Source organism: Polypterus senegalus, chromosome 4 (genome assembly GCF_016835505.1).
Source record: "Polypterus senegalus isolate Bchr_013 chromosome 4, ASM1683550v1, whole genome shotgun sequence".
NCBI classification, from domain to species: Eukaryota; Metazoa; Chordata; class Cladistia; order Polypteriformes; family Polypteridae; genus Polypterus; species Polypterus senegalus.
The window spans coordinates 86,972,269-87,097,658 of NC_053157.1; the positions used below are offsets into that span (position 1 = coordinate 86,972,269).

At 37.3% G+C, this 125,390-nt stretch overlaps 1 protein-coding gene across 2 annotated transcripts; it reads right to left on the reverse strand.

Annotated features, from left to right (window-relative positions):
• Positions 1-57,817: 57,817 nt before the first annotated feature.
• LOC120527497 (cytochrome P450 4V2-like) lies at positions 57,818-121,674 on the reverse strand. Of its 2 annotated transcripts, XM_039750962.1 has the most exons (11): positions 121,208-121,674; positions 120,737-120,849; positions 111,711-111,796; positions 107,293-107,483; positions 104,274-104,343; positions 93,217-93,343; positions 91,517-91,684; positions 87,328-87,430; positions 77,269-77,403; positions 69,257-69,436; positions 57,818-60,244 (listed from the first exon to the last, which is right to left on the reverse strand). In XM_039750962.1, exons 1-11 carry the CDS (start codon positions 121,395-121,397, stop codon positions 60,081-60,083), a joined length of 1,527 nt encoding a protein of 508 aa, XP_039606896.1. In that variant the 5' UTR covers positions 121,398-121,674; the 3' UTR covers positions 57,818-60,080. The 2 variants fall into 2 exon arrangements, with proteins under 2 accessions (XP_039606896.1, XP_039606898.1); XM_039750964.1 differs by lacking the exon at positions 111,711-111,796 and having other exon boundaries at positions 121,208-121,357.
• Between the last annotated feature and the right edge of the window lie 3,716 nt (positions 121,675-125,390).

The window sequence follows — 125,390 nt, forward strand, 5'->3', positions numbered from 1 at the left end:
ACATAAGTAACACGATAGTTATAATTTGATACTAACTCTCCCCGATTCTGTTTCTCTTCTCGGTACTCATATGTGGTAAAGTCATCCCTGATGGAATATCGCAGGAATCGTGGGAAAGAGGGGTCCTTTCATCGGATTGGCTGGCCCAGCACTGTTTCAGTCGTGGAATGGCCAAATGGGGGAGGCAGTTTGATGGCTGAGGTCTCCAGGGGCCTCATGTATAAACGGTGCGTACGCAAGAAAAGTTACGTAAGAACTTTTCCACGTTCAAATCGCGATGTATAAAACCTAGACTTGGCGTAAAGCCACGCATTTTTCCACAGTACCTCATACCTTGTCGTACACAAGTTCTCCACTCGGTTTTGCAGACTGGCGGCACCCAGCGTCAAAGCAATGCTACTGGTCCTGTGTGGTTACTCCTTATTTTCCTGACGCGGCTGAATACACTGAAACTAACCGCATATTGTTTATTAGTGTAATGCATCTGATTGTAATTAACTTGTAATAATATAATGGTCCAGGGAATAGCCATAGTATTCCAAATACCATAGCTGCTTTAGCGTTGTTACTCTCACTGCACCTTTTTCTTCTTCTTCTTCTTCTTCTTCTTCTTCTTCTTCTTTCAGCTGTTCCCGTTAGGAGTTGCCACAGCGGATCATCTTTTTCCATATTCCTCTCACTGCACCACTCGGAGTATTTATATCACTGTATCTGAGTGTGAATCACAGCAGCAGCTGATCGGAAAGAGAATTATTGCTATACAGCATCAAGCACACGCTACCTTAGCCACAGCAAAACGTTTCAAAGCCTTTCCTGTACGGACCTCGCGGTTCAGAAAAAGTTTCATCCCAAGAACTATAAAGGCACTCAATCAATTGCTCCTTGAAGAACTGTTTGTACTTATAAATACAATTACCTCACTGTAAACTTGCATTACAGTTATAATATTGCACAACCTGAGCCACTTTATAAAGCGCATATTTACATATGATGACGACATCATTTTTAAGATGAAATGCAGCAAAATATGTTTATTATATTATACAGGTAAAACTTTAACTTCATTTAAATAGTCTGTATTTTTCACTGGGACTGGTGTGAAGAATAGAATAATTAAACATGTACTACGAAGATAGTTCAATGTTCCTTAAACGTTTTGAAGAATCGGCGCTCTAAGCTTACAGATGGCTTAACATCTATTACAGAGCTGATTGTGTGGTGATCGGTTACTTAGAGAAAGAAAAGCAAGGACTGCAGGGGCGGCCACGCCAATATATATTGAATATAAAACAGAAAGAGAAAATAACGACACAGCTAAAAGCAGCGCAAATTTCGACAAAAGTTAAACGCTTGTGTCATGCGCACGAGGCGGCTATGCAGTGTCCGCAACAGACGTGACCATCCACCATGCATAAGATACCATATTGACATTGGCGGGCAAAGGGGCCACCGATTCTTTCTCTGCCCAGGGCTGCCACAAGCCTAGAACCGTCCATGAGTACTGCTGCAATAAATAATTTCATCGAAGGTCGTGCACAATCACGGCACCGTGAAACCCATGTTTAATAACGTACTTTAACTACTATCAAAGTGATATCACGTATACATCTCAGTATTTTAGTTATTCAGAGAGCTGTGATATCACGAATGTAATGGATTCTGTGTCCAGTCTGAGGAAGAGAGCCGGTTTAAGAAGCAAATAGTGATTCACACACATAGAGCACATTGAAGATCACATACAAAACAAAGCATTTAACGTGCTACTTGAATTGCTATGTGATTTGAGAAACTGGTTTATTAAATGATTTTAAGATGATGTTTATGATGTTCTACTTTAATGACAAAATAAACTACATGATTAAAGTGGAAATTTCGAGATTGAAGTTGACATTTCGTGCTTTTTTTCCCCACTGTGTGCCTTTTTTTTTTCTTTGTACCCTAATAAGCTTTCATATGACACTCAGACGGTGGGCTACGACTCGCCTTTTCACGGTGACTTTGATATCTGAGCTTTCAAGTTTCTCCAACACGCTCAATCAACTTCCTTTTGTTGATTATACCACGGTTTAATTAAACAAATAGTATGTTTTTCCTTTGCCTCCACTTGGTATTCACTGAAATTCTTATATTTTCCCCTGTGCTTTTCCCATTGCCTTTTCACAGAAGGCTGAGCTTAAGGGCGATTTATATTGATTTGCATATTCAAAGAGGCGTAATTCTGGGAGGAGTTGGGGCGTTACATAAGGCGTGTGCACGAGTGTTTCACGCTGACCGGGATTTATGTAGTGGAAGTTGGAGAATGCACAGATTCCTGCATCTAGATTTTTCTGTGCGTAAGCACATTTCGGCTTTTGTTCTTACGTCATGTTATAGTGCAAATTCTACACACGCCGTTATGCATGAGGACCCAGGACTCTAAACAAATCCAAATCATATTATGTGATATCATCTACTGTTAAATTCTGTTACATACTTCTAAAATTTTTATTTTTATACTGTATTGATGATTTGTTCTGTGTATTGTATTGTATCGACCCTCTTCTTTTTGACACCCACTGCACACCCAACCTACCTGGAAAGGGGACTTTCTTTGAACTGCCTTTCCCAAGGCTTCTTCCATTTTTTTTTTCCCTATTACGTTTTTTTTGGGAGTTTTCCCTTGTCTTCTTAGAGAGTCAAGGCTGGAGGGCTGTCAAGAGGCAGAGCCTGTTAAAGCCCATTACGGCACTCCTTGTGTGATTTTGGGCTATACAAAAATAAATTGTATTGTATTGTAAGGTATGTCCAGTGAGCAGAGGTTTGTAAATGCATGATACGATTGAAACAGATGGACTTACCATTGTACCATTAAACCTTTTTAAATAAATAGACATTTTGCAATGCAAGTAAATAAATAAATGGCACATTGAATGGGGTGATGATGTCCTCCTGAATGCTGAATTTTGAACAAATGCATTATAACAGCCAACTCAAAATTCCTTGGATGGCTGCCACACTTCCAGGCCTGAAGCCTGGAAAATAATCACTTACTAGGCCAGTTCAACACCATACTCCACTTACAAGTTTGCCAAACTGAGTGTTTGAAGACAGTAAATAACAAAATCTAAAAGTAAAAGGTGAATATATTGCAATAGCCATAAATAATAGAAAGTGTCCCAAAATATACAGTGAATTAATAAATTAAAAAAATAACTTTTCTTGTTTCCACACCAAACATACACTATAAACTACATACAAAAAAAATTATCCACCAAATAAACTGTATACAAAATACATAGGCCTACAAAATAATATCATAAACCAAACACACAGAAAATCTGGGTTGGAACACTCACTGAGAGGATGATGTAACATGATGAAGCAGTCCAGAAACCTTGAAGTAAAGTGAATGCAAAAAAAAAATCATTGAAATGGTGGTGCTATCCATAGTAAATAAACCAGAAACACCAAAACAATCTGAACCGCTGAGTGCCAGCAGATGTTAAGTATTTTCCAGATATAATTCAGAGAAAATGCCTTTCCATAGAACTATGATGAGATAGTTACAGGAATTCACTTGGCACAGCTAACAGTCATCAAAAACTGTGTTTGAAATTGAAATCAAAATGGAAAGAGAACAAGAACTAACCTCTAACATCCTCAGTATTAGGAAATGACCTGGAAATCTTTTAAAAGAAAGAGGAAGTCCCACCTTAACTGGGCAGAAGCTATCAATTATTTGTCTTGCCCATTGTATTTCTTTTACACAAAGAACAATTTACCATTATGTAAAAGGACAATAACTAAAAGAAATAAATTAACAGACCAAACATATTACAAAAATCATGTACCACCACTAACAATACAAATTCGCTCTCACCCTCCTTTCTCTTTTTAAATTATATGCAGCCCCAGTGCCAGTGCCAAGGGCCTCTGAACTGAAGTGTCAGTCATCCATGATGTCAGGTGGCACAGTAATTGTTCTCTGAGCAAGATAGATCTACTGCATGGTGATTTCCATAAAATATAATACACAATTATGCACATCAAACTATGTTTTCTTAATTACATGGATGATTATAGAGGGCATTTTTGCTACTGATTGAGATTACTTGATATTAGTCTAATGCGGGCATTTTATATAAAAAAAAAAAAAACATTTATTATCTAACAAATTTTCATTTGTTTCTGCAAGTTCTTTCTACTCTACTCTTCTTTCAACAAATACCTTTTACTGAAATTGCACTAATAAATATGTAATTCCATACGGTCACTTGTTCTGTATTTAAATTAAAAAATACAAGTATTTACAGATTTGGTAAAAGTGTGAGATATGACTATCCATTCATCCATTTTCCAACACGTTGAATCCGAACACAGGGTCACGGGGTCTGCTGGAGCCAATCCCAGCCAACACAGGGCGCAAGGCAGGAACCAATCCCCAGGCAGGGAGCCAACCCACCGCAGCAGGAATGACTATTTTTTGCTTTTTGCAATTATATATTGTGGCAACCGCCCTGGTGGCTTTGGGGACCACGGAAGCAGAACTTGGAAGCTCAACCCTATAGGGGCCCGTGCTCACTGCCGGGGGTACCCTAATGCCTGAGGAGCCCTTGCCCTCAGCACTTCTATCACACCTGCTGTGAGGAAGAAGACCAGGGGCACCCGGTCTTGGGCCTTGGGAGTGCTGGCGGAAGCTAATCGGGAGGCACCTGGAGTACATCCGGGTGTGTATAAAAGGGGCCACCTCCCTCCATTCAATGGCTGGAGTCAGGTGGAAGTGGACGGAGCTCGGAGGAGAGGAGTGGAGGCGGTCAGAAGACAAAAAGAGGCATTGTGAAGATATGTGGACTTTGGGGGTGATTGGTGCTGTGGCACTGGGTTTGTGTGTGTTTCACGTTTGTAAATACTGTAAATAAATGTGTGTGGTGCTTCAAGAACCATGTCTACCTGTCTGTGTCTGGGCTGTTTCCCACAATATATTATGGTTATCTCAAATTATGGTGAATTCTCAAATTCACTTTACCCAATTCAGGATCATAGAGTGTCGGAGTCTAGCACATGGGTCAAGGCAGAAAATACACTGAATAGCACGTCAATCCCTCACAAGGTACACCCACAGTCACTCATACTTGAGCCAACTTATAGTCGTGAATCTACATACCAACCATTCAAATCTTCGAGGACCCAGAGGAAAACCCACATAGATACAGGAAGCATGTTCTGAAATCACTCAGAAAACACCTGGATGTGAGATCTGAACCCATAACATTAACCAGTGTATCACTTGATACATAAGTACAAGTTCAAAATATAATCAATAATAGTTAAGATGATGTATTCATTACATTTATAATTCTTTTCTTCATAAGAAGAATTAGCTAAGTCCTGCTACTGCATAACATATTATATGCTCTTGTTTTCAAACTTTACATTTACACTGTCAATACAGAGTTAATGAAAGTGCAGAAGGATGATGCCATGAGCTATAAATTGGCATTGAGCACAGCACTCAACACCCTTTCTTACTAATTTGGCTGTGAAGGTAATTGGGTTTACATTTTTTGGTGATGTGCCAATAGCAGTCATTCTGATTATACCCTGAACATTTTTAAACAGTACAGGATGTGAGGTGACATGGTGACAAAAATGTACACACTGACTCAGCAGGGGGTTTTCAAACCACTGCTTAGTGTGATTGCTTTATATTTTTATGTGAAGTTGTCTCTAATCATACAGGAGAGACTGCACATACTTAAAGCAGCCTATCATTTCACTGATGTTCAGTTAAAGAATTAACTAATCTTGTCCTTTTTAAATGCATTGAAAATGACAAATTACTGCTGCTTGAATGTGCCTTAGTTCTAATGAATTTGATTTGTGTTAAAATATAATCAGACAATTTGGTCATCCATTTAGTTTATCTTATGCTCCAAATTAACCCTTTCTACAAAGTATTGCTTTTAGTTAGCCTTAGTTAAAATTTTATGTCCTCTACAATTTCTAAAAAATCGTCATATAAATTTGAAATGCAAACTTTTTTTTCTTATAAAGATACAGTAACTCCTCCTATTGCATCTCATCAGTCAGCAACTGAATATTAAGATACATTCTATAGTTGACAGTATTTATATTAATGACAATTATTGGTTGCATTTTTATGAAGACATTTTCAAATAAGTAAAGTACCCAGTAGGCTGATTATACATTTTGATCAGCCAACACTAATTTGCATTAAATTTAACATTACAAGATAATCATTTTAGATGGTCTTGATGACTAGCACGGCCTCATAGTTCCAGGGGACTAAGCTGAAATGTCATTCACTGTCACCTTGCAAATATGCATACGTTTGGCGTGGCTGCCAGTGCCTGATGCTGATGGAATAGGATTTGTCTCCCAATTACTATGAACTAGAATAATTTATTGTAGGTAAAGAACAGAAAGTGTAATTGTTCCTTTATTTTGTTGAAGAACTTTAGAGTTGTTATAGAATGCAGTTCAAATTATACAGTTTGACATCCAGCCAGGGCTTTACCCGGCTGGGACGTAAGCTGGATGGAAGGACCGGGGGAAAGAGCATCCGGGGGAAAGAGCATCCTGGGAGTCGGAGTTTGATGAAGCCCTGTTGGGGGCCACTAGGGGGAGTTGCAAAGAGAGTAGAGCCCTGCTATGTTAGGCTTTCCCTTCACCTGGGAGTGATTCCAGACCTTGCTAACAAGCACCTGGAGCAATCCTATGTGCAGCATAAAAGGAGCTGCCCACCTTCATTCGGGGCCAGAGTTGGAAGGAGCAGGATGAAGTTTGCCAGGGAGGAGTGGAGGTGGAGAGAAAGAAAGAAAGAAAGAAAGAAAGAAAGAAAGAAAGAAAGAGTACTGCATTGTATAGTGTGCTTAGTGCTGCACTGTGCTGGGAGTTGTGGGAAATGAGGGAAAAATATTTCACACCCTTAATAAACGTGCATTGTATGCTGGACTTGTGATCTGTGTCTGTTGTGTCGGGTGTGTGGGGAGGTGTATGTCCCTTGGTGGTTCCCAACAGGTATATCTCTAATTGTCAAGTGAAAAAAAGCAGCAGTATTAAAAATATCTTACCCAACAAAATTAATCAACTTACTACTATGCAACATTATCCTTCTAGAGAAAACCAACCTGAGTGGGCAGGCACATTTTGCATAAAACAAGCCTCTGAGAAGATCTAAGCCAGCTGGACCACAGCCTCTTTTTCTAGGCAGCCCAACAATGCAAGCATTCAAGACTATAATGTTGACTTGTGAAGAGTCCAAGCAGGTCAAAATGTGATGTTAATATGTAATGACAGAGCTAAGTATGAAACGTTGTCCAGGAGACCAAAAAAAACATTCAGGACAGTAGATGTGACAGATATAACTGCAATAATGATTAAAATTTTAAAAATAAACCATCATAAGCCACTGAACTAGCATCTTAAGTAAAGCTAGGTTAAAAAAATGGTTCATTATCTTCTTCTTTCGGCTGCTCCCATTAGGGGTTGCCACAGCGGATCATCTTCTTTCCATATCTTTCTGTCCTCTGCATCTTGTTCTGTTACACCCATCACCTGCATGTCCTCTCTCAACACATCCATAAACCTTCGCTTAGGCATTCCTCTTTTCCTCTTCCCTGGCAGCTCTATCCTTAGCATCATTCTCCCATTATACCCAGCATCTCTGCTCTGTATATGTCTAAACCAATGCAATCTCGCCTCTCTGAATTTGTCTCCCAACCGTCCAACTTGAGCCGACCCACTAATGTACTCATTTCTAATCCTATCCATCCTCGTCACACCAAATGCAAATCTTAGCATCTTTAACTCTGCCACCTCCAGCTCTGTCTCCTGCTTTCTGGTCAGTGCCACCGTCTCCAACCCATATAATATAGCTGGTCTCACTACCGTACTGTAGAGCTTCCCTTTCACTCTTGCTGATATCCATCTATCACAAATCACTCCTGACACTCATCTCTACCCATTCCACCCTGCCTGAACTCTCCTTTTCACCTATCTTCCAAAATCCCCATTACTCTGTACTGTTGATCCCAAGCATTTAAAAACTCATCCATCTTCGTCAACTATACTCCCTGCATCCTCACCATTCCACTGACGTCTGTCTCATTTACACATATGTATTCTGTCTTGTTCCTACTGACCTTCATTCCTCTCCTCTCTAGAGCATATCTCCACCTCTCCAGGGTCTCCTCAACCTGCTCCCTACTATCACTACAAATCACAATGTCATCAGCAAACATCATAGTCCATGGGGACTCCTGTCTAATCTAGTCTGTCAACCTGAGACCGGAAGTGATGTCGTCCACAGGACCGGAAATACTGTGTCCCAAGCTGAGTCAGCGGCTCCTGGTGGGATTTCCCAGGAATGGTTTGCAGGAGAACTTAGAGAAAGAGTTAGTGCACCCTGCTGCCCCCAGGGCAGATGTGTTACTACTAATCTTTAAGCCCTTCAGCTGCCTCCTACTCACATGTGTGTGACAATGTACAGTTTACATGTTCTTCCTTTCTCTATGTGGATTTTCTCTGCATATTTCAATGTCCTGTCACATCACAAAGACAATTAGTTGAGGTTGACTGAGGAGTTTTGGTCAAATGTGTGTGCACCCTGTCAAAGACATTGAGATCACTTTTTCTAAGGTTTAGATATGATCTGCTCTTATCTGTTTTCAAAATGCCTTAACTTGTGCTATGCTTATTATAAACATTGTAACAGATATCTGTTTTCTAACCTGCTCATCCAGTTCAAGGTTGCACTGAGCAGATGACTTGAGTATATAATATCAAATACATACAATAGTTGGACTATGCAACAGAAATGTTTTAGTAACTATAAAAAGCTGTCAAAATGATGCATTTTTGACAATTATCACATATTACAGTGTGTAGGCATTTAAGAAATTAGGAAACATTTGTCAAGATGTGTGAAATTTGCTTTGCTTTATTGTTCATTGCACATTGCCTTTTTTGCAACATTGTTTGCTATTGATAGTAAATGAAGATTTTTTGATGTAATTAGTAATGATTAAGCTACAGCAGTTTTTGTGCTCTTAGACATACACGGTTGCTGTTTTCATTACAGTGAGTCTCTTTGTTTTAAAATCATGTCTATTTACATAATTGAATTTTGCATTGTTATTAAATTTAACACCCATACTGATTATTTTTCACTTAAATAGATCGTTTTAAGGCATTTTATCTAAGTAGACAGTCACAATTTTTATCAATGTTGACATAATGAAAAATGAGCATTATCTATTATTTTAATGGAGCCATGGACTAAAGGAGTAACAAGTCAGACATGGTGTTCCAAATTAGAGATATGGTTCTGCAAAACAGCAAACAGGAGTCATGTGGGTTACCATTACATGCTGTTAGCTCTGTAGGAGAGCAACAAGCAGAGCATCAGTATAAGAGAGGCAAAGATACCTAAGATAATATACTCAGCAAAAAAAGAAACGTCCCTTTTTCAGGACTGTGTATTTCAACAATAATGTTTTAAAAATCCAAATAACTTTACAGATCTTCATTGTAAAGGGTTTAAACAATGTTTTCCATGCATGTTCAATTAACCATAATCAATTAATTAACATGCACCTGTGGAATGGTCGTTAAGACCTTAACAGCTTACAGAAAGTAGGCATTTAAGGTCACAGTTCTAAAAACGCAGGACACTAAAGAGACTTGTCTACCGACTGTGAAAAACACCCAAAGAAAGATGCCCAGGGTCCCTGCTCATCTGCGTGAACGTGCATTAGGCATGCTGCAGGGAGGCATGAGGACTGCTGATGTGGCTAGGGCAATAAATTGCCATGTCCGCACTGTGAGACGCCTAAGACAGCGCTACAGGGAGACAGGAAGGACAGCTGATCATCCTCGCAGTGGAAGAGCCCGGATCTCAATCCCATTGAGCACGTCTGGGACCTGTTGGATCGCAGGGTGAGGGCTAGGGCCATTCCCCCCAGAAATGTCCAGGAACTTGCAGGTGCCGTGGTGGAAGAGTGGGGTAACATCTCACAGCAAGAACTGACAAATCTGGTCCAGTCCATGAGGAGAGATGTACTGCAGTACTTCAAGCAGCTGGTGGCCACACCAGATACTGACTGGTACTTTTGATTTTGAGCCTCCCTTCATTCAGGGACACATTGTGAAACATTTTTAGTTTATGTCTTATGGTGTTGACTCTTTTAGTGTTCATACAAATATTTACACATTAAGTTTACTGAAAGTAAAAACAGTTGAAAGTCAGAGGACTTTTTTTTTTTTGCTGAGTATATATTGGCTTTGAAACAGTAACACCTCAAGTTTATAATCAATCAGCTTTGAGGTGAAAAAGGACCAACAACAGTAACATGGACAGAATATGCAGACTACACATACTGCTTAACTCTGGCACAAGTCTCTGGGGCTACCAGTATCAGCACTAACTTCATACAGCAAGGTTTTTGCTGTACATTGCTGATAAAGAATTGAGAAAAATATTTTCTAAATACCTATCGTTTCCACCCCATACTTCTTTGAAGCAGAATAATTATTCTGGCTTCTTTTCCATGTAGTGGAAGGAACATGTGAAAGGCCTCCTTGGTAGCTTTCTCAAATTTAGTGCCATCAAACAGTCCTCCTTAGTGGTACGTGAAAATCAACATGCCACTCAGCCCCATCTGTTTTAATGTTCTGTGCTCAATACAATCCTGATATTCAACTTCTTTCTTAAAAAAAATGCCGTGGCTGCGTATAAGGGAGCAAATGGTATTGGACATATTTGTATATATTGGCTAGCTTGTGAAGCATAGACTTTACAGAAAAAACCTAGAAATGAAAGTGGAAATGTAAAATAAAAAAAATGGGGTCCATGTTGTAATGGTGAGAATAAGAAGTTCAGGTTGCACATGCACACTACACTCAAGGGTACACAGAACACTGCAGGACCAAAAGCACCGCCCCATCATGCAGAAACAGACTTGCAGCAGATAGCACGAAAACAACTTCACATATGACAAAAAGTTAACTTTTTTATATAAGAGATTGCATTAAACACATGATGTTAGATTTAAAAAATGTTTAGGAAGAATAAATTGTTGTTATTTACATTTTAATAATAAATTACTCCAGGAAGATTCTTACTTATTTTGTACAAGATCTAGTGCCCTTTATGCAGAAACACATCTAGTTACGCTTGCCCAGAGGAAACCAGTGACTGGCAAACGTCTGTGAAATAGAAGGAAAACACCAAAGAGGGTGTATCACAGGTAACACCACCTTCTGACAAATAGGGAAAAAGTTGATGCTACTAAGAAACATAGGACCATGTCATCCCACTAGTACAACAGGCACTATGAGTGCTAGAATGTTTATGGGTTCAGAAACTCCACGAGGAACTGTAAGGAGCTTTAACTTAGTATCCTTGAAGCAAATGTGAACCTCTCTCAAAATGTATAGTCAAAATAATATCAAAAAGAGGTTTAAAGCTGCCTTGGGTTAATTCATTTATTTAATGAGAATTTGGGAATACAGCTGCTCACATGGTAAAAGGAGAGGGGAAAAGGAAACAGTGAGCAGGTGGACAAGCCACCTCACTCCATTAAACATGGGTTCATAGGATTTATGGTATGTAAGCGAAAAGAAGTAGCAGATCTTGCTGTTTATTGTGTACTCTCATTTACTTGCTATATTTTATCTCCATTGTATCTGTTCTAGGCAAGTCTAGATACTTTTTTGTATTTCCTAGCCTCTTTGGTATTTACATGGATATGAGGACATTTTGACGAGGCACCTTTGAATTCAGACTTTCCCTTCATTTTCCAAACCAATTTAATCCAGTTTTAAGGTTATGGAGCTCTGGAATCCATCCAACAAGCACTGGGATGGGATCCAGTTAGTATATAGGAAACATTCTTGATGTCAGTCCAGCACAAGCCATGTTCATTTGTACTTCATTTTTTACAAACATCACAATTTCAAGATGTAGGTAGGAAATCTGCAATTCCTGAAGAAAATCCACACTGACACAATAAAAAATCCACACAGTGTGATTGGCCAGAATTCTGCATCAATATTCCTAGAACTGTGAGGTTAACAGGTCTGAACTACTATACCACCAACTTAATCCAACTTTTGAAATGTTCCTGCATATTTTGTACCTAAAAATTCAAATAAATATTTGATTCCATTATTGCTGTCAAGTAAAACATTGCTAAAACCTTTTTTCAACAACCCTTTTAAAATTAGATATACTGTAACAGAGGTTTTGAAGCATTTTAAACTGAGGATTCCAAATAATAAAATGGGTACCATACTAGGACCCAAACAGTTGAATGTTATCATAATGACAACATATGTAGTATACATGGACAAACAACAATTGCCATGTGTGGATGGGCGGTGGAAGGACAGACTGGAAACAGTCAAAATGTTGGCATGCCAACAGGGTCGTCCCTTTTAATTGTCGCGAGACAAAACAAACAAAAATGAAAAATAACAAAAAACCTTCTTTACAGACTTTTGAGAGTCACGTGCTCTGCCGGGTAAAGAGACCTTTTTCTTAGTCTGCACTTCTTTTATTGTCAAACTTCCAGAAGGGGTGGGGGTTAAGTGCCCTTCCTGGACATCTTTTCTGAGCTGTGAGGGAAAAAGAACAACAGGACAAAGTCAACGGTAGCCCCTCTTCTTGTCTCGGTGTGTTATTGAATACGTTTACCATGACACATATAATAAAATACAGTAGAAGCTGTTGTCATACGAATATTACTAAAAAAAGATAAGTGAAAAGTAAACATATCTTTCTAATATAAAAAAAAATCTTGGAAGGTTGGCAGGAGACGAGGCATGATTTTCTCAGAGAGACACTTTCAAGTCCCGTGAGGCGAGTCTTTGTGCCAAGAGATTTAACCATGCCTGGGGCCAGAAATAAAACAAAGAGCAGATGACAAAGTAGAACATCGGAAAGAATTCAAAAACGTTGCCGTGGTACACATGCAGAGCAGGTTAGAGATAATGGAAGTTAGAAAATTCGAAAGTCTCAAAAAAAGGTTAGTAAAGATCGCATTAGCGCAAACAGAAATTATTATTCAGTAAAATAACGGAACATCAAAATGAGATCGAATATATTGTTCGGATTTAAACTTTAAGATGGAGACTTGTAGATCGTATAATTCATGTTGCCATCAGGGATAAAAAGAAGTAGTGTTTCTTCCCAATGAAGAGGCATATCTGTGAGAATTAAAAGATTTGTTGTTTGGTGAATTTGTGTGAATGCTATTGTCAGACACATTTCTTGTAGAGAGAAAGAAACTATATTCACTCACGTGCAGTTATACGTTGCGTTGTTACGATATAATTTCAAACACGGAATCAAAATTCAATGCGATATTGATGAAAAGGTAAAATGAAAAACAGATTGAATATATAGAAATAGGTGATATGACAGAAGTGCTCTGCACAACTGATCGAACAAAGAGAAGGTAAAAAAAAAACTGTATTTGTTTCCCATTGTATCACCATTTAAGAGGGGATTTCAGAGGAGCGTCCGCATTTCCTTGGGTTGTGTGAGTGTCAGAGATGCAAAGTGGCTGGTGCGTAGCAGAAGCCTGGGGGGTGGGGGGTTGGCAAGAGAAGTGACCCTTGTCCCTAGTCTTTAATAAAACAATAATTACCAGAATAGTGGAGGAACAGTGTGATAGTACCCATTTGTAAGGATAAGGGTGATATTCAGGATTGTGGAAACTATACAAGGATAAAGCTGATGTCACACACAAGGAAAATTTCAGAAAGGGTTATAGAGAGAATGCTTAGGGAAGAGACCAACATAGAGGAGGAGCAGTTTGGTTTATGCCAGGCGCAGGAACAACTGATGCAGTCTTTGAATTGAGACAGCTCACAGAGAAGCATCAAGAAAAACAGAAAGGTTTGCATATGGTGTTCATTGATTTGGAGAAGGCTTATGATACAGTACCCTATCAAGAGGTCTGGAAGTGCATGAGAGACAAAGGAGTACCAGGGAGGTATGTGAGGATTGTCCAGGAATGCATGAAGGAGTGAAGACTCGGGTTAAAAGCAGCATTGCAATAACAGACAAGTTTCCAGTTAGAGTAGGTCTGCACCAGGGATTGTCTTTAATTCCTTACCTCTTTGATCTGGTTATGGATGTCTTGAATCACAGGATAAAAGACCAGTCCCCCTGGTGCATGCTATTTGTTGATGACATCATGTTGTGTAGCACTAGAAAACAGGAAGCTGAGAGGATGTTTGAAGAATGGAAAAGGGCTCTGGAGGATAGGTGATTAAAGATATATAGGAAGAAGTCAGAATATTTGATTTTTATTGATGATCAGGATTTAGAAGTTACAGTAGCCTGCAGGAAGAGCTATTGAAAAGAGAAGATAAATTTAAATATCTTAGATGAGTGATAGCCCACAATGGAAAATTAGATGCAGAGATAACCCACAGAGTGCAGTGTTGATGAATCAATTGGAAGAAGGGATCCGCAGTATTTATTGATAGAAGAATTAAGGAGAAGGTTAAAGGTAAGGATAGTGGTAAGATATTGGTAAGATCAGCAATGCTGTATGGAGTTGAGACATGGGCAGTAAAGAGAGTGCAGGAGAAGAAGTTGGATATCACAGAAATGAGAATGTTGAAGTGGATGTGTGGATTTACAAAAAAGGACAGAATAAGATATGAGACAATAGGAGGTACAATCAAAGTATGAGAGATATCTAAGAAAGTACAGGAAAGTAGGTTTAAGTGGTATGGACAAGTGATGAAGAGAGACAATTAATATGTGGGCAAAATAGTTATGGGAATGGAAGATGAAGAGAAAGTGAGGTAGGCTAAAGTGGAGGGGGATGGAAAAGGGTCTGATAGGGGAAAAGGTGCTGGACCAAACAGTATTGAGAAGGCTGATAAAGCACATTGACCCCACATAGAAGTGGGAAAGGATGAAGAGGAAGAAGAAGAACAATTAATAACTTCTTCAGGTATATCACTACCAATGTAAGCACTTGGTGTAAGCATTAGAGAGTAATAAATTGTTCTTGATAATAATGATATGAAGAGTTTTGAAAGCTGTGGTGGGCTGGCGCCCTGCCCAGGGTTTGTTTCGTGCCTTGCGCCCTGTGTTGGCTGGGATTGGCTAAAGCAGACCCCGGTGACCCTGTAGTTACGATATAGCGTGTTGGATAATGGATGGATGGATGGAGAATTTTGAAAGGATAGTATGACTGGGCACTTAACTTAGTTATTTCAGACATAATCCTGGAAAGTGGTAACACGTTGGTGTTTCTCCTTGCAGACATCTTGTTGGTATTGTATTTGAATATTCATGCATAAATATTAAGACACTCTTTTTGTTTAACATGAATTTCCATATTTTAATAGCCAGAAAGAGGCGCTCCACATCCAAATGTTTTCTCAGTTGGCGATTTATTTGAAACTCGACTGGTCTTACGCTCACAATGGCCTTGGGTTGGTTGATTACTACTTGAGTAAAAACTGTGCCACCTTACTTTTCACACTGCCCACAATAGTGTTTTTGATCCTCTCCTTAAACGTTCACACTTGATGGTGATGATCTAATGTTAAATGTTTGATTACACTCCTCTTTAAAAAAAATTAAATCTGCACTCAAACAAATGTGAATCATTATTACTTATCAGCATTTTTTTAATTTGAATTTCACACATTTGTTTCACAACCTCTCAGTGGTTATTGCTAAAGTGATTTAAGACAGTTCTTCACTTTGAGTGGGCATCAATAATTTAGAAGAAACATTTTCCTTAACACTGAATCATAACTGTGAACCAGAGTTTTCATACCTGAATCCCTGGATGAGCTTCATGCAGCTCTTTCAACATTCTTTGCCTCCCCTTTTATGGAGTACTTACTTAACACCTCCACAGCACACAACCTTCCTCCACCCTTGGTTCATCTTTGTGCCAAACATAAAGCTGTAGCACTCGATCTGTGATTTCTGCAGGCCATCCCTGCTGCTGCATCACACTGATAAACACTTGAGAAAACTTTGCTGTTACGCATCCAGAAAATAATTTCCTGTACCTGTACAGGGGTAATTTTCCCCTGTGTTTTAAGTAAGATTATATCTGTTGCTTCAGGGATTACTGTATATCTCATTGTAAGACGAAGTCTACTTAATATATATGTGTTTCCATGTTTGGAGCCATGTTTGTGGGCTAGAGTTTACTCATAGTTTTTCTGCTTCAAAGCTTATCTTTAAAGTTCAGCAGTTACTAAGTGTGAAATGCCCTGGTTCTCTTCTATGAAAAAGGCCTGTTATCTGTCACAGAATAGTGAACATTTTCCCACATAGATATTGGTGACATTTAATTTAGAACAAATATATTAGCTAGAGACTCTTTTTCCAGCTGCAGATAGTTCCTTTCTGCTTACGCCATTGGTCATTATATGTATGAAAAGGGCTTTTCTGAGCAACCAGGGAATAGGAGGTAGAAAACTGCTTCAAACACTTAAAGTGACGCGGCTAGCGGCAGCTTCGTATTATCAAAGAGTTTAAGGACAATTGTCAAACTTGAAAAATTGATGTATTTTGACCCTGTGATCCCCACATATACTTATTGATTGGTCTAGCTTTACCAAGAGGACAATCAGAGCAGTCCATTCTGAAAAGTTTATTGGGTCAGTAATGGCCTCAGTCTAATCATTTCTATTCCGTTTCAAGTTTGTCACTCAAGGCAAATTGGAGGGGCCAGGCTCTAAAATAATATGGCTTGGCATTTGACTGCACATACACTTTTGCCATTGTCCTCACTAGGGTGCCTAATTCTCTGCCAAACACCTTTCTAGCAAAAAATAAATTTCTGAAGGAACTACTGTATTTACACTTATCAATGCTCTCCATTCCAGGTTGTATGTTCTTCAGCATGTTTCTTCTGTATAGGTTAGGGACGCTTCCTTGTACCAAAAGCATAGGCAATTGTTTCTCTCTGGTTTTGCAGCTGAAGCTTATGGCACGTTATGTGACATTTCCAGCTATTATTTATTCATAGCCTTCATTTACATAATCTTTGCAAGCTGAAGGCATAATGTGAAACCAGTCACATAATATAACATGCTAATCAACTCACTCTAGATTTGATTTGTCTTTAGCCCTAGGGGTGATTTTTGTGTGCATGAGAGCTGATAACCAATGAATGCTGATCTGTACAATTTATACAATGCAGTGAGAAGAAGTAGGGAACACAGATGTTTTGGACCTCACAAACAGAAGAGAAGTTTAACTGCCTCAGGTGTAATGTTTTACATGGAAAAAAGTACCATTGGCTGCAGCTGAACTCCCTGTACCTGTTAACCTTCAACAGTGCCGGCTCTGTTAAGTAGGACGTTATTTGCCATCACAAAAAGGGGCAAGCACAACTGCAATAGATGGTTGTCACTCAGCTGGTAAATTAGACATGCCCAGTGATTATTAGTTGCTTAAACTGACATGGCCCAGCTACAAGATTAAACAACTGTGGTTGCCATGTCTGACATGCCTTACGATCTGTTTAACCAGCAAATTTGAGTTAACTCTATTACTCTAAATTTGTCACTAGTATATGTTTTCAAACTGATCTTGCTGCCGTGGATTTTTGCTCCACTAATGTTTCTGTAGGATTCTTCATTCAGTAATGTTAACCCATGTTTCTGTATTTGCTTTCATCTCCACTCTCTGCCTGTTAATGCCTAACTGCATTTTGTAAGGTCTCACTTTACAGTATTTCTATGAACTCCAAAAAGGGAATAGGTGTGCAGTATTCTACCTCGTCCTCCAATAAACAGACTCCACTCACCTAACATTTCTTCAATACCTGGCAGCATTCACTAGATGGCTCCAGTATATATGTGGTATCTTCCAGACCTGAGTAGTTGAAATTCTGTCATATCATTAGTCTCCATAGATCTTGATAGCTCGACTGTCCTTTTTAATCTCAGATTAAGTTCCAAAATTAGCCACCTTTGAAGGCACATATCATATACACATTAGCCGCTCCGTCTGATCATGTTATCCAGAACTAAGCCAAACTCACAAAACCTCTTCAGACTACAGTGCAGCTACAGATGCTGAAACTGCCTGTCCTGGTTGGCCCACTGAAATTTGAACCTCTGAACTATGACACTCCGCCTGAGGGCAGAGTGATTTTTTTTTTTGTTGCATCCAAAAGTTCAGATGGCGAAAACTCTGACAGCATTCTCAGCTGGCACAAATTTAATTTGACTGTAGATAAGTTTATTTTCTCCATGGAGGCTGCTGAAAGGAGCTTTTGTTTTCCTCTTCTCTGTTGTCAACTGACCACTGTTCAGCAATAAATTTAAAGGACTGCTATTTATTTGGTTTCAATTATATTCATTAGTTTGGAACTGTTTTTATGTCCTAGGTGCTTAAAGATATCAATGTCTTTATGTGTATACATAATTAACATTTTGTAAAGTTTCTAATTGCTTTTACATGTGAACTTGTTACAGTTTTCTAAGCCTTAACTTAGTAAAGACTGCTATATAGAAATAAACTAAACTGAATTAAAAAAAGTATGAGCACATACATTTTCCTCTTCACACCCTGAGAAAAAGTGCTTTGTTTGGCTGAATCAAGGCCACTGACCTTAAAGTAAAACTCCAGATTTTTTTCATACTATATCCAATTGTTTTTATTTGATACAAATAATTCCATTTTCTGCCTGTCACTATGCTTGTCTTCAATGTAATATCTACTAAAAGATGCCTCTTCAAGGTGATAGCTTTTACTTTATTAACTTCATTTGTAACCAATCACAAAGATAGGGCTTCCTTACCACTCTCTAGAAGTACTCTGTCTATTTAGCCGTTTTCAAACTTCCATATCCAGGATGCAAAGTGTCAAAACAAGAGCTTCAGCAGTGTCCCCTTGTGTTCAAACTGTAATTAAAAACATCCTTGCCTGAGTTTCAACAGCTTTCCCACTAACAAAACACAGAAGAAAATCCATCCAAGCAATCAAAAGAGATGAAAGAACAAATTTTGTTATATGCCATGGTAGCGCATATGTTTGTATCTGGCATTTCAAAACTGTAAGTAAATAAAATATACGCACTGCCTTTTAAACTAATACTATACTGAGTCTGATAACTTTGGTGTTCAACTGACACAGGAATCAGATTTTGAAAGGGTAAATGATCATCTCAAAGTTAATGTGGAAGACTCTAAGCAGATGGAAAACAGCATACCTTGTTCTTCTCAATTTAATGGCACATGTTCCAGGTTAGCATACAATATAAAAATTATGTTTTATTAATAATATAAATAGTAACTTTAAAGACACATCAGTTGCTCTTTCATGGCAAGAAGTTAATAACTCATATACAACAAACATAAAAAACCTCTGAAACAATACCAAGATAAATGATCAGTAGGTAAATACAAATCAAATAAAGATAATTTATAAGAAAACAGGTGATGTATCTTGTTTACGCTATATTACAATATAGAGTCTATGTGTATTAGGTGTTATGTCAAGGTGCAGGACTGGATGGATTGGCATTCCATATAGGGTCAAGAATGATATCCTACCTGGCTGGGAGGTCATAATGGAATGAGCACAAGAATGAAGGCATAATGCCGCCGGGATGTTCCTCAGTTTGTGTCCCTGTCTGGATTCTCAGGCAAGGACAAGGGATGAATGGATATTTTGAACAGTTCATCCTCCAGCATGAGAGGTGTCAGTATTCTCCCATCTGGAGCCCTGTCTACACAACTGCAGGGTTGCCATTGAATTGCAGTACAGGACGACCCTGTCATGGGTGCTTGGGTGCTGCAGAACTTCCATATGACCAAGAAATACTTCCAGCATCCAATGCCATGACACCAGAAGTGTTCCTGGGTGCAACATAAGAGGAGGTATCTCACCTAGTGCGGGGAATCAAAGTCAGGGGGATGCTTGACAATGCTCATAAAGGAGACACAAGGGAGATGGAGGTGCTTTATTGGTTGTTGGTTTGGTACTAGAATGATTTGTTACTGTGACATGGTACTGCCACCAAACAAACAATATTTTTATTTTATCTTGAACTTGTGTGCAGCTGAGTTATTCCTGGTGTTTGGGCTCTGGGCATCTCCTAATGGTCAGAATTGATAATAGTTATTAGGTCTTTGTACCCTAGGCATTGTTACCAGCCTGTATTCTGTTCTGAGCTCTTTACTTGTGGTGATCAATTTTATACCCTTGTCTTATAATACTTCTTTCCAAATAGTGCTGCAGATTGATGTTTACTCATTTATATTGGCCTCTTTTGTAAGTCAGTGTGGATAAAAGTATCTGCTAAGCAAATAAATGTAAGTGGAACTAATTTTAATGTAAAACAAAAAGAGGTTAGCTGAAACTGATAGCATATGGGCACAATAAAGTTTACAAACCTACCTTGGTAATTATAAATATATTCTCCATAAAAATTTTAAAGCTTTTACTCACTTTTGATAGAGGGTTGCCTCAGGTTGGACGGTTGGGAGCCAAAGTCAGAGAGGCGAGATTGAGTTGGTTTGGACATGTGCAGAGAGATGCTGGGTATATTGGGAAAAGGATGTTAAAGACAGAGCTGCCAGGCAAGACGAAAAGAGGAAGGCCTAAGAGGAGGTTTATGGATGAGGTGGGTGAGAGATGACATGCAGGTGATGGGTGTGACAGAGCAAGATACACAGGACAGAAAGATATGGAAGAAGATGATCTGCTGTGGCAACCCCAAATGGAGCAGCCACAAGAAGAAGAAGAAGAAGAAGAAGAATTCAGTTTTGATACTTTTGGAGCAAAGTGTTTTTCAAGAATACTACTTACATTGCTATAGTCAATTACTGGAAGTGAAAGGAGGAAGTGGAGTATATGCTTAAATTCTAATTGCTTAAAAAAAAAACAGTAATTCAGAAAACAAAGCTGGACTGAATATAAAAAAATTCAAAATATACTATGCAAGGCTGTTTGGACAGAAAGGACATTAAGGTGACAGTGTGGAAAATAAATGCAGAACAGAGTCTGTAAAATGAGTGAAGAACCCATACTAGTGAATTGAAAACCATCCTACTGTACATACCATTTGTATTGTAATCTTGTTAGTTCCTTATCATGATGCATGATATAAATGGTGTGATATACAAATAGAAATGCATTGATTGAGATTAATTGAGTGTGATCCTTAAACATAAAGTCTTCCAGGGTAGAGAAATAACACAGCACACCATAACTGATAAAGGTGTTAAGCTGAACTGAACATTAAACAATCTGGTAAGTAAAAAGCTTTAGTTCCTTTAAAAAATAACATTGATCTGTAATAAAACAGTTTCACAAGCAAAAGAGGGAACTCTGATCTTATAACTTCAGAATTTTGTTGGGTGTTCTTTCACCATGAAGTAGTTCTGAAAACAACTCAATAAAACCCGGATTTAAAAGAACTTGTAGTAGGCAAAATCCAGTCAGACAGCAGTACTTTGCTGTCTTTGTTTTAATTACCGCTTTATTATCCCCTTTGATCCAACTTTCCATTGTTTGATGGAATAAGGTAATCGTGTATTCTGAATTTTCTTTGGTTTTGTTATGGATTAGAGTAGATCACAGATTTATTCTTCCCAGTCCCCATGACAATATGAAAAAAGAGATGTATGCCATCGCATATGAAATGCCTGTCACATTGTCTGGATATCAAAATTAATTATTATATACAAAAATATAGTTCTTTAAGACACAAAATAAGTTAAAGGAAATTAAAGCAATTTACACAATTGACTGAAGATAGAGAAGGAATCACCAAACATTTCCTTGCAAGATATTGTTACAATACTAGTAGAAAGTTAGTTCTAAAGAAATGAAATGTTTTTCAAGGAAAAGATTATGTTTTTCCTTAACTCACAGCATGCTATGTTAAAACGTTGACATGTAATAACAATGATTTTGTCCTGAATGTATTTAAATACTTTATGCATTATAGTAGATAAACGTTTAATATTTAAAATGCTTACATTTCCAGCATAAAATATACTTAATTTAGCAGTAATAGTAGAAGTACTGTCACATATACAAAGCACACTGAAATTATTATTCGCACTTCCAACAATCATGCAACATGTCAATACTCCCCAGCACCATGACAAACAAAAATGCACTAAAACACATAACTTATTTTATTTAAATTAAAAAATATATCAGATCAGACTACAGGGCTGGGCTTCCATGCCCTCTACCCGAGGCCACCAGCGTAACCAGGATGGACACCCCCTCGCGGTCTGGAGGAGGTACAAGCCCTCCTCTGGTCCTCCTGGGTGTCCCAGCCGGGGCGGCCACAATAGTCTCACCTATGGTATGTGGTACCACCCGGGGATAAAAGGGGTTGCTGTCGCTAACAGTCTTGTCTCCTTTTTCCCTCGCAGCCTTGAGATAATGCCCCTTTTTGCTTTCTTTTGGAATTAAAAGAGTATCTTGTCATACATGAGCAAGTTGGTAGCTTCGACACAGCACTATGGAGGCAAGTTCACATAGTCGCTGACAGCCTGTCTCCTGTTGCCCACAGTTCAGAGGTTGTTCCACACTGACATCAGTTCTAGCTTGGTCCCCAGAAGAACCCAATGGTAATGCTGAACCTTAGTGGGCTACATAACCAATATTATTGATGGAAGTAGGTCGTCATATACTAATCAGTGAAAGATGAGCACAGAGCTCCCTGTAAAAGGATACAAAAAGAACACATAAAGCCTGCGACTATGGGACTAACAAACTTTATTTTCCTTTTCTAAGCCTTTTTTTTGTTTTGATTAAACAGAGTACTGGCAAGTCCCCAACACTTTATGTTCTCCCTCTTTTGTATTTCATTCCCTGACATTGCTGAATGAGTAACTTTACCAGACTCGGAAAACTCACTGACTGGGAGGCCAGATTAACAGAAGTAAGATGGAGATTGTTATGCTGTTTTTGTACAGAAGGAGCTTGGGTTACAATTTGTTTTCAGATCAGAGTGGCATTCAGAGATCAATTCCTGTCACTATATTTTTATAGTATTTATTTCCTGATCCCATTTTTTCAGGTACAGGATTATGACGAGACAAACTCCTACCTTACAGCATCAGTCAAAAAATAGGGACCAATTGTGAATAGAATGCTATTTTGACCTAGGAAGCAATCAGTTACCCAAAATAGCAGATGACGAGGCCTTCTGCACATCAGTATGACCAGTCGAGGACAGTAAGCTATGTCATTCTGAGTGGTACATTAGGAATGAGCACCACAGAAATAAGAAGACACTGCAAATGGGACAAAATGAAGAAGGTGACAGAACACCAATTACTGGTGGCTTCCTGGTGATAGTAGATATAGGGGATAAAGCATATGACAAAGGAGCGTTACATTCTCAAAGACAGAATGAGGCCCTCTGGAGCCTAATCGAAATGGCATGCACTACTGAGAGTAGAAATGTGGAAGCACAGGGATCATGCTAAGAACTGGTAGAACCTTGTTGCTCAAAATAAAGACTAGGCAGTTGTAAAAGTGCAATGGAGACTCAGTCTTTTTGTGTGATATTTTAATTATGTGCTTGTTGCCACAGTGAATTTAAGCGTAATTACTATGACTTGTTGATTTTTAATACAATAGCTGTAACGCATTTACTGGTGATAATGTGAAGTGCATCATTTTATATTGAGGCTGTTAGGCTGTCAGTTTCTGAAAGTGCTGTATTTGAAAGCCACGCTGAAGCTAGCATCTCTCTCTATTTCCTGAATTACCAGGATAACATGGTTTGTCAGCTTTTACCGAGTTGCTACATGTAGGATTGAAAGCCAGTAATGCTGGCTTCTAATGCAATGCAGAAAAAGCAAGTTAACTGTGCCTCTTGTGGAGTGCCACCATGTATTATCTGACTTCTACATTTTAACTAACAGCATGTAAATACATCTATAACATTAGCTTGAAAATGTTTTATATGGAAATAACATATATTTTATTTTAATGAGTTAACGCAGTATGCACTAGACTATAATTATGCCACAGTTTTAATGATTTTCTTCTGGCAGTAAAACACAATATGTGTAGCAGTATAATTTAGTATTAAAATACATCCAAACAAAGAAAATATCAAATAAAAACACTGTAAATACACTTTTCATTGAGCAAGCTGATGTCTATTCTTACCAACAGCTCTCATCCTTACGAAGATAATTTGTAACTTACTTGCACAGTGATTTTAATGGGAAATGGCAGCCCTAATGTTGCCTTTGGCATGCCTGTAGCTAATGCTTTCTTTGTACTTTAATTTTATTTCACCTCCACAAGGAAGTTTAATTGTGTTTTGATGCAATGCCTTCAAATTCTACTTTATATTTATTTTTTGCTAAATTGGTAATTTGCATTTAATTGATTTATTTAACATCTTTATTTGCTAATATAATCACAAATACATAGCTATCCTTTTAAATAAAACTATATGTGTAATATTTTATACAAACAGCATTTTATTATTCAGATTAGGTGTCTATTATTACTGTATATTTGTATTGAATTAGCTTTTTTATTGTCCAACCGTATCACAAATATATTTATTTTAATTAGACAAAAACAAACACATAAGATGAGCAATTTCTCATAAAATGAAATATACGTTATTATCATGTTTTCAGCAGTGGATAGTGACATCCAAACTTTGAGGACCACATTAAAAATGTTCTCTCCTCTTACGCCCAACCTCAGGTCCACCTCACAGAAAGGAAACAACAGCAAAGGACACTGAGTGGGCAGGTCTTTCCTAAAAACACAACTCTTGGCAAGTAGCTGTTATGATCCCTGGCTAAAGTAACTTTAAAGGGTTGGATAAGTGGAGGGTCTTGTTCTATGGATAACTATTACAGATGGATGCAGTTTAAAGTTTCCACTGGTGAGCTTCAATTTGCCTTGTGTCTCTCAGCCAACTTTGTACTCTGCAGCAAACAATCATTGTCAATGCAAGGGTTCCTTCTGACTTGGTCTGTCTAATATATTTTTTACTAACTGCCTAAATGTGGTAGTTGCTTCAACTTTCTTATCAATGCTGTAGATGTTTGTTTGAGGTCCCACTAAACTAAAGTTAAAAGTAGAAACATCATCACTTAGCCAATATAATGGCAGCCCTGCCAGCTCACTGCACTCGTCGCAGCACACATGAATTAACAGTTGACTGGTAGTTTTCTGCATGAAAAAAGTTGTCAAAAGTAAACAACAAATGTGATTTCCACACGACTGACACACAACCTTACAAATTCTCCACAGATAAATAAATTACATAAAATAACTCTTTATCAATATCTTTAATAACACTTTCCAGCCACCCATTTTATAACCCCCTTATCAACGTCAAGGCTGAGAGAGTCTGTGTCTATCCTGGCGACACTTGGGTGCCTGACCAGAATCAACATTTTATTGGGCAGCAGTCCATAGCATTACACACTAACACATACACCCACATTGACTTATGCAGCTCCCCTATCTAGCACATCTCTAGATTGTCAGAGGAAATACAGAATACCTCACATAGGCAGAAAGGGAAATGTGCAGAATCCATCCAGTTTGTGTTCAATCTCAGGATTCTGGTGCAATGAGACAGCAGTGTTAGTGACTATGTGCATGATGACATCCTGTATAATTTTTTCATTATTCTTTATATTTGTTTTAATGTGTTGACTAAATTGGACCCAGATTTGTTTTGTTGTTTTTTTTTTTTTCGTTGGGCACAAGGTGGCAATGTTGGACAGTAAATAAAGATTAGCATTGAATAATGTAAGACAGTGGTTCCCAAACTCGATTGTTCCAAACAGATTCACAATCAGTGATAATAATTGATCTAATTTAAACAGTTACTATTATTTTTTCTCTTCTCTTATTCTGTATTAAGTAACGCACAGCAGCATTGCTTTCACATTTATAAGACATTTAGAAATTATTTCTATTTTTGCTATGCCTTTAAATGATTAACTCTCTTTTATTGTTTACCTATTATTTTGCCATTTTTCCCTTCATTGTAAGCTTATAATGACAATTAAAAACAAGTACAGCAGACACCAAGCAAACAACAGTGAATAATGAAAGGCTGCAACTGCTTCAGCGTCAGACTCACTAATCAGTAAATAATGGATTAAATAACCAGAACACCTGGTAAACCAGAATGTGAATCAGGATGAAAATATTGCTAAAAAGTAAAAAAATAAATAAATAAAAAAACTACATAATCTCCATATAACTGCTTAGTACATTTAATTAAAAAATTACCATGCTTAGACTGTAATTCCTTCACTGGCCCCAAAACACAGAAACTGGTAAATAACAGCTAATTTATTTGGGTTAGGAGTCCACTTAAAAAGAGAAGCTGGGTTGGAACAAAAACCTGCAGCCACAGTTGGATCCCCAGAACTGAGTTTGGGAACCACTGATGCAATGTATGAAAACACCCAGCCCACATCCAAACTTGTCCATGCTGGGTTTAGAGACAACAGCATGCACATCTTTAAGACGATGGATAAAAACAGCGTGCAAGACCACCTGATACCAGGAACCTCATTTACAAATTTTTGTGTGTGGATCTGAGTGTGAAAATGAGAGCACACCAAAAAAAACAGTAAAAATCACATTTATAAAACCTGCTGCACACACATTTCAGTGAAATTTGCTGTTTATAAATCACAATCTTCTTGTAAATATGTATACAGGAATGCCGAAACATCCATATATGGAGCATGCTAATTAACATTTTTTACATATGTAATCACGAGTCTACAGAGCTTCATTGGCTAGTAGATGAACTGTTAATGGCTTCCAGCACAAGCAGGTACAATGGAGCTGAACTTGGCTGTGATATTCCTGACCTGTTAGCCAGCTCCCTGAGAAGCGACAACATGAAGTCAATATGAACTGATAAAAAACTAAAAAAAGCTCTTAATTGAAAGTACACAGCATTGGCCAAGTTTAAGCTAAAATACAGTCTATATATTATATTCAATACTTCTGAGGTGTAATATTTGTGTCACGTCAATTCACAGAATAATAATGGCTTGGTGATATGAATTATTATACTTATGAGTTGTCATTTTGAGCCGGTTTGGCTTCATTGCTTGCTTGAAAAGTGTTGTCTCTTCTCAGTTTCTCCAAAAAGATGAATACACATGGGTCAGAGTTTCCATAAATTTACACATGCTCCCCCATCATGTTTTCTTTTATACATCTTAAAATTTGTGTTTGAAGTTGCTAATGCACATTTCCACCCTCTTTTTGTTTTTCTTACATAAGACCCCAGGACAGCAACCCTTTTGAAGTAATACATGTTCATGAATTACAATCAACAGAATGCAATAAATGACATCTCAACAACTGATGACATTTTCAACTACCATATATACTCACAGAGAAGTTCTCCCACGGATAAGTTGGCACTTGATTTTATTGTGTAATTTCTGGTATTTTATAATGTTAGTCATATAAGTCGAATGTGGAAAACTCAAGCTATTGGTCCAAGCGATTATTATATGCTAACGTCCACTTGAGAGAGTAACCACGGAGCACACTGCCTTTTTTTTCTATGTGGCTGTGGCAATGCGCTGTATCAGTGCGTGCTCCTAACCCCTCTCTCTCTCTCTCTATTGTGCCTACGTGACCACACGGTAATACCCGAACTCTTCCGAAGCAACGTTTGCACTAATTTGTATTTTTTGCATCTCACACCCTCATACACCTTTATCGTAAGAGCGTCCCTTATCTACGATAGAGCATTCAATCAGAATAAAATATGAAGCTGGTTTTAAATTAAATGTCGTTGAAGTGGTGAAAGAAATTGGTAACTGCGCTGCTGCAACAAAATTTGATGCGTCTGAGAAACTGATGCGAGGTTGGAGGAGGCAAGAGGATGTAAAAAAAAATAAATGTCACATTTTTGAAAGGGCGTATAAGTTGGGGTCTGATTTTATGATCAATTTTTCGGGTTTCAAGACCCGACTTATATATTAGCATATATGCTAATATTAGTCAGAAGAATTAATATCAATAAAATGAATAGCACTTTTAAGTACATTCTAATTTCTGTTAACAAAGAGTTTTTAAAAGCTTGACCAATAATGAAAAAAATTGAATTCTTCATAGGCCCAAAGCAATGTGGATATATGGCATTACTTAACATTAAATTTTACTTCTGGGCAGTAAGTTATATGTTGAAATGGTCAAAAATATTAAGTAGCAATGAACTTGTATCTGAATGACACACTATATAGAGGAAATCCAAAACTACTTTCTCCTTATATGAACTACTATTTGCTACTACCAATACTACTACAATCATCAACAAAATATAAATTCAGTGGTTTGACGTACATTTACAACATAGTTCTGCTGTCGGAAGCTATTAAAGGTTAATATGTTGTTGTCACTTGTACTTGACAAGATACATTTCATCCCTAAATCATACAGTACTTAATATACCTTTGCTTGAAGGCCTTTAAAGACCTGTATATGCATAGTTTTGATGAATTTTGTATCAAATACAACCACTCTCCAATTGTTTTCCTCTCTTACACTCAAGACAGAGATTTTGCCTAAAGAAACCTGACATGCCATTCTAATCTATGTTTACACTCTACAGCACAATCCTACTGTCTAGATGCAACACAGAGACAACAATCAATGTGTTCAATACGACAAAACTCTAAACACAAATGTCCAATTATTTTTTCATACAATGAATGGAGGTAAGCTATGGATAAATTACATTCTTCATCAACCTGTGCAAAATTTATTTTAACACAGCTTAAAACTATTACCACATACTGTACATTTCCCTTGACTCTGACAAAAGGATATCCAACTTGTCTGATTCTTGAAGTAACATGTTTTGGGAATGTCATTGGAATAAAAAAAACTTCACTTAGTTCTCAGATAGACTTAGGGTTATCATAAACCCTAAAACTTTAGCAGCTCTATTTGGATGAACAACAGATGGAATGCTACTGCCTAATGTAGAATCTTTTATGATAATCAACACTACACAGCTTGTGGTCTCATATTGCTCAGCTGGAAAATTTTCTAACTTCTCTGCCATAGTACAATTCGAAAATGACAATGTTGAAGTGATTTAGAGAACATAAAACACATTGAACAATTAACAAATTAAATTATTTTATATCTATCATAAATGTAGTGATTCTGTCCTAATTAATCTAAAATCTGTACTTTTGCTAACTGTGTGGCTATTTCTGTACCTGTATTAATGTAAAATGTGTACTTTTAAAGAAGAAAAGTCCAGAAGCAAAACCAGACTAGTGTTTAAAGGCTACTTCCTGCCAGTGCCCAGATGAGTCTATAGTTGGCAGTGAGGGCTGAGACCCACTGGTAATGAGGAAAAGCAGCAAAGATATTGCGTAGAAAAAGGACAGTTAGTGACAATGGAAAGTTGGTGATGGGGGGCAACTTACCTCTTAGTGAATTATATAATTTATGTCTTATAGGACAGTGAATCTTTGAGTTGTGGTTTAATATTATTTGTTGTATTGTTTGCCCACAGGTTACCTCTCTATAAGTTTTGTAAAAAAGAAGAAAGTTATTTTTCACATATTTGTACAGCCAGAATGGATCACTCACTAATGAACAGGAATAATGTAAGATGTGAAAATACTCAGCCTATATCCAAAAACATGCATATTGGGCTCATTTAGAACCACCAATTAACCTAAAATGCACATCTTTAGGATATGGAGTGAAAACAGTGATTTCAAATTTAAGTGAAAAACTAGTATAAAGTTATTTACACACATTTCCACATTTTCAAATGTTAAAATGATTGGATGGTAAGAAGCAAGCTTGCATCTATATATATTAAAAATGCAAAGTTGACTGACTGATTGAATTACTCACTCATCAACAAAAACACTATTTCCCATTTAGTTAAAAAATAAAATTTGGGAGGATTGTAAATCTAGGGCAGTATGCATTCCCTAAGAAAGAACATTTCAATATATTCTTATTAAGGGGTAAATACAAGCCCTACTATAGAAAAAACAAAATATCCCAAAATCCAAAAGATGCTTTGATAGAAATTTGGTGACGTTATATATAAAAACAATTAGCTGTACAGTGTTTTTTTTTTTTAATTTGTTGACGTTTGTAGATAATAATACTGTAGCGAATAGGCTATGTTAGTGCACCACACCCTTTTTCGGTTCAGTACTGATAAGGAATCATGTAGAGAAACAGTGCCATCCACCTGTTTGGGGTTTTCTGGTTTACGCAAATGAAGACTGCCAGCAGTATTTTTGGTTGAGCGTCCCTGACCAATAGGGATGGCGAACAAGTAAAGAATAGGAGGTGTCCTGAACAGGAAAAAGACATGGGATGACATGTGGAGTGGAGAGTGAGCTGTGAAGTAGAAGGAGGAAGTTTGGTGAAGCTCAAGGAAAACTTAAATTAGCAAGTACACTATAAAGTTTGAGTGCAGATGCCAGGGTCTATGGCTGTAAGCATAGGTGTTGCTTTGCCTGAGGAGAAAGTGGTGTCATTGGGTTAAGACAAACTGAGAGTAATGGCATCCCTTGGTAATGATATTATTTCCTTTCTTCAGTTCATTTTTGTATAATGCTTAAAAAGTTAAACTCATTGCATCGGCTGAATAAATGTGCAGTCTGTAGACATCCTTGCTGTTTTCAATAAATTAAAGGAAAATACAACTCAGTATTAAAATGTATTGTTTCACTGTCGGTTTTGAGGTAAATCCATATTGATAAAATTTTAAAATAACATAATAATAATAATACTATAGTACTGCATCACCCCATCCAGGTGAACATACAACTGGTAATAATCTCAGAAAGAAATTCTTGAGTGAACAAACTAAAAATCCACATATACTCATCAAGTTTAGTTCAGTTGTTACATACCATATGTAGAATGCAGAGCAAGCATAGATTTGCAGTTTGCTAAACTTTGTATTTGAATTTCCATTTTCTAAGTTTACTAGGATTTATTTAACATTTTATTGGATGCAATTTTTAGTTCTTCATCTCGGAGGTAAACTGTTGCTTCCATACACTGGGCCTATTTCAAATTGTGTACTGTTTTTGATTTAAATCCTCTAAAACTTTAGATGGTACAAGATTACAGATCAAAATGTTACATTCAACTATGATTCAAGTTGTCATTTTTACGGGAAGTGATACAGAGTAAAAGATATTTATAAATAACATTTCCATTATTTCAACCAATTACCTGTTTCAATTTAAGAGAATATAGATACCAGTGAAATTGTGCTTTCCAATGAGCATCAAAAACCAAAGTTAAGTCACAAGGAAAAGCAGAAATTGATCTGCAGCAGGAGCAATAGGTAATTGTATGTAGCATGTTCTAGGGTAAGGGATTCCAGTAAACTAAAAATATTAACCCCTTGTTAAGAAACTAAACTACAAATATTGTATACAGAAAAGTACTCAGTTACTTAACAGCAAGTCAGATGAGATGGGCATCTAGGCACCACCTCTTGATGGCCTCAGCAGGGCAGACAGGACAGCTGACTGGGCACCACCTGCTAGTGGCCCCAGCAGGGAAGACAAGGAAGCTGGCTGGGCCCCACCCGTGGTGGTCTCAGTGGGGTGTGGAATAGCGGTTCTGCAGCTCAGCCTGTAATGACCAATTTTCAATAAGTAATTGTGCTCTAAGTATCGGGTGCCGGTGTGTGTGAGTGTGTTTCATTCCGCAATTAATTGTGGAACTGGCTGACTGTGTCACATATACAGTACATGCAGAGGTCAGACACCTCAATGATGCTGTGGAGGGAGCAGCTCCTTACACCTGTAACCAATTAGGCAGCATAGAATAAAAAAGGCTGCACGGATAGAAGAGGGAGTGGTGGCTCTGAGGCTAAGAATCTGTGCTGGTATCCAGAAGGTTGGTGGTTTGAATCACCATTACTGCCAAAAGAGATCATACTCTGCAGGGCCCATGAGCAAGACCCTTAACCTGTAATTGCTCCAGGGGTGCTGTACACCTGCACTCTGACCCCATGGGGTATGTAATACAAGAAAGTGTATGAGGAGAAATAAACAACAACAAAAAAAAAAAGAACAAAAAATAAAACATGGAAAGAATACTGATCAGGACAAAAGGACAAGAGAACAAGAAATGAAGAGACATATAGGAAGAAAGAGAAAAAGTGTGTTAAGAGAAAGAAGGCAGGAGGCGGACAAAGCCAGGGCAGGTGAATGAGAAAGACAAGGCAGGTAGCCTGCAGACAATGCTCAGAGGCAGAAGGAAGCCACTCCAGCTGAGCGATCTGTGAGCTGTTAGTGACTTGCTGCTCGGATGTAGTGAAACCGTGTAAAGCCAGAAAAAAGCAATTGGAGCTACAGGGGTATCAGAGATAACCAAAAAGGCTTGTTGAATGGCTAAAACCACAAGGACTGTAGTACTTCTGTTCATTTACAATATTGTTAACTGATGAATTTATTACTTTTGCAATATTGCACTACTCATCATATAATGTAGTTTTTTATTTCTTATGTGATACATAGTTAGACACATTTTATTTTATATTATTAGTTTATTAGTTTAGTTTATAACCATAGAGACTCAGGACCTGTTTTCCATTTCATCTAAAAGTCTGTGCCATTTTTATGGCAAAGTGTCCCCATCACTACACTGAGGCATTGGGAACCACATACAGACCACAGGGTAAGCACTTGCTGTTAGCCTCACCTCTTTTAAGGAGTTTCGTTATATAAAATAATGAGTTACTTCTCTCAAGTTTGAAACAGTGAGAGGGATTTTTCCTTATTGGCAGTGTTGTACAATGTTTTGAAAAAGTATTCAGCTTGAAAAATATTTTCGCATTTAGATTCTAAACTTCACAACATATTAAAGCAAGAATTTTCCCCAGCCGATCTACAAAAAGAAACAAATTTAAAACTTTTTTAACAATTTGTTAAAAAGGTAAAACCTAATTTGTTATATTTAAGAACTGGGTTTAGGAAATGTTATAATTTAGGAAATGGGTTGATCTCATTGATCTCAAGATGAATGCTCAATCTCTTGCTAAGGTCCAACAGTATGATAGATTTACCACAAAGCAAACCAAAAACAGTATTCAAAACAAGTTAGGTGTAGCTGCTGTGGCGGACAGCCGGCTACTCAACCCGACCGGGACGCCCAAAGAGGAGAAGGATGGGGGAAGGCAGCTACTGTGGCACACTGCCTCCCCCAAGATGCTACGTGGTGATTTCCCTACAGCATAACGGTACCCCAGATTCCCGCAGGGAACCATGGGACCTGGAGTTCGGTTTCTCAGCCCTGCTATGTGCCATGGGTACCGCCAGGAGACATTGCAGGGGGACCTGGGGACTCGTACTTTTTCCATAGCCCGGAAGTACTATTGAGTCATGGGGACAGAAGTTCCAAAGTACTTCCGTACTTCAGTACTTACTTGCTGACAGAAAACTCAATTTCTCCATCTAACCTGGAAGTGCTTCGGTTCATCCATCCATGTGACTTTCCTGCACTTCTGGGTCAGACACAATATAAAGGACTGTTGGAGACCCAGCAAGAGAGCCGGAGTCGGAAGGAGTAGGACAGAGCTTGCTGGGAGGTGTGGAAGATAGATTTGTGTTGGTTTATTGTATTTATTATTATTGTTTTACCTGTTTATGGTGACGGAGGTGCTTCAGGGCCCGACGACCAGAAGAAAAATAATTTAAAATCTTCTTGGTAATTTTACCCTGTTGTCAGTGTGTCTGTCTGTTGTGTTGAAAGGGGCAACAGCAACCCCAGTGTCTCTACACTGCATTTACCAGAAATTACCAAAGTTCTGCAGCTTTAGTATGCTTCATGGGATTCTGGGAAAAAGCTTGACTCGTTGAAATGATTTCACAGACAAAGTATCTTTGTTTTAAAAACTTTAGTAAAAATTCAAAGTAAATCAGTTCACACAAAAATAGAGAAAAGATTGGTATTGCAATAAAAAGAAAGTTCTTGTTTAAGACAAATTCTGTTTAAAGCTTATAAATTTTGTTTCATTTCTTTAAGTTTGCTTACAGTTGAACCATTTCTAAACGAGAATTAAATTTTAGAAAACTGTATGCTTATCCCATTTTCCTGCTGTAAATGGGTCTTTCAGTCCCTGCTAGCAATGGGACCTATTCTAAACAACAACTACTACTGACTTAATTAACACATTGTATCTCAGGTATAGCAAGAAAGTTCTATCTCATATTAACTTACAGGCTATAACTATGAAAGAAAATTATATTGTATTAGTTATTCTTTTATATGAGTCAAGCAAACACTATATGAATTTAACTTTAAGCATTAACTTTCTAAGATTGGCTCTTATATTAGAGATACTGTATAGAGATATAATTAAACAGAAACACAGATCTGGGGAAGGGTACAAGATTATCTCAAAGGCATTGAATATACTCTACCTTGGAGCTCAGTGCAGTCCATCATACAAAAGTAGGAAACATATTATTCAGGCTTTCTCTCTGAACTTAAAAACTAAACCAAAAAAGTTAAAAAAATAAATAAATAAATAAACAGATGAATGGCACTTAACACTTTGAATGCGAGGTACGAGTTAAGTCATAAGTAACTGAAACTTTCAAAATGCGACATATGAGAGAACAAATATGTCAGTATACATTCAGTATAGGTACAGCTAGCTTGCTGGTGAGCTTTGTTGCTGCACTTTAGTTACCTACTATAGTGCTATCATCTACTGCGTAGCCATTGAATTTTTTTTTTTTTTGAAGGCAACATTTTACAGAAAATTGTGTTGTAAACAGACTGTCCACAGTTGTATCTTCTTGGAAAAGGTATAAAGCTGCTATTTTGAAACAACTACATTTGCTGCAAGATTCATATTTTGATGATAATGAGAGTGACAATCAGCTGGTGATGTGGAACCTGTTGGCTCTGACGCTGATGTAGTAGGCTGCTCCAAAGGAGTTTCTTCATCATAAAGCTCTGACTTGTTATGACTGTAAGGACAGCAGTACATGGACATTGAGTGCAAACAGTCACTGACTACCAAATGTGTTGTGTGTGACAAGGGTGGACAGCACAAACATGTTATATTTGTAGTACATGTGCTTCTGTGCCTGCATGGTGCCATGCTTTAAGGACTGTCATTCAAATGCAGACTTTTAGTCATGTTACTGGTGAAAGTATTAACAGTTTCTCTTGCTTTCTAATACATTTCAGTACATTTTTAATGAGATATAATTAAGTTTATTATTTATCATATACAGTATGCATAGATCTATGCTGCAGTTGCCTGGCAATAAATGGACCAGCAGTCAATGTGTTAATAGATAGATAGATAGATAGATAGATAGATAGATAGATAGATAGATAGATAGATAGATAGATAGATAGATAGATAGATAGATAGATAGATAGATAGATAGATAGATAGATACTTTAATAATCCCAAGGGGAAATTCACATACTCCAGTAGCAGCATACTGATAAAAAACAGTATTAAATTAAAGAGTAATAAAAATGCAGGTAAAACAGACAATAACTTTGTATAATTTTAACGTTTACCCCCCAAGCTGGAATTGAAGAGTCGCATAGTGTGGGGAGGAACGATCTCCTCAGTCTGTCAGTGGAGCAGGACAGTGACAGCAGTCTGTCGCTGAAGCTGCTCCTCTGTCTGGAGATGATACTGTTCAGTGGATGCAGTGGATTCTCCATGATTGACAGGAGCCTGCTCAGCGCCCGTCGCTCCGTCACGGATGTCAAACTGTCCAGCTACATGCCCACAATAGAGCCTGCCTTCCTCACCAGTTTGTCCAGGCGTGAGGTGTCCTTCTTCTTTATGCTGCCTCCCCAGCACAAAACCGCATAGAAGAGGGCATTCGCCACAACCGTCTGATAGAACATCTGCAGCATCTTATTGCAGATGTTAAAGGACGCCAGTCTTCTAAGGAAGTATAGTCGGCTCTGTCCTCTCTTGCACTGTGCATCAGTATTGACAGTCCAGTCCAATTTATCATCCAGCTGCACTCCCAGATATTTATTGGTCTGTACCCACTGCACACAGTCGCCTCTGATAATCACGGGGTCCAGGAGGGGCCTGGGTCTCCTAAAATCCACCACCAGCTCCTTGGTTTTGCTGGTGTTCAGGTGTAAGTGGTTTGAGTCGCACCATTTAACAAAGTCCTTGAATAGGTTCCTATACTCCTCCTCCTGCCCACTCCTGATGCAGCCCACGATAGCAGTGTCGTCAGCGAACTTTTGCATGTGGCAGGACTCTGAGTTGTATTGGAAGTCCGATGTATATAGGCTGAACAGGACCAGAGAAAGCACAGTCCCCTGCGGCGCTCCTGTGCTGCTGACCACAATGTCAGACCTGCAGTTCCCAAGACGCACATACTGAGGTCTGTCTGTAAGATTATCCACGATCCATGCCACCAAGTATGAATCTACTCCCATCTCTGTCAGCTTGTCCCTAAGGAGCAGACATTGGATTGTGCTGAAGACGCTAGTCCAGAAACATAATTCTTACAGCACCACTGCCTCTGTCCAAGTAGGTGAGGGATCGGTGTAGCATATTGATGATGGTATCCTCCGCTCCCACCTTCTCCTGGTATGTGAACTGCAGAGGGTCGAGGGCATGGTGGACCTGTGGCCTCAGGTGGTGAAGCAGCAGCCGCTCCATGGTCTTCATCACATGTGACATCAGAGCAACAGGCCGGAACATAATGGTGCAAATGTTAATACTGTTTCTAAATAGTTAATGGAATCCTGTGGAATTTGGATTTTCTTTTTATGTCTGTTTGGGTTTACACCCACATTCCAAAGATGTGCAATTTAGATTGATTAGTAAATCTAAAATAACTGTTGTGAGAAAATGAGGTGGATCACATAATGCAAGACTCTTTGTGCCTTGTATACAGTCTTATACAGTGACTATAAAAATATTCACCCCATTGTAGGTTTTCATATTTTAATAGTGGATTTAATTTAGATTTTTTAGAAATAAACTTAATGTCAAAGTGAAAACATATCTCTGCAAAGTGGTTATTATGAATATAAAACAAAATGATCGATCACATCAGTTTTCACTCCCTTTAATATGACTCACCTAAATCATCACTGGTGGATCCTATTAGTTTTAGAATCACAAAATTAGTTAAATGGAGATCACTTGTCTGTAATTAAGGGGCTTCAATCGATTGTAGTATAAATGCACCTGTATGTGGAAGGTACATCTGGTGGTGAGTCAGTATTGTGGCATAACCTATACATACAATGAATACAAAAGAGCACTCCAAGCAATTCCATGAAAACATGATTGGATAGATAGATAGATAGATAGATAGATAGATAGATAGATAGATAGATAGATAGATAGATAGATAGATAGATACTTTATTAATCCCAAGGCGAAATTCACATAATCCAGCAGCAGTATACTGATACAAAGAAACAATATTAAATTAAGTAGTAATAAAAATGAAAAAAAAAGAAAAAAATTAAAATAAAATTAATGATAGCATTTACTCCCCCGGGTGGAATTAAGGAGTCGCATAGTGTGGGGAGGAACGATCTCCTCAGTCTGTCAGTGGAGCAGGACAGTGACAAAAGTCTGTCACTAAAGCTACTCCTCTGTCTGGAGATGACACTGTTAAGTGGATGCAGTGGATTATTCATGATTGACAGGAGTTTGCTTAATGCCCGTCTCTCTGCCACAGATGTTAAACTGTCCAACTTTACTCCTACAATAGATCCTGCCTTCTTAACAAGTTTGTCCAGGCGTGAGGCGTCTTTCATCTTTATGCTGCCACCCCAGCACACCACTGCGTAGAAGAGGGCACTCGCCACAACCGTCTGGTAGAAAATCTGCAGCATCTTACTGCAGATGTTGAAGGATGCCAACCTTCTCAGAAAGTATAGTCTGCTCTGACCTTTCTTACATAGAGCATCAGTATTGGCAGTCCAGTCCAATTTGTCATCCAGCTGCACTCCCAGATATTTAAAGGTCTGCACCCTCTGCACACAGTCACCACTGATGATCACAGGGTCCATGAGGGGCCTAGGCCTCCTAAAATCCACCACCAGCTCCTTGGTCTTGTTGGTGTTAAGGTGTAAGTGGTTTGAATCGCACCATTTAACAAAGTCTTTGATTAGCTTCCTGTACTCCTCCTCCTGCCCACACCTGATGCAGCCCACAATAGCAGTGTCATCAGCGAACTTTTGCACGTGGCAGGACTCCGAATCATATTGGAAGTCCGATGTATATAGGCTGAACAGGACCAGAAAAGGCACAGTCCCCTGCGGCGCTCCTGTGCTGCTGACCACAATGTCAGACCTGCAGTTCCCAAAACGCACATATTGAGGTCTGTCTGTAAGATTATCCACGATTCATGCCACCAGGTGTGAGTCTACTCCCATCTCAGTTAGCTTGTCTCTAAGGAGCAGAGGTTGGATGGCGTTGAAGGCGCTAGAGAAGTCCAAAACATAATTCTTACGGCACCACTGCCTCTGTCCAGGTGGGAGAGGGATCTGTGTAGCATATAGATGATGGCATCCTCCGGTCCCACCTTCTCCTGGTATGTGATTGAGAAGCATAAGTCATGTTATTGAATATTTCTTGCATTCCAGTTAAATTAATCATTAGGAATTGGGAAAAAGTATGACACAGTTGTAAATCTGCTCATTTATGAGAAGCACATTTAAGAGCAGGCTGTCCACAAATTGAGTGATCGCGCCTGAAGACTAATAGGGGAGGCCACCAAGAGACCTATGATAACTCAGAAGGAGATACAAGCCACAGAGGATGAGACATGATAGAATGTGCATGCAACAGCTGTTACCTAAATACTTCCCTAGTTGCAACTTTATGGGGAAGAGGCAGAGAGAAAGCCACTGTTAAAAAAAAAAAACTTTAATGACATTTTGGCCAGAAGGCACATGGGAGATTCTAGTTAGCTGGATGATGATTCTAAGGTCTGACAAGACCAAAATTGAGCTTTTTGGTCATGACTAAAAACAATGTTTAGTGTAAGCTAAAAGCTTTACATTATCAAAAATGTACCATTGCCCTTATGAAGAATGGTGGTGAAAGCATCATGCAATGGGGATTCTTCTCTGCAGCAAGCCCTGGAGGTTTTTGCGAAGGTTTAGGGTACAATGAATGCAGCTAAATAGAGGGAAATTCTGAAGAAAAGCTAATGATAATTGCAAGAAACCAACACCTTGGGAGAACATTAGTTTTCCAGCAAGACAACAACCCCAAGCATAAAGCCAAAGCTACACAGGAATGGCTTAAAACAACAATGACAATGCCTTGGAGTAGCCAAGTCAGAGACCAGATTTCATCCCCATGCAATGTGACAGGCCTTGGGCAGTTTTGCATAGAAGAATGGGGAATAACTGCAGTGTCCAGATGTACAAAGCTGATAGAGGCCTGTGGACACAGACTCGAGGCTATAATGGCTGCCAAAGGTGCATTCTCTAAATACTGACTTGAAGGGCTGAATCAATGATTTTTTGTTTTATTTAGCATTTGTAAATTATTTTAGATCATTCTGCAGGGACCTATTTTCACAATGACATTGAAGAGTCCGTTGATTCATGTCAAAAAGCCAAGTTAAATTCATTGTGATTTGTTGTCATATAATAATAAAATGTAAAAACATCTAATGCTTTTTACTGGTATTGTATAAGTAACTTTTTCATCTCTCTGGCCAGTTCACTACTGGATATCACTGTATTATTTGAAAGTGTCCATCATTTCCACCTTTCCTCTTTTTTTTTTTTTTTTTTTGGATTTTCTTTCTAGTTTTCTGACTTTTTCCAGAAAACAATTGACCTTTTCACCTGTAATAATAAAATGAACAGCTTGATGGATATTCTATTTGTTTGGATGTTTATGAATACAATTTTATTCATTTTCTTTAGCTTTGAACATTATTATATTTTCTTTTGGTTTGGAAATACATTTAATCTCCTTTACTTACAATAACATGGCTTTTGGAGCACAGATGTTTCATTATAAACTGACAAGTAATTTTGTTGGACTCATTCTCTTAGCTCTGCTTTCTTCCAGCTCTCTACTGATTTTAAAGTTCATTAAATAAATGGACTAAAATATGTTTAAATACATTTGCTATATTTTAAACTGTATACATATATAGCTTTGGAGTATTTTAGGTATAGTAGGATTTAGCAAAGACTTTCAACTGTTTGGATGCAGCTGCTGTTATGGCTTACTTAACTATACTTAACTTCTTTAAAATACGTCTTAAATGAACATACACCCATGACACATATAAATGTGGACATCTTTTATAATATACACTGTTCTTCTTAAAGGACTGTGGTACAGTGGGTTGGAAATTAAGCACTTAATAAAATTCAAAGAAAATGAAAAGGATATGGTACAATGGTTAAGATAGTTAGCTCATAGTTTTAAATACTTAAAATACTATAAACATTTCTGAGTTTAATTATCTTATGCTTGCAATCCAACTGTATAAATATGACATCATGTTTATAGCGGTCATCATAATAATCTTCGTGTCCATAGTCAAGTATCAGATGTCAGGCTTTTTTTTTCTCTTTTTATTCTTATTTTAGACTCAAGTAAAAAAAATAGTTCATTTTGGATAAATCAACAGCAACGATTTACTCATGTGTAATTTAAACCAAAAGTACATTTTAGAATAAGTAATTTGATTAAAAAGGTCCAAATTTAGGATATAGCATACAAAGTTTTATTTATCCAGATGCTTTAAAGCAGTTTCATGTTACACACGAGGTGATCTGTGTATCACTCTTTACCAAATGTAGATTAAATTGCATAAACATTTTCATTCAACCAGCATTTAAATAAAAAACTACAGTAACTGCCACATAACATCAGCCATACTGGATTTAGTCATTGGTAAATAATTTTACTGTGTTTTCACCAACATGTATTATTCTAACCAATCTTCTAAAAAATACTAATAAAGATCATTAATTCATCCATTCGTCTGTTTTTTACAAACTTATTCAATTCACAAAAGCTATTAATTTGAGACAAAGTTAAAATTTACAACTTGTCTTTTCTTAGACTAAGCTGATCCCCTACTCAGTTCTCAATGAGTAGCTGTGCTGTTCGAAAGAAGATATAAGAAATGGCAGTTTGGAGCCCAGGGAAATAGAAAGAAAAAACAAACAATATATTCAAAAAGTGTAGCAGGTTAAAGGGTACATTTCTAATATACTGTGGACGGGTGGAAGGGCACTTGGGAACATCAAGGAGCTGTAGGGGTGCGAGCAGGGTTGGCCCTTTTAATTCTAACACAAAGTGATACAAAACAAGATAGACGCTCAATAGCGCCAAAGTCAGAAAACAGAAAGAAGTAGTTATCTATGTGACTCTCTTCTTTAATGTTAGTATCTTGACAGAGCAGGTCTTACTGCAGTTTGGGCCAAGATTGAGATGTCTCTCTTTGGGGCATCTGTTCTTTTAGAGGGCAACTACCAAAAAATTGGTCATTGGGCGTCTTCTTGCCACTGTGGTTGAAAAAGGAGATGACAGTTTTAATGAGAGTGTACCTTTTACTTCAGACGTATATGTGTGACAAGACACTGACGTTTAAATGGCCCATGGTATAGATAAAACACCTTAGCCACTAATTATAAAATATCAAAATATAAGATTTTGTAAACTCAGGAACTGTTTCATTGTTACACATTCTTGCAAAACATATAATTTAATTTTGCAAATATTATGTAGCAAAACAAATTCTACTCCATTAGAGTTTAACATGCCCCGAGTACTTAAAGCACAAGTATTTAAGAAAATAAGAACATAACTTCTTTGAATAATGAAAGGTGACTATTCCTTTCATCCCGCTTGTTAGCTAATGCCTAAGTTGTCCTAAAAGCTTATTAGAAGTTGTCGACGTCTCTGCTTCAAGTGCATGAAATGATAGTTTGATCAAAATGCACTGTGGCCTTTTGTATGAGGAAATTCTTTTTAACTTTCACCTTAACAAAAAAATGTTTGAAAGCATTTTCAAATGTATTATACTGTATTTGAAATAAAGTACAAAAATAACATACAAAAAACACATAAAATGTACAAATAGAAATATAGATAAAAATAAATACAAATAAATGCATAACTCTTAATACATTTATATACAGTGAAGAGGGCAACAATTACTGTTTGAAATAGTGTCCGTTGGTGTTGACAGACAGACAGGTAGATAAACAATAAACAACAACAACCTCCTATCAAAAATACACAAGAATTAGAAAAAAGGAGAAAAACCTTTGACTTGCCTAATGATAAGACAGCAGACTCAATGAGGCATTATGCAGGCGTACTGCTGCTAGTATACAGAAGCCCCCAGTAGTATTTTTTTTTATTATTAATTTTTTTACAATCCATACATAGCAATCAAGTTTTTACAAAAAAAAAAGAATTATGTTAAGAACAAATCGATCCCCACCCCTGAGAGAGAGAGCAAGCCAAACAGCATAAAATTTAAGGCTTGTAAACATACCTATATTAATAAATTCTCTGTGCTTTATAAACTTATTTTAAAATATTACTGATTAGATCCTGCCATGTTTTGAAAAAAACACATCGGTTTCCCACTGACTTAAAAGAGGAGAGTTTGGGTTCTTCCAGTTTATCAGAATGAGTCTGCGTGCCAAGAGTGTAGTGAATGCAATCACAATTTGTTTGTCCTTCTCCACTTTAAACCCCTCTGGAAGAACCCCAAACACAGCTGTTAATGCATTAGGAGGGATTGTGAGTTGAAGGCTGTCCGAAGGTAATTAAAAATTTTGGTCCAGAATAATGTTAATTTGGTGCAGGCCCAGAACATGTGACCCAGTGAGGCTGGGGCTTGGTTGCAACGTTCGCAGGTTGGATCATGCCCTGGAAACATTTTGGAGAGTTTTAGCCGAGACAGATGTGCTCGATATATAATTTTGAGTTGTATAATTGTATGCTTTGCGCATATGGAGCTCAAGTGAATTCTCTGCACTGCTACTTTCCACTCCTTTTCTGATATATTAATTGAGGGATCTTTTTCCCAGTGTCCTCTTGGATCTTTGAAAGGAAGGGATTGTAAAATGATTTTATATATTGTAGAGATGGAGTCTAATTCCCTGAGATTGAGCAATATTTTTTCCAGCGTGGATGTGGGTGCAAGATGAGGAAAATCTGGAAGGTTCTGTTTAACAAAGTTCCTGATTTGAAGATAGTGAAAGAAATGTGTAGCTGGAATGTTAAATTTGGAATGTAATTGTTCATAGGATGCAAAAACGTTGTCTATATAAAGATCTCTAAGCAAGTTAATACCAAATTTTTCCAGATATTAAAAACTGCATATGTTTGTGAAGGTTGAAAGAGGTGGTTCTCTTGCAGGGTGCCACAGATAGAAGCTTCTCCGTCTTAAAATGCTTTCTACATTGGTTCCAGATTTTAAGTGAGTGGAGCACAATTGGGTTATTAGTGTATTGCCGATAACGTGTGTTTATTGGAGCGCAGAGCAAGGAATACAAAGAAGTACTGCAGGATTTTACTTCTATTGCGGTCCAAGCCTGTGTATGTTCTTCTATTTGTGTCCAGGTTCTTATCACCTATATATTTGCTGCCCAGTAATAAAACTGGAAGTTAGGTAGAGCCATGCCGCCTTCTGCCTTTTGTCTTTGTAGGGTCGCTCTTTTGATGTGTGGATGTTTTGAATTCCAAATAAATTAGGTTATTGTTGAATCTAATTGCTTAAAGAATGATTTATTAATGTATATTGGAATGTTTTGAAATAAAAAAGGAGCTATTTTTGACACATTGAGGCTGAATGTTTCACTGGCTAAAACTACTCAGTGCTAGAATGTCATAACAATGAACAGCAGCATTGTTCATAATGGCCATTAATTTTGTCTTCTTACACTACTATCTCCAGCAAGTCAACAGTGCATCGCATAACTGAGCCTGTCTACTTGGTGGGCCTCTCTTGGAGTAATGTTTTCAACCCAGCACACCACTGCATTGAAAATTGCACTGGCCATTACAGAGTTGTATAAGATGTGAAGGGTGTCACTTCGCATTTCAAAGGAGTATGGTTGCCTAAGGAAAAAGAACCTGCTCTGCCCTTTCTTATAGTTCCTCAGTAATTCTGAGACCAGCTCTACTTGTCATTGATGGACCCCCAAGTACTTGTAGCAGTGCATGAACTACACATCAACTCCCTGAATAGTGACTGGACATAGAGGCTCTTTACTGCAGCAAATGTCAATAACCAATTTCTTGGTTGTGCTGCTGCTGATTTGCGGATAATTCTTTTTGTACCAACAAACAAAGTTCTTCACCTGACTCCTGTATTTTTCTTATTCTTCCTTGTCAATACAACCCATTAGTGCAGAATCATCTGGGAAATTTCGTAAGTGACATGAGCTTGTGTTATACTTATAGTCTAAGGTGGTCAGGGTGAGCAGAAAAGGTGATGAGACTATTCCTTGTACTGCAGTGTTGCTCATATTCACATCAGAGACAGCCATTTATCTAGGATGACATAGGCTCATCAACCTGCATATCCCAAGGTTACACCTTAAGGGATGGCTGGATAGCATCGAAGGCATAGTATAAAAAAAGGTTTTATTTGTTCACTGAGGTACCTTTTCGCCTAAGATTTTGTTCTAATACCTGAAAACATTCAGCATCATATATTTCCAATAATAGAAGATATCAAGAAGGGAGCAACCACTTATTTGCAGCTGTTTATATTGTCAAATTCTGCCCTGCTTCCTTAGGGTGCAAATGCCAGGAGCAAGAGGAAATCCGTAAGGATAAAGACAAGGAACTCCAAATGCCTTTAAGTATGGCTATCCCTTTTTCTGTTTTCAAAGGAAGACTCCATTTTTATATGCACAGGAGGTTGCTTGGTTGAAGAAGATCACTACAAGAGCGTGCAATGCCTCCTCTTGTCAGCTTACTACAGAATTTTATAGAAGGAGCCTAGCAACATGGACAGAGAGCTCACTTGTGAGAAAAGCTTTATTCTGCACAAAGTATACAACTTTGTCAAAGGGGTCCCCAACCTTAATAAATGGGCTACACAAAGAAAAAGTAATGGATTATCCATGAATGTATTCTTAAAGATGACTATATGGACTTATCCAGAAAAACAGCCTAGGATCCTTCCTAACTTCTAGAGAAAGTCTTAATTTAACACGTTTGGCTTTGCAGAATAAGAGCTTCACTGACTTGTAGAGATGGAACAATACATTAAGGAAGTTTGTGTGGTCACAATATATTTGCTCCATTCATACATACAATATTTGTCAAGAACACAGGATAACCTACTAAAAAGTATATTAAGAACTCCCAACAACTCCAGCCTTGTTCTGCTTTGTTTTCATAGAAAGACTAAATGTGTCTTTCTAGTCAGGCATATCCCACAAATAAAAGTTTCCAGAACTCAAGCCAGATTGGAAAGCAAGAAGACTGGCACAAGAACTTACCCTTTGGAATACAAAAAAGAATGAAGGAGGACTGGAGGAGAGCAAGGCCAATTCCTCTGTGATTTTTGTACATGATAGTATTCTTCTATGTTGTGAAAATTAAAAAAAAACAAAACAGAACCATATCTTCAAATCTTTCTTGACACTTTACATACAAAAGAAATTTTAAATTATTTGCTAAGTGGGTATTTAATCAAAATATCTGTCCAGTGTGCTGGTTTTGGTTTGCACACAAACTCTTCTGACTGCACCTTTGGCATCTGGCATTGTCTTGATGACTCGACCCATTACCCAGGAATTGCGAGGTGTAGCTTTATCTACAATTAGATCAACGTCCCCTGGTTCAAAATTTCTTCTTGGTGCAAGCCATTTTTGACGTTTTTGAAGTATTGGCAAATACTCTTTTGTCCAATTATTAAAAAGAAAAGGCAAATAATAACTGATCAAGATACTAAATATTACAAGGAATAAACACAACAATTATGCTATAATTTAACTCTGCATTGCAATTTCATTAATAAGGGGAATGAGACAGAGTAGAGGAGTCAGGTGGAGAACTTTGTTTCTTGGTGCAAAGACAATTGTCTGCATCTTAACATCAGCATCACCAAGGAACTAGTTATTGACTTTCACCGCACTAAAGATCCTCCATGTCGAGTCACTATTCAGGGAGTGGATGTATAGGTGGTCCACTCCTATAAGTGGTTGAGCATCCACATTAATGGCAGGTTGGACTGGTATCAGAACACAGAAGAACTATATAACAAAGGGCAGAGCAGTCTCTGTTTTCTTAAGAGATTGCATTCCTTTAATATGGGGAGTGACATCCTTCACATCTTCTACAACTCTGTGATGGCCAGTGCAGTTTTCTACACTGTGGTGTGCTGGGCTGGAAACATCACTTCAAGAGAGGCCCACTGAATCAACAAGCTAATTAGAAGGGCAGTCTCAAATATGGGACGTGCGCTGGACCCCCTGGATGCAGTAGCGAAGGAGAGAATTAAAGCAAAACTGAGTGCCCTTATGAACAATGCAGCAAATCCAATCTGACAAACTAACACTGAGGACTTTCAGCCAATGAATTATTTAGCAGAAGAGTGTGAAGAAATACTACTGGGGCTCCTTTACAATATGCCTGCATAATGGCTCACTGTGACTGTGACAGCTAAGGCAGAAGTTTTCATTCTTTTAAAATGTACTTTCTTTTTAGTTATTCTGGTGTGTGTTCAAACCATAGTGTGTGTGTATATTTATTTATCTATCTATTTATGAAGTATTTATTTAAAGAGCTTCGGCAAAAAGACAAATAAATAAGATTTTATCTATCTATCTATCTATCTATCTATCTATCTATCTATCTATCTATCTATCTATCTATCTATCTATCTATCTATCTATCTATCTATCTAACTCTAAGATCTGGAATGTCATTCTCAGCTAAGATTCTAGTTTTAGATTGGCTCACAGAGGTGGCAAATGCTGCTGCCACTTGACCTTAGTTGAACAGCGTAAGGCAAAGATAGTGGCGTATATATATATACACTTAGGCATACAGAGCGCATGGAGTTACAAAAGATCAGAGCAGTGCCATAGAATAGCCGAAGATAAAGGCAGTGGATTTGCCTGCAATGGAAAACGTAGACCCTTTAAGGGCCAAGTGTCTCCAGAATAATCAGATTACAAATTCTATTTATTTGTCTCCCACGCCTCTCGAGTTCTTACAATATATTCCTGAAATGTTTCGTACAGTTAAATACCACATTACAGAACATAACAGTAATATGCTAAGATCCAGAAATATCCAATATCTAGGCATTTTACTTATTGTATTTTAAACATAATGTTGCTGATTTAAAATATACTATAATGGAAGTTGTAAAAATGTGTCCATGTATTAATAATTGCAATATGTCTATACAGAGGGGGACATTATGCATTTACAGATTGAACACCTGCTGTCTCAGGGGATTTAATGAGTTTTATGACTTCAGATGCTTACTTTTAATTTATTTTTTCTTACCAACCCCTTTGTTCACTTTCTCTGGTTGATGTCATTGCCATTTTGGTAAAGCAGGGGGCCCCTTTTCACTGTAGGTGTATTTTACAATTCTTTAATTTCCTTCATTTTACTATTTTTCTGCATCAAAAAAGCAGGACTGATTAATGCACTTACCATTCTCTTGGAGCTTCTACCATAATTTCTGCTTTTAAAATCTTATTTTTCTATTATACAGTAAACATTAGATCTCACCATCAATCTATGTCTTGATTTCCACCTGGGAACACTTTTATCAAAAGGGTATGTAGTTTATTTCAAAGATTTTCCTATTATAATGATGTGATTATCTAATAATAGCCTGTTGGTTATCCTCGCCTTTATTAAATTTTTTTTCACCCACCAGCATCTTTAAGCTGTAATTAAATACACAAAATAGTATGGAACAGTGATAGAATTCAAAAGAAATAAAATTATATATCACTTTGTAACATTTCATGACATCATGCCCTCCCACCACCACCCAAGGGTTGGGATGGGGCATTGAAACACCTTATAATTAATATTCCAAGCTGAACAATCCCCGAGTTATCCTCGAAGTGCCATGAAAATCTTTGCAACCATTTTTATGTGATTGATCCTTGAATAAATATACAAACATACATTCTTACAAACAGATGCCAACTCAAAATTATTGCATATATACCCATTCTGTCACCATGCCTCTATGCTTTCATTAACATTATTTATTTAACAAAATACAGTATATGGATTGACTTGGAAAAAACATTAAATATGGAATACCATTTAACTGTTCATATGTGTGACTGACAAATGTGATTTTCAGTAGAAAGAGCAAATATTAAGTGTATTTGTAAATACTAACTGGCTCTTAGGATAAAGATCTGCACTAGTGTCTGGAAGGTTGGCGGCTCATGTCCCATTACTGCCAGAAGGAATCCTACTTCACTGAGTCCTTGAGCAAGGCCAGTAACTTGAAAATTGCTCCGAAGTTGCTGTACAATGGCTGACCCTATGCTCTGACCTCCAAAGGTCATGTGAAAAGATAAGTTCACCTTTGGGATTAAGAAAGTATATCAAATATTAATTGTGCCCACCTTTCTGTCCAAAGGGATAAATCTTTGATTCATCAATATCCAAGTTAACACCATCACAATTCGGTTAATCTTTATTTTAAATAGCTATGTTATTGATGTTGCTCAGGAATTATTTGAAGTCTTTGGTGTAAATTTAAAGTAGGAAGATTTGTGTTTAGATTAAATAGAACAGAAGATCCCAATTCTTAATGAGATTTTATTTAGCTGTGGGTTTACAACTCAGCTACATGAAGTGGAGAACAGAGTACTTGAAATAACAAAGGTTGTTGTGCTGGCACTGTCGTGGTGAAAAATTGTCACCAAAAGGTTTTTACCTGAAATGAAGGCTATTAGGATTCAGAGGATAAGCAAACAGAGTATATAGCTTTATTGCAATAAAACAATAACACAGACTCAATCCAATTTGGCCAAATCAGACAGTTCAGAAATCAAAGTTTATATAATTATTTCTTATCATCCTGACCTCGCTCAAATTAGCTCATTCGCTGATCTCTCTGACTCCCCTGCACCTGTCCAGCCGATATTTTAAGTTCTCACGAGAATCATTATTATCTCCTAACTTCCTTCTGCAGCTGGCCACTGGTATTTTTACTGTCTATTGTTCATCTTTATTTTCTGTTTTGCTTATTTTGATTGGTCTCGGCCGGGCAGATGTTCCCTTCTTCCATTTTTGGGCTTTCTCTTATCATTTCCTTTTCGTTGGCTAAATGGGAGATTACAATTGTGACTCCCAATTGTAATAAATACCTCAGGAGACAATGAGGCCCCACCTGTAGTGGCATGGAGCAATGACAAAACAGTGAGGAATATGTATGATTAAAGAAAAAAGCTAAGTTTAGACGGCAAGAATCAAACTCTATGTTGAAAGCAAGTCATTTAACCTCCATAACACAATTATGTGCCAATTACCTGCCGACCGGGAGCCAATGAGCACGTCCGCTTCTGGCACGTGCTCTGGAGTGTCTCGCGGAGGCTTCTGGGACTTGAACTTTTCTGAGGGTCGGGTTGCCTCCTTCGGCGAACTGAGGTCTGTCTTTGGAGATAGGGTGCACGTGCTTTTTAAAGGAAGGTTGAATCTTCTCCTGATTGAACTAAAGTCACTTTCAATTACAAAATTAGTGTCTTCTAATAGGTGGACTCTCCTGTCCATCTTAATTGCCATCCCTTGTATTATAGGCCATTGTCCTTCCTTTACTCCATTTCACACTTTCTGGCTAAACAGGTCTGCATCTCTGAATTGCACCTTTGTTATCAGATGAAATCCGGGCAGATCCTGGTATAAGTTGGAGTTCAGTCAATTAGTTTGGAATGAAAGTGGTGGTTTTGTGCAGCTGGATGCCCGCATCCCTGTTAAATCTGCTTTCTTAACAGGTCTGATGTGCCATAAAAGCACAGCAGAATGGACAATGCCCACTTGTCCAACAAGACTAACAAGGCTTTTGTGTGTGTTATTGCACCTACAAGAGAGGTTAGTTTTGGAAGGTGACTCAAAACCAGTATGAGGTGCCATAGGTGGCCTCCTTGGTACAGAAAATGCTCAGCATTTTCTAGCATTACGTCTCAGTACTGGAGTAGTGGAACTGGTTATTGCTTCTTTAGAACTTTCCCATTTTCTTCTGTGCTTCAGTAATGACATTAACAATTACCGAAGATTTTCTTCTGAGTAAGCTCATATAACAGCATCATCAGCATACTGGACTTCAGTAACTGTCATCAGGATAGTATTAGCCTTGGAATATCAGAGGTTAAACATCTTATTTTCAATTCTATAGGTGGGCTCCAGGACCATTTGGTAGTTTGTTGCTAATCAGATGAAACCTTGCACCCAGAAAAATCAATAAGAGCATTGGGGTGCTGAAGCTGCCATGTTTGATTCCAGTCTTAAATTCAAAAAGACCTGTGGTAGATTGACTAGTGAGAATCATTGCTTGCATGTAGTCATGAAGTAAGTGACAAAGGTTGACAAAATGTAACCCTTCTACTTCAGAAGGGACAGCCATAACCCAAATCAGTTGACAAATGCAAAGGACTCTTTGAGGTCAAAGAAGGCTACGTAAAGAGAATGGTCATTTCTCTTGAAGTTGGTGAGCAGGGAAAATCATGTCAGTTGTGCTTCTTACAGTCCTGAATCCACACTGACATTCTCAGTGGCCCTTCAGTAAGTGGAGGAAGACAGCTTACAAGGTATTTCACTGTGAAAGTTTCCACACTCTGATTTGTATCCTCTTGAAGACTACAGTGATTGTAGCATTCCTAAGCAATCTGGAATTTCTTAGAAAGATTCATATACTCAGTGTGTGAAAATGTGACATAAATTCTTCCCTCCCATGCATGAAGATTTCTGAAAGGATATTATCAATGTTATGAGCCATACTGGCCTTCATTTGCTTGATGCCTGTTGACATTTCATTAAGATTTGAAAGAATTTCTAGCTCATCTCTGAAAGGGCGCAATAAGATAGAGCTGAAAATACTCTCATCCTCCCTTAGAGTCATAAAGGGAAGGCCTTCTAATGTGCATTTATAGTCTCTCTCTCTTAAATTAGCTCACCACCATCCTTAGATTTCAAGGGTGGGATTTGGATTTCTGCTTTGGTTTGTTGGTGATCCTGTTTCTTTAGACTGAAGCAGACATCAGTTCTCCAGACATGGAAAGCCTTGTGCCTGTCATTAACTCTTGGATATCCTAGTCATACAAGATTCCATGTAGAACAATGTAGTATTACCTTTTATGCCGCCATGATGTTTGTCTTTAGTGCTCCCAAAATACAGCTGACATTTCTCTCTTTTGTTTGTCTGAATTTCACTGAGGGACTGGCGAAACGTTCACACTTGATAGGATTCGCACATCCCCTTCATATTGCTCTTCTCTCAACATTACTTCTTCTGCAGTGAGTTTAATGGACATAACTATGCCAAGCAGATGAGTCCACGATTGGTCTAACATGTAATACTGAGAGCTTTCTGATCACTGGTATGTTAAACATATAGTCTGGCAAGTGCCAAGGATTAAATCATGGGTGTTGAATTGATGTTAAGCTGGTTTGTCTGATTAAATATTGTGATGGACATATTGTGTCCTTGCTGATAGAAAAATAAGTCTGTCTCCCTCAGACATGATGAAAATAGTTAGTCATGTTCATTGTAGAGTTTCTCCTTGACATCTCCAGTGTCAAGAGTTCAGGCACGCACACCAATGACAAGGGTGTATTAGCTACTGGACAGTTTGAGATGGAGAATCATGAGGCACTTGTTGATTGCAAAGTGGGACTCATTGAGCTTATGATGGAGATATGAATATCACCATACCTGAGTTCTTGGGGTATGATCACTCACACAGTGATCTGGCCTTTTTCCATTAGAGGCGTGAAAAATGGTCCTGAGGTTTTTTGATTCCAAACTGCAAAATGAATTTATTGCGACTGCAGGAAAGGTGATCCCAAAGAGCACAGCTATACAGTCAGAAGCATGGCGGACTATGTTGTGGCACATTTTCTCATGAGTAGTAAGCACAGTGGATTCTAAAGTGGACTATGTTGTGCTGAATTGCACTCCTGTATTGTCCAAATGATACAGGGCCTTTATGTAAATGCTATCTTCATGCCAGTTTGTGAGTAGAAGCATCCAGACTTAATAGTCTTGCTTCCATTAACAATTAATTATTAACCTTGCGCTATGGTCAGTCTATCTCCAGCTTGTTTACATATTGAGCTTACAGTACCCTGGGAGGATGCAGTGAAGTAGGCTTACATGAACAAAAAGCTGAGATATGCTGCACTTGTAGTCAATGTGCCACAATGTGGCTGGAAAGCAAAGGTCCAACCACTTGAAGTAGGCTGCAGAGGATTCATAGCCATATCAACATCACAGCTATTCTGGGAACTGAGGGGTGTGAGGGGAGACACACCAGCAAGCTGTCCAGAGATATCCAGCGGAGCAGGATAGTCAGTGGCTTTGTTTGAAGAACAAGGACTCAACATGGGCCTTCAAGTGAGTTTATGGAATCTAGTGGATTGAGACTGGGACACCGGGATTCACTGCTGAACCCTCAGGAGGTGTCGTGGGCCTGTAAGCGAAACACCAAGGAAAGAGTGTTCCCAAAAGAAGTCTCAGAAGATACCATTAATCACCGGATCATCCTGCAGAGTCTACACAGTATGTTGAAGGAATGATTCCTCCGAAGAACAACATTGGAACTCTTGCTGTTTACATCATCAAAGGCTACAACAGCACAGAAGATGATCACGCTAGACTTCAAATCTAAGTAATGTAAACACTGAGATTATTGGCCTAATGATTAGAAAATAATTGAAAGAAAATTGACAAATTTATTTTTATTACCTGGAATTTAACACATGTCTCTCTATTATAAAAAAAATCTTGTGAGGGAGATGAGGGAGACAAGACGTGATCTTCTCGGAAGACACTTTGACGTCACGCGAGACAAGGCAGTGAGACAAAAGGACAGCTGCTGTACAGGCTTTTAAATGATTGACATGCAGCACAACTAGCAGAACATGCAGCTTGCCAGCAGCAGCAGCAGCAGCAGCAGCAGCAGCAGCAAGCCAACAGATGATCCGACCACATCTCCTTACCATGCGTTCAGCAACACAAGCCATCCCCCCTGCCCCCTTCAAACCGTGAGCGGCAGAAATGCAAAGTGGCAAAAGAACAGCTGGTGTACAGGCTTTTAAATGATCGACAAGCAGTGCGGCAATCAGAACACGTAGCTCGCCAGCAGCAGCAAGACAGCAGCCGATCCGAACGCATCTTCTTAGCGTGTGTTCAGCCCCCCCTTCACAACACGAGCAGCATTATACAGTACATCCCGCAATAAAGAGAAATAAAGAACAAAGCCAGAAATAAAGAACAAAGAGTAGATGACAAAGTAGAACGTCGTAAAGAATTCAAAAATGTTGGTACAGTTTACATGCACAGCAGGTTAGAGATAATGGAAGTACAAAAATTAAAAGTCTCAAAGAAAGGATTTTAAAGTTCACAAAGGAACAGCGAAAAGAGATTGAATATATCGTTCGGATTTAAACTTTAAGTCGGAGACTTTAGATCATCTAATTTGTGATGCCAGTGAGAATTAAAACATTCCGAAAACGTTGTTGCGGTATGAAGTCCCTTGAGATGGAGACTTTTAACATGACATTCTTTCAAATCACACCATGCTTACAACTATTTTCAAACAAGACCACGATCATCTAACATCAGTCGGGTGAGTGCTTTTGTCAGGCACACTTCCTGCACTCTCAACTCTGATAAATTTTAACAGGACAATAATTTTATACATTCCAGATGACACGTCAATGATTATGCGAAGACGAAAGAGCATGGACAAACATTAAGAATATTCGTTTTATTTATTAAGAAGAAAGAAACGATATTCACTCAAAGGCAGATATACGTTGAGTTGTCATGATGTAAGTCCAAACACGGAATCAAAATTCAATGCAATCTTGAAGAAAAGTTAATTACAACTATTATTTTTACAAAAGTTTTAAAGTAAAAGTGAAAATAATGCATATGTAATAATTCCAATGAAAATAACAATCACTTTAAATTGTATATCTGGTAAACCAAACCTGGGGTTGGGTGAGCAAAGTGAGCAGGGGGCAGAGCCCCCTAGTATTCATGAATTTCATTTCACTTTAAAAGAAGCAATCATAATTTTCTTTTATGTTTTTCACTCAGAAAAATGTTATTGTGCTTCAGTATATGTTGACATCTTGGAGACTGTCAACTCTATTTTTATAGACAGAAACTTGCCTTGTTATGGTCTTCAACATTTTCAGTGGATCTAAAGAGCATTTATCATCTCACAGGAAGGGAGGCATGATTCAACATAGTTATATGTAAAGAATTGTTTAATTTGCATTGTATCCCATACCCATAACCTATGTTTGTTGAGTTCCAAATGGAATGGTACCATCTACATTTTACTGTATAAAGACTATGACTTTTAAACAGCAATTATTTGCCTATATACTGCTGACTTTTTAATGATTTAAAAAATTACAATGGTTTTCACATTTTTCTCACTCTACTAAGATGCTGTGTTAAAATAACTGTTTCCCTGATTTAAGTTTTTCCTATGATAAGTACATGTTTTTAATCACCAGAGGGTGTGGATATATGTGGTAAAATTCCAGCCCCTTAAGAGTGAAAATCAATTCACCTGTGAAAAGGGTAACACTTCAGTTTAGGTACTGCAAAAAAAACATCTATTATTTATGTGTAACAAGACCTTAACACAGGCTTCTTTTGATCATCATAACACTTCTAAAAAAAAAAAAAATCAGTAGATAGGTTATATATCTCTGTGCACTGTGGCATATTGACATGATGATAAAATTAATTATTAATATGAAGGATTCACATGTTTTATACTTAGTCAGTCATTTTCTAATCTGCTTAGTCCTGAACAGTGTTGTGGGGATGCTGGAGCCTATCCCAGCTAGCTACTAAATATGTGATATCAAGAAAATGCTTCTCGGTTAAGCCACCTCAGACCACTCCATAGTGGAGTTTTGTTAGTAGGTCACAATGCAGAGATGAATAAACACTTGACTGATGCTTTATGAAGACCCAAAGAAGTGTATGTTAAGGTCTTGTTACAGTTGTTGCATAAGAGTAAATGAGTAATAGATGTGTTTTTTGAAGTACCTAACCTAAAGTGTTACTGTAAAAAGATTATTAGAAATAAAGCCAGATTACCTGGATTGACTCCGGACCTGTGAAGCAGCCCAGCTAACGACTTTGGCACCATGCAACCATGAATAATTTCTAAACATTCTTATATTTGGGAATTATATATTATTTAAAAAAAAGCAAAACAATATTTATATTAATTAAAGTTAATGAAACATGTTTTTTTGAGAAGGGAAAATATGTCCTGTTCCCCATAGTCCACTAGGTGGCAATGTCGTGTAGCAAATAAAGATAGAACTACAGTACGATTTCAAATCTCAGACAAGTGCTATGATATGCCGATTCGAAAGCTATACCAAAAATGAAAAGAGTTTGAGATTAAAAACCAGCACTATAGTACTATACATGTTATGGTGTCCTGCTTCACCATCGTTTCGGTACCATAGATAATAAACCTTAGAAATAGCTAATATAGTAATGCAGAAAAAGAAAATATTTGTTTTCAGAAAACTACATTGCTTTGAACTGCAATTTGGTTGACCTTTTCTGTGTCACATGAATCTAAATTGCTAATTGTCTGTAAGTTGAAAACATTTCAGCAGGTATTATAATTAAAAGTTGTTGCTATTGAACAATAAATACAGATGTGCAGGTGCAAACTTTGAAACAAGGCTTGAATTTGAGAAGTACTGTAGTGAGAAAAGTCAAATTAATGTCTTTCACTGTAGAAATAACAAGAAAACAGACCATTGCTAAATCACTATAAAACCACTGTGAAACACTGATTATCTGCATTTTTTGTGTAAATTAGGAATCTCTTCTGGGATACATTTAGCTTTTAAATAAGTAACAAATATTGTACTACCTGTATATATTTTGTCTTATTTATAGCTTCTTTATTTTGATTGCAATTTCAAGGTTTTCAGCTATGCAGAACACTAACCTTATATTTAAACGTCTATGCGTGGAAGTGTGTGTCTCTGTCCGGCCTGTAAGTGAGAGGTGGAGTCAGGTTTAGGGTAGGGGATACCAGCATTGCTGGCATGCACTGGTTCAATGGTTCTAGTATTATCTCTAATTATGTTTAAGTTGTCAGTTGCACACTAGAGACAAAAGGGCTCCACCTCCGAGGATACACCAGCAAGGCCAGCACATCGGCAAAGCGAAACCACTGAAGAGTCACTCGCTTAGTGGCTAACACAGTAGTTAGGCGAGCACATCGGCAAAGCGGTATCCCTTTTACTTTTCCTCCCGCTGCTAATACACAAGCAAGGTGAGCACCACGGCAAAACGAAACCTCCGAAGAAACATTCAATTACTTGACATCTCGACATTTCCATTTTTTTTCTGATGATTTCAATAGTTTCTAGGACCCCGTGCTTTTTACAGTATGGGCTTACACAGCTAGTAGGCAATATAAAGTAAGGCATCAGCTATAGATTAATATCTTTTTGGTATTGATATTTTAAATCTATTATAAAAAAAATCTTTAGGAGGAAGGCTAGGGAGACGAGACATGATCTTCTCAGAAGACAATTTGAAGTCCCATGAGAGACACTTTGATTTGCTCCCAGCTCTTAAAACAATTACAAGTGTGAATAAGAAACTTTCAAACATGCCTCTGCAGATTTGCATGTACACTCAAGTGAGTTTATTTTTGGGTCAGTTGCCAAAATATGTCACATATGGCATGGTCAATATGGAAGCATTTTTATCCTCTTATAGTAGGAACCCTTTCAATTTGAAACATAATGGTAAGGAGTCCCTGGCTCTATATTTCAACAGCCAACAGATCCCAGATGATTTTTTTCAGCCCGACTTCACTAATGTGAGCACTGCTAGGATAAACAACAATTTAAGTTCTTTTCATAACAAAACATCTTCCCAAGTAGATTTCTTTCAAGTGTATACTCTCTTTGCTTTTGATCTGTTACTTCACTTGATAAATTCACAGCTTGTTATGAAAGAGTTGCAATCAGATTCATCTACAACAACAAGCTACTACATTTCTGGTCTCTTCCTGTTCTGTGAACGTAGCACTTAATTATAACACCTGACTTTAAAGTGAACTAATATACTTATCATGGTGGCTGACATCAGCAGCTTTAACTCTGAAGAGATCTTCTTCTCAGTTTGGACGTCTTGTATGCCATTTCAGAGAGTACTGGGTTCAGCCTGGAAGCTCTGTTGTGGGGAGATGCTCATGAGAGAGAGCTGGTTGACCACAAACTACTTTAAATTTGTGGTCGACTAGGTGAGGCTGTCAACATACAAAGGTTCTTTATGCAGAGGTTTGTTCTAGGGAATGGGGACCTCAATGTTAGACATTCTCAAACTGGATGTAATCTTTCGATTTAAGTAGGCAAGTGGGAGATTTATGTATAAAAAAATTGAGCAACATGGGAGCAGTAAAAATTATAAACTGAAGAAAGGCAAATATTGCCAAAACACAGCCTCTACACAAGATGTCAATCCGTGACTGAAGGGGATGCGACTCCCAAAGGTCACAGGACTCCCAAAAATGTATTTTTAAAAATTCTGAAGATACTAAACAGACAAAAACTTAAATAGAAATTGCTTGTTTATTTATTAGGTCTCACTTCAAGAATATATTAAAAAGCTTGACAAGAAAAACTAGCAAACAATAAAATGCTTATGACTAACCATATTTTGCAGTAAATGTTCTTAAACGTTATTGACAAAATTTCATTTGAAATACATTTTTCCTATCATTGTATATTTTATATAGCAACTTTCACACAAAGACCCTTGTTAAGTTGTTTTAAAGAGTAAAAAATTACAAAATCTTATAAAAATGAATAACTATAACACATTTTTTAAAATATTAAAAATCCACTAACAAATTGCTTACACAAAAAAATCTGAAAATTTGCAAAGTAGAAATTTAATTTAAAACATACAATTAGTTCAAAACTTTTAAGCAGCGGTACAGAATTAACTAAATTTTAAAGTAGCATGTAGCATATTCAACAATACTCTTTTCATATTGCAAGATCAAATTTAGAATAATTAAAAAAATTATGCAATCAAGTAATCTGCTATATTCTTACTTTAATAGATCAGTATATCCTGCGTCTGACTCCAAGCACCAATATCAATGTTTTATATAATGTTTAATTCACATTAATACCAGAACCAGCATGTACTTTAGGTTTTGAGAAAAGAAAACATACTTCACAAGAACACACAGACAAAGACAATAGAATGTAAATGGACATAAAAAGATCTTTCAAATATAAAAAGAAAGCTGGATTCATTAACCATAAACATCACACGGTTAAAATATTGAAGAATAACTTTCTAATGTTTGTGGGAAATTTGTCCTTAACAAAATTTCCATCTGTGTTTTCTTTTTTTGTTCTGGTTGAAGAACTACATTCAAAGTAATAACTGGGATCCACCATACTAATTCCATTCATAATTATGAACATGTCAATTATGTCATCTAATAATCTCTGTTCAGTTAAATTCAAGAGGTTTAGCTCTCTTACTCTTTCTTTATAACTCAGACTTCTCAGACCCTGATTCAGACTAGCAACTCTTCTCTGGATTTTCTCTGCAGTATTTAATTTATATACAATAATAGTGGGATTAGGGTGGAGGAAAATAGCATTACTGCTAAGGCTCTGGCACACTGCTTTCCTATTTAACAATTAAGTATTCTCGTTTCAAATTAATTATCTGGGAAAAAATATTTAAAAAGACTCAAACCCAAATTTTAAAAAATCTAATATAATTAAACCCAATTAAAGCAAAAGAAAAAAAAACCTAAAAAACAACCACCCTATTTTTAATTTCGCCCATTAGGGTGGAATGTCTGTAAAACCATACAGTAAGTCAATCAGTCTATTTCCACAAGCATTGTGTTTTATTCAATTTGATGTTCTGTTCTAACCCAAACACTACCAGTTGATGAATCTGATTATTAAAGGTTTGATATAAAACTGCGCGCATGGTTTGATTATCACTAAAATGTAAATGCTGCATAAACCGGGCCCTCAAAGAATTCTTCGTCTCCCCAATGTAACTCATTCCAAAAGTCTTACACTGAATTGCATAAATGCAGTTAGAGGACTGCAACTAAAACTTTGGAAAATCGTGAATTTTAAGTGCTTTATTACAAATTATTTTCTTTTTTAGGAAAGGAATAGACCAAGCAGTTTTATTGTTTTTCTTTTTGATGCTGCATGAACTAATAGATCCTGTACATTTGGATTTTTTCAGTAAGCTGTGATTAATTTAAAGGTTTGTAATGTTGTACCATGTTAGCCATTAGGGATGCAATAAGAAGTCAAGCAAAAAATGACCTTTTATTGGTTAACTGAACCTCATTTGCCTCGAAAGCTTTCATATTGGAATTGGTTCAGTTAGCCAATAAAATTTGTCATTTTGCTTGACTTCTCATTGTTTACATAGTTACTTATAAAATTGTATTGCTTATACAAAGATTATAATTTCACTTTAATTATTAGATAACTCTCAATTAAGGACTCTTATAATTCACTAATTAAGGAGGAGCTGAGATCACAGGATTTTAGGTTTGGCTTAAAATGGGCACAACCTATTGGGTATACTCAAGATCTTAGCTTGTTACATTCGAACAACTGTGATGAGAACAGACCATTCAACCCAACAAACTGGCCAATGTTATTCTCCAAGATTTTTCAAAATAACATTGAGTCAAATTTTTAAGATCCTTAAAGTACTACTCTCTACCACACTACTTATTCATTTATTCTGTGTCTATTGCAAAATTTATGAAAAAAACTATGATCTAAATTGAAGGAATATTATTATTATATTTTTCAGACTTTTCTGTTTATGAGTTTAATCCAAATTCCATTCTCTGGACGAAGAATGAGCTCTCCAGTAAGGTCCAGTTCTTCCCGCCTTTGCTTAGACTCCACTTCAAAATGACGCAATACAGTAGATAAAATAACCTTTTCCTCCATTATTGCAAAGCGTTGACCTGTAGCAAAAAAGCAAACAAACATTAAAAAAAATGATGTCGCTCTTTTCAGATAAACATACAAAGTGATAGTGTATTAAATAATGCATATGGGTAAAGTACCCATTACTCTGTAAGAGCTCCATTAAGCTTTTACCTTTGACATCAAGAACCAATACAAATATTTTATTTCATGTGATTGGGATTGTAAATTGATCATTCACTGGCCTATCCAGCTACTTACAGTAACAGAGGGAAGGCTTTGCTTTGCATTCAGTAACTTTTAAATTCAGATATTAAATGTTTTCTTGGCAAGTTAATTGGTATTAATGACACATTGTTATGTAAACTACTGTAAGAAATAAAAAGGACAACATAACAGCTTCTTGCTATATTCATCCAGCACCATTTCTAATTTCTATGTCAGTTCTTCCATCATATTTTCATGTTATACAGTCCAACAGATAGAGTTTGTTTTGCTCAACTGGCATTTAAAAATAATATATTAGGTTGAAGACCTAAAAAATATTGCGGAAAAGATATAGATTGGAGAGTGAGTATCAATCTGATTCCTCTCTTAAAATTCATAAATGTTTTTAATTAGTTGAATTACTCCAATTGTGAGAATAGTAATCAGCTGGTACACATCACCCCATTTTAATATCTGTTAGTCATGAGACATTTAAACTATTACTTAAGGAAAATATTATACTGACAACAGTGGAATGAATAACATCATTTAACAATTATTGAAAAAGTGTTATGCAGCCGACTTACAAAATAACAATTATAATTACAAACTTTCAATTTATTAGCAGGACTCTTTACAAGGTTTCCCATTTGATAGATATAAATAGTTTAAAAAAATGCAGAAGCATATAAATTCATATTACTCCTTTTAGTCTAAAATCCATGTTGCCTATATTGTGTTCCTTGCTGCCTATACCTACACACACACACACACACACACAAATCCAAACATATGCCTATACACACACACACAATACTAAATTTAAACACTATTTTCCTTCATTCTGTTTAAAATCAGCTAAAGTAGTTAATTAATGTTAAAAAGGATCATTAATTAAAAAGATAAATACATATACAGTAAGTGCCTTCAACATACCAATGACAGTTCATTTTTTATTTGCTAATGGCAACATAAATTGAAAACATCCCATAACCAACACTGACAGACATCATTTCTAACAGTGGACAGGAATGAGGGAGGAATATTTAAGTAAAAAAAATATATCATTCAATTTACACGTTACTGTCAATGAGTTAAAAACCCAAGCTCAAATGTCAATTGACAGAAAATTGATATATATTCTTGGATGGTGCAGAGGTAAGAACTGCCTTATAACTAAAAGGTTTCGGGTTCAAGACCGGAAGCTCCATTTTTGAGTAGTGACGCTGCTATTATTATTACTATAATATTGTCAGTGACGTTCATGTGGTACAATGATCTTGCCTCTCCCTCTCTGAGTTGATGACATTCTTTTCACAAGAGCAGTGATGACCACAGTTAGGGCAATGGTTGATGCCTGCTCAGAACTATATGTTGTACCGGCAATCAAAGACACAATGTCTCGTGACCGCTATCAGACGATCATGTGCCATTTGCGCTTTGAAAACAAAGACATATGTGTGGAACATGTAAAATGACAGGTTTGCTGCGATCTCAGACCTCTGGCAACGTTTTGTTGAGAACTGTGTTTTGAGTTACAACCCTAGATTTAGATCAGCACAGTAACATACAACTGTCCCTCACAGTGGTCATATAGCTTATGGAGACGTTTCTGGACAAAGACAGAACTGTAACAACAGATAGCTTCTTCATAGTGCTTTTGCTGGCTTATAGACTGCTGCACTGCAATGCAATGCTGCTTGGCACCATAAGTAAAGTGGGACTTCCTCCTGCAGCTAAAGTCACTTCAGTACGCAAGCAATTTGCCATGCTAGTATTTAGTTCTTGCAGTGCCGTGCTGACAAATTATGTGCCCAAAAAGAAGAAGTGTTTGATTTCAGTCTGTAACAGTCGGTGTAAAGTTTTGCTACTTGTAAAAGATATCGCTGAAGCAATATAAGCAGGCACATAAATGCTGGTGAATCATGTCTTCTTGGCATCTTGTTATCACTTGAATTTTTTGTTATTCAGTTTTATTCTTGAATAAAAGCACATTTGTGTTGTTATTCTTTTGTGAAAGTGTTTATTTTATATTCCAGTAAACACTTGAATGAGACCAAATCTGTCTTTGCCTCATTCGTGCATGCACACACACATTCATACATGAAAACGTCACTATTTGAAAACACTATGCCATTTTTTTTTTAATTTAGCCTGTACTCCACGTTATGATGCATGTTACTGAAAATGCAGACAAACTTTTTCGGAGCATACACTGTCAGCATGGCACTGCCAGATCTAAACAGTAGTGTGGCGAATTGCTCGCGCACTAAAGTGACTATAGCTGCAGGTGAAAGTCCCATTTTACTTTTGGTGTCAAGCAGAGTTGTGTTGCGATGCAGCAGTCTATTAGAGAGGAAAAGCGCTGTGAAGAAGCTGCTTGTTGTTATGGTTCTGTCTTTGTCCAGAAACGGCTCCATAAGCTATATGACCACTGTGAAGGACAGTTGTATGTTACTGTGCTGATTGTACACTTGCTTCGGCTAGAAAGAACCGCAGCTACACCACTTTAATAGATGTGCATATGTAAGTGTACATGTGGTAGCTAAACAGAAATAAATGAATATAATAAGTACACTAATACAAATAGAATACATACATAAACATAACTGATTAACACTAGAATTACCAAAACCTATGAAAAATATCATAAATCCGGCCCACCTTAAATCTGTTTGCACCTCTCAGTCACCTTTTGTCATGTAAATGTGTCAATAACCCCAAGCAGCAAGCAGCCTGCTATATCTTCCCTCCCACCACCACTCAAAGTGCAAAAATCTCTCCCAACTCAAGTGTGGTTTATCAGGGAGTCAGGTACCTAGAGCTGTATAGGCTAAAAAATATATAATTATTTGGAACACATGCATTTCATGTGTGTTCCGTGTCAGCAAAGATCTATGTAAGTGTAGGATGACAGGAAATGCAAGAAATGTTGAACACATACCTAAAAGACAAACTTTTTCCATGTTTCAATACTAACAAATTTTGCCATGAAGTATATAATGTGTGAAGACTGAAGTCCAAATATCAAATAAGCACTTTCACAAAAGGTAAAAATATAACTTAACAAGTGTGCTTTTATTCAAGACTATAACCGAAGAAAAAGAAATCGGGCTAGCGTTGCTTTTTGTCGTGGCTTCTTTGGTAGAACAGGGGTAAGAACTGCTGCCTCCAATTCAAAAGGCTGCCAGTTTGAGCATTCCCACGTCTCCAAATAAATTTTGAGTAGTGAGCTGCTCTTACTGTTACTATTATACAATACAAACATACATTTGATTTTAGTCTGTAACAGCCGGTGTAAATGTATGGAACTTGTAAAGGTTAGTGTTTTTTTTTTATTCAGTTTCATTCTCTCAGTCGCATTCACGCTCGCCCCGATCTGACACTGTTAGTTTTAAAATAAAGACGTGCTATAGCAGAGGTTAACTCGGATGAGGACAAGGGTTCTACACTGGAGAAAGAGAACAGAAGCCACCCCACCACAAGGAACGTCCACTCACATATAAGAACAACGCAGCTGCACCAGGTGTAAACGCGAAAGATGGCACCGTTTGGATGCAGCAAAGGGTCGGCATCATCCTGTCAGTCAGTCTGCCCCACACCTGTCCTCCAATGAAGCAGCTCGGCTTACAGAGCTCGCCAACATATCATGCAAAGTCCTGTTTCTAATTTTTGTTTTGTGATGGTCTTTACATAAGAAACATTTATATGTTACTTATATAAAAACCAGTGTAAGAGACATTTCCTAGTTACATAAGAATCATAAATGTTTTGCTAAATGATAGTGCATAATTTATGGGAGGTTCGTATAGCCCCCATAAGTAGAATTGAATTGGTACATTCTAGCTATTTCTAACTGCTCTGACTAAACATTATTCTCCATTAGTTATCAGCCTTGCCATGTGTAAGGTGTAGAGGGCACATGGTTTTAAACTTTAGTTTAGCAGCTGGAGTATAAGGTGAATTCAAGCATGGATAAAATGCGTGCTGAAAGAAATCTCACAGTCCAAAAGTTTGTTTTAAAATATTTAGTGAAAATTGAAAGCAAATAATCCACACTGCCTATCAAATAATCCACACTGCCTATAAATAAAGTTTTTAACCGTGCCTTTCGTGCCTTTTTAGCATTGCGTACCTTGTGTGTGTGTTTTGTGTGTCAAGCAACATGTAAGACAAAGCGTTTAATTGAAAGTGCTGCGCCGTATGTTTAAAGCGTACAGAAGAAGAAGTTAAGAATCTTTAAGTTATAAAAACAACTAAAGTTTTCAAGAAAAGCCAAGTTTAGAGAAGATACATTTTTCCTTTTTTTTTGCCTTTTATTCCACATCTAACAACTTTTTTCTTTATTCTTGTATGGATTATTTGCTTTCAATTTGCACTAAATATTTTAAAACGAACTTTTGGACTGTGAGATTTCTTTCGTCACGTGTTTTACTCATGCATGAACTCGCCTTATACTCTGGCGGCTGCAGCCAGATCGAATGTTATTTACCTTGATTTATTTACTTATCTTCCTACAGCGTAAAGTCACAAGTAAACTGCAGAGCTTCCTGTGTTTAATTGACACGGTCATGTTCCATACATTTACACTGACTGTTACACATTCAAGTCAAATGTATGTTTTTATTGTATAACAATAACAATAAGAGAAGCTTAAAAAAAAAAACTTAAAACCGGCGACCTATTGAATAGGAGGCAGCAGTTCTTTCCTCTGTACTACCATAGAAGCCGCGACAAAAAGCCAGACTAACCCATTTCTTTTTCTTTGGTTATAGTCTTGAACAAAAGTGCACTTGTTCTGTTATATTTGTACCTTTTGTGAAAGTGCTTATTTGATATTTGGACTTCAGTCTTCACACATTATACACTTCATGTCAAAATTTTGTCGTTAGTACTAAAACATGAAAAAAGTTTGTCTTTTTGGTATGTGTTCAACATTTCTCACATTTCCTGTCATCCTACACTTACATAGATCTTTGTAAACACGGAACACACATGAAATGCATGTGTTCCAAATAACAATATATTTTTTTTAGCCTATACAACTCTTGATACCTGACTCCCTGATAAAAAAAGTCTTGAGCTGGGAGAGGCTTTTGCACTTTCAACGGCGGTGGGGGGGATGGTATAGCAGGCTGCTTGGGGTTATCGACACATTTGCAAGACAAAAGACTGAGAGATGCGAGCGGATTTAAGGTGGGCCGAATTTACAAGATTTTTTTGTAAGCTTTGGTAATTCTAGTGTTAAATGTCAAACTAGAACATTATTACATAGTATTCAGGAAGAGCAATGTTAAACATCAATTCCTCTACTTTACATATTGTTTAATCAAACCAGCAGGTAGCACTATTAACCAGAATAAAGGTACAGCATAAGACAGCATTCATTTACACAAAAAAAAAAAAAACTTTGTTTAATACTGCAAAAATCAAAATATTTTAACGACTTAGAGCGAAGTAAAGTACAGCATATCTCTCCTTAAAGGTCAACAATGCACAAACAATATGTTGTTTCGAAAAGACAAACATAGCCATAATAGCGCTTTTGTATATTTGCACTGAACATTAACATAAGTTGCAATATTAGCTAAGATATTAAGCTACATTGAACACTGCCAAAAAGAAAACAACTTACTTTTTCAGTAACGCACAACACACAGTTACAAAAGGTAGCAGCAAACTATAACTTGAAAAACACAAACAAGCAGGCAGAGACTGAGCAGCATGTTACAATTCAGGAAAAAATGCTGTGCATGTGCAATAGTCTCGTGGGGCATGTCTTGCCTAGGTTAAGCATAAAGCAGGGAATTTTATACAACCACAGACTCGGAAAGTCTTTATCATAGGGTTGTAACTCAAAACACAGCTCTCAACAAAATGTTGCCAGGATGTCCAAAACTGGAGCAAACCTGTCGGTTTTCACATGTTCTGCACGGTTGTCTTTGTTGTCAAAGCACAAATACTGCATGACAGTCTGATAGTGGTAACGGGATATTGTATCTTTGATTGCTAATGCGTGCCAGAGGGTCACCTTCCAGACTTACCCAAAGTAAGTAGTACCATCTCAGGACGAGAGAAGGGGGTTCCGCTAACAGACTTGTATCCATCTTCTCTCACAGCCTTGAGAAACCGCCCCTTGATGGCACAGAACCGAAAGAAAACCAGCCCCTTCTGTTCTGCACAATATAAAATCAGAGCGACCAAAGAGAGTGGCATCTCATTTTGAGGTGGGGCTGGCTTTTGTTCTGATGCAAGCCTAAATTCTTGCTTCTGATCATTCCGATAGGAGGAATACCATCTGTTTAAAGCTGCACATTGAGTGCTTGGTTTTCGTTATTTTTCTGTTTTTTGTTTAAATTACACAAAAAACACCCTCTAAATGTGGTAATGCTGGAAAACATGATTTAACCAAATGTCATCACTTAACAAAAGTGAAACATTTTCTTTGAATGCCCCCTCACTATTCCTGGGGCTTTACACAATTACATTTTAACAACATTTATATCAGCTACTTTCATTATTACTTTTGTTTTTTACTGCTACAACACCAGTAATTTTAAGTTTATTGTTACATGCACATTAATACAATGCATCTGTTATGTGTAAGCTACTTCAAATATACAAAAACATAAACGATTACCAACAGTAACAACATTATAATGTTCTGCAGACATTTAATGACTGTATATTCAAATATATAAATTAAAAGTGCCTCATAATTGTGGTAAAATAAAAAACAATTGTTAAGTCTACAAGGCTTTTAAATATCTGCACTGACTATCAGAAGGAAGGAAGGATAAAAAATGTGCCAGTTCCTTTTCCTACAGTACTTTGCAATGAGAATTTTAGAGACAGCAGTAACAGTCAGTAATACACTCCGTAAGCAATGTCAGGCACATAAGAGTGGGGAACGTTGTACAGGCTTTGGAAAAAGGGAAACTACAGGAAAGGATTAGGTTAACACCAGTGCTAACAAGTGCTCGTATTGGTCCCTTAGATTGGAGGAGAATTCTCCAGAAAAGCCCTTTCATCTCTTCTGGTGTTTCAGCCCTAACACGTGTCCCAGCTTGGTTCCTGTGGTATTTAAGTCTTCTTTCACCTGGAAGTCAGTGTTCACTCTTCGACCAGCTTCACAACGAGGAGTATGCAGCTTGATAGGCACTTTTATGTAAATGCAAAGCATATGGCTATCATTTCATAGTAAGCAGTTATTGTAGAGTTAGCACATACACAGTCAATGTGGACATAAAAAACTTTGGTGTGCTAACAGCCCTCCTGACATCTGCAGCTGTCCACATATGATGTCAACTCATGCTGTTTGTCAGGCATTCACTAAAGGTTAATATATCCAGCTAAACAAAGTTGTTATTGAAGGTTCTGTTCTCACCTATAATTTACACAAGAGCATTGAGAGGATTTCAAAAACACTCCTTACAAACATTTTTAAATCTGAATGAGCTGTGAATAAAATGATTGGCCAATAAACACCTACCTACTCTGTCATTAAGAAAATGTAAGAAACAGCTGAGGCTGTAACAGTGTAACCTATTGTAAATGTTTAAGAATTATTTTAAGGTATATGCATTGTATATGGTATAAAAATATCCTCTAGATTATTTCAATTGTTTTTATTAACTTTTTCTGCCATTTACTTTTATTAATATAACTTTTCGATACTTTACTATTACTCTTCTGCCTACTATCACTATACTTAGTAACAACATTTACAATAATATCTATAAGAACCTGCTGTGGGCTGGCGCCCAGCCCGGGGTTTGTTTCCTGCCTTGCGCCCTGTGTTGGCTGGGATTGGCTCCAGCAGACCCCCCGTGACCCTGTAGTTAGGATATAGCGGGTTGGATAATGGATGGATGGATGAATCTAGAACAACAATATTTTTTCTTCTTGGTTCCCTTTTTAAGTGAAGGTAATACCGCAGGAAGTGTAGTGTGGTGGTTAAGGCTTTGGAATTGAAACCCTGTGATTATACGTTCAAATCCTAGTACTGATGCTGTTTGACCATGAGCATGTCACCTCACCTGTCTGTGTTCCAATTGGAAAAACAAAAGAAACTTTAAACATTTGAAATATAATTAGTTAAGTGGCCTTGGATAAAGATATGAGCCAAATAAATAAGTACAATTTTATTGCTAAAGATTGCAGGGGTAAGCAACATTGGTCCTGGAAGGAGGCAGTCGTTGCAGGTTTTTGTTCCAAGCAAACATATTTCTTAATGAAAAGTCAATTATTGCTAATGAAGTTCTTATTGCTCAAGAAACATATTTTTCTCATTCATTGCAGTTGTTTTGCTTGTTGATTTCTCAGCATTAACCGCTTCCTTTACTCTTAAACAGTTGCATTCACTATTTTTAATTGCACCTTATAAGCACTAAGATGCAAACGAAAATGGAACCAGCAATTCTCCAACTAACTGGTTTCTATTTACACCTGTGTTTATTCATCATGAACAATCAAGTTTAATAAAATATTTGGAAGGAAACTGAAGAGAAAAAAGTGAAGGACTGAGAATTACTCATCCATTTTAGGCTTCAAATTATTTGGATGATATGTTTGGAAAGGAAAAATCTATGACATAAGAATGACTTGATGAGACAGAATAAAAACACTAACAAGCCACAAAATTATTAAGCTCTGCTATTTACAAAGATTGGTTTCTAATTGAGCAACTGGGTTGGAACAAAAACCTACAGCCACTGCAGCCCTCCAGGACTGCCTTTGTTAACCCCTGCTCTAGTGTATTTACAGGTAGCAATCCACTAAACTGAAGCTGAAAGTATATCAATAAAAACCCTAGAAAATGCATCACTGGTGATTTTACATACCTATGCAGTTTCTTAAGCCTGCAGAAAAAGGGACAAATGCAAAAGGGTGTCTATGTGAAGAATTTTCTGGAAGAAAGCGCTCTGGATTAAACTTTTCAGGGTCTGGGAACCATTTTGGATCACGATGTAGAGAATAAGGAATTATAATTGCATTGACTCCTTTTGGGATTTCATGACCAGCTGAAAAAAATGCAGAAAACAAAATATTAATTATGCAGTGAGTAAATATTATGTATAGGCTTTACAAAGGTAATGACCACAATTTATTATAATTAAAGATATATTATAAGTAAGGGAATAGTTTTATATTTTAATCTGATAAAATATAAGATTAATTACAAATCTGCCTAACCACTCCCTGAAAATGCCTTATCTAATTCAGGGTTAAACAGTCCAAGATCACGGCAGCAGCACTGGAAAAAACAGTAAACTTTGTTAGTCAAACTTAGTCAATAGGATCTCACTAAAGCTAGGGTTACAAGTGTGTCTTTTGATACCTTTTAATAATCCAACCACATTTTGACATTTTAAAACAACACAAGAAATATAGTTTTTTTAATTATTCAGTTCTACTCAATACCACATATAAAATTGACAATAGTATAAGTATTACCATTGTACAATAATTCACAGTAATGGCATAATGCCATTAAGTCATATCAGCATCATTATGAAGATGGAGAAAAAGTCAATAAGATTGTATCAGAACAAATGCATAAACAGTAAGTTTGTAACATAATTAGAAATGAGGGACCACCAAGAAATAAGATATTTAAGAAATTTAAGGAAAATGTTTGTTATTTTATTTTGTACAGTGTAAAGAAGGTGAGGCTCAAGCCAAGGACATCTTTGATAAAATACAAATACCAAAACTTGATACTTTTCTCATATAGAGACTCAGTAACCTTCTGAGGCTTCAACTTAGCAGCATTACTGTGAACAATGCTGAACGATAATGCAGCTAAAGAAAATAAAATGTTACCAAAACATTATGCCAAGCATTAATTACTCGCATTCCAAAGAAAAGTTAAGTCTTTCCACAATCTACATCATATAGACTAATTTCAATTGTGAATAATGTTTAGATATTAGGGGTCTACTTCCATGCCCAGCAGCTCAGCCCCTGTCCTGGCAAGTTAGACAGTGTGTGACTATGCACCACTACCTAACAGTGCAGCTGCTTGTGCTTGCAGACTTTCACATCAGCATGCATACATATATTTTAGATAGCATTTAAGTCTATACAGTATGTCAATGTTTCTTAATGAATCATTATAATAATAAATCAAGTTACTGCAGAATGTATTAATCTAGTTAGCTTTTAAGCTATGTAAGAATTAACTGTAAAGGCATGTATTTTTCCTTTCTTTCAAGCAGCTAGGAAACACCATGCTTGCTTGCTCAAGGCTGTCTGCAGCTTACCCCTTATCAGTGAAGCTGTCCACTGTTGCTCACTGACACAGCTTCCTATGATGTTAGTATTAAGGGATGCTAGAGCAACAAGTAATCATAAATTGAATCATTAATTGAGCAATCCAGATTTCACATGTGGGTTCTCCTGATTCCAACTTAATGACCATCAATCTGTAACAGCCCAGGATTAAGAATGTGAGAATGCAGGGAGGAGTATTTGGTTGATGCTCACCTCTAGGTGGCAAATACATCCTTCGAGCCAAAGAGGTTCTTATGAGGAACTGGACTGGGAAGGAAAATTGTTATGAGAAGATCTACTGGTAAGAAGATTGTTATGGGGAAGTCTACTGTACAGGGCAAGGGTATTCTTATGAGAAAGTCTGCAAAACCAGATGATTATTACGAGAAAAGGTACTGAGCAAGGTTATTATCATGAGAAACCCTGTAAAGCTGAAGATGGGTAACTCTGTGAAGGGAGGTATATTTTGAGATATGAATTATAATAAATATGAAGCTCGCCCAAAGCATGATGCTCACTTTATTAAAACTGACACAGGCTTTATGTACTCTGCAATGGTTTACTATGCTGTGCAATAAAGTCTATTTTAACTGCCTTTCTGAAAACTCTGCTTGTTTATTTTTTTTCTTTGAAGAAATTTTATCCATGACAATTTTAACTAAAGCAACAGTGTTTTGGTTCACTTAACACAATTTCAGTCTTGAGAGGTCTTACAATTTCAGGGTGCAGAAAATGCCCTTAATAGAGTTGAATTTGGTTATCTGTTTTACTGTATTGTGAAAAATTGGGTTTGATCCCAACATTTTTACATGTATTACTTTATTTTATGCTAGTCGACGAGCCTCTGTCTGTATTAATAATAGAAACTCTGATTATTGTGATTTGTTAATGCCTTTGAACTGCTAGTTGTCCATATCCAGAAACATTCAGACATTAAAGGGACTGTAAGAGAAGTGCTTAAATGGAATAAGTCTCGTTACACTATTGACTTTATATCTCAGGTCCACATTCTTTTAATATTAAAATTTCTAGGGGAACATCATTACAGCTTATGAATCAGAATTATTTTGAATAAAAGCATGCTTTTTTGAATAAGTTCTATTACATGCCAGAGCAAGCCAGGTCATCTGTATAAATTAAGACAATCATTATTTAAATATAGCTGACAATAAACATGCTTCCAGTGATATCAACAGAGATCCCCTGTCTTAGACAAGGCATGTAGAAAAATCTTTAATGTCTTTGTAAAAGGCAGATTTACTATTTTCACATGAAAACTGAAAAGAGCCAATACTTACAACTGACCTATAGTTAATAAAGCCATAATTAAACACGTGGATCTATAAAATCAATTCTATTGTCAGGGGATAAGGACTATACAATAGAATTAAGTGAGTTAGTCATTAAAATATACTGATTACATGCTTCAATTCTCACAGAAAAGTGTGTTGAAATAGTGACACAATTTATAATAAAAATAATTATAATAAGGGTGTGGCCTACATGTCACCAACTGGCTCATTCAGAAAGAGTTAACCTTATAAAGTGGTAAAATTCCACTTGTCTTTTTAACCAAAAACTGAAATAAAATCCTACAGTAATTACTAAATACATCCAACTTTACTGTAACTTTGGACATAAAATTACATGCTCTGTAAAAGTATTGAGATGGAGAAGACATAACCAGTCAGTCAGCGGAGAAAAACTGTTTTAACTTTTAGCATAAGAAAATGAGAGCAACAAGTTGATAACTAATTAAAAAAGAAAAAATGCATTGCCCTGATGAGAAAACATCATAATTCAATTTCAAACTATGTTGTTTCTCTATTTGTGTTTTGTTTACAATGATGATGAGGTAAGTTGTCTATGTGTCATGTTTATTCCAAAATAAAGTTTAAGTAAATAAAGTGAATGTTTTAACAGTTCCACATTTACCCGACACTGATGCTGCTTTCAAACAAAAACATGAGGCAGAATGATGTAGTCAGCTTCACAGGGACATGCAGCTCACATGGCTGCAAAAAACAATCAGCTTTTTGCTTCTAAAAATAAATTGGCAGAGGCTAAATTTGTTCCCACCCCTTGGGTCTATGAGGCCAATCAAATGTCCACCAGTAAAATGACTAAAATGTGATAAAAAGAGACTTTAATACCTAGCTCAAGGTCATGAGATGCTGGTATCTATGGATGGAGTGTCATTCTATGAAATGGTTCACTCACACACACAGACATTTTCATTTATTGGGCCAGTGACCTAACAAACACATTTCTGGGTTGTGTGAAAGAAAATAGTACTTTTGCAAAATGAAGTCATAATTCACTGGACCCAAAATTCAGAAGTACATAAAGTACAACATCCATGAAAATATTTAAATATTTACTTTGTTTACACATTATATCCAAGGAAGAAAATTTCTTAATTTGAGAAAAAATTTGTATCTATACACCTCCACTTACAATGATTTCTCTGCTTGAAATGCACTACTATCTGATATAATCCAGTATGGCACAGCAGAGCCAATCTACTAATAGTTACTTACAAATAAGAAAAATGATACCAAAGCAAAGCGTTTATTTGGCAGTTTACAAAGCAAAGATCTAATCTGTCCGGTACTACCTAGTTCTCCCCCATCACCCTGAGAAGCATTGCATCATCTTTCTTGGAATGGTGAGTTAGTCTAAAAGAGACACGCACAGTTTTAATGGCATTGTCTCTTCTCTCTATGACATTTTCATAAAAAAAAAAAAAAACATTCAAAATATACAGTAAATGTATATTTTTCATTCACAAAGTATAACGCAAAACTAAATAAAAATAATAGTAACACTTTAGGTACTACAAAAATGCACCTAATACTCATTTACTATTGTGTAAAAAGACCTTAAACAATTCTTTGGATCTTCTTAACATTTACAAAGCATCATGAAAGTGTTTATTCGTCTCTGCAATGTGACCTACTAACAAAACTTTACTTTAGAATGGTCTGAATATTTATCTTTGATTTTCTCGATATTCCATATTTAGTATAAGACTTTTGAATGCTTCATATTACAGTTTTTCTCAATTGCTAAAACACTAAAACCCATTAGCTGAAGAAAAGTTCTCAGTTGCCTGACCTCATTTAGCTAATTGTGCAGTCTGTTGTCAATACCTTAAACCATTTCACATGGTAAAACACAATATGCAGATCTTACTTAGACTTTTCAGCAAAACTCTAAACACATTCTCATTCTCAAAACACATTCTACACTCTAATGCACACGTCATCCATACTGGTAAACACAAGTAGCAACGCTCAAATACAATTAGAGAAAACATGTCATTGATTGAACACAACCACTCAAAATTGATGTCACCTGTTTCAAATGATGTGACACGACCAATATAAGCCAGTTCAGAGAGCAAACAGATTGTTGAAGGTAGAAAGGAGAAAGTCTGAGCATGGATAGAAGAAACAATGTGAGAGGACGAGTGCATATGCGAGGTGGGCGAGGAGGAGGAGGAGGAGGAGGAGAAGGACGACAAGGAAGAGGGTGAGGAAGAGGAAGAAGAGGAGGAGGAAGACAAAGAGTGGAAATATCTGATGAAATTTGAGCAACAGTCATAGACCATGTTCTTGTCCATGGACTGACAATGAGGGAAGCAGGACTAAGAGTGCAACCCAATTTGAGCCGATTTTCTGTGTCCAGGACGTTCAGAGAAGAGAACAGGTACAGTATACTACTCTATTTTTGTAATTGCAAATTTACTGTACTACACTATATGCAACTGTTTCAATAGACATTTGTAAAGTTCATCACTGTATGTATAGTACTGCATGAATATTTGTTGTAACTGCACATCTACTTTTGTAGAATTGCGAGGCTGCCACATGCAGGTGGAAGGACGGCTTTATTCACTCAAGAACAAGAGGCCGTTATAGTGGGCATGGTCCTTCAATGTATTACGACTCCGAGAAATCCAGGAACGAGTGATACAAGAAAACACACACTTCCAGGGAATCAACAGTGTGAGCATTTCCACAATTGACCGTGTCCTCCATCGTAACAGGATGCGAATGAAACAAGTATACAAAGTACCCTTTGAGCGCAACTCACCAAGGGTGAAAGAACTGTGAGCTCAGTATGTGCAAGTAAGTGTACATTCAGAAACATTTACTGTAATCCAGATTTTCTACAGTACTAACACATACTATGTGAATGACATTACTCTTCAGTACATACAATGTATGTGAAACAGAAGTGCATACAGTAGGCTTAATTGTACTCTACAGTATAGCACTGTCTCTGTATGACTTACAAAATTCTAAATGCAGTATATTGTATTTCTACACAGACAATATTTGACTTGGAATCCTTGGACAGACCCCATGACTTCATCTTTGTAGATGAAGCAGGCTTCAATCTAACAAAGAGGAGACAGAGAGGCTGAAACATCATTGGACGGCGGGCCATTGTTAAAGTTCCTGGTCAACGAGGTGGGAATGTCACAATCTGTGTTGCTATTAGCAACCATGGTGTTCTACATCACCATGTTACACTTGGGCCATATAACACCCAGCACCTTCTAAGATTTATTGCCAATCTAAGAGAGATTTTATTTGAGCTGCAGGTTCAATACCATCAGGGTCAAGAGCTAAATGAGAATCCCATTCCCACCTATGTGATAGTGTGGGACAATGTCAGTTTCCACCGAGCTGCTCCAGTAAGGGAATGGTTTAACATCAATGAGCAGTTTATGAACTTGTACCTCCCTCCATACTTGCCTTTCCTGAATCCGATTGAGGAGTTTTTCTCCTCTTGGAGATGGAAAGTGTATAATAGACAACCCTACACCAGAGTATGTCTTCTGCAAGCCATGGATTTAGCTACAAGAGGCTTCTTCCCCCGTTGCCTCTGGAGGGACAATATTGCTTGTGATGTTGATGAAGTGCTCTGGCCTAACCCAGCCCAAAGACGAGAAGAAGCAAATTGATCACGTTTACTCCTTTGATTTTTGTCCCTTTTGGTATTGTATACTGTAGTACAGTGCATTGTATGCTGTTTACTGTACAATGAACAAATTGTATGGCCCAAAACATTAAGATTAAAATTTGCTTCTCCCTGAGAACTATATGTTTTGAACAATGTGTTTTCTGTTTTTTGTTGTATTGTTTACTGACTGCTTGATAGTGTATATAAATTTGATCAGTTTGTTTTTGATTTGAGAGCAGTGCTTGATTTTGAACACAGGTAAAACTGTTTTTAGGCGAAAGTTTCATTTTGTAAGAGGAGTCAGAGATTTTGTAAATAGTGCTTGAAGATAAGATTTTGCATTTAATGGTTTCAGAAAATGGAGCAAGGTTTTAGAAATTGTGTTTTAGCAACTGAGAAAAACTGTAACAATTTTACCATCATGTCAATATGAGACATTGCACAGAGATGAATGACCTTTCTACTGATGTTTTATAAATGTTACGAAGACCAAAAGAAGTCTTTGTTAAGGTCTTGTTAAATAAAAGTAAATAAGTGCAGTACCTAAACTAAAGTGTTACCAAAATGATACTGTAAATATTAAAAATCAAAGTAGGCTAAAGTAAATGGACCAAAATATCAACATACTGGAAAAATGAATATGTTCACCTGAGGCTATAATTCGTTAAATGATGAACTACAAATTAAATGAGAAAAGCAGAGCATCATTAGGAAAGCTATACTTAAATATTAGCACCCCATGTTTTGTCTAGTAGTACATATATTGCTACATGCAGCTCAAAATCCTTTCATCACTGCTCCAGGAGACAATAACTAAGAACTATACTTTTTTTTTTTTTTATTGTTTTAAAGGATGGGAAATAGCTTGCTGGATTTGAACACAAGACACATTTTGTTAAAGACATCATTTATTAATACTAAATAACTGTATGTAAATAACTATTAAATGTGTCCTTATTTTCACTTTATGTTTCTTATGTTTGTACATACTGTAAATGACCATACCAAAGTAATATAGGCAACTTCCCTCAGAATAGTAGAGGTTTGTCACAGCCACTTGCCTGGTATCATTCTACCTGCAGAAGGACTCAAACAGATATAGTAACTCTCTAGGATCAAAGTAAAGCACCTTCCCTAATTGTCAAAGATGACACAAATCTTTTTGCTATATGTTCCATATCAAAAAAAGAGGAACATTTTGACTTTATTGCAGTGCCTACTAAAACAGATATGCTTAGTTTTTTTTTGTTTGTCTTGCTTAGAAGATCTAAATTGATATTGACATGAGATTGTTCTTAAAGGAGATGATTGCAAATCCATTGGAGTTTGCTAAAGCTATTAAAATACAGCAGTATTCTTTTGCTATAAGCAAGAAGCAAATGTAAACTAAAAAATGTACTTACAGACTTAATAAATGTAAGCTAAAGCCCCATTTACTATATTTTATAGTAATTTGTGCTTTTAATAAAAGTAGTTTTAAATGCTACAGAATTCATTTGTGCATTTCATTTTTTCTTCCTTATTAGTTGTTTTTCATTATGTTGCAACAGCTTAATTAGTTACAGATATATGCAAATAGTGTTTAGATCAAGAAATCAGTACCAACCAATGTTACAGTCTTCACAAATAGTACGTGCAAACATAGGAACAGAAGGGTACAAGCGGAGGGATTCCTTAATGACACATTCCAGGTATTTCAACTTTTTCAGATCATCCATGGAAACGTGACGGCTAGAATTACCTTAAAGAAAAACAGAAATGTTCATTATTACTTAATTATCTGTTATGACAAAACTAACAATAGAAGTGAATTTACATTTAATTTCATTTTTGTGATGTTATCTTAATATGCATTGCAGTGGTAAAGGGGTAAGCAAACCAATCCAGATTTTACTTTTCCTAATTAAAGTCTGTAGTTTATGCTGTGATATTCTCAAAACCTCAAAAAACAACCAAATTATACACTATAATCCCTCTGGCATTCCCTAGCTCTGTTCAAAACACACCCCCAATCATTATGTACTTCTATTAGATGTCCACAGCTCATCTACTTGAAGATAACCGTCAGTCAAGTCAAGTTGGGGAGCATGCACTGGTACAGTGTGTTGCCGCACCCACTACACGGCAAAACAACTCGGGATTCCGGTTGGCAACTCCCCAGGCAGACACGCAGTCCAGTCCTACCCTCCGGAAATGACCCTCCATCTGCCACACCCAGGTGTTATGTGTGTGACCCCTTGGCCTGGTCCAGCCACTTGGGTCCCCAACAATGAGGATCTTATGAGCCGGATCACCCTCTGGGAAAATGCGCCACATGGCCATAGTGCTGTAACTGATGCTCCCTCACAATGCAGGTAATGTGCCTCATTTGGGACTCCATGAGCAACCGCTCATTCGCCATGAAGTCAAACCAACGGTACTTAAGGATTTTCCGGAGAGACACAGAACCAAAAGAAGTCAAGTCTTCGTCTCAGGTTACTGGATAACGTCAATGTCTCATAACCATATAGCAAGACAGGAAGCACCAGGACTCTATAAAGATTTGGACCTTCGTCCTTTTGCATAGATATTGGGAGTGCCACACACTGCTTTCCAGCGACCTCATGACCCCCCCCATCCGTCTACTGACTTCACAGGAAGAGTCACCAGAGACATGAATGTCACTGCCAAGGTAAGCAAACCTCTCAACAAGGTCAATACTCTCACCGCAAACAGACACACTGCTGATGGCTGTGCCCAAGAGGTCATTAAAGGCCTGGATCTTGGGTTTTATCCAGGACACTCGCAAGCCCAGACACTCAGAATCCTCACTCAGTCTCTCAAGCGCCCTGATCAGAGCCTCCATTGACTCCGCAAAGATTACAGCATCATCATCCAAGTCAAGATCTGTGAATCTTTCTTCACTAACAGATGCCCCACATCCGCTGGACTGTCAGGCAGCAAACATTTTCATGGAATTTCATTATATTGTGTTCTAAAGCTTGTAACCATAAGCAAGGATGGAAATGTAGCTGAATTAATAGATTACCATGGATATATATGGATTGATCAATAAATTAAGAGGTTCTTTATGAAGACTCACCTCCTGCTTCAGCATCACTGACCAGCAGCATATCTGCAGCTCTGTCACTATGACTGTAGATTTGTTTTGGTCAATTTATATCCTAACTCATTAAAACACCTGTGTAATGAGCTGATGATTCTCATTAGGACATGGTTACACTTGTGTGTGAACCAATACATTCCACACAGCAGAACATGTTCAGATGATTAAAAAGCAATATCTACAAAGAGCAGACAAGCAAGCACTAGAAAACTGATAATTCTTCAATTGCCAAATGCCTCTTGATGTTTGAGGTATAAAATTTAGGAATGGGACAAAAATCTTTAAAAAACGTTAAACTTAACTCCAAAAAAGTAGACACCAATCTTGTCTGACAAATAAGTGGTTCCCTTTAACAAAACAACCCAGAAACTAAATAATTCTACAGTGCCACCTATAAAACACTACACAATACACAGACAATTAATAAACAGAAAAATACAACAAAATTCATTTTTTAAAGGGAAATGAAAGTCAAAGAGTGGCATGCTTCGGACCCTAACAAAACAAGTTCGATTGCGAGTAAAAATGTTGAGGTGTCTCCCATGGCTAGAACACTGAGAGTTTAGCTGGGAAGCAATCAGTAAAAGCTCATCAGTTTCAAACTCCTGAAACGTGTACTGGTGTTGCTCCTCCCTGACTGATTGTGGGTGTTAAAATACAAGTAAGTTAAGTGTGTACCTACTATATACACATTGTATACACATCCATTACCATATTTATATACTACCTTTAAAAATGTTATGAAATTAAATTTTCATTTAAAGGTTCAACATTTCATATTACATGGTTCACAACAATATGCCACATGTCAACATGTATCACTGGTGTTCATTTTCTTGATTTATGCATACTGACATAGGTGCAGGGGTGTGAGTGGAAGGTGGTGGGGAGGTTTATGGCAGTCCTGGTGCAACAGAGAAAAGTTGTGAAGATAAAAATTATGCTCTATTTTTTCATTTCATGTTTCTGTAAGAAGATCAATTCAATGTCATATCTCACAAGTGCTAAATATGTTATTTTTGTGTGGCACTAAAACCAAAGTAAGTATCTAGTACCTCTGTATTTAAAACTAGAATTCTTGAAGCTTACGAAAAAACTCATAATCCCGGCCACATTAAATTGCACCTCTCCAATAGCATTTTCTGTGTTGCAAATGTATCATCCAGTACAAACAGCCTGCTATCCCCTCCCCCATCAACGTACTGTAGTTCAAGTCGCAAAGAAGATTCTTGGAACTCAAGTGTGTTTATCTGGGTGTGAGGTGCCTTGAATTGTAGAGGGTGTAGTGTACACTGATTTATATATTACGTACTAGCCAAATACCCGCGCTTCGCAGCGGAGAAGTAGTGTGTTAAAGAAGTTATGAAAAAGATTTTTAAAATAACGCAAGATGATTGTTAATGTAATTGTTTTGTCACTGATATGAGTGTTGCTGTCATATTTATATTATATATATATATATATATATATATATATATATATATATATATATATATATATATATATATATATATATATACACATATATACATATACATATATATATAGCAAAATACTCGCGCTTTGCAGCGGAGAAGTAGTAAGTTAAAGAAGTAATGAAAAAAAAGGAAACATTTTAATAATAACGTAACATGATTGACAATGTAATTGTTTTGTCATTGTCATGAGTGTTGCTGGCATATATATATATATATATATATATATATATATATATATATATATATATATATATATATATATATATATATATATATATATATATATATATATATATATATATATATATCTCTATCTCTCTCTCACTCTCTCTCTCTCTCTATATATATAATCAAATAATCTCCTTTGGGGTGCGAGCAGCTGTTGCTGGGGGTGCCAGAATCCATTGAGGAAGAAAAATTAAAAACATTATTTGTACAAAATCTTAATTTATCTATCCATTCCTAAATAATTAAATGGGCAGGCTATTTCGTATTAGTGCAATACGCTGCTTGTTAAAACGGATGACTCCTAATCTTATGTGCACTTAGTGCTGCGTGGGTATTATAAACTATCGTATTTGTTCAAGTTCTATTTAAATTTTAAATATAAGTAATTTTTATTTGGTCGACAGAAATATGTTTAGTAGGAATGAAAGTTAAATTTAATCATCATTGCATAATTTTTTCTTCACCATAGAAATTTAAACACTAAATCCAACTCAGGCAGTACACACTCACTGCACCCACTCTCGCGAATCGAACTTCAGACATCAGCGCTAAAGGCAAAGCCTTTCATGTTGCACTAGGGTGTGTGGTTCGTTTATTTGACAGTATGTAGATCGGGGTGTGTATATATCTATATCTATATATATCTATATATATATATCTCTATATATATATATATATATATATATATATATATATATATATATATATATATATATATATATATATATCTCTATATATATATATATATATATATATATATATATACAGTAATCCTCGCTATATCGCTCGACTTTCGCGTTTCACTCTATCGGGATTTTAAATGTAAGCACATCTAAATATATATCACAGATTTTTAAGCTGGTTCGTGGATTTCTGCAGACAATGGGTCTTTTAATTTATGCTACACGCTTCCTCAGCTTGTTTGCCCTGTTGATTTCATACAAGGGACGCTATTGGCGGATGGCTTAGAAGCTACCCAATCAGAGCATGTATTACATATTAACTAAAACTCCTCAATGCTATAAGATATGCATCCCGCTGAGCTTGATTGTTTGCTTGTCTCTGCCTCTCTCTCACCCTCTCTGACATTCTCTGCCTGATGGAGGGCTGTTTGCACAGAGGCCGTTTGCTTAAAAGATACTGACGCTCCTCTAAAAAAATGCGCTTTATTGCGGTGCTCGCATATTTAAAAGCACAAGTATTGATTTTTGATTGTTTGCTTTTCTTTGCGGCTCTCTCTCTCCCTCTGAAATTCTCTGCTCCTGAAGAGAAGATCTATTTGCATTCTTTTAATTGTGAGAAAGAACTGTCATCTCTGTCTTGTCATGGAGGACAGTTTAAACTTTTGACTAAAGGGTGTTATTTCATGTCTAGAGGGCTCTAATAATGTTAACAGTGTGGGAGAGTTTATAAGGGCTTAAAATATATAAAAATAACTACACAAACATATGGTTTCTACTTGGATTTTAGTCTATCGGGGGTTCTGGAGCAACCCCGAGATCGAGGAGGATTACTGCATGTATATATATATATATATATATATATATATATATATATATATATATAGTGGTCACGAGAGGAGGGCTTGTGCCTCCTCCAGACCGCAAGGGGGCGTCCGTCCTGGTTATGTTGGGGGCCTCGGGTACAGGGCTTGGAAGCCCAGCCCTGTAGGGACCCGTGGCCACCGCCAGGCGGCGCCCCAGTGCCTGATTATCCCGGGAGCCCGGCACTTCCGCCACACCAGGAAGTGCCAGGGGGAAGACGACAGGGGACACCCGGACCTCTCTTGTGTGATGTTGCGATGTCCACGGCTTAATTTAATGTTAAGTAAGACCCGGCACTTAAAAGTTTCTGGCTGCACTCCGGTTGTAATATGACGAAGCTGCGCGGAGGTCACTTTTGAGAATGCAAGTATAGTTGTCCAGGAGAAAAGCAATCTTGCCTGAAATCAATGGCATCGTTTTGTAGGGTCTGTCCCTGAGACTAATTACTTGTCATCGCGCAGCAGAGCCTTACTGGAAATTGGAGGCATCTGAATTGAAATGGGAGTTTATAGGGTATAAAGGGGACGCGAGGAATACATTAAGTGTGGAGAAACTCTAGAGACAGGGTGTGTATTAACTTGTGGATTTTTCTGTGAGTATTTGGTGGCAGGGTGACGAAGTTGCTACGGAAGATGGCGTTAGCCGTGGAGCTCAGCTCAGAGCGAAATGAGGTGAATGGGAGGGGAGTTGATGACATAACTCCCCCACCCGCCTTAACTGTCAATCCCAAACAAACACAGTCTCTCGGAATTTGCATAAGCACAGCCCTTCACCTGCAATTTTAACTTAGTTACAAAGTGATCAAAACTCTCATTTATATCCTGCGTCCTCTCATTAAACTTGTATCCCGCATTACCCGTGGGCATGACAAACACCAGCGGCAGCCTGTCTATGAACTTAATTTAAACTTTAAGTTTACATTGTGCTTTGTTTCCGAAGTAGCAGCACTCATGAATATCGTTGTAAATGTCAGTCGCTCGCTTCTTATTGTTTCGCTGCCTTCTCAATTATATAATGCATGTTTTCTTCAGCGCTTTTTGGAGCTCTTCCTGGTTTTCTACGTACTGCGTTGATAGTCAGTTCACGTGATTACGTGGGAGGCGTGATGATGTCACACGAAACTCCTCCCCCCACGGCCATCCAGCTCAACTCCATTACAGTATATGGAGAAAAATAGCTTCCAGTTATGACCATTACGCGTAGAATTTCGAAATGAAACCTGCCCAGCTTTTTGTAAGTAAGCTGTAAGGAATGAGTCTGCCAAATTTCAGCCTTCTACCTACACAGGAACTTGGAGAATTAGTGATGAGTCAGTCAGTGAGGGCTTTGCCTTTTATTAGTATAGATTCATTTTATAATTACATTTTTAAAGTTAGATACGATTGTGATTAATTATATACATTTATGTGGTTAATTAATTTTTTTAATCGATTCCCAGCCCTAGTAAAAATTTAAATAATGGTGTAAAACAGCATTCAGCTGTGGCAAGATCTAGTCAACCACCAGGCAAGCATCAAGATTAGACCTAACTTCTGGATTGAATTCCAGTGTTCCTGTTCTAAACCACCACACTTTCTTAGTTTTTCTGCAGCCATGGAAGTTTCTCTCTAATTGATTTCATATGGGTACGAATAACTTCTGATGGCATTGGTCTAAAGAATCAAAGAGAACTCTTTGATTCACAGTTTTACCACCAGTTGCCTCATTTATAAAGCTTGCATACACAGAAAAATACGCCTGAAATGTGCACAAGCAACTTCCAATGTAAATATTTGTATTTATAAAAGAAAACATAATGGGAGAAAGTGTGTATATTTACAGCAAATCTAACCTATGTGTATGCAACATTTTGGAGAAACTGGGAAATGACAATGCCCTTGATCAAGCAGGGAAATACGGCAAAACCAGATAAATGACAACTCACATACAAAATAATTACAGTTTTTCTCAAATGCTAAAACACAAAAGACAATCCTCTAAACCAAATGACCAGTTGTTTAAACACATTTACTAAATCTAGCCATCATTTTCCAATATCATAAACACATTTCACATGAAGACACAATTCACAAAACACAATCCTCGGTTCTCATAAATCTAAACACATTTTTCCTTGGTAAAACACAAGTTGCAAAAGAACTCTGCTCATATTCTCAAATGAAAGCTCATGTGATGCAAAATGCTTGCCACAGTCAACAATATTTGAACACAGTGAACACACCTGGCGTCATTCATTACACACAACGACTCAAAATTGAAGACACTTGTTGCTAATGCTGTGTCCACAAGATTCCAAACAAACGCAATGGATGAAGGCAGAGTCAGGGAAAGAGGAATTCGAGTCAGAGGAGGGAGAAGAGCTGGCCATGGAAGAAGAGGAGCAGGCCAACAAGGAAGAGGAGTTTAAATCAGAGGAGGAAGAGGAGCAGGCCAACGAGGAAGAGGAGTTCAAATCAGAGGAAGAAGAGGAGCAGGCCAACGAGGAAGAGGAGGAGGCCAACATGGGAGAGGAGAAGGTCCAGGAGGGACAGCAAGACAACCTCGCACCATCATTACGGATGAGATGCGAGCAACAGTCATTGACCATGTCATTGTCCATGGCATGACAATGGCTGAAACAGGACTAAGAGTCCGTCCAAACCTGAGTAGGTTCACCGTGGCCACCATTATCAGGGCATTCAGAAAACACAACAGGTATTGTACTCTATTGCTTTCTTTGTCACAATACAGTTATCCAAGCCTGTGAAAGTAGTCTATTGGTTTCAAATCAGTTGTTATTGTAAAACATGTCAATTGACAACACATGTTTCTTTCTTTAGAGTTGAAAGAATGCCACATAGAGGTAGGAGGGTTGCCATATTTACAGCGGCACAAGAAACCTTCATTGTGGATTTGGTTCGTGAGAACAACCTCATCAGACTCCGGGAGATCAGAGACAAAGTCATTGCCGATAATGTCAACTTTGAGAGCATTGATGATGTCAGCTTGGCCACAATAGACCGAGTTCTCCGGCGCCAAAAGATGCGGATGAAACAGGTCTATAGGGTTCCCTTTGAGCGCAACTCTGCGCGACACAAGACCTACGTTACGAGTATGTGCAAGTAAGTATACATCCATGTTCACAGTACAGTTAGTGGACATACTGTGTTGCTCAGTGGCCTACATTACTATTTTATGTTGTTGTTTCTAAATGTACAGCACTTTGGTCAGTCGTGTGGCTGTTGTAAATGTGCTATATAAATAAACTAAACCTAAACCTAAACATTACCTCTGGACAATACTGTGCTACCTGATTGACTGTTGTTCTGAATACCTGTGCACTTTCACATTTTCACAGAGGATATTACAGTTGGACGCGATGGCCAGACCTCATGAGTACCTCTTCCTGGATGAGGCTGGCTTCAACCTGCAGTAACGAAGGCAAAGAAGCCGTAACATCATTGGCCAAAGAGCCATCACTGAGGTTCCTGGCCAACGGGGGGGTAATATTACTCTTTGTGCGGCCATGGGTTCGGAGGGGCTTGTCCACCTGCATGCTGTCCTTGGGTCTTACAACACCCAATGTCTCCTCACCTTCCTAGAGGAGCTAAAGGCCCGCACATCACATTTATGTGATCATTTGGGACAATGTCCGCTTCCACAGAACAAACCAAATCAGAGAGTGGTTCACCACCAACAGTAACCACTTTTTAAACGTCTATCTGCCACCCCTACTCCCCTTTCCTGAACCCTATAGAGGAGTTCTCATCGTGGAGATGGAAGGTTTATGACAGACAACCAAACACTAGAGAGAACCTCCTAAGGGCAATGGAGCTGGCCTGTGTTGACATCCCAGTGGAGGCCTTCCAAGGATGGATTCACCATTCCAGGGCGTTTTTTCCGCGGTGCCTGGCAAGAGACAATATAGCCTGCGATGTAGATGAGGTGATGTGGCCCGATGCAGCTCAGCGACATGATGCCGCACAGTGATTGTGGTGTGTGTGTGGTGTGAATAAAGTAAAAAAAAAAAAACTTCACACCCTGATCATGTTTTCAAGAGTACTGTTGCGTGCAATAGATTCTGTTTTTGCATTGAGTTGAGTTACAGTAGAGTACATGCAGAATTTTCTATAGATTTATACTCTTCATATGAAACTCACAAATCTAAATGCCTAATCCTCTGCAGAGATCTAAGAAGATCCGTTAGCTGTAAAGATTCTAAAAAATATGCATTGGCAGTTATGAAACAAAGAACCTTCTCACAAATTGAGCATTGTGTTTTCAATTGTTTTGCTGTAGTGTGTAATGATGTGTATAGTGTTTACATTTTTGAAAGCTTCGAGCTGCTCTTTTGGTGTGAAAGTTTGAGTTTTGAAGTGAGAAGGTGTGGTTGTGTTTATGTAGCTCTAGAAAAGGGTGTTGTGTTTAGACATTGGGGAACATGGAGGAAACGTTTGTGAAATGTGTTTTAGCATTTGAGAAAAACTGTAATGTCACTGAGCCATTATTATAATGTGCATTAATGTGACAAACATACTACACCTTAAAAACGATGATTATGATGCACAGGCTGTATTTTACTTCTCTTTTAATTAGGCTATGCATTTGCGCTGAAGAAATTTTTTTTCTTTTTTTGGCAGTTTATATCGGCTATCTGTTGTCATTTCTCAGGGAGCTGGATGACAGGTTAATAGTATACAAGCCAAGCTTCACTCCATCATGCTTGCTGTTCTGGAAGCCATTAACCAACTGTCGAGGCACTACACCCAATTTTCTCATGGTACGGGTGTACATACTTCTTGCAATAAGGGCACCTTATAAAAGGAAAGCTGCTTTTGTTAGCTGTAGGCAGTTACATTCCATTATTGCACAAATCATCCAAGATGTGACTGGCAAAAATGGTGTCTCAGTGGCCTGTTTAAACCGTAATTCATTTATTTTGAACAAAGTAGCTTTGACAGATATGACGGTGCTGTATATGGTGGCAGGCTTGTTGGAAAGATAACTGGCTGAAACCTCAATGTTTCATATAGCCAGCACTATTTATTGTAACAGCAATTGTGTCATTATATGTGCCAGGAGGTAGTGGATATCCACTCAGAAAATTGCACCTTACACCTTTCCTGGACCCCCAGAGCACAGAGGAGAGGCACTATAATAGCGAATCCATACAAAGTTTTACAAATAAGGCCCCAGGATCAAAAGTGAATATAAATCTATTTGTTTGGAAAAAAAGAAACCCAATAAATTAAGCAAAATTTTTCATATAACTAAACGTAACATGTAGTTCTGTCCCCAAGGGATTTACATAAAATGTAATAGAAACATACCGAACACTTCATTGAGCTCATTTTGAACTTTCTTCTGTTCTTCTGGGTAACACGCTAATAGATAAAGTGCCCAATTCAAGGCAGCAGCTGTTGTGTCATGACCCTATTGGCATAAAGAATGACAAAAACAATATAAACATTATTAAAAATAAATGTTAACTTTTTTTATTTTCAATCATTTTTTCCACAACTACAGGATATTAAAGTTATTTCAAGGTAAAATAATTAAACAAAGCCTTCCTTCCAACTGTGCATTTTCTATCCTACTTATCCAGTACAGGGTCACAAAAACTACCTATTCTGGTACTGATGGATAAATATTAGGATCCAACCATGGAGAAGGCATCAGTCTTTCATGGGCACTTAGTTACACAGGGACAATTTAAACTGGCTATTAATCACATATAACAGTCAAGTACATACTTGTAACTTAATATTAATGTGTAGTTGTCACTTAGGAAATAAAAATACAGTATGAGAATTTATTTAAGACCAATAAAGATCACAGTCAGTTATCAAAACCGTGGAAGTTGAGATTCCAAAACTCATATTTTGGACACCTTAGAAACAAGGCAGGAGGACGTTTCATTACAGAAATGAAGCCCTTCATATAGCAACTTGCACCAAAAGACTCGCTTTCACTTTGTTTCCTTCCTTAGAAGTTACTTTTTACATAGCAAAGTACTGGCATTGAATATGATTGGTTCTGTAATACATAGTTGTATGTGACTATCTGCACATTCACCATCAAACAACACAGCATCCAGCATGTCAGCTTTGCGAAATACCTTACTCTGAAGCAGATGCAACTATCAGGAAGTTGCCAAGCAGCCTAAAAACCTTAATGTTTTATAATTAAAATTCAAACTCCACAAAGCCAGTGAAACACGAAGTACTTAAATCAATGTTTTCAAGGTATTCCTGGAATAACAGCTACATATTAAATTTACGTAGAGTAAGAACAAACACTAAAATAAATAAGGAAAAAAAACGTAATGCTGGAATCTGAGATTAGGTTTGAAAAGTTGCTTTAAAGACAAATGCACAGACTACACATCACAAGTTTAAATAAGCTTTCACCAAGTACAATATAATAAGACTTTGGAATACTGAGAATCTCTGCATCAGATGATCACATGTGTGTCATAGGTTGACACAAAATATACTGGGTAGATAAATATAATAGGGTGTTTGAGTAATTTACAGTCTTTTTCATAATGAATTTATAGCATAACATAACAATCATAAAAAAACTCATGAAACCTATCAATTGCTATAGAAATGTATACTGGTTCATATAAATAAAAAATAAATCACAGTGGTGCAGAAAGGCAAAGAGAGTGAAACCTAGTGCCAGATCTCACTGTGGAATACAGCTTGTAATGTAACTGCACAAAGGTTTTGCATAAAGTCCAGCTTCAGTAAAGGACAGCAAGGTGCAAAGTGCTGTAGGAGGGACTGTATGTAAAAGCGTCTTGTTAGCCTCACTGAAGACAGCAACTACAGTACAGTAGAAGGTGCAACCAAACCACGAACAACCTGGAAGGAAACAAGACTACACACTTCTTCCAAATGTGCCAGTGTAGTTTGCAAAGTAGGCCCTGAAGACTACAGGGCAAAATAACACCTTCATTCATTGAAACAAGAACTAGACCAAAGACTAAATATCACTGCTACTCTGTACTTTTGACTTGAGACTAATACTTCTGTTAATCTTGTAGCTGCACAGCAGCTTCAACATACCATATCCATTGAGGAAGTACCAGATACATGCAAGTATGCAGGCACTGAGAAGCAGAGATTTTTAGACAATTAACTGGTCAACTGACCAGAAATCTTAAAAAAAAAAAAAATTAAGTTACTAATATTTTTGAGCAATTCTTTAAAGAAAAATGAAGACAGGAAAATAGAAGTTATCAGTTTGTGAAAAAGGGTAAGAGGGTAAACCAAGCCAGCTTAGATTTATATTTCAGTTGCTCCTTTGTTCTTCTCTGTCTGTATATAAATACATATAACCATCTTCTACAATTCATGGCTACCCATGACCATGTTAGATAAGCCGGTTTACCTAATTAATGGGTGGGTTGATGGAATAAGAAAACAGATGATATTAAAAGCACATTCCCTATTGTGACTATATTGAAACTGGATCTTGGAATGACCTGCATTTAATATCTAAGAAGTGACAGGATTATACAAACTTGACCCATGTAGAAGACTGATAAAATGAGTTTAGAAACTGTTTAGAATATGTATAAGAATACTTTGGCAAGTAATTTAACACTAGAGTTCTAACATGGTCTGCCAAATTTAAATATCTCACATTTTAATAGAAATATTTATACTAAGTGCAAACTACTTGATTGTAATTTGAAAAACATGGAGAAGAAGATCTAAAAGCCAATTCTGCACACAAGTATCAAAGTGAAATTCTGTTAATGCTTGATACAGAACTATGTAGTAAATACAATCAATAGTCAGAGCTTCACTATAATGTATGTTATACGAGGGGATACCCAAAAATAACCGGAATCTGTACCTGGCGCGTAATCTAGACTTAATTGCAAATTTCGCGACTAGGTGTAGCACACTTGCAGTATTCTGTGGCAGTCTGCCATATGGTGTTGCTCTGTATAATTCATAAGGCATTCCATGTTGGTTTTTCTTGGTGTTTATTAAACGTGTTCTATGATTTTTGTGATGGGTGATCAAAAAGAAGCAAGCCTGCGTTTAATTTTGTTTTCTCTTGGGGAAAACAGCTGCTGAAACTGAAGTGATGCTTGAAACTGCTTTTAAAGAGGAATCTTAAAGTAAAACAAAGGTCTACGAGTGTTTTTAGTGTTTCAAACGAGGGGAAATGTCACTTGTAGACCAACCAAGATCTGGCCAACCTTCCACAAATTAGGAATTACAAAAATCTTGAAAAAGTTTGCAAAGTAATTTACAAAGATCGTCGTTGGACTATTGAAGAGATTTCAGAATCGACTTGTGTGTTTTGAAGTTCTTGTCACCTTCCCTACTCGCCTGATCTTGTTCCGTGCAACTTTTTCTTGTTCCTATATATGAAAAAAGAACTCAAAGACAATCGTTTTTGTACCATGTAGGAAGTCAAAGAAAAATCACTGCAGGTATTAGACAACATTCCTCTTCAGCAATTCCAAAAATATTTCCACCTGTGGGAAAACTGCTGGGACAAGTGCATTCATTCAGAAGTAGAAATTATTAAAACAATTTTTTTTCCAATTCCGGTTATGTTTGGGTACCCCCTCGTATATGGTATTAAAAGACATAGGCTCTCAGTTTTATATTTATATATAGATTTAGCTAACCCAAATAAAATACTTTTATTTATGTATATTCACATAAAAAAGTATTGATCTGTACTAGGAAAATAATGCTTCTTAATACAGACAGTATACAAAAAAACTTATTTAACCCTATATACGTAAAAATTAACAATGTTTAAATAATAGACAGTTGAAAAGGATGTAAAAACTATCAGTTTGATTTAAATTTAAAATGTGTTTTTGGAATTTATCACTTTTTTTGTCTCTTAACAACTGTTTCAATAAATAAACATCAAAAATTAAGTGTTTTTTAAGTGTCTTATCCTTTCATCTTTTATTTTGAAAAAAAGTATGGAAAGATTTGTGACGATGCAGGTTGGCTCCAGGCTTCCACATGGAAGTCACTTGAACCTGTACTGACTGTAACATAACCAGGGGATGATCCAGGCAAATGAGGGCACACATTTATGGAAAGAGGTAGGTGTAAAAAGGTGCTTGGTGCTTTTATTAAAATAAAGTCAAAGCAATAGTGATTCAAATACTGGAGTGCAAAATCTTCAATAAACAATTAAAAGTCAGTTCAGAAATTTAAAATAATAAAAACTGAAAAAAATAAGTAATCACTACAAGATTGAGTCTTATATCAACAACTATAGAATGAGTACTCATATTCATTAGTAGGAAGGGCCGATTAGCTCACAAGACCAGTAGAGAAATAATTCAGGAAAATATTGACTGGACAGCACAAAAAATAAAAAATGAGAGATTAAAAAATGATAGTATTAACAATTAATAAGGCTTTTCCTTTGTCTTAAATGTGCTCTGATAATTGCACATTTGTTTAGAAAAAATACAAGGAACCCAACATCTAAATGCAAAATAAAGATTACCAATCAGTTCACCTCAAACATGAAAGTGTCCACCTCCTCTCGGATGTCTTCATTACTTAGTCGTTCTCCATTTTCATCAGTTGCATTAAGAAGCATATCAAGAAAAGCTCTCCTTTTCCTTTTGGAGTCTTTGCTGTCAGCATCAGTATATGTAATATTTCCTGTCTTCTCAGCTATGACCTGCAAGAAATATTAGCATGAAATACTCCCTTCTTTCTTCTTCTGTATTGTACTTTGTTCTCTCTGACAGAAATAATTCTACACATTTGTATTTAACCTGAATTCTATTACAAAACAAGATCACAGGTTCTAATATTCATGGTGATGAGAAATGAAAAATGTGTGGTTGATACTTGCTTCAATGTATTATTAATTTATATTTCTTCTTTAGATTTTTTGTAGTTCCCTGTGCTTTTCAGCTTGTGGTGCAATTTAGTTGCTGTGGACATGACATATTGTCAGGTGACCTGGCATACACCTGTACAGCTCAGGACACCGGCATGACTACACTTTAAAAGAAGGTGGCAAGCACAGTGAAGTGTTTTAATTGTAACTCAATTAAGAGACATGTATTAATATAATGTATAAATGTATTAATATAATATAACCAATAGGAATTTGCCAGGCTAATACAGTGGAGCACTTTAAAAAACTGCTAAAAACCCAATATTTTAAAAGGGCTTTTGCGTAACTACATTTTAATTGTATCCCTATTAGTCTAAATGGCCACTGAATTATCTTTTTCCTCTGGGTTCTACAATTCCCCACTAATCTGTACTATTCTCTGCTGTTTTCTCTGGTTCTTCTGTGGTGGCGATCTGCACCACAACTATCTGATAAAAGTACCATTCTGCCCCCTGCATTTATGGATTGAATGGCAGATGTCCCCGATGTCCACATGACCAATATCATCTTCAATTTCTTCCATGTGAAGCCAAAAAACCACAAGGACCAATTTAGAACATCTATGTTAGGTAGAATGCTTAGTGGGGGCTGGGTGGTCCTTTGGCCTTGGAACCCCTGCAGATTTTGTTTTTTTCTCCAGCCTAACTGGAGTTTTTTTTGTTTAGTTTTTTTCTGTCCTCCTGGCCATTTGACTTTACCTTTTTCTTTGCTACATACTGCCTAATATTATTGTCTAATTTTGTTTGTTTATGATTTATATTAACTTTGTTAACATTGTTTGTATGAAAACATGCTACATAAATAAATGTTGTTGTTGTCTTGTACACCACTGAAGGAAAATTGAATCTTAATGATCTATGTCATCCCAGTATATTTTCCATGAAGCAAAAACTAAAAGGGAAGTTCAAGAATGAATATTCATCAATGAATTTAATGCATGTGTATTTATAGATGCACTACAATTACAGATATTTTGTTATAATATTTAGATATATGTAATAATGAAAAAGACAAAAATATGAACAAATTACAAAATATAAATCACATACACAAGTAACAGAGAATTTTGTAACTAATGTACAAGCAATGCCTTAATGTGAGTGCTTGTCTGTAATGGCTAATCACCTGAAACCAGACCACCCTGCCTCCCTGTGATACCTGGTGCTACTTGAAAAGTAGCAAAAGTCTATTAAAATTAAAAATAAATTCCAGTATTTGAAGAATTCATGCTAACCATAACTTATGTAAAAAATATGTAATAATCAGTAGCAGTTTGTGGAATCCATGCAAAAAAATGTACTACTTACATCTAAAGTGAAGGAATGTAGAATTTTGAGGCATTTATCATGTTCCCTTCCTTCACCAAACAGATAAAAGGCAAAATTAGGCCAAAACCATGGCATTTTCTGTCTTTTTTGTATAATATCACTTATCCTATTAAAAGAACAGGAGACAACAAGAAGATTTTAACTCTTAAAGATATACTGTATATAATCTTTCAATTGTATATCTACTGATGTGGTTCTGTGACCAAAATATATTCATCAATTCAATTCATCTTATAAGTCCAAAAGAGGGTTGTGGGGAGTTGGTTTTAATTCCCAGCAAAAAAAGTTTATTGTACACGGATTAAATGACAATCAATCAAAGAATACCACAATATATATACAGTATATTTATGACAGTTGTTGCAAAGGGATAAAGAGATATTTTGAATTTGACAATCATTTGTTATGCATGTGATAGACACATTAGATGGACATGGAGTTGGGAAAACACTATGGAGAAGATGGAGAGGACTGAAGATTGGGCTTTGGAACACACAACGGCTACACAGGTGGGTAGGTCATGCTCTGAAGTGTAGAATCCTGCACCTTATCAAGTTCCTGTGGGTACCAATCTGTTACCCACACAAAATGTGGCTATGAGGTGAGGTCTGGTCTTAATACAGGTTGTGTCTGGGCAAAACCAATCTATTAATATAACAACAATATACTGTTGTGTTCTGCAAATCACTGATTTTCTTTTTTCTCTCTGATACCACAGCAGCCAAGTTTTAAATTATGCTGAAAGCTATGTGTGATTTCTAACAGAATATACAGGTTAGGGAAGGAAAGAAAGGTCCTTCGCTTCATTCTCCAATAGGAAAGCTACCCTCTTATTTGGTCAAGCACTCCAAATATCATTAAAAAACATTTTACCTGATATGGAAAATTATCCATCCATCCATCCATTTTCCAACCCGCTGAATCCGAACACAGGGTCACGGGGGTCTGCTGGAGCCAATCCCAGCCAACACAGGGTACAAGGCAGGAACCAATCCCGGGCAGGGTGCCAACCCACCGCAGGACACACACAAACACACGTGAGGCAGCAGCACTACCACTGCGCCACAGTGCCGCCCCTATGGAAAATTAGCTAATGTGAAATATCAATAATTGTTAATCCAACTTAAAGAATAAGTTTGGCATTTTTTCACTGAAAGATTTTTTTTTTTTAAACAATGATGTATTTTAATGTGCCTCAGGAAATGGTATACTTAAGTGAAGCATTTTTAATAAATTTAAAAAATATGATGCCTTTTCTTGCAGTTTAAAATGTAAACGAAAAATAGGTGTATATATAGTGCATCTGGAAAGTATTCACAGCGCATCACTTTTTCCACATTTTGTTATGTTACAGCCTTATGCCAAAATGGATTAAATTCATTTTTTTCCTCAGAATTCTAAACATAACACCCCATAATGACAACGTGAAAAAAGTTTACTTGAGGTTTTTGCAAATTTATTAAAAATAAAAAAACTGAGAAATCACATGTACATACAGTAAGTATTCACAGCCTTTGCTCAATACTTTGTCAATGAACCTTTGACAGCAAATACAGCCTCAAGTCTTTTTAATATGATGCCACAAGCTTGGCACACCTATCCTTGGCCAGTTTCGCCTATTCCTCTTTGCAGCACCTCTCAAGCTCCATCAGGTTGGATGGGAAGCGCCGGTGCACAGCCATTTTAAGATCTCTCCAAAGATGTTCAATCAGATTCAAGTCTGGGCTCTGGCTGTGCCACTCAAGGACATTCACAGAGTTGTCCTGAAGCCACTCCTTTGATATCTTGGCTGTGTGCTTAGTTTTCCTGCTGAAAGATGAACTGTCGCCCCAGTTTGAGGTCAAGAGCGCTCTGGAGCAGGTTTTCATCCAGGATGTCTCTGTACATTGCTGCAGTCATCTTTCCCTTTATCCTGACTAATCTCCCAGATCCTGCCGTTGAAAAACATCCCCACAGCATGATGCTGCCACCACCATGCTTCACTGTAGGGATGGTATTGGCCTGGTGATGAGCGGTGCCTGGTTTCCTCCAAAGTGACGCCTGGCATTCACACCAAAGAGTTCAATCTTTGTCTCATCAGACCAGAGAATTTTGTTTCTCATAGTCTCAGAGTCCTTCAGGTACCTTTTGGCAAACTCCAGGCGGGCTACCATGTGCCTTTTACTAAGGAGTGGCTTCTGTCTGGCCACTCTACCATACAGGCCTGATTGGTAGATTGCTGCAGAGATGGTTGTCCTTCTGGAAGGTTCTCCTCTCTCTACAGAGGACCTCTGGAGCTCTGACAGAGTGACCATCGGATTCTTGGTCACCTCCTTGACTAAGGCCCTTCTCCCCCGATCGCTCAGTTTAGATGGCCAGCCAGCTCTAGGAAGAGTCCTGGTGGTTTCGAACTTCTTCTACTTACGGATGATGGAGGCCACTGTCCTCACTGGGACCTTCAAAGCAGCAGAAATTTTTCTGTAACCTTCCCCAGATTTGTGCCTCGAGACAATCTTGTCTCGGAGGTCAACAGACAATTCCTTTGACTTCATGCTTGTTTTGTGCTCTGACATGAACTGTCAACTGTGGGTGTGTGCCTTTCCAAATCATGTCCAATCAACTGAATTTACCACAGGTGGACTCCAAATAAGCTGCTGAAACATCTCAAGGATGATCAGGGGAAACAGGATGCACCTGAGCTCAATTTTGAGCTTCATGGCAAAGGCTGTGAATACTTATGTACAAGTGCTTTCTCAATTTTTTTTATTTTTAATAAATTTGCAAAAATCTCAAGTTAACTTTTTTCACGTTTTCATTATGGGGTGTTGTGTGTAGAATTCTGAGGAAAAAAATGAATTTAATCCATGTTGGAGTAAGGCTGTAACATAACAAAATGTGGAAAAAGTGATGCGCTGTGAATACTTTCCGGATGCACTTTGTGTGTGTGTGTGTGTGTGTATATTATATATATATATATATATATATATATATATATATATATTAATTATATATATATATATATATATATAATTATATATATATATATATATATATATATATATATATATATATATATATATATATTATATATATATATATATATATATATATATATATATATATATATATATATATATATATATATATATATATATATATATATATATATATATATATATATATATATATATATAATATACACACACACACACACAAAGTGCAGTTGGGAGCTGCAGCCATAGAGCCGTTGGAGAAGGTGAGGGCCTACGTGCGGCGATTTGGTGAGGAGCCTCCCGTAATGAATAATGCGGCGATACAGGTAGGCGAGACCCGTATCGTACATAATAGAGGACGCGGTGTGATCCGGGCCCGCGTTTATTAAGTAGAGGGTGCCAATACACGGCGTGCCCTACAAGAGAGGCGATGCGTTAACCGAGTGGTCAGCGGAAGGGCTAATCGATCCGGGGCAGCTAGACAGTGCCGATTCCCGGAGCGAGACGACCCTTAAGACGCCGCCACCGGTAATTTGTAAATCAAGAGGGGTGCAGACAGTAAAGGGGCTCTCTTCTTGTAATAGAGAGACCCAGACTGTATATAAGCCCCAGATTAAACAGGAGGGCTCTAAGATTAAACCGAGGTCTCCTGACAAGAAAGGAATAGAGACAGAAATAGAGAAAGCACCGTTAGAGGCGGCAGGGGTTTCTCTCCCAGCAAGACATGGGGCGGACCTAACATTTCCTAATTGTTTTCAGTCCCGCAGGGGGAGAATACCAGGAGGACAGAGGCAGTGTTACGGGTGCCGAAGGTTGGGCCATATTTGGCGGAACTGTCCTTGGAGAGAGGGCGACAAGATGTCGATTTGGACTAATATTCCCCCTAGGTTCTCCAGGGACCAAGATGGTCAAATTAATCAAGGCTCAACCAGGCTCTTGGAGGAAGACTTCCCTCTCGGGGCAGGCCGCTCCGAATAATAATTCGTTGCTGTATACTGTGAAGGATGGACGACCATTTATCCAGGCTAATACCTCCAAGCCGCCAGGTGGAGCCCTCCTTGCAGCATGGAGGTCCCCAGAAGACCAGCAGGGCATCATGGACAATGGCGTTTTTATGCAAAGCCCTGCTGGATGCCGTGGGGGCCACAGGAGGGAGCTGCAGGAAGGACCGAGGGCTTCTTCGTGCCCTGTGACCCGGAGGTTCGTCATAGGAAGAGCGACGGACTTCCGGGTTGAAGAAAAGGACTATTTACCCTGACCGGAAGGAATAAGGACTTGTGGACTGTTGGGCAGAAACACCTCCGGGTCAGGGAGTATAAAAGGACTATGGGAACTCCCAGACAATGAGCTGAGCTGGGTGGAAGGGTGGCAACGCGTCTGGGAGCTGGAGGATTGGTTATTTGTTATTATTGTGATTTATATGAGTATTGTGGTGGAGAGTGTGCTTTGTGCACTGTGGAAGAAAAATAAAGTCAACATTTGGACTTTTACCTGGTGTCTGGAGTCGTGGACAGGGGTTCAAGGGAGCGAGAGGGCCCCTATCGTTCACAATACATATACACACATATACATACATATATACATACATATATACATACATATATATATACATACATATACATACATATATATATACATACATATATATACACATATATATATACATACATATATATACATATATATATACATACATATATATACATATATATATATATATACATCTATATATACACATATATATATACACACATATATATATATATATATATATATATATACATAAATATACATATATATACACACACATATATATATGTGTGTTTTATGGTTGCTCAAGGGGTGGGGCTACCTACCAATCACTGCCAGAACGGCCCTCCACCCTATTTATGGCAGGGCCTTCTATACATGGTTCATTTCAAACATGCTAGGAAGTGAAGTGTTTCTTGTGTTTGGCTTTGACGTGATTTTGAAAATTCGGATTTTGAAACTTGTGCGGTTTCTCATCGATGTCTATGGATTTTGTATTGGGACTGTGTTCAATGATTTTCGAACCGCTACTCTGGTTTTGACTACACCTCTGGATTCTGTACTGGGACTGCTTACTGTAATTGCTTTGCCTTTTCTGGCAATTACTTTGAGCTCTTCAGAGCTTTGTGTTTGCACAGCCTTTTGTTAAAATAAAAAACTTTCATTTTGTATCTTTCATGGCCCTATTTGGTGTCTAGTTGGTGTTTTTGCCCCTCTAGTGGGCAATGTTTGAAAGTGTTTTTGGACTTGTGCTTTTGGGGCTCCTGCAGTCACGACAATTACAAATGGGTCTTCTTCAGGGAACAACTAAAAGGTTACAACCTATAGATTTTCTGCAACAATTAAAGTAAATGTAAGCCTTGCAAGTTGAAGCAAACAATTTGCACAGGTGTTCCAACGTTTATGGATTACCTGAAAACGCTCTGTCTGTCTTAAAGCAGAGTTGGAACAGACTGTGTTACTACACCTACTGAAGTACTACTTGGACAATATTACACTGCAAAAAGTTGCAAATTCCAGTGATAATGGCAAGAAAATTGCAATTAACAAATGAAATGAGACAGAGCATTATTACCATTAGACATATAGGTCTCATTTCGAGAAACTGCAAAAAAAAAAAACAACAAAGTGTCAGTAAGAATGGTGTTCTACACAATCCAAAGACTGGAAGAAACTCTGTTTGGAAGAATTCTGGCAGACCCAAAGTTACAACCCACTCAGAAGACAAGTTTCTCACTGTCACCAGCTTATGTGATAGGTGTCTCACAGCATAACAGCTTCAACCAAATCTTAACAGTGGTTAAAAAAAGCAAGCCTCAGTTTCTACTGTGAAGAGAAGGTTTTGTGCTGCTGGTTTGGCAGAGCAATTGACAGTAAGAAAGTCATTCCTTAAAGGAAAAAAAAGGGCCTTGACATACCGGCTGTGGAATACTGCAAGATCAAAAAAGCAAAATCAAAAATCAAAATTTGAAATCTTCAGTTCATTATGCAGGGTGTGTGTACACCGTCAAGTTGGTGAAAGGATTGTTCTTCAGTGTGTAACACAAACTGTCAGACATGGAGGAGGAATTATTATGGTCTAGGGTTCTTTTGCAGAGCTAATGACTTGCACAGAGAGACTGGCATTTTGAACCAAAAGGGTTACCACAGTTTGGCTTTGATGAATCAAAAATCTGAAGAAGATATTGCATACTTAAAAATTCCTTGACTTATTTTTTTTTATTTTCCATTATTAATTTTCTATGCCTTGATTTAATGAAATATTAAGACATTAAACTGTCTTCATCCCCATAAAAACGGAGGTGCTCTTTTTGACTGGTACTGTGTGTGTATATATATTGTGATGAATGACCGGGGATTGTGCCCTACCAGAATGCCTGGAAGAGCAGGAGACCAGGAGAAGGGCAATTCATAACCGGGAACATGACAGGGCAGCCCCCTAGGTTGCATCAGGGCCACAGGCTACGGAATTAGAAGCTGAAACCTGTTGGGGTCCATTGCCACCGCCAGGGGGAGTCTGGACAGCTCTGGATACAAGGTCTGCAGCACTTTCGCCACAACTGGAAGTGCTGCCAGAAGAGGAGCAGGATTCACAGCCGAATGCAGTATAAAGGAAGCTGCCTCACTCCAGTAAAGGAGCCAGAGGACGGAGCTTGTGACTGGAGGAGTGGTGGCGGCATAAAAAAAAAAAGTAAAAAGGGACTGCATATTGTGCTGATTTATACATGGTGTTATGTAAATAAGGAACAGTATAATAAACATGTATGTTTTGGACATTGTGTGTCCTTGGTGTCTCTCACTCTATAATATATATTGTCACAGATAAGCGGGGACCCTGGCCAGCCGGGACGCTTGGACAGACCCCGAGTTGGACAATACCTCTCCTCGGCCACGAGAGAGCAGCCGCCCGGGTCTATTTTGGGGGCCACGGGAACGGAGCTGGGACTTCTCCACTTTAAGAGGATGTGGCCACCGGCAGGGGGCGCCTGGACAGTTAGGGAATCCTGGATGGCAGCACTTCCGTCACACCAGGAAGTGCTGCCGGAAGTAATCCCAAGGTCACCCGGAGTATTTCCAGGTGTTCTTCTGACACTTCCGCCACACCAGGAAGTGACGTCAGGGGGAGCACTTGGGGCTCATCTGGGTCATGATAAAAGGGGTCGCCTCCCTCCAGTTGAAGAGCCAGAGTTGGGAGGAAGGAGACGAAGCTTGTGAGGAGGACAGAGGAGGTCAAGAGAGAGAAAGAAGAAGAAGAGAAAAAGGAAGAGAAAGGAAGACAGTTGGTGATTGAAGGCATTGTGGTGCTGTAAGAGTAAATAAAGAAGTGTGTTTTGGACATTCTGGTGTCGGTCTGTGTCCGGGGGTATGCTTTCCACTATATATATATATATATATATATATATATATAATAATCATGGTGCTTTACTGTGGCTAAATAATAACTTGGGTTGATCCACATAGTTCCCTGTTCATCTTTATTCCTATGGATTTTATGTTCCTTTGTAAAGAACATTTCAACAAATAAAAATAAGAATTGTGTAATATTGGGGTTACACAAGCATGTAACTTCTTTGATTTCATCTTTTAAGTTATTGGTAAGTTGACAATGAATTAGTGGGGGGGTGGACTCCAAAGATTATGTTGATGATTTGTGAACCATGCTACATAGAACTACAGGGTGAGGCAGAAAGGACAGACGTCTTTGAAATGGCTAGAACTCACCACTAGGTGAAGTGACAGACGTGCAGTAGGCGACGTTAGTTTTACAAAGTCTTAGCATTTTTTTATTTTCTTTTTAGGTGAAGCCATGGAGCCGTGGACGATACAACACCGCGTTTTTGCGTACGACTGTTTTGTCAAGAACAGCCAATCTATTACCGCAGTTCAGCGCGAGTTTCGTTGCCATTTCAATATCCACAGAAATAAAGCTGTTCCCGCTCGTAACACTATCCTACGTTGGGTTAAAGCACTTTGTACACGAGGTACACTAATGAACAAAAGACCGCCGGGGGCTACACGAACGGCACATACCCCTGAAAATGTGGAAAGCATACGACTAGAACTGCTGTGCAGTCCAAGTCGATCTGCTCGGAAGCATTCTTCTGAACTTGGCCTCAGTAATTGTCCAGTAAGGTGTATTTGGCATTTAGACCTGCATTTCCATCCCTACAAATTGTCAAATGCCATTTCAATATGAACTCAAATCTTTCAATATATTTCTTTGTAAGAAAAAATTAACAATTTTGTAAAACACATCCGTCCTTTCTGCTTCACCCTGTATATCCACTGTATAGTCTTAAACTACACTTGCTTAAAACAATACCAATCTCTTTTACATAAACTGGACACTCTGCTTGTTTCACAAATGAAACAACCAAATGTTCAAACTCATACTATTTAATGATTAATAATTCCTTTACTTAACTACCAATAAATGTGATACTTTGGGAGTATTCACTGGTTCCTGTATTGTGCTGCTTAGAAAGGTCTGACTTCCCTGAAATGAATTATGTGTTTCTGAGAATATAATGCTACGTCTAAAATTAAACTCAAGCCTTGACAGAACATTGTAATTTTTTTGTGTGTTCTTTTTCACTGTACTTTAATTGGATAATCATCTTTACAGCATACTATATATAAGACACCTTTTAATGCAGGGATCTCAAACTCCAGTCCTGGGGCCTCATGTATAACGCCGTGTGTAGAACTCGCACTATAACATGGCGTAAGCACAAAAGCCGAAATGTGCTTAAGCACAGAAAAATCCAGATGCAGGAATCTGTGCGTACTCCAACTTCCACGTTCTTCCGTTACATAAATCCCGATCAGCGTGAAAACTAACGCTTCGTGCACGCGTTTATGTAACGCCCAAATCCTCCCAGAATTACACCTATTTGAATATGCAAATCAATATAAATCGCCCTTAAGCGCAGCCTTCTGTGAAAAGACAATGGGAAAAGCACGGGGAAAATATAAGAATTTCAGTGAATACCAAGTGGAGGCAAAAGAAAAACATACTATTTGTTCAAATAAGCCGTGGTATAATCAACAAAATGAAGTTGATCGAGTGACATAGAGTGTTGGAGAAACTTGAAAGCTCACATTCACAAAATCGCACAGTGCCGGAAATAAAAAAGAAGTCACATATCAAAGTTGCGTGAAAAGAAGAGTTGTAAGCCCACTGTCTGAGTGTCATATGAAAGTTTATTAGGGTACAGAGAAAAAAGGCACACGGTGGGGAAAAAGCATGAAATGTCAACTTCAATCTCGACATTTCCACTTTAATCACGTAGTTTATTTTGTCATTTAGTAGAACATTATAAACTTCATCTTAAAATCGTTTAATTAACCAGTTTCTCAAATCACATCGTAATTAAAGTAGCACGTTAAATGCTTTGTTTTGTATTTGATCTTCTACTGTATGTGCTCTATGTGTGTGAATCACTACTTGCTTCTTAAACTGGCTCTCTTCCTCCAACTGGACACAGAGTCCATTACATTTGTGATATTACAGCTCTCTGAATAACTAAAATACTGAGATGTATACGTGATGTCATTTTCATGATGATAGGAGTTAAAGCACGTTATTAAACATGTGTTTCACTTCGATGAAATAATTTATTGTCGAAATTTGTCGCTGCGTTTTTAGCTGTGTTGTTATTTTCTCTTTCTGTTTTATATTCAATATATATTGGCGTAGCCGTCACTGCAGTCAGTGCTTTTCTTTCCCCAAGTAACCGATCGCCACACAATCAGCTCTGTAATAGACGTTAAGCCATCTGTAAGCTTAGCTACCGATTCTTCAAAACGTTTAAAGAACATTGAAATATCTTCGTAGTACATGTTTAATTATTCTATCCTTCACGACACTCCCAGTGAAGAATATAGATTATTTAAATGAAGTTAAAGTTTTATGTGTATAATTTAACAAACATATTTTGCTGCATTTCACCTTAAAAATGATATCGTCATCATATGTAAATACGCGCTTTATAAAGTGGCTCAGGTTGTGAGATATTATAACTGTAGTGCAAGTTTACAGTGGGGTGATTGTACTTATAAGTACAAACCGTTCTACAAGGAGCAATTGATTGAGTGCATTTAAAGTTCTTGGGATTAAACTGTTTCTGAACCGCGAGGTCCGTACAGGAAAGGCTTTAAAACATTTTGCAGTGGCTGAGACAGCGTGTCCTTAAAGCTGTATACCGATAATTCTCTTTCCGATCAGCTGCTGCTGTGATTCACACTCAGATACAGTGATATAAATACTCCGAGTGGTGCAGTGAGAGTAATATGGAAAAGATGATCTGCTGTGGCAACTCCTAACGGGAGGAGCTGAAAGAAGAAGAAGAAGAAGAAGAAGTGAGAGTAACAACGCTAAAGCAGTTATGGTATTTGGAATACTATGGCTGTTCCCTGAACCATTATATTGTTACGAGTTAATTACAATCAGATGCATTACACTAATAAACAATATGCGGTTAGTTTCTGTGTATTTATAAAGCCGCGTCATGAAAATAATGAGTAATCACACAAGAACAGTACCATTGCTTTGGCTGGGTGCGCCAGTTTGCAAAACCGAGCGGAGAACTTGCGTACGACAAGGCATGAGGTACCGTGGAAAAGTGCGTGGCTTTACGCCAAGTGTAGGTTTTATACATCGCGATTTGAACGTGGAAAAGTTCTTACGCAACATTTCTGTGCGTACGCACTGTTTATACATGAGGCCCCTGGTGGGCCGCAGTGGCTACAGGTTTTCATTCAACCCTTTTCTTAATTATTGACCTGTTTTGCTGCTAATTAATTTCTTTTGAGTCTGAGATCCCTGATTTACTGCATATTGTGATAATTATCATTAATGCCCAACATTTTTTCATTGTATTATTTTTTACTATATTGCCACATCCCAAAAGAAAGTATAGTCTTTCTGATTTTTTGCATTTTGGCATTCAGTGTTGCCATATTATAATCCAGATATTAGTAATAAAAATTAGCCTGAATGAATAAACAAATACCAATATTTGTTTCACTTACCTATATATAGCATGAACATATTCAGAATCTGAGTTACTCTGTGCGTATACACTTTTACCCATTGCTGTCTCTGTAAGAAAATAAATGCAAATTCTGAATTTGTGTAGTTTGTTTGCTACTCACACTTCTGTAAAATGATAATATAAAATATATGTCATATATGACAGAAGAAAAAACAGAACTAAGTACCTTTATCTAAAGTGTAAACTTAGCCTTTGGTTCAAAATGTTAAGTTCATTAATCTCACAGCCTGCCAGTCAGTACTATTATGAAAACTAACAATCTTGGCCTTGATAGCTCTAATCAATTTACTATGAACCAGATGAAACATGGCTTTATGTTTGTGTCTGAAAAAGTACAGTGGATATAGTGAATCCACAGTGTAGCTGCCGAAGTATAAGGTAAAACGCGTGCCGAAAGAAATCTCTCAGTCCAAAAGTTTGTTTTAAAAATATTTAGTGAAAGTTAAAAGCAAATAATACACACAAGAAGAAAAAAAGTAGTTACACACATAGAATAAAAGACAAAAAAAAAAAAGAAAAATGTATCTTCTCTAAACTTAGCTTTTCTTGATAAACTTTAGTTATTTCTGTATTTAAAAGTTCTTTACTTCTTCTTCTATACTTACACATTCTTAACTTCTTCTTCTATACACATTAAACGTACGGCTTAGCATAGCACTTAAATAAGTGCTGTTTTATGAGTTACTTCACAAACTCAAAAAGCCCATAGGCCTGGATACGAGAGGCACAGTTTAAAACCATATGCCCTTGTGGTGTATGGCCGGCCGTTCATCCCGGCCAACACCCCCAAGCCACCAGGTGGAGCCCTCCCTGCAGTATGGAGGTCCCCCGAAGACCAGCAGGGCATCATGGGCATTGGAGTTTTTAATCACAGCCCTGCTGGTTACCATGGGGGCCCCTAGATGACGCTGCAGGGAGGAACAATGGTTATTTACCCTACGCCCAGGAAGTACGTCCGAGTCAAATGGACAAGGGGAATGATGTGCTTCTGGGGTGAAGAAAGGAACTTGTTATCTGACCCGGAAGTGATAGGAGATTACATGGACTGGGGTTTGGAACACTTCCGGGTCAGGGAAAATAAAAGGACTGTGGCAGCTCCCAGATGGCGAGCTGAGCTGGGTGGTAGGAGGGCAATGCGTCTGGGAGTGGTGGATTGATTATTGTGTATTTAATGAGTATTGTGGAAGAGAGGGTGCTTTGTGCACTGTTAATAAATATAGTCTACTTTTGGACTCTTACCGGGTGTCTGGAGTCTTGGACAGGGGTTCAAGGGAGTGATAGCACTCCCTATCTGTCACACCCTCTACACCTTATACATGGCAAGGCTGGTCACTAACTGAAGAAAAATATTTTGTCAGAGCTATTAGAAATGGCAAGAATATAACAATACAATTCTACTTATAGGGGTTTTAGGAACCTCCCATAGATTATTCATTGTTATCTTAGTAAAATATTAATGAATCTTACATACCTAGGAAAATGTCTCTTACACACAGTGACTAGCTAAAATGTTTAATACTTTTTAATAAGCAATCAATCTATAATTACTTTCTTGTATACAAAGTATAGGGAATGTATTGTAATTTTGATTTTGAGATTTTGATGAAAACTGACATTTTAGACCTCCCTGAAACCAATTTACTTTCTTGTAGGGAAAGTATTTTAATCAACCAAAAATTATGAGATTTTGATGAAGCTCAATGTTTAAGACCTACCCTAGTCTAAAAATGCCATATTTGGAATTATGTCAGTGTGTGTGTGTGCGCGTGTGTATTTAAACACGTTAACTTGAGTATATTTTCAGTTACTGTAGGTCAACCAAATTTTGCATACAAGTATTAGGTACAAAATGCATATTTCTATCAACTGTTGAGGTATTTCCACTAAACGGAAGTGGTATTTTTTTTATTCATGCAGCTGCAGAGTCCGATTTATTCAACTCTACATTTATAATAATTGTTCAATATATATTATTAATTTGATTTGTTGTTGATGGTTCTTTAATGTACATAATATAAAAATAAAATCATTGTCTTGTGGTTTACTCCTCAAATATCCATTCCCATATCGGAGTATACAAGAAAGTCTAGAGGAGACCACTCTCGATTTTATTACTTTAGCATTTTGGCTTTAAGGCACTAAAAGGATTCTCAGTTTTTTATTTTATTTTATTTTAAATATCAGGCATTTCTATCAAAACAGTAATTATCAAAGGCTGAAGTAATTTATTTTCTGTGAGGTAGCACCACATTCTTTGCTATTTTTCTGTGAATGCATAAACATTCATTGAGGAAGTCATTTCATTTACTTATTTTGTGTTTAAGAGCAGTGAACAAAAACACATTAAACTTTTAAATTGACCAAAAATGTTAGTGTTCTCTTTTAGATAAAGGAAAAATTAATCTTTTTTGAAATATGGCATATTAAAATTTTGCAGTGTTTGTGCCATTTCCCAGAGTCTTTTTTGTATCAAATATTGACACACAAAAAAAAAAATCTAGTGAATGTTTATCACACATTTTTGTACCTTTTGGATTGACTAGTGTTCTATGATAGAACCTCTCAAATTTTGGGTAATTTTTATTGTTTTATGGTGTGATGGACGGCCGGTGCTCAGCTGAGGGTGGGGCAATGTGATGGACGGCCGGCAGCTCAACCTGGCCGGGATGCCCCTGGAATAGAAGGATGGGGGAAGGCAGTGACTTGTCGGCACTGCTTCCCCCAAGATGCTAGATGGCAGCTTCCCTGGAGTGCAGTGGTACCCTGGAATGCAGTTCTTGCACTGACTGGAGATGCCCAGTACAAAAAGCCTCTTTTGATCCAACAAGAATGAAATAAAATCATACAAGTAGATTTTTTCAGATGTTTATTGAATAAATTAGGACTTTTAACTTGATATTACAGCAAGCATTAAAACTAAAAAAGTGACAAAACATATACTTGTTCAAGGAGAGTAAAATGTATTCTGAATTCAAAACTTACTTTCAGCTACTTACCACAAATAATATCCAAAGCGCAAAGCGTAAAGTAATTGAAGCAGTTAAAAGGTTCTTTGCCCACTTGTTTTCTCAGTTTTTCCACTAATATTTCTGACTGCTCATTCATGACTTCCAGAAACTCAGCCAAGATAGAAAAGTGAAATGTTGGTGTTAACATCTTTCTACGTGAGCGCCATTTGTCACCAGTGCTATCATTTACAAAACAAAACAAAAAAACAAAGAAATTGATAAATATGAGTACAAACAGTGATAAACAAAATACACAGACATATTCATCTTCATTATATATAACATTTTTTAGGTTTCATGTGACATAAACACATACTGGAAACCCCAAAAGTGCCAGCAGGTAAAATAAAATAAAAATAGTCATTAGACATTTCAAAAACTATTACATTAAATATGTTAATTAAAGATTGGGGTCTGTACTGTATGACAAAGTGTATATACAAAACTATGTCTAACTGAATTTTACACAAAATAAAATGTTTCTAAAAAATGAAACTATGAAAGTGTAATTTTAATATCAGACACATTTGAGCAAACTAGATTCAAAATATAACACCACAAACACTGAAAGAATTCATGTTACCCACTTACCCATTTGTATCTATAACTCAGTTGCATTACTACATTTTTGGGGGAATACTTTGGGATGAGATTCACAATAAAAGGTGCTCTGAAAGGTAAAAACAGATCCACTAACAAGTTATGGTAGTTTGTTTATTCAGTAGCATCCAACACAAGTTTTGATTCTGTCTTTACATATACTGTACTATGCTATAGCTGCACTCTAATGTATTTTTGCTAATACTTGCTATGGAAGTTATTCTATATTAAATTTGTATATTTCTTGGTTACTCCAATTACATGTGTCATACTGATGTGGATAAATGAGTGCTTTGCTTAAGCTACAGTGATATTGAGTACCTTATAAAATACTTTATATCATACTGTTAGCCCTGTAGTATGCCATAATCATTATCCCATTATTCAAAGTTGAAACTTGAGGCTTTTGAAATTAGATATCATTAGTTGTGTTAATTAAATACTTTAAACAAGGATGAACGCTGCACTGTGAATCAGTTTTTCCTTCTCCCGGAAGACTCCTTTATGTTGAATGAGCACTGTCCCAGTAAACTGAGTAAAAGCGATGTACAGAAAATAAAAAATTAAATAACGTTATCTATACACTCACCTAAAGGATTATTAGGAACACCTGTTCAATTTCTCATTAATGCAATTATCTAATCAACCAATCACATGGCAGTTGCTTCAATGCATTTAGGGGTGTGGTCCTGGTCAAGACAATCTCCTGAACTCCAAACTGAATGTCAGAATGAGAAAGAAAGGTGATTTAAGCAATTTTGAGCATGGCATGGTTGTTGGTGCCAGACGGGCCGGTCTGAGTATTTCACAATCTGCTTAGTTACTGGGATTCATGCACAACCATTTCTAGGGTTTACAAAGAATGGTGTGAAAAGGGAAAAACATCCAGTATGTGGCAGTCCTGTGGACGAAAATGCCTTGTTGATGCTAGAGATCAGAGGAGAATGGGCCGACTGATTCAAGCTGATAGAAGAGCAACTTTGACTGAAATAACCACTCGTTACAACCGAGGTATGCAGCAAAGCCATTTGTGAAGCCACAACACGCACAACCTTGAGGCGGATGGGCTACAACAGCAAAAGACCCCACCAGGTACCACTCATCTCCACTACAAATAGGAAAAAGAGGCTTGAATTAATTAATTGAGTAGCAAATCAGCAACGGTGATACTTATCTGCAGAACTGCTAACCAACAATTCAGAAAATCAAAATGAAAATGTTTGCTACAGCTATTCAGTTTTAGGATTGCACCATACTCCATATCCAAAAAAGTCACTCAGCCTTGTCTCTCTCTGACTTGATCTCCCTGTAGTCCTCTGCAATCTGAGGACAGAATGTACTTGATTCAGTGCTGGCTCGCTGCCTACATCTTTTTGCAAAAGGACTTTGCATGGTATTAATGCAGATGCCAGGGAGTTTTTAAGGAGAATAACTGGATATTTACAGTTTCAAAAGATTTAAACATAAACAGAGGGAAATAAATTCACAAATGAGTGCCGACAAACCCGCTAACTGGTTTTCGACAAATGTGCGCCGACAAAATCGCAAGAGAGGCCAAGAGAGTGGAACGTGTACGTGCGCATTATGTACACATTATGTGCTAGGTTAGAACTGGTTATAACTGCTGCTGGCATGCCATGAACAAATAACTCCGTCGAGGGTTGGCATAACGCGTCGTATACAAAGCGGAATTACCAGCAGTCAGGCAGCCAGCAAGTCTAAATACGCTCAACTATCAAGACGTCTTGCTGCAATTCTTCCTACAGATGCAGGGCGTGATCTTAAGGACTATCTGCGTGCCGTGTTGATGGCATGCCGCGTCTCATAATATTGACTTCTAAAATAAACATTATTATATATGCTTTAACTAGTAATTCATATTTAATGACACTTTCGCGATTTTGTCGGCGCGATTTTGACGCCACGTTTTAATCGCCGCTATTTTGTCGCCGCTCATGTGTCTCTATCGCGCAAATGTTGGGTCACACTCATAATATATGCTGCACCAACCTTCTACACCTCAATCCTGAAGCAACAAAAACAAGCAAGTAACTCGGAAGTTATGAATATAAGATGGGCTGTCTAACAAGATTTACTACTAAATTTACAGAACCAGACTAAACATTTAGATGAGGGTTACAGGATGAGGCAAAACAGTACCTAGTGTAATTAATCCTCTCCTCCACTGATTAATTATGCACCAAAAACTGTTCTTAAAAATAAATATACAAGAACAAAGCAAGGCAAGTAACAAGGGACATCATCTGAGAATAGAATAAACAGTGTTGTCCTATTGGTAACTAAAACAGAAATATGGGACAGGGTAAAATGGGTCTTTAGAAGTGCACCCTTTAAAGAGAAAGACAGATGCATCAAACTACTTTTTACAGATGCATCAAGTTACTTAATGTAGTAAATGTCTTGAATTACCAGGAACTGTAAATTCCTTTGGGTTTGAAGCAAAGTGCTAAGGCCTACTCTCAAGTGTCATTATCACCTTAAATTGTTGTTATCTTATTGCAAGACATAAATGTAATATCTTAAATCTTTTGTTTAAGGTTTCTGTGGTTAGGAGCATGCACTGATACAGTGTATTGCTGCACCTGCCACAAACCAACTCAGAATCGAGATTAGTACCCGAGTGCAGCCATGAAATGGGTGACACCTCAGCACCACACTAGTTCAGATGGAGTGGAACAGTGTGAGTTTTTTTTATGGTGGCTGGAGTGCCAATTCTCCTAATTCTGAATAATCTAAGATTAAAGTTAGTCAAATAATCTTTCTGTCTAAAGAGACACCTTTTTGGAGAGCTGTGCAGAAAAAATAGTGCTTTTTTCATAATTGAGACATTAAGATGTTATGCACTGTGCTTACAGAGACTGAGACAAATATGGTGCATGTAAAATTTAAGACTGGATGTTAACATCTCCATATACAGTACATTTACAGGCTGGATGAAATCTTGAGAGCTAAGATTACCTTATTCATAGATCATTGCTCTATGGCATGGGTGCAAGTGCAATAATTATAATATACCAAAACGCTCCTCTTAATCTACTTATTCAACCAGTGAGTTTTCATTGACAAAACCCTATCTACTGAACACAGCCAAGGATTCTTAATGTGTTTTCACATTTACTGAAATAATACATAAGGCTATCATTACATAAGAACTTCACTAGGTCTATAGACAAGCACAAAGTGATAGCTAACATGGCTATACAAGACCAAAATGTTTCAGCTTTAGTTTTTAACTGCAAGTATTTATTATTTTTAAAGTAATGCAAGTTAAGCAGAGGACATATACAGTGGTTACCAAGATCAGTGTACAGTAATGGGTTTTTCTCAAAAAAATTATACAAGCAAATTACTATAGGCTCTAGGTGCTCCGGGATAAAAGATATAACATTATAAACCCATTTGACTACGGTTACTAATTTATGTTGGTCTTTTAAAAATGTTATTGCTGATTGGGAACTGTAAACTGATGTGATATTATAAAGTGAGACACTTTATGTTGATTTATGTCTTCTGAAGTGCTAATGGCATATCTAGGATTGACTTCCAATTTATTAAAACACAATACGCTCCAGCACTCCATAACCCTGAAATGGAATGAGTGGACTCAGAAAAGTAATTTTATTTTCTCCAGAATATTCATAATGAACTTCATTATTGATTGTTCTCCAATAGCATTTATATAAACTAAAATTTAATGTTTTATGGGTTCTAAATACATAACAACTATATTCAAAAAAATATGCATTCATTTTTTTAAATGTAAAAGAGAATCTTAGCCTTATTACCTTGTCAAAAGGCCTTTTCCTAGCCATGGATGCAGGAATTTATATAAATAGGACTTATCAATATGTTTGGAACTGCTCAGTAACACCTGTAAAGTAAGAAAGTTTTCAACAATTATGTAATAATTCTTAACTAAATATGAGTTTTATTGCTTCAAATACTGATAAGAAATTCAATTAAAAAAAAAAAAAACAAAAAAAAAAACAATGCAATGGAAATACAAAGTAAGCTTCTCTGTTATAATGTTAGGGATGCTCTGATCAATCATCCGCTGATCAAAGTCAGCCAATTTTCACTACAAAAGACTTGATTGGTGATCGATAAATTGGCCATTCACAAAAGCTGATCGTTTCAGCCCCTGCTTTTCTAAGCTTTATGGCAATTTAATTGAAGCACCATATTTTTTTTCAGCAAACTTTCTGCAGTGTAAACAAAGAGCAGCAAGTTGGGGTTTGTTTTAGCAGTATGGACAATTCCGTATAGCAGAGAGCAAGAAGCGATTGCAATATTAGCCTTTATGTTCCTCAAATTCTGTTATTTTTGATAAATGAAAATTTGTTTTTAAAACTATACTTACAACATTCCAACCTAAGGTATTTTACAAATAGTTGAAGAAACTAATCATTAAACAATGCACCCCTCCCCTTTTCAAAAGTCTAAGGCAAATGCAAGGGAATATTCACATTAGAAGCAACAAAATTATTTTGGTTTAGAACAAACAATTTGAAGGATAAGAAAATCATGATCTTAATTTAGATACATTTCTAATAACTAGAAAGCAAAACTATACAACAGCAGTACGGATATACTGATTGAATATAAAAGAAGTAGAGAAGTATCATGGTTTCTAAAGGTAATACCTGCAACTATACGCAAGAAGCATGAGAGCAGAAGCCACCACAAGTGCAGTTACATACCAAGAAGTGCTTTTGCTTAGAGGGGCATGAGGATCTTCTCTTAGCACAATATGAATATGCTGCCTCTCTAGCATGTGAAAATTAAAAGTCTACAACCTATTTAGCACACTCGTTGCATGAATATACTGTACTAGCCATGTGCGCTCAACTACGTTGTGCGTGTTAAAGTTGTCGGAGAAGGGCTCCCTTTTTAAATGCGGCTGCCAGTCATGAACTGGGCCCTTCGCCGCACAGCACTATGATTTTTTATAAGGGAAACAAAATTACAAAAGAAAACCCTTGGATATTGATTCGATAGGAACGGCCTACTCGGAACCACTGTCTGAATAGTAATCATGTGGTGGTTTAGGAGCATTTCTGTTTCTGTACGTTCACAGTCTGTCTCGTTTTCACGACGCTATCGTTTCCTCTCACGATGTCTTCTCAACCATTCTCCAATCTCGCAGGTTGCTTTGTGGCAATCCAAAGAGTAAGGCAATATACATGGAGCAATGGTTATAGAAGGGGGACACATAGGTATCCAGGTTCTTTAAAGCATAAATAAGGATCACTTCACTGACATGTGAGCAAGATACAGTACAACTGTGAGACGCGCAGCACTCACCGGCTACAACATAACAATAATAATTTCCGGAATGTGCTGTTATGTTGTCATTCATTTTACCCACTGTCTTTCTTTCATTCATATGTTACGTAGGCACGTACCTTTTATCTTCGGCAATCTCATTCTCTAACCAGGCCTCAGGAGCTAACCAGTGTAACACTGTCCACCACCCCTTTCGTTATTCCGGCACATTGTTGACATCCGTGAGCAACAACGATGTACTAAACTGGAAGGTGGTCTACGCATGCGTGGTATTCGCGGACAAACAAAGATCAAGATCTAAATGAAGATCTCTTTAGTTAATTTAAAGCACACCAATTTGTTTAGTTTGAATGTCTGTGTTTTGAGGTGTGACTGGAGTACTACAGTCTTCAGTAGTATAAGCCTGGAGGAGATTCTTAATGCAATGCCTATGTTTTAGCTGTCTCTATACTGCCATCTAATGCTTCTTCTAATTCATTCGTGGACAAACAAAGATCAAGATCCAAATGAAGATTATATATAGCGATAATGGATCTGTTTGTCAAGTCCTAATGACAGATGTTTTTACATGGAATTATTTTGTTTCTGTCTTCCAATATTAAGACAACTCAAAACTGGATTAAGTGGGTTTGTATGTATGTAGATGATTTTGATAACTTATGCAGAATGCTGAGAAGGTCTTGTAACAAGGTACTATATTCAAAAAGTACCTAAATGAGTAACAGGGCCTTCTGTCACTGCCATAGAAAAGGACTTGTCTGGGAAGCTACAGCAAATGCTTCATGAAAGTAAGACATCTACCCTTATTATCACTATGTAATTACTCAAGATTGTTTTGGCTTCTACCTTAATTAATACAACTTTACACATTGACATTTACCATTACCTTATATTCCATCTTTCTGTATTCACAAATAACAGTCCACTATTACTATTACTCTTTCATAGTCAATGTAGCATTAAAAAATATAACCATAAATGAGGTATTTTCTGATCACAAACCACCTTTACGAAGGGGACGCTGGCAGGGTACAATGCCAATCTGCTTTCTTAGATGCATACTGGATCACAAAATTGCTAATGTTAAGTTCTTCAGAACTTTAAAAAAATCAATCAAAATCAAAGAAAAAGTCTTACATAGAGGGACTAAAAATACTAATATAAAGATAAAAATCGAAAGGAACATCATTTTAAATATATATATATATATATATATATATATATATGCCAGAATCAAAGCCAAATAAACTTTCTTAAAACAACTGTCACCTTTAACACTAGAATCCCTGAAGCCTACAAAGAAAGTCGTAATGCGTCTTTTGTTTTGCAAATGTGTCAATCAGCACAAGCAGCCTGCTATCCCATTCTCCACCTACCAGCTCAAGTCTGTTTATCTGGGTGTGAGGTGCCTTGAATTGTATAGGGTAAATAATATATTGTTATTTTGAATACATACATTTCATGTGTGTTTTCTATTTCTACAACGATCTGGATAAATATAGGATGACAGTTTACACCGGCTGTTACAGACTCAAATCAAATGTACATTTTATTCTATTATAATAAGAGCAGCCGTTATCTGTGAAATACAAGTGGGCCACAAAGACACAATTCAGTTGGCATGGGTTAGGACAGCTACACAGAAAAAGAGCATCTACTGGCTGGTACAAGTTGAACAGCAATTCAGAAGGGCAAGAATTATGATTTCAGCTGCCTAGGTAGGGATTGTTCGTTGTGCAAACAGGACAATAAAATTCACTGCTGGCTATAATTAAATAGAAACAGTTACGAGTTAGATATATTAAACACCTTTACAAATAGGTAATCAAGGTGCAGAAGACAATATCATAGCCACCATGATGGCATTACCTAAAAAGCATAGTACTGTATTTATGAGTAACTGGGTTATTTTTTGGGAAAAGCCTTGGGGGCTTTATAAATGACAAGTTCGCTACCATAATTGAAAATGATTTTTTCTTTCATACCAGAATATGGCAACATATCAATGATATTAAAAAATTGATCGAGATACATTCACACCTAACAGCTACTTGATCTTAACACTAGAATTACCAGAGCCTACGAAAAAACTCGTAATTCCGTCCCACCTTAAATTGCTTCTTAAATCCCTTCACACCTCTCCGCCAGCGTCCTTTGTCTTCTAAATGTGCAGATAAAGAGAAGCTAGGAGGAGCCGGCTATTCCATCCCCCCACCAATTTAGAACGTGCACGAATTTCTCTCAGCTCATGCCTAGATTGGGTATCTGGGAGTGAAGTGGAGTTTTAGAGTGGAAATAATAGATCGTTATTTGGAACACAAGCATTTCATGTCTGTTCCGTTTCTACAGTAATCTGTGTCAACACATTGTTAAAACAGAAACGTTTTTTATATTCTAGCAGTAGATGACAAAATGTAGGCATAAACTATATAATGTATGAAGCCTGAAGTCCAAATAGCAAAGAAACATTTTCATAAAAGGTTCAAATATAACACAACAATTGCGCTTTTATTCAAAAACTGCAGAAACAAAAAGCCGCCTTAACATGCGACATTGACAGCAGTTTATTATGGCTGCCTCCGTGGTGCAATGGAATCAGTTCTCGCCTTGGAATGAAAAGGTCGTGAGTTTGATCCTGTACCACTCCGTTTTGAGAAGTAAACTGCTCTTAGTCTTACTATTTTAGAATAAAAGCATACATTTGATTCAGTCTGTAACAGCCGGTGCAATTTATGATCCTTGTAAAGGTTAGCTTTTTTTTTTTAAATTCACTTTTCATTCTCTCAGTCGCGTTCAGAATCAATCCATACAACCCCATCTGACACGGCTGTTTTCACATAAAGACGCTTATAGCTCTGCAGTGTACCACGATGCATACTAACGCCCCACCCCAACCGGGTTCTGACACACAAACGCTGGCAAAGCTGCCTTCTTCGTATCTCACCGTCACTTGCTTTTCTTTTTATTCAATTTTATTGAGTGTTCCTGCCAGTCCCCGCATGTTGCTGTATGCTGTTTATTTTGTACTCCAGGACATGCAGAGGAAAGAATGGTAAAGAGCAGTAACTTCGGCGCTATATGCAATCATCAGACACTCCCCATCTGCCCGTTGTTTTGTTATACTTTTCAATACTTTTTATACTGCTCAAACGGGCATGCTCAAAAAATACACGTGTAATGCCACAAAAAGTGCACGCAGACACTTCATTTCGCATCAGAGAATTTCCAGTTCCTGCATAAATTCACACCCGATCTGACGCTGTTCGTTTTCAAATAATATTGGATTAGTGCGATGATATTTTAACATGAATTGTCTCTTTCTTTCAGGTGTGTAATAGAAACCACAGCATTGAGAGAAGTGTGTACATTGCTTCTTACAGGAAAAGGCAATGGAAAAAGTGCACTTGAATAAAAGTGCACTTTTGTTATACTTTAACACCAACATATGTTCCTGTGTTTGAACGACACGAGCAGATGGGGAGTGTCTGATTATTGCATATAGCGCCAAAGTTACTGCTCTTTACCATTCTTTCCTCTGCATGTCCTGGAGTACAAAAGAAACAGCATACAGCAACATGCGGGGACTGGCAGGAACACTCAATAAAACTGAATGAAAATCAAGTGACGGTGAGATACGAAGAAGGCAGCTTCGCCAGCGTTTGTGTGACAGAACCCGGTTTTGAATAAAAGCGCAATTGTTGTATTATATTTAAACTTTTTATGAAAATGTTTCTTTGCTATTTGGACTTCAGGCTTCATACATTATATAGTTTATGCCTACATTTTGTCATCTACTACTAGAATATAAAAAAACATTTCTGTTTTAACAATGTGTTGACACATTGTGTTGATTACTGTAGAAACGGAACAGACATGAAATGTGTGTGTTCCAAATAACGATCTATTATTTCCACTCTAAAACTCCACTTCACTCCCAGATACTCAATCAAGGCATGAGCTAAGAGAAGTTCGTGCACGTTCTAAATTGGTGGGGGGATGGAATAGCCGGCTGCTCCTAGCTTCTCTTTATCAGCACATTTAGAAGACAAAGGACGCTGGCGGAGAGGTGTGAAGGGATTTAAGAAGCAATTTAAGGTGGGACGGAATTACGAGTTTTTTCGTAGGCTCTGGTAATTCTAGTGTTAAATCACAGTCATTTAACTGTTAGTTTTGCTTTGACTTAGAATACTCGTGTCAAGGCATATAAAAAAATCTACTTTTGCTACTTGTGTCAAAGTAAAGAAAACGTGATTATTTATTTATTAAAACGGACACTTTTTCCTGAGCTGCAGACGTGCTTATATCACAGTGGTTCATACTGATTGTTCGTGAAAGAGCCAACATCAGTTTTAAGCAATACATATTTAAGAGCCAAACCAGTAAAATCAAAAATGAAAAAAAAAAAGAAGTATTTTCAACAAACTCCCTGTGAACATTGGTAAATTTATTATAACATTGATGAAGCTCTTCTATGCCACTCAAAAAAATGCCTTGCTTGTGCAACCACAATACTGTATCTGACACGAAATCTTCATTATTGGCAAAACCATCCAAAAGAGGTAGTAATTTTGATTGGGAAAAAGTGACAGTCATGCAGGGTAGGTTTGCAGAAACATCTCTTTGAATCCACAGAGTCATACAGCAGAATCTGCAACCTGTACAGTGTTGGCTCTTTCACGAATGTAATCAATATTCGCATTCAGGAAATCAATCATTGGATGACAGATAATTTTTTACGACTTAATCCTAATAAAAAAGAAATCTTATTAGTTGGTACCAAATCTGTCCTCGCTACCTTTCATGGACTAAAAATTGACAATGATGGGATCCTAGTTGAACCCTCAGCATCAGTCCATAATTTGGGTGTCATTTTTGATCGGCTCCTTACTTTTCAACCACATATTAGCTCAATAGTGCATACAGCTTTTTTTACATCTTCGCAACATTGCTCATCTGCATTCTTTCCTCAGTGTGAAGGATACTGAAATACTCATTCATGCTTTCATCACTACCTGTCTATATTATTGCAATGCTTTGTTTTATGGCCTCCTGACTAAATATATCAATAGATTACAATATGTTCAGAATTCTGCTGCTCGTCGACTTACACACACTAAAATATCTGCTCACATCACTCCTGTCCTTTATGATTTGCATTGGTTACCAGTCTTTTCAAGAATCAAATATAAAATTGTTCTTCTCACCTTTAAAGTCCTTCATGGTTTAGCCCCTCATTATTTGTCTGAGCTGCTGCTTCCTTGCACTCCTGATCATCGGGCGCTAACTTACTCATTGTAAATAAATACAGGTTAGTAACTATGGGTGGCAAAGCTTTCAGTGTGATAGCCCCTAAAATTTGGAATGATCTTCCTCTCAGCCTTCCCATGGAAAAATATTAATTTCAAACTCCTGTTAAAAACACATCTATTCAATGAGTATTATTAATTTTCTTGTATGTAATTTCTATTGTCTTGTTAATGTGTTTTTTGAATTGTAAAGTGTTCTTGAGTGTATGAAACGTGCTACATAACATTATTATTATTATTACTAATATGAACCACTGTGATATACTGTAGCACATCTGCAGTTCAGGAAAATATGGCCATTTTAATAAATTGATACTGTAATCAATTGGCAGGCTCATTCTCTGTGGATGCATGCTCACACAGCCTCAGGGAGTTGGTGGAGTAACTGGGGCGAGACGCACTTGCACGTGAAGTTGTAGTCTTTCCCAATTTCTTCATCGGCTTCCTGTGGTACGCGATTGAGATGCTGCACCTACGGAGCCTTATAAGAATAAGCCAGCACAGCTGGGAGAAGGAAAAAGGCATAGCGAGGAGAAGAATAAGGAATTTAAAAGATGAAGAGAGGGAAGGCAGGAGGCAGAGATCTGATGCAAGTGACTGCAAGGAAGGTGGAGAAGGAAGACAGCCGAAAGGAAGTCCCATAGAGTGGGTCAATGGTGCTCGGGGGCTGATGGCCACTCTAGCTGAGTGACCTGGGTAGCTGGAGTGGCCATAATGCTGCTCATTTGTAGCTGCTCGCTGCCAAAGAGGCAGTACGGCTGCAGGGGAAGATAGAGGCTGAGAGAGGCGTTCTGCATGTAGTGCCATGGACCACAGGGATGCAAGCCTGGCAGTGGGAGTCGGAGGCACAATGGGGTGTCCTGCCTGGAGCCAGAGAAGGCTAGAAGGGCAAGAGCCTAGGAGCAATGCTAGAGGTGAGCTGAACTGCCTGACAGACGGCTCTTTGGCTGTAAGGACCCGCTCTGGATTAAGTCAAGGAGACGACCAGGTTTTAAAGGATGGCACCGGGGCTCAGGGTTTTTAAAGACAGTTTCCTGTGTTTAACCCTTTTTTTAAAAAGAATATTTATTTTCTGTTTAACCTCCACGGAGACACCTTTTTTTTATGCGTATTTATTTATTGACTACTAGGGGGTTCCCGCTGCTTGCTTTGCTCGCCAGCCACTTTGCATCTCACGTTGTGAAGATGGGGGCTGATTTTCTTCAGTATTTGAAAATCACCATGTGTGAACTGTTTTGACACTGAATCAAAGTGACTTCTTCAAATATCCTTCCTGGTATGAAATGTTTCTTTAACATATTGACACATATAAAATCAACACAATAAAATAACTCTTTAGGCTAGTGCTCAAAACTCTTTGCTTGCCCTCATATACATACACATTTGATCGTGGATTAAATTCAAATCTTTCGCTAAAAATTTGGTGCAAAGATGTTTCATCCATCTCCTTTCTCATGTGAAAGCCTCTATGTACAGTACATCCACATTTTTTTTTCATACAACTGTCTCATTGCAAAGTAAAAGATCCCCTTTATAAATTAGGCAGGCACTTCATTCTTCTCTGAGTTATAACCAAAGTTCTCTTTCAGACAGGCAGTCTCTCCCAGGGATCTGCCATTATAGTACTGGAATAAGGAGCCATTGCAACTTTCACCTTCAGAGCCTAGTATGACTTCTGTGAATTTAACCTGCCGCAAAATTCCTAGGTCAAGCAAAACAAGTATCTTGTATAAGATTGTATGATAAGTAATGATAAATGACTCAGAGGAATGAATTAAAGTATGCAAATGGCTTGACAGTGAATGGCTGTTCACCAGCTAACTTACCTTTGCAGTTCTATTAACTCATCTTTTTATTTGAAATGATGTGAATGTGATCAGCCCGGGCAATTAAAAAGTTGTTGCATTAAATGTGACCTAATGAATCTGAATAATTTTCTGGCATGAGTAGACATTTACCTGGTTTCCTGTGTGAAAGAGGTTACAAGGTAGGTTAATAAATGGGTTTGAGTGCTAGTTTAAATAGTAGAGATTAATGATTCAAATGAAAAAAATGTAAGTCTTCAACATATATTCTATCAGCAAGCTAAAAATGATCAAAACACTTTCCCAATGAATTTTAACAAGGCACAATAAATACTTCTTGATTACAGTACTGAACTCAGACAAAAAGACATGCCAAATTACACTGTTTACAAAGCACCAAAGAAAGATGCCTACCTCGACATTTTCAGGATGATACAACACAACAAATGGCAGAACTCCAACCCAGAGTCTAAGCAAAGGTGCATCCCTAAATTCATTAGTATAATGAATAATCTGGTTAAAAAATTCTGCAAAAGAAAAATATAATAATATAAACTAATGTCGTTAGAAAAACTTAAAAGGTTCTATGCATAAATATGAATAGTTGTGCAAACACTTTTATCATCTATTGAAACACTTTTAGTTTTAATATTAAGTAGGAATAGCGGCAATGATAGAAGAAATTCTAGCTAGTAATATTTCTGATCATTTAAAAAATGTTGTGCTAGTACACATAAAAATAATTTAGCTTAGTAGTAACACATATAAAATACGCGTTATTTAAAACTACAGCTTTATTTTATTTATCAAACAGCTGCATGCAATCGTAATTTAGAACTGACCTACATGATAGCGTTAACTATACAAAGACAACAATTCTTTTACCTCCTCCGCCAGTTTTAAAATGGAGTGCATTGCCTACAATAGGAAAAGTTGGACCAGGAGCTGTAACTGGCCCAAGTGCTCGCCATGTGTGCACATAGGAGGCCAGTGGAGGAGTAATTAAAACTGCGAGAGCTGCAATAATCGCGCCTCCCAATAACCAGGTAAGCAGCAGACCGACGTCCACAGACATGTTCGAGTTCTTCTCTTCCCTCTACCCCCTAAACAGCAGTTTTCGCTTGTTTCGAGACGTGACGTAAGTCGGGGGAGTTGTCGGAATAAAAGAAAGCTTTGGCGAATAGGATCCTTGTTTATTTTAGAATATGACTTTAATCTGACCCGTTCATGTTAATAATTATCACGATTACACTACAAGATTAGTTGTGTAAAAGCAATTGACTTTTAGCCTATTTTACTATATCTTGCATTTCACCGTTGAACCATGATGTCAAGACAACTGCTTATATAACAATAACAAAATCAACCTCCAGTACTTTTATGATAGGCGTTTCCTATCGCTAGATGTATAAAGAGTTAGACTCCACCTCGCGTCTTTGTTTGGTTTAAGATTGTAAGTGGCATCCACACAAACCAATCAGATAAGACTATATTGTTACTGAATATATAAAAATTGTAAACTGTTTCAATTGTCTTCCAAACTCCCTACTCTGCTTTAGCTGAACTTGGAGCGGCTGTCATATTAACCAATCAGATACAAGTAAGGCGGGCTACGGCATCGTGCTCGAGATGTAAACAGTTGGCTCGTCTCTCTCTTCCTGTTTGATTTGAAACTTTAAGTGGCGTTTGAAAATATAATACATCAAATCCAATGTTATTAAAACTGCCCATGATGGACCAATTTATTATCCTTGTTATTTTTTTTTTACTCGTAGAAAATATATTATTATGTATATTACGTATTTACCGGATTATTTTATTCTACACATGTATGTTTTGCACACTATTCGTATTTACAGTTATGTTTTAATGCATTAACCGGCCAATGCGGCGCATGAGTTGAGTGGGCATCTGTGGCTTTTTATTTGGGAATATTGGGATTGGCTCCAGCAGACCCCCGTGACCCTGTAGTTCGGATAAAGGGGGTTGGATAATGGTATGGAGGACTATTTCGGACAAAATTAATCAAATAATTAAATGCGCAAATAAATAAAAGTACAGGTACTATGAAATGTGAGCATAAATAAATAAATTGTATCATGAAATGAAGCCTTAATAAATAAATTTGTCATGAAATGAGAGCATACATAAATAAATGTGTCACGAAATATGTTTTTCGTTGCTTATTTATTTATTTCATTTTGTCCGTAACATTCCTGCAAACAATCATGAAATACGACTTGAAATAAAACTGTCACTTTCACTCGTCAAAGTTGAGTGGGTGGGCTCTAACACGCCATCTAGTTACTGATTGGTGAATCATAGCACACGAATTAATTAGAAAAATGCTTACTACTGCCGATGAAATGGATTCTGTCGAAGATATTATGTATTTCAGAGAGAGAATTGAAGATTTATCGGAAGAAATTACAATGTTGGCGGCCCTTTTAGACTCCGATATAGATGAAACTATTTTTGAAATTATCGAAGAACAGGTGGAACGGACTCTATGGTTTCTATGGATCGGTGGGTTGTACCATCACCAGAGCCCTTAAGCTGTTCCATTTACGCACGCACGTGACAAAATATATATACTTTAACTTGATTCATCAGATTAAGCCACCTGTTCCAATTCTGACTTTCTTGTTCCCACTGTGGGTGCTTTTGGCGGTGAACAGGGGTCACCGTGCATACTTTGAATGGTCTGTACTGTAGCTGCACAGCCCCATATGCAGCAAGCTCAGACAAGCCTTGGGAGCCAAGACCCTCTTGCTAATTTACTGGTTGGCCTTCCTTGGACCACTTTTGGTAGGTACTAACCACTGCATATCATTAATATCCCACAAGACCAGTCATTTTTGAGGTGACTTAGTCGTCTAGCCATAACAATTTGGCTTTTGTCAGAGTCATTTAGATCAGCCCATTTATTTTGTTTCAAACACATCACTTTCAAGAACTGACTGTTTATTTGCTGCCTAATAGGTGCCATTGTAACAATTTTTATGTTGTCTTAAAGATTCTGATTGCTGGACTGTGTTTTGGACTTTGCCCTTTGGAACCTTTCTTTGTATTTATATTTCTTTGTATTTGGCAATTTTTGTTAATAAGTCTTTCTTTTTAAAGATTCCTGTTTGCATTTATCTGTACAAGCTGAGGGATCATGGTCATCATCTTATGAGACTTTTGATATATTTTTAGCGATATATATCATTTATTTTCCCACAGCTCCCCATTTTTGGGCCTGCTCTGGCTGAAACCTGTAGGTAGCCTTTTGGGCCTAGCTAGGCTAAAAATGAGGCCCTGTTGGGCAGACCAGGTGGAATTCTGGCATGCTCCCTAGCTAGTATTTGGAGGAATCACATCTGTTTTATCTTGGAGGAAATACTATATCCTAGTATATACTGTACCTATGTACTGTATGTATTTATGATCACATATATTACTATTATAAAACAAAATTATTTTTTTAGCCTCTCCTAAAAAATGGCTTTGTTTGGATCTTTTGAAAATTCTGAAGGATAATTTACTTCATTTTAGATGTCTTTCTTATCTATGTCTACTAAAGCATAATAATGTGTAGTCAGAATGGCTCAAGCAGAATGAAGAATTCACTTGCCACTCTGTTAAATTAAAATAAATATACATATACACCAAACCCTTTTCAAAGTAACTTCAAAACATTTACTTTAAAGAAATCCATGACAGAGTAGAAGAATCCTGGAGGTTCCAAAGTTGAGTATGGGTACAACATTCATCTTTGCTGTCTGGGAATGATACACACTGAGTATATATTATCTAATTGTTTTATATATATTATTTCCAGAGTGTACTTAATTGCCAAGAATTAGGTTATTGGTGGCACAGTAGTTAACACTGTAGCCTCAGCTCTGGAGACCTGGGTTGAATTTCAGGGTGGGTTAAGATGTGTGGGTTTTCTCCTGCATGCAAAAATACTGTGTTTATATTCTTACCATACAACTACAATTTGTTTTATATTAAATTCATTCACTCAGTCACTCACTCAATACATTTTTAAAAAGAAAAGAAGCTCTAATTTTGGCAGGGGCATTCAAAAAGCATTTGATAGCCAAAACCACTGCACATAGAACATTTAGAAAGTAAATCAATCTTCCAGAGAAAGCATTGAAATCCTCATTATTAAAAGAAAAAAGTTTAACATAGTATTGCATATTAGATAAAGAAAACTGGAGAATTATTAGAATTTATAGCAACTAATAGCATTGATTAGCAATTACTGGTCAATACCTGTGAATGCTTTTATGAAATAAGATGCCTATGAAACATTGCACAAGATAACGTTGAGCAAATATTGGGACTTGGAAAAAACTGCAAAAATAAAGCCAAGCTTAAGATGGGAAATACGATAAGATTTTTTTTTTAATTGAGAGGAGGACTGTGAGACATGTTTTACAAGTTTAAGTAAAATTTAAATAAATGCAAATGTATGATAGTCTTGGGGTCAGTGCTTTTGTGAGTCTTTTGGAATCTGGCAGTTCATAATTAGTTATCTCTTTTGATTGTGAATCTATTCTGATGTCTATTTTAACTTTTAAATGTTCCTAACATATCACAAATCTAGTTCAAGTGAATCGCTGTAGGACTTACACATGTAAGGTATGTTACAGGTTATCTTTTACTATGCAGTGTTAATGTAAATATATACATTGAAATGCTTAAATAAAAATGATATTTTTATCCCATAGGGCATACAAATAATGTAGTATAGCAAAAGTTTCAAAACAAATACATTTAGTATGACAAGTTTTGTGCGTAAAGACCCTAACCCATGATATTATAGAAATTCTTAAAATGAATATGTTTAGGAATCATAGGTAAAAGTAAAATATTACAATTGGCTGTTTCCCCTCAATAATTTAAATTACATTTTATTTTATGGGGAGGGCAGCATAGTAGTTCAGTGAATAGTGAAGCTGTCTCACAGATCCAGAATCCTAGGTTAAAATTCTTCTTCCGCTCATTTTCTTTGTGTTGTTTGTATGCTCCCCCTCTGTGTTTATGGGTTTTTGTCAACATACTGTACTGTGGT

Coding starts and splice junctions, on each gene's coding strand:
- LOC120527497 (XM_039750962.1), bottom strand. CDS start 121,397: ATGTCTGTGGACGTCGGTCTGCTGCTTACCTGGTTATTGGGAGGCGCG. Junction 120,850..121,207: donor TTTTAAAACTGGCGGAGGAG/GTAAAAGAATTG, acceptor TTTCTTTTGCAG/AATTTTTTAACCAGATTATT. Junction 107,484..111,710: donor GGAAAAGGCCTTTTGACAAG/GTAATAAGGCTA, acceptor TGTAAATGATAG/CACTGGTGACAAATGGCGCT.